This window comes from Anguilla rostrata, chromosome 9 (assembly GCF_018555375.3).
Source record: "Anguilla rostrata isolate EN2019 chromosome 9, ASM1855537v3, whole genome shotgun sequence".
Classification (NCBI taxonomy): Eukaryota; Metazoa; Chordata; class Actinopteri; order Anguilliformes; family Anguillidae; genus Anguilla; species Anguilla rostrata.
This window is the reverse complement of record NC_057941.1, coordinates 46,190,390-46,330,527: the sequence shown is the minus strand read 5'-3', so window position 1 is coordinate 46,330,527 and position 140,138 is coordinate 46,190,390. Positions and strand designations below refer to the sequence as shown.

General features: G+C 47.0%; 11 protein-coding genes and 1 long non-coding RNA gene across 15 annotated transcripts in view; 3 read left to right on the top strand and 9 right to left on the bottom strand.

Moving 5' to 3' along the window:
• Positions 1-1,638: 1,638 nt before the first annotated feature.
• Positions 1,639-8,215, bottom strand: LOC135263975 (sprouty-related, EVH1 domain-containing protein 2-like). Its single transcript, XM_064352512.1, has 6 exons — positions 7,930-8,215; positions 5,727-5,895; positions 5,407-5,575; positions 5,113-5,174; positions 4,738-4,905; positions 1,639-2,592 (listed from the first exon to the last, which is right to left on the bottom strand). Exons 1-6 carry the CDS (start codon positions 7,938-7,940, stop codon positions 1,666-1,668), a joined length of 1,506 nt encoding a protein of 501 aa, XP_064208582.1. The 5' UTR covers positions 7,941-8,215; the 3' UTR covers positions 1,639-1,665.
• Positions 8,216-11,236: 3,021 nt separating this feature from the next.
• Positions 11,237-15,089, bottom strand: LOC135263976 (26S proteasome non-ATPase regulatory subunit 8-like). Its single transcript, XM_064352514.1, has 7 exons — positions 14,929-15,089; positions 14,119-14,191; positions 13,915-14,017; positions 13,547-13,712; positions 13,100-13,200; positions 12,723-12,834; positions 11,237-12,190 (listed from the first exon to the last, which is right to left on the bottom strand). Exons 1-7 carry the CDS (start codon positions 15,037-15,039, stop codon positions 12,053-12,055), a joined length of 804 nt encoding a protein of 267 aa, XP_064208584.1. The 5' UTR covers positions 15,040-15,089; the 3' UTR covers positions 11,237-12,052.
• A 970-nt stretch (positions 15,090-16,059) lies between these two features.
• Positions 16,060-20,329, bottom strand: LOC135263974 (uncharacterized). Its single transcript, XR_010332567.1, has 6 exons — positions 20,159-20,329; positions 18,373-18,397; positions 18,211-18,264; positions 17,863-17,937; positions 17,092-17,188; positions 16,060-16,663 (listed from the first exon to the last, which is right to left on the bottom strand). It is a non-coding gene; the product is annotated as an uncharacterized LOC135263974 (long non-coding RNA).
• A 5,442-nt stretch (positions 20,330-25,771) lies between these two features.
• On the bottom strand, positions 25,772-38,834 carry ehd2a (EH-domain containing 2a). Its single transcript, XM_064352511.1, has 7 exons — positions 38,220-38,834; positions 35,314-35,807; positions 34,109-34,285; positions 32,772-32,869; positions 30,867-31,279; positions 27,788-27,952; positions 25,772-27,361 (listed from the first exon to the last, which is right to left on the bottom strand). Exons 2-7 carry the CDS (start codon positions 35,535-35,537, stop codon positions 26,804-26,806), a joined length of 1,635 nt encoding a protein of 544 aa, XP_064208581.1. The 5' UTR covers positions 35,538-35,807; positions 38,220-38,834; the 3' UTR covers positions 25,772-26,803.
• Positions 38,835-39,205: 371 nt separating this feature from the next.
• Positions 39,206-59,648, bottom strand: LOC135263972 (BRD4-interacting chromatin-remodeling complex-associated protein-like). The gene is given in 16 exon segments (XM_064352510.1): positions 39,206-43,949; positions 44,043-44,145; positions 44,438-44,532; positions 44,738-44,886; positions 45,245-45,294; positions 45,653-45,775; positions 46,222-46,322; positions 46,592-46,832; positions 46,949-47,235; positions 47,238-47,565; positions 50,432-50,593; positions 50,761-52,713; positions 53,455-53,520; positions 54,491-54,536; positions 55,104-55,149; positions 59,000-59,648. Coding segments are annotated over 15 exon segments (5,412 nt in total). The 5' UTR covers positions 55,145-55,149; positions 59,000-59,648; the 3' UTR covers positions 39,206-42,282.
• A 1,748-nt stretch (positions 59,649-61,396) lies between these two features.
• On the top strand, positions 61,397-72,787 carry znf541 (zinc finger protein 541). 3 transcript variants are annotated; one of them, XM_064352504.1, is made up of 16 exons: positions 61,397-61,513; positions 62,112-62,346; positions 62,514-62,751; positions 62,971-64,087; positions 64,704-64,759; positions 65,003-65,105; positions 65,481-65,675; positions 66,265-66,613; positions 67,624-67,678; positions 68,578-68,720; positions 69,185-69,288; positions 69,420-69,495; positions 70,086-70,174; positions 70,580-70,696; positions 70,954-71,096; positions 71,660-72,787. In XM_064352504.1, the coding sequence occupies exons 2-16, from the start codon at positions 62,121-62,123 to the stop codon at positions 71,832-71,834; spliced, it is 3,186 nt and encodes a 1,061-aa protein (XP_064208574.1). In that variant the 5' UTR covers positions 61,397-61,513; positions 62,112-62,120; the 3' UTR covers positions 71,835-72,787. The 3 variants fall into 3 exon arrangements, with proteins under 3 accessions (XP_064208574.1, XP_064208572.1, XP_064208573.1); XM_064352502.1 differs by having other exon boundaries at positions 62,971-64,138; XM_064352503.1 differs by lacking the exon at positions 61,397-61,513 and adding an exon at positions 61,522-61,676 and having other exon boundaries at positions 62,971-64,138.
• Positions 72,788-72,839: 52 nt separating this feature from the next.
• Positions 72,840-77,950, bottom strand: si:dkeyp-117b8.4 (uncharacterized). 2 transcript variants are annotated; one of them, XM_064352506.1, is made up of 3 exons: positions 77,827-77,950; positions 77,319-77,406; positions 72,840-76,901 (listed from the first exon to the last, which is right to left on the bottom strand). In XM_064352506.1, exon 3 carries the CDS (start codon positions 76,874-76,876, stop codon positions 74,069-74,071), a length of 2,808 nt encoding a protein of 935 aa, XP_064208576.1. In that variant the 5' UTR covers positions 76,877-76,901; positions 77,319-77,406; positions 77,827-77,950; the 3' UTR covers positions 72,840-74,068. The 2 variants fall into 2 exon arrangements, with proteins under 2 accessions (XP_064208576.1, XP_064208577.1); XM_064352507.1 differs by having other exon boundaries at positions 77,780-77,894.
• Positions 77,949-88,645, top strand: napaa (N-ethylmaleimide-sensitive factor attachment protein, alpha a). Its single transcript, XM_064352509.1, has 11 exons — positions 77,949-78,091; positions 79,209-79,288; positions 79,521-79,637; positions 80,104-80,150; positions 80,420-80,497; positions 82,262-82,317; positions 82,416-82,500; positions 82,781-82,885; positions 83,459-83,527; positions 84,177-84,227; positions 85,931-88,645. Exons 1-11 carry the CDS (start codon positions 77,994-77,996, stop codon positions 86,030-86,032), a joined length of 888 nt encoding a protein of 295 aa, XP_064208579.1. The 5' UTR covers positions 77,949-77,993; the 3' UTR covers positions 86,033-88,645.
• Positions 88,646-89,016: 371 nt separating this feature from the next.
• Positions 89,017-97,237, top strand: LOC135263970 (N-acetyllactosaminide beta-1,3-N-acetylglucosaminyltransferase 2-like). The gene is made up of 2 exons (XM_064352508.1): positions 89,017-89,293; positions 93,854-97,237. The coding sequence occupies exon 2, from the start codon at positions 93,854-93,856 to the stop codon at positions 95,333-95,335; it is 1,482 nt and encodes a 493-aa protein (XP_064208578.1). The 5' UTR covers positions 89,017-89,293; the 3' UTR covers positions 95,336-97,237.
• Positions 97,238-99,205: 1,968 nt separating this feature from the next.
• On the bottom strand, positions 99,206-105,846 carry LOC135263967 (2-oxoisovalerate dehydrogenase subunit alpha, mitochondrial-like). Its single transcript, XM_064352501.1, has 8 exons — positions 105,679-105,846; positions 104,705-104,881; positions 104,347-104,433; positions 104,063-104,171; positions 103,505-103,666; positions 102,746-102,952; positions 102,081-102,222; positions 99,206-101,575 (listed from the first exon to the last, which is right to left on the bottom strand). Exons 1-8 carry the CDS (start codon positions 105,790-105,792, stop codon positions 101,233-101,235), a joined length of 1,341 nt encoding a protein of 446 aa, XP_064208571.1. The 5' UTR covers positions 105,793-105,846; the 3' UTR covers positions 99,206-101,232.
• Positions 105,847-107,574: 1,728 nt separating this feature from the next.
• LOC135263966 (synapse differentiation-inducing gene protein 1-like) lies at positions 107,575-123,150 on the bottom strand. The gene is made up of 4 exons (XM_064352500.1): positions 122,500-123,150; positions 114,321-115,800; positions 112,353-112,499; positions 107,575-110,971 (listed from the first exon to the last, which is right to left on the bottom strand). Exons 2-4 carry the CDS (start codon positions 114,735-114,737, stop codon positions 110,816-110,818), a joined length of 720 nt encoding a protein of 239 aa, XP_064208570.1. The 5' UTR covers positions 114,738-115,800; positions 122,500-123,150; the 3' UTR covers positions 107,575-110,815.
• Positions 123,151-136,013: 12,863 nt separating this feature from the next.
• The window catches only part of rsph4a (radial spoke head component 4A), a 4,974-nt gene continuing 849 nt past the window's right edge, over positions 136,014-140,138 (bottom strand). Inside the window, exons 2-7 of the mRNA XM_064352499.1 lie at positions 139,704-139,932; positions 139,028-139,333; positions 138,134-138,583; positions 137,510-137,654; positions 136,961-137,078; positions 136,014-136,312 (exon numbers count right to left, since the gene is read on the bottom strand). Coding sequence (XP_064208569.1) covers positions 136,075-136,312; positions 136,961-137,078; positions 137,510-137,654; positions 138,134-138,583; positions 139,028-139,333; positions 139,704-139,932 — 1,486 coding nt within the window. The 3' untranslated portion in view covers positions 136,014-136,074. The remainder of the gene's footprint in view (positions 136,313-136,960; positions 137,079-137,509; positions 137,655-138,133; positions 138,584-139,027; positions 139,334-139,703; positions 139,933-140,138) is intronic.

Sequence of the window (140,138 nt, the reverse complement as noted above, 5' to 3'; positions counted from 1 at the left end):
TAGGTATTCACCGATTCTGCCCCAACACTAATCTTGGCATACTAATACTTAACTAAATCCACAGTTTAACCAAAATGGCTAGTTTGGATTTTGAGTGGGTTAAGAGGGTTCCGGAGCAGTCGCTAAGTGCCCTCACTCATTAGGCTAATAGCCTTGCAGAGCTGGCAGCCCATTGGCTGACATCCCAATGTGAGATGTCTGCCCAAATTCCCGGGATGTGCTTTGCTAATAAACCAGCGGTCGGCTCTGACGAATCGTATCCTTGTCTAAGCGGGCCTCCAATTGGAGGCAGCAGTTCAACACAACTCTGACCAATAACATTTGCTAAAACTTGGTAGAACCAATCAGATTGCAGGAAACTAATCTTACAAACCTTTCCAGACGTTCTCGAGAGAGAGCATCTAGACCTAGATTAGCTGTCAGGGGGAAGGAAAAGCCTGGCTTTCTGCTCCTTAGTGCAAGCCATCAAGGGTCAATATCAACTGTTGGGGTTGCTTTCACCAGTGATGACAATCTTTGCTTCTCAGGTTGGCCTAGATCCCCTCCACTCACCTGTGCAACCAGTTATATCTACCACTGCCCAGACCTGATTGTTCAGCCAGGCCCAAAGACCGCTCCCATTAACCTCCATATTCAGCCAAGAACATTTAAAATTCATGGGCCTGATTAGCTTTGAGCAACTCTCCTTAACCAGTTGAACCAGCATTCTCTCTTGAACTGGCTCAAACCAGCTCTATCCAGCCTTGACCACCAGTAATTTAATTTATTTTTATAGCAAGAGCAATAAGAATGATCTTATCGTGGTAACTGTGATAAAATAATAACCTCCAGTACAATTCTGTGGAAAAACTTCCTACCCTGTGTCAATTCATTTTACTCTCATTGGCTGAGCTTGCTGTTCATTCACCCTCCTCTCCAGCTCTCATTTTGATTGGTCAGAGGCTTTGCCTCAGCTTGTCTCACTCTCACTTCCTGTTTGTGTCGACCAGGCTCAAATACTCACGCTGTTGTGCCACATTCTTTGACCCTCTTTCTTAAGCAGTTCCTCAATCTCTATGATTTCCCATCTGAAACATCCTTGAGGACTTGAGGTACAAAAGTTCAGAGGTAAAGGGGGAGAGTGCTTCAAACAAATAAATATAAAAATAAAATTTAAACACTGCAAAATAACTGATTCTGGACCACCCACCTCGGGACCGACAAATTAATAAAACATAATAATAAAGATACCAGTAACAATATTCATAAACATCCTTTGTTTCGTGTTTTTTTTTTCTTCTTCCCCTCTTTAAGTCGAAAAACTTTTAACACAGTTCCACCGATCCTCACTCCACATCTCCTGGGGGTCGGTCCCCCTTGTGGCCCCCGTCCGTCGAGGGGCAGGCCGTTCGATTGGTCCAGCAGAATTCTTCCAAGGACATCCCGGCCAATAGCATCCTTTGCTGCGAGTGGAGCTTTCCAGGGATTGGCTGTACAGTGGAGCGCAAAAGGGGAAAAAGGCTTCCCAAATAAGGGCGACGGTCTGCGGAATGTTTGAGGACAGGTTTAAGGGCACAGGGGCTGTAGTTATGGCAGCGCGCGGGGGGGGGGGGGACCGGGGAGGGGGGAGGGGGTTTTCCAGGTGTTCCTCATCCCCTCCCCCTGCCCCCGCCCTCTCGTCCGGGATCACCGGGCGGCCTTGTGCTTCCCCCCGCAGCAGCCGCACCGCTCCCCGCAGTGCAGGCAGGCGCACAGGGGCAGGTAGCAGCACATGCAGGGCACCAGGAGGGAGAGGGCGAGCAGAGCCGCCCAGCGGGCGCAGCACAGCGGGCTCACCCGCGCCCCCTGCGGGTCCTCGCACGAGCAGGGTTCCCAGAACTCGCCCTCGGGGTCCGAGGCGCAGTGGTAGAGCAGGCTCTCGGCGCACCAGACGCACGTCCAGCGGCGCAAGCAGCGAAGGGCGGGGTCCGGGGCGTCCCGGCAGCGGCCCCGCCCGTTCTCCGCCGCGCTGAAGATGGAGCGGCAGTAGACGCAGCGGGAGGAGCGGGGCGACGGCGGGGCGGGGCAGGGGCCCTCGTCGCTGGGGCCCCCCGCCGCCCCGCCGCTGGTGGAGGGCGAGGCCGAGAGGCCCAGCGTCAGGCCGCAGTCGCGCCCGGTCCCGCCCCCTCGCCTGCGGGTCCGCGAGGCGCGGAGGCAGCAGGAGGGCGAGCCCCTGCTGGAGTCGGAGGCCGGGGGGCTGGTGACGGTGTTGGGCGTGGGCGAGGAGGAGGAGGAGAGCCGCTGGGACGCCTTGGTGTCCAGGGTGACCGTGCCCTCGCCCGCCCCCGCCTGCTCCTTGCCGAACCGCACCACGCACAGCTCCGACTTGTCCTGCGAGCTGACCCCGCCCCCGCCGGCCCGGGCCAGCTCCGCCCGCCGGTAGTCCTCGTACCCGCGCGCGCCCCACAGGTCCTTGATGTCGCCCTGCTCCAGCAGGGAGAGGGTGGGGGAGAGCGGCGAGAGGGGGGACGGGGCGGCGGCCGCCGGGGTGGGCGGGGTCAGGGGCGGGGCCACCGAGGAGCTGACCGCGGCTGAGGTTTGCGGAGGCTGCAGCTGCACTGGCCTAATGTGGATCTGTGGAAACGGGAGAGAGGGAGGGAGAGAGAGAGAGAGAGAGAGAGAGAGAATCCTCATGTCAAACTGTAAAATCTTACTGCAAACTCTGCTACACCATTAGCATGCAGCATAGCTCCAAGAAATTATATATACAAATACTATCACTTTAAATGGTATATTTTTATAAACTAGAAATAAAAATTTGAAAACATATCTGTGCTCCATGGTAAGTAAAACAATTTCTCGTCTTACTTTCTACAATGGCAAAGGTAAGGTTGTACTAGTTATTATTTGGCCCGAAAATCTGATTGCATCTTTATAATTCAGACAGCAATGACTACTACTTGAACCCTCCAACAAAAACATAGATAAGTTCATCATGTACATAACAACACCACCTTTCATAGAAATTTATGGCATAACCAGACTGCTATGATTTGTGCAAACATTAAAATGTGTCACGCAACATAGTATGCTTGTGACACAAGTGAGGAAATGTGAAATTCTGTCACATACGGTTGGCAAAATATTACCTGTCATGACAGTGACATCAGCAGTGTCATTAAGGCACAGTTGTAACAAGCTCATTTTATATGTATCAGATACATGACACAAGATCATAATGCCAGCGTTTAATGTAAGGCTTCTATTAAATTATCAGTATGTTATACTGTCACAGTACTTGGCCAAACAAATTTTGGCCAAATTTTTGATTTTCAGAAAACAAAATGATAAAAAATGTAATTCTAAAACATGGATATATACATATATATAATGTACACATGACAAAAAAATGTTGCATGTTTTTTAAAATGACTCTTTTACCAATTTTACTAAGTAGTTTGAACCAGTCACTAATATGTGACAGGTAGATACTCATTTTCTGGTGACTAGTTAATTAGACAATAACACTCAAGAATAATTGCCATGGTTATTAGAATAAAAATTATATGGTTCGTAGGACATTTTAATGTTTTGAAAAAAAACTAAAAAATAAGATGAACCTACCTCAGTGTACATTAAATGGCATTTGCTGCAGCTGCTTGAAAAGATTTTAACAGGGTAATGTAAACATGGACATACATAACACCTGTCATTTTATTATCGTATGCTAATATTGTACTTAGTGTAGGATTTATTCCAGCCATGGTAGGCAATTTTAACACAGATGCCACAGACTACACATACTGTATGACAGCTGTAAGGAGATCTTTAGTACAATTCAACACATACAGTGTCATGCCACTTCCATTATGACAGCTGTACTGTATCAGATAACAGCATGAAGAATCCCACAAAAAACACATACATTGCAGCTTCATATGAACTAAATAACACCTTCATAAGGGCTACATATTCCTTCATAAGCACCAACGTCACCAAACCCAGGGTATCAGTGGTCTGCTGCCACTGCATACGTCATAAGTGACATTACCACGGAATTCTGATTTGGTTTGTCATGGTAACATCACGAACAGTGACATCACACCCATCGCCCAGTGACATGGCATAAGTGCTCACGAGTGTTTATGTAGCAGCGCACTTTATGTAGTGCCCTTGAAGGATCCTCCATAGTGTTACCCTGTAGATATGTCGCTTGCATTGAAAGTGTGTGCTTTGTTTCATGATGCGCGTCATACAAGCCCATGTCATGAATTTATCGCCATAGGTGTGTTGTTTTGACTGCCTTTTTTCACTTGCAGCCATAGAATGCACTCACATATTTATATGGTGTGTGACATCGTATGCCTACATTCACCACTGCATGCTTCATTACAGTATTAACCCTTTAAGGCGTAAGATCACAAACATGTGATTAGAATGTCCTTAACTGAACATTCTAATGCTGATGTAATCACTACCGGTAATTGCAAGCAATGGAGTTCTAGAATCTAGAACACAGAATTTTGAAGAAGAAAAAAAAACATTCCATAAACCCTACACCTCAAAGGGTTAATTTATTTAGCAATAAACTCATTTATTATATTAAAAGTGTTCTAAAGGTATTATGTCCTTCTACTACATATGGAGGTTTTATGATGCCGGTTTCGAGTGTTACCCAAACATTATAAAATACCATGTGACAAGACAAATAATTGTCCTATCAGTAAATGTTAAGTGCAATGAGAGCGACGCCGAAGTGGCAGACAGGAAAGGCCTTACCTGCGCAGGAGTCTGCGTGGTGACGCCGTGCTGGGCTCCGTACCCATAATCCTCTGCGGCAGAAGGGAGCGCGAAGCACGGGGACGAGGACTCGCTGGTCACTATGGTGACGGGCTTGGGCAGCATTTCCTTCCGGCTGTTGGACGACGACTCGCTGCCCGTGCGGGACTGAGGGAGGGAGGGAGAGGAAACGCGCGCGGGCGCTGTCATTCCCGTCAGACGGGACGCCGCGCAGGCAAACAGCGGCGAGCGCAGCGGACAGACGGAGACAGGCGGACGCTCAGACAACGCGCGGCCGTGCTAAACACCAGGTTACGCCTGAAAATCCTTTTAACGGTAAAAATGTCATATTTAGTGCGGGAAAAAAATACCCACAGCTTGGCCGTCATCTTCGGTGTCTCCCTCTTCTGGGGTGGAGGAAGATGGAGAGTCAGATTCTGCAAAGAAAGACAGAGACAGAGTGACAGAATTAGACTTAGCCCCTCTGTGAGCCCGGGAGCATGTCAAATTTCACTGACTCTGCCCGTTAGGCCCTGGATGTTGCATTTGTTCTTGTTTAGTGAAACCACATCGTTCTCAAATGAATTTATTTTAATCTGCTGCCATCTTTTTTGTCATTCTTCACTACCGCCTCTCTCACAGTCCACTGCCTGTCTCACAGTACAGTACCTCTCTCCAGCCGGTCCATGACGCCATGGAGCCCTTGCTCAAAGGAGATGGCATCGGCTGGGCTCTGAAAAGTCAGACCAAATTTTTGGTCCTCCACGCGCCAGTGATGGAAGATGGGGTTGACCTTGTTGTAGACCAGCCCTCTCCGCACCAAGCACTCCAGCACCGGCTGCAGACAGAGCGGAGAGTCACTGTGCCAGCCATGGAGGGCAGCATCTCCAAAAAACACAAAAGTAAGGAACACAGGTGAGTGCCACAGCGAGGGGCACAGTCTGTCGACGGAAGACAGGCACAGCACGTGACTTGAGCGCTGCACTCACCGCTCGGTCCCGCAGCCTCTCCCCGCGAATGCAGTAGTCTCTCCGCCCCCTGTCTCCCGGACTCCGCCCCTTACATATCGCAACGTGACTGAGGCCGCCGCCTCCCAGGGGCACCCACCCGCCGCTGGAGTCGTCACGCGTCATCACCACTGCGCGAACGCGCACTACACTGGTCAAGGAGTGGAGAGAGGAGTGAACGCAGACGTTAACTGGTTGAGGAAACAAGTACGGCTTTTTCACACAATTTAAGAGAAAAGGACTCCCGACGCAACCGTGAATCACATGGCACATACATTTGCAAAATATGCTTCAAATAAGATTAAAAGTGTATTTAATGGTAAACAAATAGATACAAATTTAATTCACATGTAATTATTGCAAAGCCGTTAATAAAATATAGATATTTATTTAGCAGCACACAGGCAGAGAATGACGAGACAGATTAATATAAAATATGATAAAAACCCACAGCAATATATAGCAACGTCAGATGTCGTGGAGGTATTCCTAAATAAAATAAACAGCCGCAGTGAAGAAAAAAAAATCATTAAGACTTTATCTTGCATTTTTCTGTATAGTTGCCTGGCAGGTAAGATGGAGAGGACGAGATAGATTCTTACGCTACGGCTCGAACAGTCTATAGGCCTATTAATGTATTTTAAAATAAAAACGTATAAATACTTTGCTGTTCAATTAGCTTTAACCAGCCAATACATATGATTGAATCCGTACTAGACGATTTGCACGTACTGAGAAAGAAATATCTCCATATCTTGCTGGCACTATAATTCTGCTTACCTTTACTGCAATCTAGCCAGCGAGACACACTTATCAATGGCAGCCAACAGCATTTTTGAATGGGTGGTCACATGATCTATAAGTCGCTTCTCAGCTAATTGTGTCCAAAATAATAATACGCAGGAGTATAATATACTTCATTCCAAGCAAACAGTTATGCGTTATTGACATTGACGTGTGACATGAATCGTTTTATGTTGAAAACGGCAAGGCGTTAAAAACCCGTTGTTTACTGATTGATAAACTGGGAGGACAAATATATGTGAATGGCACAGAAAGGCGAGAGAAATTGGGACCCCGTGAAATATATTGGTTGGGGGAGAGCGAATAGCTGAATGGAGAGTAGGTACAGGAGAACGAATGAGTGCATTTCTTTGCGAGATGTATCAATGAACGCGCCCATTTGCTAGCTGAGGCCCAGTCTATCACTAAGCGCCAGAGGCAGTTTAATAGGCTACAGCCTATCAAATGCACAAATAATTAAAATTAAAAGCAATCATACGAGTGAACCGGCGACAGTGGCACGAAACAGGTATTTTAACAATCGTTTTGAATCAAGAGGATCATCAGTTATGCGAAAATACTGCAATCTATTTTTCCTCCGCCTATAAAACCCAGACGAACATACACACCCAAGCATCCGTGATCTTGTGAATGAAACAGGGGACCAAATCAAACGGATTCTAAGCATGCAACCTCTTCGTCAAGGAAATCCAATGTACACGTTAAAAAGGGGGAAAGGAGAGAAAGAATGGAGAGAGGGAGAAAGACAGAGGGTGACAAGACAGAAGAAAAAAGCTAGTGTTTTAGAGAGTACGAGAGAGATCAAATTTCATTCATAAAGTTCGGCTTTAAAAATCATAATGGAATCCAAGACGCATTGATAAAAATCACCTTCTTGTCGCCTTACTAATATTCAGAGCTGAATGATGTTCTGAATCGGCCGAAAACTCGCCATATTTGATATTTTTCCAATGTTTTTCAAAAATTAACAGCTCTAATTCTAGTCCAACATACACACCACATCGTGACAGGTTATTGGATGTTTCCCAATTATTATTCAGTCAAACATTAACTAACATCCTACTTGTCTTTCATACGGCATTGTCGTGCTTGTGTGAGCATACCGTGGTAGAAATAACAATAAATAACAAAACATAAATAATAAATAAAATCAGTTTATGTTCATGCGAATGACAGCTAAATTATAAGTAGGCTATTTTGAACGTACATTGATGCATGCAATATAGTCTGCATCGATTGAAAATATGGTATTTGTCTCTGTGCATACTTGTATGTATTCGTTTGTCAAACATGTACCAGAATACCTAAAGGAGTGTCCGAAATGTGTCTGGTTGGCGATCTGATTCAGCTTTTAATTTATTTTAGAGAAAAGCAGACTTACTCGCGCTCCATGGCTTGGTGTCGCCCACCGCTTCGAGCTCGCTGCCCCCGGTATCCTCTGGTTATAGTTCCCTCCTCTGTCAACGCACAGACATACACGCATATACACACGCACTCTCATACACACGCAAACACACACGCTCTCTCACGCACCCTCTGTCTCTCTTTTTTCTATACTCCCAGACACTCAGTTCTTTATCTTTTCCCTCTCCATCTTTATGTCCTCTCAGTGTGTCAGGACAGGCTCGAGGTTGTAGCAGCCATTTTCCGCTGGCAGCAGCGGCGGCAGCAACATCCTCCCTCCCTCCCTCCCTTTCCTTTCCTCACCCCCCTTCTCTCTCTCTCTCTCTCTGTCAATCGGTTCCTCCCATTCCCTTTTCTTTCCACTCCTGTACCTGGCACGGTCCCCTCTGCCTGCTATTAAACCCGCTTGTCCTGCTTTTGCAAACAGACCAACGCCACAAGTGTCGTGAACATCCACTCTGTTATGATCTACAGTCTCTCTCTCTCTCTCTCTCTCTCTCTCTCTCTCTCTCTCTCTCTCTCTCTCACACACACACACACACACACACACACACGCAATTAGAGGCTGTTGACATCAACCACACATGTATAGCCTACGTGTAGAACGGCAGACCGACTCTTACAGGCCTATATGCAAGGACAGGGATAGTGGACCGAAGACGTGAACCTTGTGAAACGCCCTTTTGAATATTTGTGGATATACATTTTGAGAGGAGGTAAATCTATGTGAGGGCATTGTGGTTGTTTTAAAAGGGAATGTGCAACGTACTAAACGTAGGAGACCACTGCTTTCCAACCCATGCTCAGCCACTGCGTTGTCATCTCTGTGACGTATGCCGCGAGCAAAGGGGTTTGGAACTGTCCATAGTTCTGAAGTTCCTGTATCGGCGCTTACATGCTATCGTATCTTAGCTGAGAGTTAAATAACGAGTTGCAAAGGTTCACAAAATAGCGTTCCTTGTTCCTAGGTTACCTCTGAAATACTTTTGGTTTCACTGGTGCAACAGACGATAATAGATTTAGATATACGGCGATTACGGATGTTTAAAAGTCATAAAACTGAGAACACTTGTAGGGGCCTACAAGAAGTTGATTCCGGGTTCTCCTAAAATTAGAACGTTGAGACCATGAAGGCCTGTACGAGGTGCAGGAGAGACTCTTGACAGTTTCGGGAATTGCTTCAAGACTATTTATTTTTTGCATATCAGGGATTGGGTCAATTCAATTTAAATTCAGCAAATTAATTGATATTCACTGTTTTGTAGGGATTTTTCAAATAATTAATTCAAATTCATTTCCCTGCTTGACTGTACTAAAACAGAATTGACCCCATAAAATACATCTCAATATTCAACAGACGAACTCTAAATTCTTGAAAAAGTGACCAGCATCAATCTTGCTGCATTACTATTGTAATTGAACAAATTTCAACAAAGCTTTAACTAGATTTTCTTTAACACTCCAGGTCTAATGCTGTAAACAAGATACATGAACAAGGTCAAGACTGGAACAAGGAGGGGGTCTGGAAAGCTTTATTTATAGAGATGTTGTTGTGGTCTGATGCAGTTATGCCGTGAAGACAGTAACCTACTGTGATTTGGAGCACTGGCAACATAGCATCCCTGACACATCTGTTGGTGGGTCTCATTGGTTTGGTCTATTAAATGCCACAGAGTAAAAAGTTACTGGTAAATCAATTGTGATCAAGTACATTTGATCCCGTTTTACACTTGACTCATAAAAACTGAAGAGCTGAATTAACACTGAGCTTTATACTGCCCATTATGGTGAATGTGCATTAGAGTACACTTTATGAATGATAAAATGTGTTTCAATATGCACGCTACATTCTGGTTGTGCAGTTTGGACACAGGTGTGTGAGGTCATGTGATTGCCTGACAAGGAAGCCACTGTACGAGAGCAGTAGTGTTGAATTGAGGTGACAGGCGCACCCCAACATTGACCCTCCCCACCTTCTCTTGCACCCTCCACTAAGTGTGTGCGAGGCACACCAAGAACACGTGTAAATCAGCTTAGTACCATCTGTATGGCCCAAATCTGCATCCTCTCCTGCAACTCAAGACCAGAGGCCTACTGTGTATGCAGATATGATGGGCAGTCTCCTTATTATGACTGGAGCTATTCTGTTTTTGGTTGTAAACATCCTTGTATCCCACAATGCAATGGGAAGACTCATAAATGATTAGACAAACGGCCTTTCCCCACAGTTCTTAAGCATCAAAACCCTTCAAACTACAAGTATTTTACCATACTCTCCTTTCTTATCATCAGAAGGTCCCAGGCCTGTATCATCCAAGAACCAATGATGGCATTTGTCAATTAGCTTTGCAGTATGTATTGCCTATTGGTCCACATGCAATTCAGCCAGTCATTCAAGCTCACTGTAAATTGACCAATAGGGAGGACCTTTCACTACTACTATGATTGGACCATGTGACCACCACAACGGGTCTTTCGCCAATGTACTGCTTGTGCACTTTTTATATTACCCAGCCCTGGTCCTGCTTGAGTTCTTAAAAGAAAACTCCAGCTTAAAACACCTTTGTTAGAATTCGCTTATTTGTGATGCAGAACATAATCCAGGTCCCATTTTCCTATTTTGTGTAGTATTTCAGTCATGCGGTGAAAATGCCACAGCTGCCACAATGAAGTTTAATAGGAGAATGAGTTTTCAACTCGCTATAGCACCAGCTATAAGCATCAGATATTAATGTCAGCCCATTAGGGACAAGTTGTCAGGGGTTTTGCCTTGAATCCCCACCAATCAACTTTCTGCAATACTCCTACTGAGAGAAATTGATCATTTATCAAGAGGACATACTGATTTCTGCCAAGCTAGCAACCTCAACAGTCCAGTATGCTACAACATGGCTTCACTGGGAATTGGGGGTTTGGCCACAATCTGAGACTTTGATTTTAGCTTTTTAGCTAACATTCGCAAAAGCTAACGAAACGCAAAAGTAGTTCTGGGTAATGAAGGAACAGAACACACTAGAGCAGATCCGGAACAAGCCTGACAGGACAGCAAGTGGAAAAATGGAAGTTGCAATAAAGTAAAATATTTAGCAAAAATTTGATAAACCCTGGAAAGAATTTCACATTGCTGCTACCCATTTACTAACTAATGTAAGTGTCTGGCCTGGAGTTTCCCTTTAATCAGATGTTTTGACTTTCATATGCATTCCAGTATATATATTTTCTTTAATAGTAAACATGAACCCATATTTCCAATTCCCTGCAAGTCACAGCACACAACAAATGACTTGTACAAGAAGAAAAAAAGGTTTATTTTGTATTATAATACAGTTGTGTGAGAGCATCGTAGAAATAAACATTTTTATTACCAAACCTACGGGAGTATAGCCTAGGAAAAAGGTGATGAAATAAAAAAAAGCCTCAAAACATACAGCGATTTACTGTTGCTCGGATACAAGGCAAGGGGGGCCAGAGGAGAGCCATCCTGTGGACAGCACACTATTCTGAGGATGAAGTGGAATTACATACATCACGGTTGGCTGAACTGTATCAAAATTACAATTGGAAGGACAAATGGCCCTGATGACATCATCGTTCCACTGATTTGGACTGCACCTGTGGCCAATCAGAATCAGACTACAGACTTTAGCATTCATTTTAAGCACATTAATTTGGCCATCTCCCTTATCATACCAAAATCGCATATTGCTTTATTGTGACGGGTCTTTGTTCGATGTACTACAAAATACCATTCCAACAGTTTCCCTAACAAGCATTTCTGGACAGGATAACGGTTTCTTATGCGGGACTTTTTTTTTTTTTTTAAACCATGTTGCACAAACACAAAATCAAAAATCGAAAGACCGGCAGATTCAAGAGCAGACACAAACGCACTCTCGACCGAAGGGAAAACAAAAAGTTTGCGTTCGATCAGCACGGGTGGCGGTGCATCTGTGGACGTTCCGCACGAGGGCCTACGCGTCTGTCAGCGTGCTTCAGTTGAAAAGTCCACCTTTGCCCATGGGAGTATCTGTCTGTGTGTGTGCGTGTGTATGCGTATGTGTATGTGTGCGCGCGCGCGCGTGTGTGTGTGTGTGTGTAAACTACACAATCATCTCCAGCTGCCGAGCGTACTCGATGACCTGCTGGGCCAGCTCCGTGGAGGGGATGGACACTTCCTCCGTCCGCTGCTGCTGGGGGCTGAAGGAGTAGTAGCCGCTGGCGCTCTGGGTCCAGCCCCTCTGCGGAACGGGGACGGGGACAGGGAGATAAACACCAGCACTGCGACTGCCAAACCAGCCTGCTCACAACGACTGGGGCCTGTATCACCAAGCAGGGTTACCCAGTTAGCTGGATAACTGCGCCCAGTAAAACCCGGAAACCATCCCTACTCGGGAACATGGACTGAAGGGAAAATGAGCTGTTTTGGGTTTTAACTCGGTGCAGATATCCAGCTAACTCAGTAATCCTAATCTGTGAAACAGGATCCAGTATTACTGGGTTAGCTAGATAACTGCACCAAGCAAGACCCGGAACCCTAACAAACCTGGAACGTGCACTGAAGTGGAAAGAGCTGTTTCGGGTTTTACTCAGCGCAGTTATCCAGCTGTCTCAGTAATCCTGCTTTGTGACACAGGCACCTGGTCAAGTACGACTAACTGGAGCCAAAGGCCCAGCACCATGAGTGAAACGTACAAATGGGCTGAACATACACTCCATCAGAAACAGGCTCACAGCACTAGGATGGGCAGGGACAGATGATAAATCACTCACCTTCTTGGCGTACTCTGTCATCTTCTTGGAGGTGGAGAAGAAGAGAATGCGCGTGGCCTCGTTGAAGTGGATCTGCTCGTATGCCTTTTCTATGCAGCCAGCTATCTCATCCCTGACAAAACCACAATGGAGTCACTATGACACACATCAATTCAAGCAAACTGCACAGAGCACTTCACAGCATTTAACCACTTTGATGTCAAACTGAACCAACCAATCAGACGACACTTTCGGAACCGCAGAAGACGGTTGTCATGGAACATAGGGCCAATTATATCTTTTAAAAATATTTCTGGGTAATTATGGAATATGATAAAATAGTCATACACATAAAAGAGCCCCACTCAGTGCCAATGCTTGAACACCCCCCAGCTCACCGGATTGTGTCCAGCAGGATGTCTATGAAGAAGGTGTAGCTTTCAGCAGGGATGTTTCCTTTGGCAAGAAAAACCTTGTTGTAGCTGCCTTCCATCAAGTACTAAAATGCAAATGTAATAAGACAATCACACAATTAAAATCCTTTTAGGAATAGAAATCACCACATCTATGAAGATTCCCCCCTGAAAATCCTGTCAGATAAGCAGCGTGTGACTTCAAAATACAACCAGTAAAAATGTGGCCGTTAGTCCTTTCGAGATTTTTGGTTGTTCTTCCCAAGACTTGCAGCATAATCAAACTAGCCTACATCTCACAAGTAAATGTGAGAGCAAATCACACAAATGTGGAAGATTTTGCTTGTGTCTGAAGGGTCGTTATTAAAGACTAGACCCCGTGCCCTTCCGGTGAGGCAGCGGTGTCACCGGTGAGCCCGTAAGCCCGCCCACCTGCTCCAGGGAGACCGGGTGCCTGATGTAGACGTTGGTCTGGATGTCCTTGGCGCTCAGCCTCTCCAGCTCTGTGTGGAACTCGGACACCCGGTTCTGAGAGAGCAGGAACAGCAGGTTCAGGCCCAGCAGCTGGTGCATGTAGGCCGATTCCGGCAGCTCGTTTCTGACAGGAGACAAAAAAAGCAGACAAATTCAGGATTGAGTAGACTGGTTTGACTCTTTATCTCTTTGCAAAGACTGTACAGACATAAATAAGCCAGTATTCAGATAGTTGAGCGCTTGAATAAACCAGAATCAAGTGTGAGCAAAGAGACTAGATCAAATGAAATGATAAGAAGCTATGAAAGCGGCAAAGGAAAACTCACTTGTAGTCAAAGTAGTAGCATTTCAGCTGGGCCATGTATCTCTCAAAAGAAGGGATGTCTTTTTTGAGGATGCTCCACAGCGCTCCAATCTCCAGCACGTCACCTGATGCAAACATTCTCAGGTTACCATTTTTCAGAAATGGACAAACAGTCAGCCTCGCCCAGAGAACGAAGTCACAGCAGGTCAATTAAAAACATACTTACGGGCCAAAATTAGCTGCTGTTTCGTGAGCTTGGTCCCCGTCGTTGGCAAGAAATTTAATTCCAGAAGCGAAATCTAGAATGTATAAATAAGGGGCGCAAGATTGAAAAATATGTTTTGACCGCGATTTCACGGATGTACACCAGACACGGATATCTGAAGATGGTTAGCTATGTTATGGAGGCAAACAGCTAACTGTTTGCCTTCAAAACCACTTGTTTTGAGTGTCCCCCATATCATTCAATTGACAATAAAATAACATTAGCCAGAAAGCCAATTGACAATCCACTAGGTCTAGCTAGAGCTAGGTCAGACTAATGTAAAACGCAAGCTAGCTACATATAGTAGCTAACTACATTTGTTAGCAACTATTGCATATCACTGGCTAAAATATTCATATTCACTCATCTGCAACTTGGCCTCTCAGAATACTTACGTTAGTTAACCTAGCTAGCTAGCAAGCAAGTCATCTAGGCTATCCATTTCACCTGAAGTAGCTAACTAGCTAGCTAAAGCAACCGATGAGAGGCTCAACTAGCTAGCCAGCCAACGTTGAATGTATCTTAACCAGCAATGTATAAAATGAATTTAGTAAGCAAACTAGTAACAGCAAGCCAAACCTGACGTGAGGTCGCTAGCCAGTTGGACCAAGCCAAAGTTACAGCTAATGCTAGCGTAACGTGTATAAACATTAGTTAGACTAGCTAGCTAGCTAGCTAGCTAATGTCGCTAACGTTATCTTAGACAGCAAGCTAGCTACATTGATAAGCAGATGAATTATCTCGTAAAACGCGTGACTTTATCAGAATTACCTTAAGTTTAGTCAGGATATCCCCACATTTACTCAAATTAGGATTTTTCTTATTCCATTCGCTTTTCAAAGTCTCGTACAGCCCAGCCGTCTCTCTCAATACGGACGCCATGGTGATTCGGCAAAATGTACGACACCGGCCGTCCTATTTACGGCAGTTATAGTAAATGAATCACGTTCAGTTTTTTCTCTTCCTATACAGTGTACGTAGACAGTCTACTGTGTTGCCACCTCCTGGCTGGATCCACCTTTCCTGTGGCCAAATACGACTCCTTCCTTCGATAATTGTTCTACAATGGGGTTCACACTGAAAATCTGCAAATTTCCAAAGAAGCTGTATTTATCCATATGCTCTTAATTAAAACACACAATTTAATGCATTGCATGACAAATTAATGTATGCTTTTATAAATTAACTATGTTTATAGCAGTTTACATTGGGTAGCTGGGTAGTCAACCAATTGCTGCTCCTCTTTCAATGTTCCCTGCTTGATTGTCAAGTTGATTTGGGTCAATTGCCAACAGTAAATGCAATCTATTATTGCTATCCTATGATAAAAAATAACTAAATTTATCCCCTTTGCAATGACACCAAAGCAGATTGCAGTTGTGGAGGCTCAATGACAAGAGAAGTGTTTTCATTCACCTTTGAACCCACTCTAAACTGCTTTTCAAGTCTGGCATTTGTGTTCAACTTCTTAGCCACTTCCAGAAATGGTGCCTGAAATGTGTGCAATTCTGCCCCCGTCCTCATCACTCGCTGGAGATTTTAACCAGCCACCCTGATGGGTGTGCCTGAGCGTGACTTAGCCATTGAAACCTTAGACTCAAGTTACTCTGTCCTTTGAAGTTGAAACTGGCAAACCTTTTTTTAGCTTGGTGTTTCAGGTGGTCACCTGGTTACTGTTGTCAGCACTGGCACGCTTTTTGAGTTACTACACACACACACGTTGATCACTCCCCTTACATAAAGGTTGGCTTTAACAATGTCTTGAAAGAGATGAGGATACACACACTTTAGAGTCATGCTACTACAGTATATTTGTCAGTTACAACCAAATAGCTCTAGTTTTTATTTCAAGAATTATATTGTGACTATACACAAAAACACAGAAATGAAAACGTCCCAACATGCTGCATAAACCATTTATTGGAAGAGTGACATCATGCACATTAACATGTAGCAACATTTAACAGAGTTTGCATCGACTGAGATCGTCTTGGAATACCAAGAAGGAAAGAATTACTCTAAAGTTCTGGATGAAAAAATATTTGGAAAGGGAAAGCTGGGAATGAAAGCAAAACCAATAAGGCTTTTTTTTTTTTGTTTGTTCCAAAATCATTGTTTACCCCACAAGGTTTAGCCAATTAAAAATAAAAAGATAAATGAAGAGGTCGAATCAAGCTTTTTTTTTCGCAATGAGCCAATTTTTTTAACATGCAGTCAGAAAGGTGTTACCCAACAGTTCCCTTGCCAAATGTTTTTAATCTATCCCTGAGGGATCTTCAAGCGTTTATTTATTTTATTTTTTAACTGAAATATGAAATTAGTTTCCCTTTAAGTTCCAGCTACCCTAAGATCACACGCAGGAAGCTTGCGGGAGTGCGGCCGCTCTGTGTGGTGTCTCCCAGGCGGAGCGGGGGTTTCATCAGGTCGCGCCCGTGTCGCAGGACACTTCGAACGCCACCATCATTAACCGCCACGCCGGAGAGAGGGACAATACCGAGAGACCGGACTGAGAGAGGGGGGGGGGAGAGAGAGAGGAGAGAGGGGGAGAGGGGGGGGGGGGGAGGAGGGAGGGGGAGAGAGAGGGGGGAGAGGGGGGGGGGGGAGAGAGAGACACATCAATTTTGCTTCATACCTTTGTCCCTCAAGTTAAGAACTGACAGGTGAAAAAGGATGAATATTACACAGGCCATTACACTGAGAGAAGAGGGAAAATGACAGAAGAGAGAGCATGAGAGAGAGAGCATTTATGAATGAATTTATTGTTGATTTTTTATTTATTTCTGTATTAATTCTACTGTATTAATTATGTGTCTTGTGTCATTGTCATGTGTTTAATTGTGAATTGCTTTGGCAATATTGCTTATATGTGTTCATGCCGACCAAGCATTATTGAATTGAATTGTGAGAGAGGGAGAGTTTGTTTTTTTTTTTTACCTCCAAGCCAAATGCCCTCTCACTTCTTGAGGGCCTTCTCTATGGCTTTCACAATCACGCCCAACTTATCTTTGTTGTCCACAAAGCCACCTCCATTCTGCACACACACACACACATACATTAGTATCCACAACAGTACCTCACTGCAATAAATCAAGCAGTCAAACTTTATGTTTATAGCACATCTCATACACGAGTTGCAACTCAATGCACTTTACATAAAAATGATGGAGGTGGGATACAGCATAGGAACACACTGTAGAGGTGTTTAATGTGAGATTTTTATGAGATGATGTCTTGCATTATTTGACAGAGAAACGGGATCTGGTTCCCTTTTTGTGGGATTATGGAAAGTCAAGTCTGCTGACGCATTTAAAAACCACAACTATAACATGGAGAGAATCGAAGCATATGACCAAAATACAAAGTTCCATCCATTTCCTTGTACAAATCTATTAGGTCAGGATTTAACTGAAATTCCACTGTTTTTTCCGTTATCACTACATAGATCAGTGCCTCTTGAAGATGACGTTATTCAGTTGCAGTTACACATTAACAACAATCAAGGTTCCATGAGAGTTGTATGACTTTTTGTACTAAATGCTGTAATTTCACATTTCATTTTCTAAAACACAATTCCATAACAGAATGCCAAGGCATCTCTCAAAGACAAAAAATACAACGTTCACAACTGCCCATTTACACAACTGACTAATGTTAAAGTGTGATAATGGTACAATTTCTGGCAGCGCAAGGTGTTCCACCCCTCACCTTCTTGGAGTGAACCAGCTGGCCATTAACCTCCACCTCAAACCACCCGGTTACAGAGGGTGTGGACTCACAGGTCTGATGAGAGAGCGTAGACCAGAGTTATGCATGAGAAAGCATGGTTGTCAAAACACCACGGATGAGGTCATTTCCTCAGCCTAACGTGCTAAGAACTGGTTTGCTTAAAGGTTCTTCACAACAACATTTAATGTTAAGAGCTGTTTTCAAGAACTGTTGTGCACCTTTTAGAATAGTCAATTGTGATTAATATACAGTGTGGCAAAATATCTTGTACTTTTACACATTTTTGCTGCTACCATTTGAATTACTGTATTGAACACCGCAACTTACAAACTGAAGCTCCCCTGGGAACTCATCCTCGAGTTCGGTTTGGAGTCTCCTGTACTGAGGGAAGACAATTAAATCACTAAATCAATCGACGGTTTTACAGTTCTGACAATCCAATGCACTTCCTCAATGCAGTGAACATAACAAAAATAAGAAGCTACTTACACGAGACCCGTACCCTCATCCACCACTGGAAAGAGAACGACAAAATTTTCAGTGCATGGTTAAAAAAAAAAAGTTTCTCCCAATAAGTCACAACAAACTCCAAATCAGCTATTTCTGACCATAATGCAATTTCAGCCTGACCTGAAAAACCAAGCATGCACAAATGCTAAAGATTGCTATTGTTAGCCAGATTGAGCATTAAGTAATGTAACCTTCCCGTTTGGTGGGGGAAAGCACTTGAACAAGCTACTTAACCTGAATAGCATCAATATATACCCAGCTCTATAGATGGATTGCATGTACCAAAAACGGTCTAATACAGGGCTGCCCAACCCTGTTCCTGAAGAACTTCCCTCCAGCGAGCATAAATGCAGTAAAGACTATGTGGTCTCCAGGGGCACAGCCTCTGTAGATTTGCCTATGGAAACCAGAGAACTCCTTTAAATACGACTAGATGTGTAAGGTGTGCCGGCACTAAAGAACAAGTCACCAACGTTCAGTGAACTGCATGCAAATGAAGCAGGCGGTGCAAGCAAGAATCTTGAGTCCTGATTAGTTAACGTGTGAAAATTGGGTTGCATAACCAATATAAACCTTCATTATATGCCAAAATTGCCGCCTTCTAATTAGTATTACTACAACTAATTTAACTCGTGAACTAGTGAGTACGTTGCCTTTACTAGTAAATTAGTGAAGAAAACTGTATGCAACTAGTGAACTAGTTAAGTGCAAATAAGTACCATATGCAGCTTAATTAGATAGTAAAATTAGTGTTGCTAATTCACCAGTGAACTAGTCCTTGTATAAAGCCTGATTTATACAAGCGTGACATAACACTTAACAGAAATTACATATTCTGCTTGGCTCGCGCACCTGTAGAATTTAGTTATGTCGCACAGTGTTGATTAGACAGCAAAATGAAACACCGAAATGTACTGTCATGGATACGTCATTGTTTTCGGTTCATCTGAGTGACAGACCGGTTCCTTTTTTCTGTTTGCATCAAAAGTTTTAAACAAAAGTAGATATTAAATTTATTCCTCCCCTATTTCTCAATAATTTCACCGGGCGCCGCAATGTTTTCACAGATGTAAACATCACAGTTTGGCGTCTCGTTACCATAACAACGGAACCATCCCCACAGGCCTTTATCGAAGTATTAAATGCAAAACGTCGTATGACACTTTCATTTTTGTCGCATGACACTTGGCGAAATGGTTGTGCGACGAAGTATAAAAGTTTTCCGATGCACCAAGAACAACAAATGTGAAACCAGTGACTCAAAATGAATGACTAGTAAGGAGCAAATCCATTTTATCTTAATCTACATCTAAATTTAATTTAAAATTTTAAAATGTCGAACGTTGTGGAAAAACAGGAAACTATTGAGAAACCGCAAATTGCGTAGGCTATTGTCATCATCCTCATGTTTGCCATATTTGCCCCGCCCTATATTCACCAAACGAAATGCAGCACAGCAGGACGGGTGACTTTTCAGCCAAGAAACCATCAACATTGTTTTTTTATCAACAAGAACGTATTGAGACTTCTCATTGTACTTGACATTAATTTCATTTCTTTCATCTGCACGCAAATTTTAGCTCGTTGACTATATTTTAACGATGACACTTAATCAATCATGCTAGCAAGATACAATACCAGACAGACAGTGCTTCCCAACCCTGGCCACTGTTCCTGGAAATATACGACCTGACCTACAGCTTAGCAATAGCGTCGGGCTAACGAAATGCACAATACTAAAAATAGCCCGACCCACCAGACCTACCAGTAGATGACGTGCACTTTTGCGACCATAGTGCAAGTTGAAGAAGCCCTCTTTTGAGAGAAAGGATGGTTCAAATCAGTACTACTGATTAAACGACTTGTTCCTGCGAAAGTATGCGTCTTCTGCCCTGTCAGTTCCTTGTTGAACGTTACGAAATTCGCCAGGCGGAGCACCCGACGAAGCATTTCCAAGCCCACAAACCGCAGACAACCACAATCAGGGGGGGACAGCGGTTTATTTTTGATGTCAGCATAAATGAACATAGCTCGCATAAAAATGTAACATTTAAGAATACTAATACAACTCGTCAACATGTATGTTAACTTTAATATTTAAAGTTATATTACTCTTGGTTTCCTCTTGGTTTAGATTATCTAACTCGCTCACTACACCTTCTGAAAGAAGTTGGTTTATTCCTATCATTTGATCTGCGTTGCGCGTCAACTCTTTGGAGAAATTCGGGGAAATTATTTACACATGGCAACAATGTTTTTCTAATGCCGTTTGAATATTTTTTTATGTGGAAATTGATAAGCACAACAAGTGTGCAACTGTATTTTTCTTGCTAACTGGATAGTCTATATTTAAAATGTCAAATTCACCCGAAGAACCATTAAGTCGAATTATCCTTTAGGTGGCGCTTTCCCCTCATCAAAAGAAAAGGGACGGGACTCGTGCGACAGGGCGGTGAGGTGTTCCAGAACAGGATTCAGAATTCGGAGTGCGCCTCTGACTGGGATTTCCCTGTCGAGACGTCAATAACACAGACTAGTTTATGCTGCAAAAGTGTAAGATATGAAGGGGACGGGGTGTATCTGCTAAAAGATCATCTAAGGATTGCCAATTGCGCAACAAAACAAACCAAAATAAACGTCTGTGCGCAAAAAAAAATTCCCTAGCAAGGTGTTGTCTCAGTGATTTGGGGACATCATTACAGGGAATTTGTAAGGTGTGTATTCTGAAATACTGTACTGCCTGATCTCACCCCAATTAGTTTGTTTACAGTTCTTGGTTTGCCTACGTGGTTCCTTGCATCATTGAATAGCCTTGTTGGTTATTTGATGTAAGTGACACCATATCTGAAAAGTGAAAAGTAGAGAAGAATTATACTGTAACTATCAGTTATACTGTATACAGTGACGTCACCTCAAACCCACCTCGTTACATTTGGTGGGACATCAGAGGTCTACAGAGAGAGCGCAGACCAGGGCTATGCGTGAGAAAGCACAGCAGTCGAAACAGTGCAGATGAAGTTATTTCCCTAGCCAAATGTGCTAAAGTCTGGTTTGCTTAAAGGTTCTTTACAGAAACATTTTTTGTCTAATTAAGAACTGCTGTATTGTTTAGAAAAGTCCATTGTGATTCATATACAGTATGGCAAAAACAGTCTAATCCAGGGCTGCCCAACCCTGTACCTGGAGATCGACCATCCTGTAGGTTTTCACTCAAATGCTTAGAAAGCACACCTCATTCAACAACTAAAGATCTAGTTGAGCTGCTAATTAGAAGAGTAAGGTGTGCCAAATTAGGGGCGAAATGAAAACCTACAGGTCAGTAGACCTCCAGGGTTGGGAAACCCTGAGGCCTTTATCGCAAAGCAGGATTACTGAGTTACCTGGATAACTGCACCAGGTAAAACCCGGAACAGCTATTTTTACCTCAGTCCATATTCCAGATTTGAGAGGGTTCCAAGTTTTGCTCAGTGCAGTTATCTAACTGAGGGTGCGTCCCAATACTCAAAAAATGTATCCTCCTTTCCTCCACTTCCACCTCATCGCCTCCATTTCCCAAGAAACCCATCTTTGTGTCCTCCCATCCTCCAGCGTCCCAATATTGGAGGAGACATGCGAAGTGGCCTTATACTCGGCCTTATACTGATTTCACATCATCATGCTCAAGCCCACAGAGGTTGAAAGACCATCCTGGAGAATCTGAAATTATCCTAACTTCAAAAAGCGGAGATGGCAGACGAGTTGAATTTCTGCAATTATGCAAGATTTTTAGTCAAATTTGTGTGTGGTTCAGTAACGTATTATTACACATAGCATCCTACCTAAAGGATAGCTTGCCTACAATAGATAACAAAATGTCAGATTGTTTTTTGTGGCACATATCCAACAGACAAATATGGCTATTTAAGATGGGGGTGCAGGTTGATTTATTTGCTTCTACTTGAGTGTTGCTCAAACAAACGTGACTCTAACCATAAATTAGTAAGGCAGCTACCATTATTTAAGTATGTGAAAGTGCATGACCGAATTTATTCAAGCAACCATTTCTAAAGGATGCATTTATCGCCAACAAATTTGATTTCAGGTGTTTCAGTGGGAAATTATGTTAACATGTTAACTCTTTTGAGAAATCCGTTTCGTTACGGACCTATTTGTTTATTCGGGAAACAGAAGGTAATGGTATTTTTTTAACGGCGTTTGAATATTTTTTTTTTTTTTTTTTTATGTAGAAATGAGTGCAAGCACAAGTACACAGCTCTATGTTTGCAAGCTGGATAGCGTATATTTACAATGTCAAATTCAGCCGAAGGACCATGAAATTGAACTGTCCTTCAGGTGACGCTATTCCCTCATGAAATAAAATGGGACTGGAATGGTGTGACCAATGTGGGAGGAAGGTGATTCCAGAATACAGAATTCGGGGGACGCATTTGACAGGGATTTCCCTGTCGTGACGTCAATAACAGAGACCTTCGTTTATTCCGCAAGTGTGCGATTTGAAGGATCATATAGGCTACGGATTGCCAGGAAATTGTGTAGCAAAACAAATACAAATAGCCTGAACGTCTGTGGGCTAACAACTAATTGGCCATACTTAATTTGCCTGATCTCACCACATTTTGTTCGTTTCCAGTTCTATGGTAGCCTACACGGCTACTTACGTCATTGAATAGCATTGTAGGATTAATTTCACCATAATCCAACACCAAAGTCATTTCAACAGTATCAAGACAATAAAAACGGAAGGAACATTATTCACAAATAATGGGTGGAACATTCTTGAACACTATGGGCAGCCATAGTTGAAGTTTGCTATATTTAAGCGAGTTGGTGGCACTGATGTTGTGTATAAACTGAATTCTAGTTGAGCTACCCATATTATATTTTGAAAGACATGCATTGGTCCTAGCTTTATAAGAACGACTTTCAATGGAATGAAGGAATAAAGCAGAGTGGTCTGTGTATGACCGGGCTATCAGAACAGGACATTACGGTTAATTATAATATAATTAATGCTACCAGGTGTTGTCTGGTTGAGGAAAGTTCTATGCAGAAACAGCTAATTATCAGAAAATACTGAATTCACCCAACAAGACATGCATCCACAGATATGTTCCTAAAATTCTTTATATAGCACAATCACACATAAAATACAATTTACACAAACACACACTGGCTCATTGTGTTCATGCACACACACACACACAGATCACACAGTAAGATGGTTGGATTTGAATGAGAGGAGATGTTCGATCCCTTAATAGTATAAATGTATGTATACCCAAAATCTTATAAAAATATGTCTTGGGTACAATGAATAAGATTAAAGTAGATGTCCAAGTAGTGAGCGACTAAGTAAATGTTAGAACAAGAGATTCTATAAACTCCCGGGGCAGTCTACCACATTCCTCACATATGAGTCACTGTGAATGAGTCGTCTGTTTTTTGCCAGTGTTTCTTTCCATGGAGAGAGAGGGAAGCTAGGAGACCACCCCTTCCTTCAGACACACACAGTCAGCCTTATACGATCCATAGGACCGCAGATGGTTACAGTAATTATATGCAATGTAAATGCACTAAGCAACACTCACAAAGAATTGTAGTGACAAAGAGTCATTGAGGCTGTGTGAGTGTGCGTGTGTGTGTGCGCGCGCGTGCGCCTGCGCAAAGTATTCTGACAGCAGAGAATGGAAAATTGTGGGTTTTAACAGTAGGCTGTGTGAGTCAGAGTTTATCTGACCTGGCACTGAAAGACCAACAGTTTGGGTGTGTGTGTGTGTGTGTTCATGTAAGGTTGTCTTTATATGAGTGTTTGTGCTGTGCGAAGCACTTTTGGAGCATATCTGCGTATGCATGTGTTGTCAATTATGTTTTGTTTGCAGCATTTACCAAAAATAGACACTCAGGCATATTTTCACTTAAATATGAATAAAGGAAAAACAGGGTCCCTCTGAGTCCCACAGGGATCCATTTTGTGTTCTGAGGTTTCGGATGGGGAGGGCAAATTCTGGCGCAGGTCCGAGCCAAGCCATAACTCCCACAGCCAGCCTGCAGACCTACTGCCAGCTCTTTCCTAATGAATTAGCTGCCAAAATGGGGAAACTGCATTCCCTTAACAGTTATTTTACATGTTCAATATAACATTATACATTTGTTCGTTTATGCATTTGTATTATGATTTCCCACTAACATCTACTATATGGTTAAGAAACACGAACACAAGAACATTCTGGAGTAGTTTTCATGGCCAGATAAGGAAATATTTGCAGAACTCTTTCATAAACAGTGCCGAGCTGTGGTTTTGTCGTAAACGGAAAAGTGGTGTAGTCTAGCCCAATGAACAGCTCTCTGTTTGCTTCATGGCCCTGAACAGTTTGCTGTACTGTTCCTGTTTATCAACAGATGTTCATAATCACATGTAATTATACAATTACATGTTTAGAATTCTCTCCTCAGATTATTACACTATACTAAATGTAGTAAGCAGGGCTGACAGCTCCTCCCATCCATCCATTTATTTTCTACAGCACTTGTTCTTGGTCAGGGTTGCAGGGGGGTTGAAGTCTATCCCAGCATGCACTGGGTGAAAGACAAAAATACACTCTGGACATTTTACTAATCAATTGCAGGGCCCAACACACCATTCACACCTACGTAATAATAAACCCACGCGGACGTGGGGAGAACATGCAAACTCCACACAGAAAGGCTCTTGATCAGGAATCAAATTCGGTACCTTCTTGTCGTGACGTAACAGTGCTATTCACTGCACCGCTGTGCTGCCCCCAACAGGCTCTTTGAGTAATATTTTACTTCCTGCAAATGTTGGTATTGCTGACGTTAAGATAATATAAATATACTGTTTTCAGAATCAATACTTTGAAACTGAAAACTGCAGTGGTAGGAAGTGGTGTTGGTGGGCCAGCAGGGGGCAATCTTCCCTCTGGTCGATTAAACCCCAATGCCCGAGTGCAGTGAGGGGGACACTGTGCAGTTGAAAGGTCTTTCGGATGAGACATTAAACCGAGGTCTTGACTCACAGTGGTCATTAAAGACCTTGTGCCACTTGTTGCAAAGAGTAGGAGGTTCCCCAGTGTCCTGGCTAAATTCCCAGCCTGGCTCTCTTGAACTTGACACCTAATCATCCCCTGATTTAATTGGCTAAATTAGCTCTCCACCTGAGCTAATGAGTGGTGAGTTATATATATATTTTTTACTTAGGTTATTTAGTACATTTATCAATCAGGGATATCTGTTCATCTTCTCTTGTCCCTCTTGTTCATCTTCTCTTGTCCCTCTCCATGATTTTTCTCTGTACATAGTGAACAATACAAAGTTTGAAATATGCAAATATTATGTACTTCAAATAATCACACCAGCATTACACCAGTACGTTTTTATTGGCCATTAATGATGGTGAAAACATGGGTGACAATGAGGCAGTGTACAGTAGTCAGTGTCATTACTCAAAAGCTCTCATAAAATATCCAGGGCAGGCGCACAATGCTATCTTTATTCATGAAACTCAACTTTTTCTCGGCTTCATAAAAAAACGCAAGCACATTAAAATAAGAAACGCAAATGAAATAGACGCTTTGTTTGAACCAGCAGCGAAAGAGGAAAGCGCGGACAACCGAACACAGTGCTGTCACGCGGAGAGTGCGAGGCGCGCTAGAACGGGAGTGAAGGCGAGTCAACGTTCGGCTCCTGCTATTTCAGGCGCACCCACAATGAAAATTAATATTCAAAGAGCTTTTAAGCCGCACGTGAATAAACATACTGTCCGGCTGGCAGTCAGCGTGATGCGTGGCTCCAAAACGACAAAGTAATCGGCTGAACAGCGCTATGGGCAGAAGGCTTCAGTTATTTGCTTAGCAAGTAGCTACAGCTCTGATGAGGACCGATATTATAGGTAATGGACCATGCATAATACTGTTGTTGACTCTGTTGTCAGTCAAACCCCCAACACTATGTCAGAATTAGATGCCTTGTTTTTGTGGGAGAAAAATAAGTGAATATGGGATAGCCGTGCCCGTGGTTTAATATGCTTGGATGAGAAGTATAGATTTTAGAAAATTCAAAAAGAGCGACTTGGGCTGGGAATACAGGGAGCTTAGGTCATAAAATCTCTATGTTTTAGTGTACAGAGAAATGCAGGAGTAACTCACAAAAAGGCAGAAAGCTATTTGGGAAAAGAGTAAGGGCAACAGATGCACAAACACAGCAAGTAACGAGAACATGAGACAGACGGACACAGAGACAGACAGACAGACACAGAGACAGACAGACAGACAGACTGGGCGAGACAGATAAAGAGGGTAACGGAGACAGAAAATTAAGATGGCAGTCCCAGCTGTGTAACGGACATGCTGCTGGAGGGCCGGCGGGGGCCCCCGGGGGCCGCAGGAAGTGTCTACGCGTCGGAGCCCTTGTGCCGGCGCTTGGAGGGGGGCACCAGGCGGGCGGGCAGCTCCGGGGGCAGCCCGTGCCCGTCCAGCTTCACCTCGATCAGGTGGCTGGCCAGGGCGAACTCCTCGTCGTCCAGCATGCCGTCGCGGTCCACGTCCGACAGCTTCCAGATGCGGCCCAGCACCGAGTTGGGCAGCTTGGTGCTCACCATCCAGTCCTTGGCCTTGGTGCCGCTCAGCTTGCCCTCGTTGGGCGACAGGTTGTAGAAGATCTCGTCGTACTTGGGCTTGTCCTTGGTCACCACCCAGTCCTCGTCCTCCATGTCACTCCCCTCCCCGTCCTCATCCATCGGGGCGAAGGGGTCCCCCTCCAGGAAGGGCCCGCCCCGGCTCCCCAGGAAAGCCCCGCCCTGGACGCCGGCCTGGATCCCCGCGTCCATCTCCTCCTGCTTCAGCAGGGGCATCAGCTTGGCGATGTCAGTGGACAGCAGCTCGTCCAGAGCGGCCATCATGTTGGGCTTCAGGGGCTTGAATTTGTTGAAATCGTGAACGGCCAGCTTCTCCTGAGAACAGAGGAAGGAGGGCAGGGAGTGTCAGTGAAGATGGGGCTGAGTCTGAGACACGTAGTTAGTGGTTTGGGCTTTGGGTGAGATATGCTTCAAAACCTAGGGCCTTTTTTTTGTTGTTGTCTGAACTGCTATTTCAAGTTAACCCTTTGAAGAGTTGGTTTTATTTGGAGTGTTTTTTCTTTTCTTCAAAATTCTAAGTCAGTGTTCTAGAACTCCATTGCTTTCTGTTAGGAGCAGTGATTGTGACATCAGCATTAGAATGTTCAGTTAAGAACATTCTAATCACATATTTGTGATCTTACACATTAGAGGGTTAAAGGAGAGGTGCATGGCTATTATAAAGAACATTTTAATCCAGACATGTGGGATCAGATTTGACTCCAGAGCTTCACTGGGCCAGAGAAGGACAGACACACAGACCTGCATCTTAGCACAGTCTGGGAAGTCTCCGGGAGAGATGTTGTGCTGCAGCTGGATCTTGGAGAAGATGACGGGCAGTTCGTAGATGAGGTTCTTCTTCTTGTTGTCCTTCCGGAAGACAGAGGGCATCTCCTGCTTCAGATAGCTGATGATGTGAGCGTGAACCTGGGACAGGAGGGTGAGGGAGGTGACAAATTTTATTGGAAGGCATACAAAATAAGAGGTGACACTGCAGAATATAGCACAGATATTAATAGCTAATAAAGCATCAATAACCCCATTATACATCTACAAAAAATAATGTTGCTTTAAGGTACAGCAACAAATTTATTTAAAAAACAAGTTTCTTTATCCCTTTGAAGAGTAGTTTTCTTTGGATATTTTTTCCCCCAAAATTATGTCAGTGTTCTAGAACTCCACTGCTTTCAATTATCAGTAGCGATTGTTACATCAGTACAAGAATGTTCAGATAGGAACATTCTAATTGCATATCTGTGACCATATATATATATATATTAAAAACACTGCATATTTACATTATATTGCAGTGTATTCCATTTCTGTAAGGGCATCAACTATTCTGTTAGTCATTCGATGTATTATCCTCTGAACAGCTTCTTTGGGTTCATGAAAAGTATTTTATAAATACATTTTTAAAATTACATTTAAACTGCATGCAACAAGACCAGGGGCTGATGATTATCCCTCGGTTAACCCCCTGTGTTCAAATGACTTCCATAATAAATGGGCCTATTTTTGGAAGGAAAAAAAAAATCAACATTACACAGGAAGAGGAAAGATTATGAAACGCATTCAGCCGTCTTTCCTCTCAAAGTGCTGCATACACAAACGTTCTCATTTTAATCCGGGTCATTAGCTTTGTTTCAGGCACTCGTTCAACAAAATGTCTACCCCCAAACACTGCTACACTGAGCCAGCTGCTCTGTATCAAAACACTGTAGCAGTTTTAGTATCAGGAATGTCCAAAAGACCGAGCACACACAGCTCTCAGACAGATAACTTTAGCAATCCCCAGTGGGGAAATTAAGGCGTTCTGTTCTCCTGGTAAGGCCCAATGACCCAATTTCAGTTGACTAAAACAAAGCTTTAATTTTCAGTAGCCTGTCAGCTCCACCTCGTACCCTGAACTCAAAAATATGCAGCTACAAGAACACTGCAGTCTCTCCAGACGGTGAGCTGCGGAAAGCCTGAACGCCAAGAACCAAAATCTGTGACATCTGCTTTTATATTGGAAACATCTGTGTTGGAAACCTGACATAAAATATTCCTGTGTGTTAATAAAAATAAATCGAGCAATGATTTGCTGGAGCGTAGAGGCGTATCCAAGGGGGAGTGTATGCAACAGTTGAAGAACTCAAAATGCAAAAGCACACAGAAGATTACCAGAAAACCTGTAACGTAATAATTTTAATCAGGGTCACCCTTCATTTGGTTTGGAGTTATGAATGCCCAGAGGGCATTGTATTTATTTAGTCTTTACCTATCAATGTCTGGGTGCACGTAGAGAAAACGTTTTCAAACCAGTAAAAAAGAGCCCTGAAGTGCTGCAAGCATTAATACGCTGAAAGAGAACAGCTTCTGCAATGTGATTGGCTGCAGTGATCTAGTCAATCTCTCGGACGAAGTCGATAATAAAGCTACTTTCAATTGTTTTTTTGGATTTACGGGTCTACATGAATCTCCCTGCAGGTAATGTCCACACAAACGCTTTATGTTGGATGATCAACTCTGGGAAATTCTAGGTGCAATTCAAACTGGGGTTGTGATGTAACTGCCCTTTGTCAAACAAAATGTCATCCTGTGTGAACAGTAAGACATTCCATACAATAAAGCCGTACTTCAGAACCGCCTCACCAAAATAAATCACAGCTATAAATATAAAACACAGAGACGTTCTTTGATAATTACAGTACAGCAGCATTCAATTCCCTGTGGTATTTGCATTCTTAAAGGCATACCATGCAAGATTTTTACTTTGGAAAGATTATAAAGGGATCATGCTAAGGCATATATACGCTGCACTGGCAATCTTTGTCTTTACGAACTTTTGCCGAATTTGTGCACCTTTACCTGTATTTGTTATTCTAAAATGTGTTTGGGACATTTCTGGGTGTGGCGCTGTTTTCTGTGGGGGGAGGGGGGAGTGTGGCTGCAGAGCTAGCTAGCGAAGAAGTCCAGATACAGAGAAGCAAAAAGACAAGCAGATAGGGCTCATTCAAGAACTAGAGTTAACCTTGGAAGTGCCTTTCCTTACTGGCCCCAGCTGAAGTTTGCCAAGGAGATTTAAAGCAATGGCGGAGTCGGTTTGTTTTCTGTGGGACCTGTATGTAACATTACCAGCAGTGTGAAGCTGGTGACAACAGAGACTTGAGAGGGCCTGAAATGTTCAAATTTAAAGTTACAACGATAAAATCACTACTACCTTCAGCATAACGGAATTAATTAAGCTATAATCTGCCTTCTTACCGTCACTCATTTCCTGATACTAATGTTATCTCTAGCTATCCAGCTAGCTATGTTAGGTGGAGTGACTTACTCAGTGTTAGTGGTTGAGGGTGAAGACAGAGGAGGATACTTCTTCGATTGTTAACACAGGCTAAGAAATCCTGCATAGTATGTCTTTAACCCCCTGAAATAGCCAAAGAGTGCATGATATAACTAGCTAGTTGATTGCTAGGCTGACCACAAAAAAAATGTGTTAACAGTTGAAGTGCAGCCACACATATGGCGCATAATCAATCTCAATCTTTCTTTCAATTTTCCAACCATAAAGCCACACGAACACCAACGAGCCGGTTGGCCGAGTTGTAAGGTATTCCTGACTTGGAGGAAACCATGACCCGGCATCAATTGAAAGCAGCATTTGGCACCTTTATAGAAACTATTCTTAACCCTGGCCCTGGACCTCAGTGTTGGCTTTTACAACTTACCAGGCAAATAACCATCAAGAGATCAGGAGATCTTTGGTTCAGAACAGTATATCGTCCCTTCTCAGGTGTTCAGAGAGAGAGAGAGAGAGTTTATGGGAAATTCAGCAGCCTGGCATTAGGAGTCTCACCCTGACAAGACGCGCCCTCTTGACCAGGTCGTTGAGCTTGCGCAGGGCGGAGTTGCGCGGAAGGTTCTGGATGTCGGCGAAGAGGTCCTCCTCCTCCAGCTCGAACAGCCGCCGGTTGTCGGTCACCATCAGCGGCTGCGACCAGAAGGAGCCGATGTAGACGCGCAGCACCTCGGGCGTGCCGAACACCTTGCCCAGCGACCACATGAGGGCGCCGTAGACGCGCATCAGCTGCTGCGTGCCCACCATGTCGGCCTTGTTCAGCACCACGCGCAGCTTGTCCTCGTTGCCGCGGAGAGCGCCGATGGCCTGCGAGAACTCGTCCGAGATCTCCAGCTTGTGGGCGTCGAACAGCAGGACGATGCGGTCCACGCGCTCGGCGAACCAGCTCAGCACCGCGGGGAAGTCGTACCCTGGCAGACGGAGGGAGAAGGGGCGGTAGTAACGGGGGCATTTAATGCTTTGTATAACACTTCTTATCCCAAATTATCACAACGCCTAATCAGTTTTACTGCCATGCTCGTTGCTGTATCCAGTTCAGCAGAGCGCAGGCGAGCACGCAGCCTCCTCTTAAATGTGTTGCATTAGCCACCGCTTCTTTTCACATCACTGTCCGTAAGCTGAGCTCGCACAGACATGAGGTGGAGGAAGTGTCCGTCATGAGCAGCTTGAGGAAGCAGACTGCGGGTGCCAAACTGACCAGAGGGGGGTGCTGGCGAGCAATGAGACGCAGTCATTCTGCCTGACTGAATCCCTCCCTCCCTGGGCAAAGGCCAATAATGCATCACCCTGCAGGGTTGCCAGACACAGTTGGCACCGGATTCGATACTAGGCTATGTCTGTGGGGGGGGGGGTCTTTAGCAATATACTGGAAAGAATGTTGGGGGGGGGGGTTGGTCTTTAGCAATATACAGAAGAGAATGTGGGAGGGAGGGGAGGAGGGGGGAAGTTCAAGGCTTCACCTCTCAAAGGATACATTTCAGTAAGAATGATATCTCTCTGCTTTCCCCTGAGAGAAACACTAGCATTATTACATTATATTCACTTATCTAGTGCGACTTGCAACAAAACATGACCGGAATTCTTCACAGAGTCATCTCTGGCAATATCCCACATCCTGCCCCGCCCCACCCCCCCCGCCCCTCCCTACCCCCTCCCCTCTCCTCCCCTTTATGGACAAAGCCCTGAGTAGGGGGGGGGGGGGGGGGTGGTTCACACAGAGATGCACACCCTTCATATCTCCCTCCTCGCCCCACCTCTGCCCTTCTCCTCCTCGCCAAGCCCCGCATTCTTTCCTCCTTCTTCACGCCTCCCAGATGCAAACATGGGAGATCTTTCCGATTCGTGGAATCTCAGCGGCTGATTCATCTAGCTTCGCTGTTTACACCATCTTTCCATCTCTTTCCTCCACAAGCCACGGTCACATGACACTTTCTGTTTGCCTGTCAGACGCACATTTCCAGGGCAACCTAACATCAGGAAAACTTTTACATACCGTGAACTCCACAGAGTTTGGGATAAATGTTCGTTTAGAAATTGCTGCAATTTCTACGTGGTGAAACCAAAGTGTATAGAATACCCTTAAACAAAGGCTGAGAATGTGCACTTTAACCACATGTGCATTATTTACATATGAAATTGCAGAGTACAGAGCCAAATCATGAAAAGAAAATCTGTTTGTCGTGAATAGTCTGTAGCTCACCAAATTTTTCAGCTGTACACTTTAATATTGAGCTTATGTATGGTTATTCTGATTAAGCATGAAGTGAAGGGTATAATGCAAGCTCTGTTCCCTCAGCTGTTTCTATAAAGGAAGGGTCCCCGGCTACAGTATATAGTGGGACTGGACTGTGTGATTTTGGGTGGGGTGGGTGGGGGGGGGGTAGGGGGGGGGTGGCGTCTCACCTCGGCTCACTCTCTGCTTGGCTCCAGACAGGATTCCAGGGGTGTCGATGATGCTGATGCTCTCCAGGACCTGATTGGGCAAGTGGGCACACTGGAACCTGACACAAAGGAGGGGGGGGGGGACCAGAGAATCTAAGATGGCTCCCTTATACCAGTCAATCAAACCTGACTGATCTCTCCTACGCATTTCAGGACCGAATCTGGCCCCTAGAATCACCTGGAAAGCAAGCATTTATCAGTATTGAAGCAGAATTCCCCTTCACCTAGTTGTCATACTCTATAAAATGTGCCCTCTTCAGCAATGCAAAGCATGCTGGGAGAACTGTGTATAATTAGCGAAAAAGCACATCTGTCGTCACGCTCGCTAATGCAATCCAAAGCTCGGGGCCGAGGCCGGGGCCCCCGCACCCCTCCCAGCCAGAGCCCATTGTGTGGAAATGCCCCCCCCCCCAACCCCTCCCGCTCGATGCAGTCAGCTTCCTGCGGGGAAAAAAAACAAAACGGTCACGTCTGCCAGAATCAAACAATACGGCACGCTAACGATGGGCCGCCGGGCGCTTCCTGTGGCTGAAACAGGCCGAACGGGAGCACGGCTTTCCCCGGACAGGAAGTTAAAAAAAAAAAAAAACAAAGAAAACGGACAGGAGCCCATGGAGACGAAAATCAGTAGCCGTCTGGATTAGGCGCCTAGATATCGGGGCCGTGCGATTGGGTAACGGGTCACTGCAGGTTCCCGTAGTTACCCTGTGAAACTCGAACCGCACGACGGGACGACAGGCGTCGGCTCCGCGCCTGAGGCGAGGGAGAAACCGAATGTTTTTCTGGGCAAAAGAAGGAGCCGTTCACGGAAGCCAGAGATTGGGTTTATCGGGCCTCCACAGCCAGCGGCGCTTAAAAGCGAGCGGCTCTGCCAGCACCGAGGCCTGGCCGTCTGAAGCGGTAAACAAGGCGGAGGGGAATAGTTTCACTGTACCTTTCACTCTCCATCAGTCCACCTCTCTGACCTTTCGCACATTCTCTTTCCCCCTTGAACTTGTCATAGGTCCCAGGTCCGCTTTAAATACCTCAAAAAGCCCCCCCCCCCCCCCTTTCTCGAGAATGTTCTGCCTTTCTAAATTTTTCCACAAATAAGGTCCCTCCCCGTTTCAAATTTTGGCAAGGAGACTTGACATTCCACACGTCTCATTTTTTTCCCCCCCTCGCCTCACCCTGCCCCCGGCTTCACCACCTCCAAGAGGGACTTCAACTTCACTCCCTTTTTCCTTCAGGTACGCCCCTGCCCCAGCCCCCCCGGTGTCCCAGGCCCCTGCCCCCCCCGGTGTCCCAGGCCCCCTCACCGGTTGAGGAAGGTGTTCCCGAAAGGGTTGAGCTTGCGGAAGGGCTTGTTGGGGTCCACGATGAGGGCGTTGCCGGGGACCAGGCCCTCCGAGTCGCCGTGCATGATGGCGGTGAAGCAGTCGGTGGTGGGCTCCGGCCCCACCCGGCTCCCGGGGAAGTCCTGCTCCAGCAGGTACCTGGAGAGAGACACGCGGGACACACCCCCACCTCAGCGGAACATTCGGGCTACCCCCCCCCCAACTCCCACACCCCACAGCTGGAGGGACGGGGAGCTTCAGCAAGAGGGGCGTTGAACTTAGAGCCGTAAGGATCGCAAGTGCAGATCCAGAGTGCGTCAGTAATGTTTACTGTGCGAACTGGACTAAATGTGTTCATCGCTATGAATAACTGTTACAAAATTAGTATTGTACCTTATCGGATCTGTATTTTATAATTGTTCTAATGGCCATCGGTAGGCCCTTATTGTACGCAGCTTTGGATAGAAATGTCCGCCAAATAGATGTGATGTAATGGAATGTCAGTGCGGCTATACCCCAGAGCAGTGATGCTAATACAGTATGGCTTGGGAGCAGCCAGATGCAGACGTGATAAATATGTAAAACATAAGCTGTGTGAGTTTCCCTTTGTAAGGGTGGCTATGAAAATAAGTGAGGCAATGTAAGATAATACATAGTTAAACAGTAAAACTCAACGGTGAACATGCCTGTACAGGTGGGTGCACCCAGGATCAAGTCAACACTGAAACTATTGTTCCCAAATTAATTTTCAACCATCACTAGGGGCAACTGGGATATCCCACAATGGGTTTCCAGGCTCATCTACACACAGGTTTGATATTATGTTTGCTAAACTACTAAACCTAGAAACAAGTATGGGTTCATAAATACTGTAAAAGTATCAGACAAGTAAAGGCAAGTCTAGATGGCCATTGCGAGCAATCACCAATCATCTTCATATTCAAAATTAAAAATTAAATTACTGTGGAAATGTTATCCACACTTTCAGAATGCATGCTGAAAAGACATTCAGAACAGCTAGACCTTGAGGGTTTTGTAGGGGTAAAAATTGGCACCCATTAGAAAAACTAGCAAAAACTGAACTTGATGTAAAGGTGATTCATGGTCATTTCAGGATTATTTAAAAGTGCAACAGATGCTGCCTGCTCTTAAAATTCTCACAACCCCCCACCCCGCCCCCTGCTCACCTGATGAAGGTGGTCTTCCCCGTAGAGTACTGTCCCACCACCAGCACCATGGGCTTGTTGTCGAAGTCGGCGTCCTCCATGCTGGCCGAGTGGAAGTCGTGGAAGCCGTAGTACTGCTCGAGCGGCAGCAGCTTCTTGCGGTAGAGCGACTTGAGCCCCTCGGTCACGGTGCGGATCACCTCCGGCATTTTGGTGTTCTTGTTCTTGCGGCCCCAGCGAGACATGGCGGTCGGCTAACGGGGGAAAGCTAACGGGCGCGCTGCGGGGGGTAGCTCCTCCTGGGTCTGGCGGTTTCCGAACTCGAGCTCTCGGTGCTCGCCTCTTATCAGCGAAGAGATAAAAGGCTGAAGCGTTTTCCCGGACGCTCTGGAGCTGTAGGGAAGTATCGGTCCGTCCGACTGTGGCGTTAGCACCGTTAGCTTCTCAGCGTGTACGCTCTTCTCTAGAAGCCTCCTCCACCGAAGGACGTGTGCCGGTGTCTTTATGGAAGGGCTCTGAAAATTAAACGAACGTGACCCATCATTGCAAGTCATGTCGAGCTCGCCCCTACCTAACTGCGGCTGTGATATCAAATGAAAAAATCATTTTTATTTATTTATATGGCGCATTTCACAAACAATCGTCACAATACGCGTCACAGACAACTCTGGCCAAAAACCCACACAGGAGCCAGCCTATAGCAACAGTGGCAAGGAGAAACTCCCTGTGGTAGATGGGAAGAAACCTTGAGGCTGGAGCCTAGTTAGGGTTAGGGTTATTTAATAAAACAACTGCTCCAACCTCGAGCGACACTTAGACCTGGTCAGCTCAGGGTGTAGCTTGGTGACCAACATGGTCAGAGACTGGCCAACAGGCCAACAGTTGTCGCGACAGAAGGTTCAAAGGCAAAGCCTTCCCATAAGACCACAGCACTCAGCACAACCCACAGGGGAAACTCTGCTATGTTCCTGCATGCCTAACTAGGACTGTCACCATAGCAACACCCTGCCCTCTCTTCCTCAAACAGAACTCCTGGATGCGGTTTTTTTTGTTGTTGTGCCAATTCACTCTCTGAACTGACACACCCCACAATGACTAAACCTTCCACCGTCTCGCTGAAGTGTGCCCCTCCAGGCATCAAAATCCATTACAGCAGCATTTTTTAAAGGCCTCCAGTCAGGTGAAAATTCATTTTTTCCCCTCCTATACAAATTCCCTCTCCACAGTGCCCTATGTCAATGCTCATAAATCACAGTGAGTGCTTATGCCTGTGACAGTGAGGGCATACTCATGATGTCACTGTGGAAAGGACAGCCTGAAGAAGGAGCACAACAGGTGACCACATGCTCTCCGTGGAATATTTCAGAAAAGTAATGACACTTCTACAGAAAACCATGGAAAGACACACACACACACACACACACGCCCCCAAATGTGAAAATGGACTTGGCGTTGGCCCCCCAACCACACACAGGGGAGACAAAGTCCAGCTGCTTCTCTTTTTTTCCATCCAGAGCGATAAACGGTCGGGATGAGCCCAGGGCAGAGCTTCCTCAGATGCCCCGTCCCGTAGAACATTAGGGGCATGTGAGGTGAGAGGCGCTGGCTGGTGAGGGGGCAGACTTGGGGGGGGGTTAGGGTTAGGGAGGCGGTAGGTGGCGAATGCACCAGCCCACCTCTCCTCTTGCCAAACCAAACAAAATACAATTAGAACTTTGAGCTGGATTTGAGTCCAAGAGCCCAGGGGTGTAGACGGGGGTCCGGGGGTGTGGTGGGGGGGTTGGCGGGGGGGGGGGACGGTGACGCGTGCGACACGCAATTAAAAATGCAACTCGATTCCTCGGCTGCAGACAAGGGGCTCGGAATGCGTCAGGGGTCCGAGTCGCGCGCGGAACGATCGAAATGGAGGGGCGGCGCGGAGGGAGAGACCAGCTCACGCGGAGAAAGTGAGAGAAAGGGTGAAAGAGAGGAGGGAGGGAGGGAGGGAAGAAAGGAGAGCCAATGGAACAAACTGCTCAGCCGTGCAGACTCCTGGACAGCCAGCACACACACACAGGGCTCCTTTGGTGTGTTTTGCCAGCAGTGAGTGTGTTTCAGAGCCTCGACGTACCGAAGGCAATGCCTTAAAAGGGCAGGGAAGATGGCTCGTGGGATCATGGCTGCACAAACTGTACTCATTTAATAAAACAACTGCTCCGGCCTGGAGCAACACTTGGACCGCACAAGACTCCTCTGTGCTTAAAACTTCCAGCCCAAGAATTCATTCACGTTGGGACAAACAGATCCACGTAGGAAGGCTATTGGATACTACTTGGTTCCTCAGCCACAGATGAAAACACTTTTTCCACATTGTCTTCCAAAGTATTCACTTGACGACCAGAATCTCAGAAAAGCTTGTTTATAACGTCTCCGATAACTGGTCACCTTTTCAGTACACAACTCCACTTCAATTTCATAAGATGAATAATCCGTACCCCAGAACTAATCAGCACAGAAAAAGCACAACTCCTGAGGAGGAGATCCAGGAGCCAAAGAGGGGTGCTGCTGTGGGGGGTTTACTCAAGTTCACTGAGCTCAGGATCTCTCTCAGAAGAGAATAAACAGGTGGGGAGGATTACATTCCCCACTAATAACACATCTTTAGCGATTGGCTCCGGCTTTGGAAGAGAATGGAAAATAAAGTGCACACCTTTTAAATGCATCTTCCTTAACCCTTTGAAGAGTAGGTTTTTCCAGAATGTTTCGTTCAGTCAGTGTTCTAGAACTCCATTGCTTTCAATATCCAGTAGTGATTGTGACATCAGCATTAGAATGTTCATTTTAAGAACATTCTAAGCACTATTTGTGATCTCACACTGTAAAGGGTTAAATGGACACAAAGCAAAAAAAAAAAGAAAAGAGAAAAGCCAAACAAGCATTCATCTTACCTAGTGATGGAGAGAGATGGAACAGCACCCAAGTCCCACAAAAGTGAACGATAAAAAAGCCTTTTTAAAAAGCCACGTAGAGCCCCACAGTTTGTTCAACTGCTCTTCTTCGCTTGCGTCTAGCACATCAGAAGCGCAGCATGCTCAGCTTAAAAAAAGGCAAGCGGGCACTTGTGAGGATGTGGATTCATCGATGTACCGAAGACGGCGCTGAATCGAACCAGAGGTTCCAGATCTGGTCTGAATTACGGATCTTTGACGGGACGCTAATGAAGTTCAGCTGCCGTTCTGGCCTGGCGGGGCTTCCTCGCTCGTCTTCGTGGAAACACAAACCCTCCTTCTCTCCCGCTCTCTTTCTCCGCTCTCCTCGCAGCTTACTTTACACTGGGGCAAGCCCTGGAAACTGTGTTGCATAGATTCACAGTTTTTTTTTTTCATCTGTTGGAGGGAGGGTGGGGGGTATCATCAAAGCCAAGGAGGAGTCTAACAGGGATCATGCATTTTTCAAAGTCTATTCTTTTTAAGTATATGGACTTTATGCTAAACTGTACTGTGCAATTTGCTACTACCGTTGTGTATCTTGTGTAAGTTTAACACCATCTCAGTTTTATTTGCAGCTGTATTTAACATTCCTAAGGGTGGGTCCCATTCTCCAGGCTTCTCGTTTGACTCTGTTGAAACAAGCCACATAAGGAGAGAAAAAAAAGTATTCCCCCCCCGAACATCATAATTCCAAACTGCTCCTCCCTTCCTCTACGCCCCTCTGGCCAAACACAGTTCCATTCAACCACTAAACTTCGGCACAGTAAATCACAAGCACCACCTGGTGGCAACTGGAATGAACTGCAATATGAATGCCCACTGTCGTATCAATAAGCAGAATCAATTTCCAGGCTCACATGGTGCATCCCACCTTATATCCTGGCATAGACGTCCTCTTCCACTGCAAAGTAAAATCTGCTCCAATAAAGAGAAAACTACATTCGTCTTTTTAAAAAGAAGCAAGGTTTAATTTACAGTATTACTAAATGTACAGTTCTTTTAAAAAAAGTCTTGTCATTATACACAATAAATACAGTACAAAATTAATCTGTAGTACTATATTTCAAATTCTCTTACATTTTTAAATGTTTCTTTTTTAGTATTATTCTTTTTTCATTCACGGTTTATGCCGCTCGATCTTGGTTTCCCAGAAGGCTTAGCGGAGGGAGCCAGGGAGAGGGACAGAGACAGATTCGGTATGTTTGAAGAGAGACGATGAGAAACGGTCCGGGTTTAACCATTTCAAACTGTTTTTTTTTTTTTTTAACTTGAACGACTGAAATTCATGCGTTTCGCATGGTCTGTGTTGTGTCCAGTGCTTTCTCCAGAGTAGCCCGGTATGCATGGATCATGTTCACATTCTCAGGTACGGCACACAGGCTAGGCCTTACATAAAGTGAATACACCACCTCCATTTATCTCAGCACATGTGTAGCCAGGCTGTTCAAAATGAACCGTAAAACTGCGTTCCACGACCAACCTCGAACGGCTCCAGTTCTACAAACTGTGGGGTCGTTCTGTTCTCAATCCACAAAAACAACCGATATGTACTCCTGGACATAATTTAAGAGCCGTTTGACCATTTAAAACAAGCAAAAACAAACAAAAAAAAAGGTATTTTTGTACTGTTTTTAAAAACCCCATTACACATGTACAGTGTTCCCAGATACAAAGAGACAGACCGGTCATTACCTGTAGGCTAGCTGTAAGCCACAATAAGTCTGTTGGGCTCTGTTAAACCTGGGTCGTTTTGGTTAACCACAGACCTGAACTGTGCCACTGACCACCTAATCCCAGTACAGACAATTCACACCACACAAGCCTCTTGTGTCCCCAGGAAGTTCACCAGACTTACACTACGAGAAGAGAAAGATGAACAGAAAATTCACTTCAGAGAAGAGATGGTGAAGCAATAGAAAAAGGGCTCAGAATTCCACACCTTTCCCCAGTTCAAACCCTGTCATATGCCATGTCAGGACTGACTGCTGCCACCCAGTGTTGAAAACAAGGAACTACAGGAAGTGACACGTCTGCTAAACAGAGACACCGAAACATGATTGGCTGTGGAATACAGGGAAACAGTGATGTACGTACAGGGGTACCAGGACAACAGCAAAACGCTAAGGGGGGAAAAACGTGAACGGAAAAGTCTGAAAGACGGACACAAAGAGAAAAGACAGACGGACAGAAAGAAACAGACAGATGGACGGACTGCGCAGTGGGTCCCCCATGTACAGGCATACACGGGCCACACTTCCCAAACTTCTCCCGTTTTCTCTCGCTCAGGAGCTGCAACCAACAAATCCCTTCCTGGACAGTTTCTGGAATTCGATTTAAATAATAAAATCTGAAGTATGCACAGCTGTGTGTGTGAAGGGTCTGCAGGAATGTAAACTGATAACAGTTCACCGGCTGAGCTCCAGACCTACGCTATGATACACGCCAGCGATCCTCACTCCTGGTCCTGGAGAGCCGCAAGGCATGCTGGCTTTCGTAGTCACCCGGCGCTTAATCGATCGGTTAAAGCAGTCGATCTACACAGCTGACTAACCTCACCCGGTTTCTTGGGTCTGAACTGGTTGCTGAAGGCGAAAAAAAAAAAAACCAGAAACCAGCGGACCCTGCGGCTCTCCAGGACCAGGAATGAAGACCACCGCTATGAACCGTCCGCTACTGCCACCGTGTGAGAGCAAGTGAGCACAGGCTAACTCCCAAGAGCCGGGGAAACAGACAAAATGAAAAGCACACAAACACCAAAGACATGGAATGATAGGAGAAACAACACAGGTGGGACCAATCAGAGCGCAGAATGCAACAGTGAGCCTCTCCCCCTCTATGACATCACTGGCCGGGGGGTGGGGTGCAGAGCCTGACAGGCAGTTATAATCGATGTGCTTTTGACAAGTGTTGCCATATCTCCAGCCAGCTGGGTTTTCCTGTCCCAGAGAAAGGCCATTTAAGTTCGAGAGACGCCAGGCAGGCAACCCCACCTTTGGCTGCGATAACGCACGAGCAAGCAGTATTTATATCCTGACAAAAAACCTGATTCTGCTTCCTGGTTGTGAGTGCAGTGTGGCAGCAACAGGGCCGGCCATTTTAAATCCTCGGTACTGTTTTGGTTGTCTTCAGCCACGCCCGAAACCCCACGGACTGACTGACGGACCGGTTCCAAACGCAAAAACATCGACCCGGAAAAGGAGGTGCTTAAGTCACCTACGCGGGATTTCGTCCTGCCCAAACCATTGTGAGGTGCAGTAAAGCGACCCTGGTTCGGACGGGGGGTCCCAGCGAGATTTGTGCGAGAGGGAAAAAAAGACCCCGGGACGCGGCACTTGTTAAGGACACTTGAAACGATGGAAGTGGGCGGAGCCGAAATGGACTGCGGAGCGGGCGAGTCTTTCCCTGCAGCACAGTACCGACGGCGGCTCTGTCCGTCGCCCTGACGGAGCCTGGATCCCCGCCATTTCCCCTCTGAGTCACACCGCTCAGCCTGGCCAGGTGCCCGTGCACCACGGAGGTTATGAAGACACTAGGGGTGAACGCAGTGCCTTCAGCTGGAGTTCAAACCTCAGGCTTAATCCTACAGACCACAAAACTGTACGTCAACTGGAACAGCTAATCCTTACTCCACAGCGTTGGATCACTGTTCCAGTTGACATGCAGATCTGTGGGGGTCTAGGGGTTTAAGCCACAGGGTTAAACTACAGCTAAGCACACTGCGTTTGACCCAAGGAAACTGCTGCCCAGTGCCTTTTTTGGGCCTTTTTGTTAGGGTAAACCGTGCCGTACCACACAGCTCCCCCTGCCGCCCCCCCACCAGCCAAACCTGAGGCTCAGTTTAAAGACTAAGCACCTCCTTCCGCCCCTCTGAAACCCTCCTGACAGACAGTCGCCACGGAGACAGCTGAACACAGCACAGAGATATGCACAGAGAGTCCACCCCCCCCATCCCCCTCCCCCTCAGAAACCTCCGGAAATCGTTCCAGTCCCTGCCGCCGGACCGGTGGAGGGGGCGGGGCCGCTATCTGTCGTGTGTCTGCGGCACCAGCTTCCCGTTGCGGCCCCGGGCGGCAAAGTCCCCGGCGGCGGCGACGGCGGCGGCCCCCCCGGCCCCCCCCGAGGGCGCGGCCGGCCTGTAGGGGCCCGCCGCCTGCCGCTGGCCCCTGCCCGGGGCGGGGGGCCCGGCGCCGGGAGGGGCCGGCCCCTGCTGCAGGTTGAGTATGCTGTCTATGGCGCTCTGCAGGTGCTCGTTGAGCGAGTCGTCGGGGGGCGGGCTGCCGCTGGAGAAGCTGGCGTTGTCCACGTCCGGCGAGTCCGACTTGCGCCGCTTGGCGGGAAGCAGCGAGTCCCAGGAGCAGGGGGAGCCGCCGGGGGAAGGGGGCGCCACGGACGACCGCTCCTTGTTCTTGCCGCCCCTCCCGGCATGGGCTCGCTTAGGCCCCGCCCCCTCCTCTCGTTGCTCCGCCTCCTCCTCCTCCTCCTGCTCGCGGGGGCGGTGGCGGTTTTTGATCATGCCGCGGTAAAAGGCCTCCTCCACCTCCTGTATGAAACCCGGGGGGGAGCGCTGGGCGTTGGAGGAGGCGTTGGGCCCCCCCCCGCCGACGCCGGCGCCGCCCCCCCCGGCGTTCGCGTTCGTGAGGGCCTGAGGGTGGGGCATGCCCCCCCGGTCCTCCACCTTGACGCTGGCGATCACGGTCCGGCCTGGAGGGGAGGGGGCGGGGGACAGGCAAAGGGGGGCGGGGGGTCGGGGGGCGGGGTGGGCCGGGCCCCCGCCCCCAACCACCCCCGGCCGCACGGGGGGGCTGACGTTGGCCCGGTAGGTCTTGCGCAGCGGGAGCCGGCAGGTGATGGGGGGCGGGGTGGAGTGGGCGGGGTTCTGTTTGGCCCCGCCCACCTCGTGGTGATCCAGGGTCCCGTTCATCTGCGTCGAAGACGGCGCCGGCGTCGACGAGGAGGAGGACGACGAAGGAAGAGAGGACGACGACGACGACGACGGGGGAGCCGTGATGCCCTGGGCGGGGCCTGCGGGTGCGGTTGCCGCGACGACGGCCGACGAAGAGTCGGAGGCGCCGGGGCGGGGCGGAGTCCTGATAACGGCCGTCGCTGTTGCGGTCGACCGCGGCGGCTGCGGCTGCTGCTCTGCTGGCGGCGAGCGCTGCTGTGGTCGCGGCTGCGGTCGCGGTTGCGGTTGAGAGTGGACCGGGTCCAGCGCCGTGTTGTGCACCACCTTGCTTAGCCCCGCCTCCTGCTTGATCTTCAGCTTGAGCCCGATCCGCCCCCGCGCCTCGTACGTCTTCATGGGGGGCCGGCTGCTGCGCTGGGGGAGGGCGTCCTCGTCCTCGTCCCCGCCCCCGCCCCCGCGCCGCGAGGAGGAGGAGGAGGAGGCGGCGGGGGGAGCGGAGCTCAGGGCAGGGGCCTGGCCCGTCGACCCCTGCCTCGCTGCCGGGGTGGGGGCGGAGCTCGTGGACCAGGACACAGAAGCCCCGCCCCCTCCCTGCTTTATCACAAATTTAGTGGGTGGGTAGTGGGCGGGGCTGGGTGCGGGGGCGGGAGTGGGGGCGGGGCCAGGGGCAGCGGGGGTGGGCGTGGCGGTGAGGCTCGCTGTGACCGCCGGCTTCACGTCGCTGGACTCCGCGGATGAGGGGAGCTGGGCGGAGCCGGACGCGTTCTGGAGGGCCGCGTACTCGTCTGCGGGAGGAAGGCGAGAGGAGAGGTCGGACCGTTGCCACGGCAGCGTGTGCGCACTAGGACTGTGCGGCGAGCGCGAGGCCGGTGACCTACCTGGCCTCTCATTGGCCAGCACCCGCTCCTGACTGAGCGCCACCTTCTCCTCCTGGATGAACATCCTGTCGATCATCACCATCTCGGCCGAGGGGCCCAGCCTCTGCTCAAAGAGTGAAAGACAAGCAGAGTATCACAGCTGCACAGCACACGGGGAGGGGTACACACAGACACACACACACACACACACACGCACGCACATACACTGACTCTCTCTCACACACACACATGCACAAGCACACGCACACAGACACTCATACTCACATACACGCACACACACACACACACACACGGACGCACGCATGCGCACACTCACATACACTGACTCTCTCTCACACACACAGACACACACACACACACACGCACACACAGAAAGCAGAAATGGTCAATGGTACCTTGGACTCCTCGAACAGCAGCAGCCGGTATTTATCCAGCATGGCCTGAGTTCTCTTCAGCAGCTGGCTGGACACGCTCTCAAACTCCGTATCCACTGCAGAGAGAGAGAGAGAGAGAGAGGGAGGGAGGGAGGGGAGAGCGAGAGAGAGAGACAGAGTGTGAGGGGAAGGTCACACAGGAAACCCACACTCTGTACAGCAGCACACCACAAACTGCTCAGGGTATTCTGTGCACAAGGGCGCTATGCAAATATAATTTCACTGAGGGCTGAGGGGGCGGGCTCGGGGGCGGGGCCCCACCTCGGCAGTAGTCCTGCAGGGAGCACGGGGTGCCCTGGTACAGGTGGTAGGGGACGAGCCTCTGCAGGGCGTCGCCGTAAGAACAGAAAGGTGAGCCGTAGTCAGGGCGGAGCACCGAGCCCTGCTGCTTCCTCAACTGCTCCAGCATCCTGAGGGAGAGAGAGGGAGGGAGGGAGAGAGAGGGAGAGGGAGGGAGGGAGAGAGAGAACAGTGGAGAGGGAGGGAGAGAGAGGGGAGGGAGAGAGAGAGGGAGGGAGGAGAGCAGTAGGAGAGGGATGGAGGGAGGAGAGAGAGAGGGAGCAGGAGAGAGAGAGAGAGATGGAGAAGGATGGAGAGGTAGAGGGGTGGAGAAAGGTGGATTGGAAAAGAAAGGGGTTATGTGAGGTCATGGTATAGCTTGCAAATAAGGAATAAAAACAATACAAGCCAAAAATGCAGCTCTAGAGCACGCATTCAGACACACAGCCACACACACGCACACACACGCGCACACAGGTAATCACAAACCTGGCCTCCTTGCTGGGCTTCATGGAAAAAGGCATCTTCAGAGTCGTGGTCTGAGGGATTGAACATGACAATATTCACTGGGTCAACTGCAGTGCGACGGCTTTAAATCAGAGCAGTAAATCAGAGTGAAAACGCACACCAGTGAGCGAAAACCAGGCGCCCGAGAGACAGGGAGCCCGACAGCGAAAGCGCACTTCCTTTCTCACTTCCCTTTTCTGTGACTGCAGAACGTCTGGGCGGCAAAACGGCGCGGCGGGCGCGACAAATCAGCCCCTCGTTTGCGGAACTAACGAAAGCGCCGATTTCCCTCGCCGAGCCGCCCGGTCGCATCTCGCAGACCGGAAACGGCTGCGGTTCTCCTGCGGTCTGATCTGTCAGAAAGGACCGCGGTCACGTGCCCCCCCTCACCTGTGTCTGCGTCGGGGCGGGAGGCTGCGGGGCGCTCGTCTGGGAGGTTCCCGTGGCGACCGCCTGCAAGCCCCCTTTGGCCACCGGCAGGGCTCCGGCCGAGCTGATCACTCCCTGCTTCGCCTGAAAAACGGAAAGAACACAAAACAGTGAGAGCGGGAAAGAGTCTCTTTTTAGAGACGAAGCACCGCATGGACCTGGCTTCTGACTGACTCACTCTCTCACTCACTGACTCACACACTCATTCACTCTCTTACTGACTGACTGACTCATTCTCACACTGACTGACTGACTAACTGACTGACTCTCACACTGACTGACTGACTGACTCACTCATTCTCACTGACTTACTCACTCCCTCCCTCACTGACTGACTGTCTGACTGACTCACTCACTAATTGATTGACTCACTCACTCACGTTTAGCAGGCTGAAGATTCTCCACAAGGGGGAGCTATCAGCGCTCGCGGTGCTTGGCATCAGTGACACCGCGTGTCCTCGCGTTCGGTCACTCCGGGTTTGACGCCGCTCGGCGCTAAGCTCAGGCGCGAGCCCGGGCCCGTTCCTCACCTGTGTGGACTGAGTAAGGCTGACAGGGGCCCCCCCGGCGCCGACGGAGACCACCGCCCCCCCACCAGGGGCTCCCGGGAACACCTTGACTTCACTGGACACTGAGGGGAGGACAACACCGGAAGAGAGTGAACACCCACCCAAAAAAACACACCTCAGTCACCTTGGGTGGCCTCATGATACAACAACAAGCATCACAGTGTGTGAGTGTGTTTTCTATTAGCATTACGGGGCTAATTTATAGGTGACTACTGTGTTAAGCTGGACTGAACACATTTACTATACTAAAAGTTCTCCAATACTTTTTTTTTTATGACAGAACAAACTTTAAAAAATAAGACTGCAGAACCCCAGGAGAGAGCAGACTGACCTGTAGCCGGAGTCTTCACCAGCACTGACGTCTGGTGCAGCAGTGAGGTGCTGGCGCTGACTGATGATGTCGCGGCCTGGGCGGCGGGCGGGTCCTGCTGAGGGCTGAACTGGCTGGAGGGGATGGACAGCGTCTGCGTCTGCAGCTGCGTCTGCGCCTGCAGCTGCGTCTGGGCCTGCAGCTGCGTCTGCAGCTGGACCTGCGCCTGCTGCTTGGCCTGCAGGATAATACTGTGCTGGACCTGTAAGTGCAGAAAGCAGAAAGTGCCGTTAGCATGCTAACGCGCGGCGCGGTGCGCTATGCTACGCTACACCCAGGAGCTCCAGGGCCGCTTCGGGAAGCAGGGGAGACTCTTACCTGATGCAGCCTGTCCAGGAGCTGCTTCTGCTGGGGGGAGGGCTGCGCAATGGCCGACAGGGTCTGGAGCTGGGCGCTCACCAGCTGGAGCGTGTGCTGCTGCTCCGGGGTCAGGCTCAGCAGGGGCATCTGCTGCTTGGCCCCCGAGGCGCTCGCCGGGGGGGCCGCGAACTGGAGGAACTGCGTGGCCGGGGCCTGGGGGGGCTTGGGCGAGGAGGAGGAGGGGGGCGCGTCCGGCTGGAAGGGGGCGGGCTGGGACGGGGGCCGACTTTGGGCCTGGGCCTGGGGGGTTGCTGGAGGACCTGCGGGGCCTGGGGCGCGTGCTGGGGGGAGCCCCCGATTTGGTTGTGGATGATGAAGAGGGAGGGCAGGGCGGAGGACGGGGTGCAGGAGCGAGACGGGGGCCGGGAGAGGGGCTGGGCCTGGATCTGGGGCGGGGGCTCCGAGGGGGGCCGTTGGTGGTGGGGCGACTGGATCTGTTGGCCCAAAATCAGCGGCGAGGGCTGCAGGGGCTGGGGGCTGTCCGACTGCAGGAGAGCGGGGGGGGCCGTGTGCGTGACCAGGGGGTGCGACGGCGACGTCCCCAGAACTTTCGGCTGCTGCTGATGCCCTGGGATCTGCATTTGTTTAACGGGGGAAAAAAGGGTTGATACGCAAGTGAGATACAAGGATTATAACCGCAAATACAAGCATAGTTTCAATTTTGGTTGGCTATAATGTTACAAAACTTTATGACTGCTTTTCTACTCACAGATCAAGTGTAGAAACATTGTGCACTGAAAGTTAAATAACAAGCAGGTAGTAAAGGTAACAGCGCAGCAACAATACAAATAACTCAAAATGAGACACGCACTATAAAACACTAGTTTGTAAACATGCTTGAAACACTTAAATTTCCTATTGCCCAATTAATTAGGCCCATTGCTTGTTAATTACCTGGAAGATGTTCAATTAAAAAACACTCAAACCATATTTTATAGATGTCCCTTATGTGCTTATAATTATCTTTCACTGGCCATTCGTGTTGACTTTCAAATGCATTCGGCTGTCAGAGAAGATACTTACACATCATAAGGCCTTTTCTTAAAAAAAATTAAAAAAAAACAGCATGAAACACAACTGCACTGTATTTCAGAAACACAAACACACAGCGGGAGAATAAAGGCAGAAGCCCTGGCATGTTAAAAATCAACTGACGAAACGGGAGAAAACAAGCAGCGAAAGCGGCGGTAATGCGCACGCGACACCGGAAGTAGCACGGGGGAGAAATGCGCTGCCAAGTTACATCGTTTCAGCATTAATCGCAAATCGGCTTTTGGCACAGTACTGATACAACCGCGATACGGAACCACAGCGCCTCCAACTCCACCAGTTCATTTCAGGCTTCCACTGCATGGGCGGTTGCAAAGTATATACATGAGAGAACCAAAAACCACAAAGCAGTATTGCCAAACTACTGACACAGTAGCCCGCGGTTAGAATAGTCGTTACTCGGCTTCGGTTAAAAACGTTCCGAAAATGAACCTCTCAGTTTCAGTTTTACTTTTCCCTCCACTTTGCAACTGGCACTTCAGGTATCTAGCAGGTTTTTAAAAAATGGCCGAACACACCGAGGCTAGTTGTTATAAAACTAGAATTCCCAAACTACAGAACACAAATCAGAGCACGCATAAAAAAATAAAAATCATGAAAAAACACAAAGCAAAATATAACACAAACACAAGTTCATTTATTGTCAAAACCTGATGGCGCATTGAGCTGCCTTCAAAGCCTGACAGTAAAAATATTGTCCTAAAATATCAGTCCTTTTCAAGGGTGCACTCGCAGACTACAGTCTATGTTATCTTAGACTACAGTCTCGCTGAGATTATCAAGACTTGGGGCAGTGGAGGGTGTAGACCTGGGGTCATGGGGGCTTGAGGTGTCAAGGAACATTTTGGCCAAAGAACGTCGGTGCCGTTTCCCAGAAAGTTGAGGGTTCGGTGCAGAGCGAGAGGGAGTGGGAGCAGCGGGGGCCCCGTAGGGGAATTCACACAGAAAGGGGAACAGTAACAGCAGTGACCGCAAAATGTAGGTCAAGAAGACCTGGGCAATGAGCAGACGGGTAAGTAATGACAGAAAAGCAGAGGTGTGTACGACGGGGGTAGTGTGGCGGTGGAGAAAATAACGTTCGGACCGTGTAGAGCACAGCGTTCCCCGTCAGTTTTTGGGTGAGGGGTATGCTACAGTGGGTGGAGCCAAGAAACGAGGAACAGATGTTTTAAAAGGGATTTCATTCCATGCACATGTGTAGTCCTGTTCCTCCAAAAAAAGAACATGCGCCTCTTTTTTTTAAATGAAAGAAAAATAGATTTCAGCAAGTACACACACTATATTAGTCACACGCACATTTCACACATTTCTGACCACACTGACTATATATAGCTGAAGGAGTGACCTGCATCGCACCTGACGAACGCACAGCGATAACAAGAGTGCGTGATAAGCCGTAGCCAAATTTGTAACCAGCCTCACAAAACAAACAAGCCTCTCTGGAGCCGGCGACACACTTCCACAAACCAGGGTAAACACGCACGCGTGCAAATGCCCGGCGAAAAGACTACACAAGGAAATGAAAGCACTCAAACACAGGGACAGCTGAAGCTCATTAGCCAACGCTATGGCCAGTTTCATGAGAGAGCGGGAAATAACTCCACAAGCAGCGATGCTCCACGAGATGACAGGAGAGAAAAAAAAACGATACTCAGAAAAAAAACTGACAAACCCTACCATGCCTATTTAAGGTACAATGGGCAGTTCAACCACAAAATAGGAAGGGGTGAGGTGAGACACAAGAGTTGGTCGGTGAGACAATCAACGCTGCGTTCATACTTGAAGTATCTCAATATTTAGGCAGCAGTAAATCTCCAGCATGCTCCTGACAATTTTATAAGCGACACCTACTTTCATCGGTATCGAAGGTCAACATATTCATTCATACGACTCTACATTCAGTGACAGGTTCTTTCTTAGAAGAATCTGAAGGACTACTTTCCGCTTCTGCTTTCTGGCCTCTAAAGAGTTAGTGCATTTCCAACGCGTTTGACCCAGTTCTAAAAACAATACTACGTGTGGGGGAAAAAGGAAACGGCAACAGCAAGTGGATTAACCCTTTGAAGAGTACGCTTTTTGCAAAGTATTTTCCAAATTTTCAAAAGTCAGTGTTCTGGAACTCTATTGCTTCAGATTATCAGCAGGAATTGTTACATCAGTATTAGAATGTTCAGTTAAGAAGATTCTCATCACACAATTGTGATCTTACATCTTAAAGGGTTAAACAGAATCCAATCAGGAGCAGCGCTTGGCAACAGGGGGGGGAAAAAAAACAAAAAAAAAACGGAAAGACTGAGCAGGAGCAACACTGCAGGGAAAGGCGGGGTCCTTCATCAGCGGCGTTTGCAGCAGCAAGTGGGAAGGGCTGAGCAATGGGGTGGGCGTGTCTACCTGGTAAACCACTGCTGCCGCCTCGCTGGTGGGGTCAACAGGGTGGGCGGAGCTCTGGCCAGGCCACGCCCCGGGCGAGGGGGCGGGGACAGCGCTGCCGCTGACGATGACAGAGGCGGGGGCGCACCCAGAAGGGGGCGAGGCGCTCTCTGCTCGTTGCTGCTGCTGCCTGACGCGAGTGAAAACGCATTGGGGGTCGGGTTCGGAGGAGAAGAGCAAAATCACTGTCAGAGGTCAGTTGGCCGGGCCTGTTTGTTTGCTAACATCGCTGGCTTTAACGCTCGGGGGGAGGGAGGGAGGGAGGGAGGGGTGAACGAATGGCAGGACACACTGACCTGCTGCAGGAACATCTGGAGGGACTCGTGGCTGAGGATCATTCCGGAGCCCTGGGGGAGGAGCAGCTTGCCGGGGCTGTGCGAGGCCACGGGGGCGCCGGCGGAAGACGAGGAGGAGGAGCAGGAGGAGGAGGACGGCGAGGAGGACGACAGGGAGGAGGTGGGGACGGAGACGGAGGCGGCGGTCTGCACGGTCAGGATGGAGGGGGGCGGGGCCAGGGCTGGAGGCGGGGCCGGGTGGGCCGCCTGGTCCTCGCCCGGCTGGCACTGCCCCGACGGAGCTGGCGCCACGCTCCCTCCGGCCTGCAGGGGGGGCTGCAGGCTAACGGCGGGGCCCAGGCCCTCCACCTGGCTCAGCATGGCCAGCGAGTTCTGCACGGGCATCCCCTGGATGACCGTCTGGGCGGGGCCCGCGCCCGGGTGCGTCTGCGTCTGCGCCAGCGAGACGGGCATCTGGAACAGGGCGGGGTGCCCGATCTGCCCCGGCTGCAGCTGGATGTGTCCCGACAGGATGTGGGCGGTGCCCGGCGGCCCCTGCTGGGCCAGGACCTGGCCCAGGTTGAGGTTCTGGCCGGCGGCCAGGATCTGGTTGGCGATGAGCTGGCCCCCGGGGCCCTGGCTGGTGATGATGTGGCCCCCCGGGTGCTGGGTCAGGATCTGGCCCCCCGCCTGGAGCTGGGGCAGCAGGAACTGGGGGTTCTGCCCCTGCAGGACGATGCCTCCGGGCTGGTTCAGCAGGTGAACGCTCTGCTGCTTGAACAGGGCCTGGGGGAACGGGGAGCCCTGGGGGCCCGCCTGCGTGCTCAGGACCACGTTCCCGCCGGGCTTCCCCGTCAGGAAGGCCACGTTCTGGGCGCTGGAGACGGGGACCTGGGCCTGCTGGCCCGCCAGGACCTTCCCGCCGTCGCTCTGCAGGGAGGGGGTGGCGGCGGCGGCGGCCGGGGGGGGCCGGGACTGGATGACCCCGCCCTGAGGGGGTTTGGGCTGGATGGGAGTCGGGGTGCGCTGGATGATCACGTTCTGCATGAGCGGGGCCTGGCTGAGGGTCTTCGGCTGCTGCGGGCCGGAGCCGGGGCCCAGGGGCAGGCCGCCGAACCCGAGCAGGCCGGCCGAGCTGGTCAGAGTGCTGCTGCTCCCGCTGGTGGTGCTCCCGCTGCTCACCGCCACCACCGCCGCTCCGTTCATCGCCTTGCCCCCCTGGATCAGCAGCCCCCCTCCGCCGGGGGAGCTGAGGACCGAGGCCCCCAGCCGGGCCTGGGCCCCCGCGGCCCCCGCCTCGGGGCCGGGCTGGTGCAGCTGGTAGCCGCCGCCGCCCAGGGCCTTGGCCAGGATGGGCTGCCCGGATTGGTTGATGGTCATGACGGTGGGCTGGCTCACCACCTGGATGTGGCCGATGCCCAGGTGGGCGGGCTGGGCCCCGTTGGGCAGGGCCTGGAGGCCGGGGATGGACTGGAGGGTGACGTTGCCCAGGCCCACCTGCTGCATGAAGGGCTGCACGCTGATGGCCTTGTTCACCACCTGCTGCTGCAGGTGCAGGCCCGGGTGAGCCAGCGACGGGCCCATCGCGTCCTGCGACGCCCCGGGGGGCGTGGCCGCCGGCCCGGCGGGGAAGAGCTGGGCCGGGGCGCCCACCCCGACCCCCACGCCCACCCCCAGGGCGGGGGCCCCGGAGGGCTCGGTCAGGCCCGGGAAGGCGCCGGCGAAGGCGGCCAGGTCCAGCTCGGCCTCGGCCTCCTGCAGGCTCTGCTCCGTGATGTTGGCCTCGGCCAGGCTCTGCTGCAGGATGTCGCACGGCTCCCCGGCCCCGCCCCCGGCCCCGCCCCCTCCCGGGGACCCGCCCAGGATGTCCGCGTCCTCCAGGAAGTCCAGGTCCACGCTCCCGCCCGGCACCGCCGCCGGCACGCTCGCCGACAGCTGGCTGGCCGTCTGGACCTCGGGAATGTGGCCCTGAGAGAGAGAGAGAGAGCGGGAGAGACAGAGAGAGCGATGAAAGAGCGAGAGAGTGGGAGAGAGACAGAGAGAGCGGGAAAGAGAGAGAGAGGGAGAGAGAAAAAGAGAGAGCGAGAAAGAAAGAGAGAGGGAGAGAGAAAGGAGGGAAGACAGTGAGACACGGCAATGAACAAGAAGGTGGCGGACGGCAGGAAGAGGAGGAGAGGTGCGGGGGATGTCGAAATCAATAAAAAGCAAACATTAGCGAGTTTGACACCTGGTTCCCCAGCGGGCCCGACGCCCGACTCTCACACGGCCTGGCGGTGAGCGGTAAGGTGCGGGCGAACAGGACGGGCTTTGTCGTTGCACTGAGTCGAAGGGGGAAGAACAGGGGGTTAGCGCAAACACGACAAACAGTGCCCGGGTGCAGCGACACAGCCCAACGTTGAGCAAGAGCGGTTAATTAGTTACACGGAGGCGTGCGGACCGGAGAAAGAAAATTACGGAGGAGAGAGCAAAAAGGACAGCCCGTAACACATTTCCTGAAAGGGGGGGGGGGGGGGAGGGAGGAGGAGAAACTTAAAAACGGAGGAGAAAAAGAGCGAGCGAAGGAGAAACGGGTTTTTTTAGAAAAGGATGTTTGGAGTTGCGTGTGCCTGCATGGGCCTAAGCCTGCGTAAAGGTAAGGTGGGTCATGTGGGCAGGGTTGGCTGGTGTGCGAATGGGGGGGGGGGGAGCTTGTGGGGGGGGGTTACTCACCCCAGCACTGGAGAAGAAGGAGCTGGAGGGGTCAGCCGAGCCATCCAACAGGTCATCGGTGTCCAGCTACAGACACGCAAGGACAGGAGCGCACGCGGCCAGACACACGCATGTACACAGACATGTATGCACACAGACACACGTACACGGACAAATATATGTACATGGACACGTATGCACACGGACACACGTACATGGACAAATATATGTACATGGACACGTATGCACACGGACACACGTACATGGACAAATATATGTACATGGACACGTATGCACACGGACACATATGTACACGAACACACACACACACACACACACACGCACACAGAGAGGGGCCATGGGACGGCAAACACAGGAAGGGGAAGAATGCAAAAAAAAAAAAAAAAAAGGGGACAGAGCAGAAGCAGACCAGCAGGGAAAAGGACAAGCAAATCAGAGAGAGAGAGAGAGATGGTGAAAAAAGGAGGGCAGCGAAAGGGGGTGGATTAGCACATAAAAAGACAGAACGGAAAAAAAGAAGCAGAGAAGTTGGGAAACTAATTAGTATTTCCTCGTTACTTCCATTTTCGAGAGAGGGGGGAAAAAATTATTCCAGGACTGAAATCAAGTGATGCAGTAAAATTCTATATCAGAACACTGATTAGAGGAGGAAACCACTGGGAGACTGACACACATGTAAACTGGGGAGGGAGGGGGAGTGGGGGTCGAATAGTCTTCATCTGTCCTCAGGCACTGGGGTGGGCCTCACGCAGGGCGGGTGCGAGTGTATTCGAGGGAGAGTGCAGCGGCTTTGTGTTTCTCGCCCCTGTGACACGTGTACGCGGTGCTACACGAGTGCAATGTTTTGGGTTGCGTGAAAAAAGGCGAGAAAAGGATTTCTAAAATTAGTTGGGTGAGGAGGAGGGGGGGGGAGAAGAAAGAGAGAGAGCCTAACTAACAGAGAACACTCCCCCCACCCCCCCATCCTCCATCTCACCCGCCCCCCCGTTCACCACCCTCCCATCCATCCATCCATCCGACGCTCGCTCACACTTACGTGTGTTTCTGATCCATGAAGGAAGTCATTGAGAGCCTGCGGGTCGCTGTGTGGGGAGAAAGACGTTAGCGTTACGCACGGGCCTGGAAAGGGGCCCTCATTTTCACACCTGCAAAAGCAAGCTTCCTGTGGCCTGCACGTCGCCATGACACCCGCGCAGCTCACTCCCATTTCACACGTTCCCCCGGGTGGACGTACAGGCGAGCTTAGCGCGATAGCTAATCGTTCCAGGGTCGGTTTAAGGGGCGTTTCGTTTACACGGCGGGTCATTCAGAACACACCCTGAGTGTGTAAGCGTAAGGCGGCGGTGTAGTACAATGGGTACGGACTCGGCCTTGGTCCGATTCCCAGGTAGGACACCGCCGCCGTACCCTTGAGCAAGGTACTTAACCTGCGTTGCTTCAGTATACATCCAGCTGTATAAATGGATGCAGTGCAAATGCTGTGTAAAATGTTGTGCAAGTCGCTCTCGATAAGAGCGTCTGCTAAATGCCTCGAATGTAATGTAATGTAATGAAAGAGCAGGTGAAAAGTCTTCCACACAACATTACTGTAAGGGCACTCTAACAGTAGAATGTGAGTCTTCAAAAAACGGAACCAAGGGAAAACTCACCAAATTACATCTAGCAAGCACCTGCCATCTTCATCATCCATGTCAACTGCAAAGCAATGAAACGGGAGGTTAGGCGTGCGACGACCGCTCAGACGGAGCCCGCGAACTTCGGCCGGACGGGCGAGCGATAGTCCAGGAACGGCTCCGGGGAGAACGCTCAACGCTCGACCGTCGAGGCTCCTTTTCGTCGCGTGATAATATCTGAACAGGCCAACCTGTCTCCTGAGACGACAACATAGGCCGACCTAAAGACGGCCGTGTGGCTTAGCAGCTTAGCAACCTGAATGGAAATACAAAGAGCCCTACGCTGTAGTAACGTACCAGAATACAGGAGGCTGACCGAGCACCTGACCTACAGACAAACAGTATGCTCCAAACATGAGTCTAAAAATGGCGGAATGAGCCGGCCAGGATCAAAAGGTTATGTGGTAGATAGGCTGAGGCACATAATGCTGGTCTGTATGATTCAAATGCAGGCCTACGTGGCAGTTGAAACGAGTATTAACCTGGTCACTTATGCTAGTGTATTCATAAATGTGACAATATGTTGAAAAAAATAAAATAAGTGAAACCTGTGTTTTGTCACCATTTGTGTCCATGAGAATCTGAGTTGGTTGGAGTCATGCTCATCAGAGGATGACATCACAAAATGCATTTCTATATAGCTTTTGTGCTGGCTTCCAAGTACTAAAAAAATGCCAGCCTAATGTTCTTTCCCGGAAGAACATCTTGTTAAATCATTATACAGATATTGCAAGGAAGTACAAGACACTTCTTAAGATGCGTTCAAAAGAAACTCTCTTGCCACGTCCCTGGCTTCAATCCTGCACACGCATGAATACTTTGATGACTGCAATCAATGACTTTGAGAGGCAACCATGACCAGCCAGATCAGGGGAGAACTCACAGTTGTACATGAACACTTAAGAGACCTAGACTGGGGTCACAGAGTTGAATGGTGATGTTTTATAGACCTCGACTGCATTCACACATTTTAGAAGGACGAGTCAGTGCTCTAGACGGAGGTCACAGAGTTGGATAAGTATGAGTCAGACCTTCACTGAGGTTGCAGAGTTGTATAAGGATGACTTGGAGAGCTAGACTAAGGTCACGGAGGCATAGAAGGATGAGTCAGAGATCTAGACTGTGGTTACTATGAGTGGCATAAGGATGGCTTAGAGACCTAGACTGAGGTCACAGAGTTAAATAGTCAGAAATCTAGACTGAGGTCTAGGTATGCTTTAGCCTAGATTTCCCCCTCAAAGCTTTTCATCACTGAAACAAAATTACAATGCTCCCAACCATTATTGTCAATTTAGCAAGCAGAGGCTATTTAACCAGCATGACTTTCACAGCCAAAATTTGACATACAGCTACTTAGAGAACATTTCCAGCAGAGCCTGGAGAAATTGTGGCAAATGACCCCATTACGTTTGCCTGTGATATATACAAACAACAGTCGCTTACATAACAAGTCAGGTTTACTTCTTTCAAAGACCATATAATAACACAATTTTCCTCAAAACCTTTCAAAAACATGATAAAAGGATTGTTCTATACAGCAACTGTTCAAGCAGCATCTCTAAGGGTAGGCTTTCTTGATACACCCCAATGAAGCCTGAAGTAATATCAATCAATCATCACCACACAATTCCTATACTCAACACCAGCAAGGCCCTGTATCCCCACCCTTAAAAACAACTATACCTGAGGACTAATTCCCCTTTCTAGTATTTTGCCGTACACTTCAGTCTAAAAGTCACTTTTTCATTTCTTGTTGTGATCCTTTTAATTTACTTCCAGAACTAACACTCAAAACTGCTAATCTCTACGGCCAAAATATGAGACGACAGGTAAACGCATGGAAAAAGATAAAAGTGGGAATCCTGAAAATGTAAAATTGCACTAGATTTTAATGCACAGCTTTTAAAAAAAAAGTTGATTATGACATTGCAGGACACAGCACAATCGGGACAAAATGAGTGGAAGAGAAGGTTGTACAACAGTGCTTTCAGATGAATGTACCTCACAACCAAAGTACTTGAAACAAACAAATAATAAAATCGTACAAAACGCTCTACTTACAAGAATCAAAAGACCTTTATAGACAAAAAATATTAATTAGTGAGCCAACTGCCCACATCTTAAGAGTTTGTGCAAGAAAAGTGATAGCCTACATTCACACCACCATCCTGATTTTTAAAGAATTAAAAAGGACTGTGAAGAGGTGAAGTTGCGTCATATAACGCTTGTATTGGGGATTTTAAAAGCACTCCCGATAAAACAGATGCAATCAGCTGATCAACATGCTCTGTTGACCAGAACTATCCAAGGTTATTATAGTTGTGGGTGCATTATTAGTGGGTTTCACATGACTTAAAAACTGCCATCACTGCTTCGTGTCACTGATGTCTCTTCATCAAAATGGGCAACTTACAGTATTAAATTATCTGAAACGAGCACATTCCACGTGTTCATCTTCAGATTTTTGTCCCTTCTCTAATTGAGTGATCTCAGTTTTCTTTTAATTATAAGTTTTGAAAATATGCTGGATGCATCCAACTCACATTTTTGTCAAAATTACCTGGATTGGTTATTAATAGTTAAATTAAGAGTGTCCCAAGCGAACGGGCCTGGGTGCACCCGGAAGTAAATATTAACTTTGAAAACCGCGTTGAATGTTAAATGAAACAACTCTGACGAGGCCCCAACTCAACCACATCAAACTAAACAATCAACTAGGCAATGGATCTTGAGTGACACGATACACGAATGCTACACATTAAGCATTTCATACACCTGAATCTGCCTAGAAGCTACTACCATCATTATGATATAGTCAACTAATACCTACATGCAATTGCTTTTAAAAGAAGTAATTTGGTTTGATAGGCTTGTTTCTTTGCTTGCAAACCTCCAAGTAAAAACGCGCAATTTCCATGCACAGGCTAACAAAACCAGTTTTGTGCAGTCCAGAGTGTTGCTGCGAATGTTTAAAAAATATATATATCACGGTTATGGAAGATACTATAATGAACTACACTCTCTCTCTCTTAAAATCACGAGCTAAATTCTATATTAACATCTTGTTTAAAATGAACACCCATTAGGAAGCTGAAGTAGGCGGGGACCAAAGTAACACCAGACATCGATAAACCTTATAGCTTTCTTTCAGAACCTGTGTAGACAACACAGCAAACTTGTGCTTACTATCTGTTCTCTGGCTATGTATTCTATATTGATTACTTGAAGCTCGTCAGATGATGCAAAGACGGATGAAAAAAGAGGGGGAGGAAAGGGGAAAAGAGGAAAACGGTTGTGATGTGTGTTGTTACTAACTAGATAGCATACAACTGAATTAGCTAACCCATCTGTAATCGTTTTCCATAAACGACATCATCCTTTCGAGAACGGTTAAATTGTATCTTGTCTTTCCCTAAATGAGAAGGTAGTGACATTCTGAATGTGCAGTTGTGATATACAACCACAGTATATATTTATATAAATATATAAAACACACTTAAACGCAGTGTATATACACACATTTGGGAAATGATTCATAATGTTGAAATTATTGTAGTCACTTGACAATAACATTAATTTAAGACTTTACTCAACATTGAACGGTTATCACAGATGAGCATGAATATACATTTGCTCCCCTAAAAGCAATTGCGTATAAATATTGAGTTAGCTAGCTAATGTTGGAATACTCTTGGACCTGGGGTATGTTTGGGCAATCAGTTTATAATCGATCGTCTACCTGGTCCTGCGGGATTCTGGCATTTTTAAGGAGATAAATGTGGTGTTTGCATCACGCTTGGTGTGTGCGAATGATGCAGCTTTAATAGAGTTTACAGATTTATAGAGAAATTGCTACATTGTAACAAACTCACCCGAGACGATAGAGGTGCAGGTAGCGCGGGGTCTCCGGCACAGCCCCGCACGGGTTTCATTACAGGACCCAACAGAGCAACACTGAGGCAGGGACGAGAAGCCCGTTGCTTTTGCCTGCTCAATAAACAAACTTTCTTATGCAAACCGTGAAAGTCAGGCATACGTTCTTTCAAAACTTTTTGTGGTTCTATGAGCTTTATTTATTGATTTAATCAAGTGTATATGTAGGCATATATCATCTTTCGTAAGTTTCGATATAATTAGTCAATTAAATTATAAATGTAGCATGTAAGAATGAACATGTAATGGTCACATAGGTATCCGACTACGTGTTCAACTTTAAAAGTTTATTTTCATATAAATATAAACCGATTTAAATAGGGAAGAAGGGGTTTCAGTGCAGGCACTGGGAAACTGATTCTGATCGGAAAGCAGTGCTAGCCTATATGATAACAGCTGTAGTATACTCAGACACTTCAAGCTCCGAAATGATGAATGCTGATACTGTGATTTCGGGTAGTTGTCCAATGCATGGGTGTGAATTATTCATGTGTTTCCATTATATATAATCCCAAGTATAGTAAGTGCACTTTCATTTCATTTTGTGAGGTTTAGTGTTGTACATAACGGAAGGCTTGGAAATAAACCCTACAAAATTCATTTAAAATGGACAACCTCAATGTAGTTCAACACCTTTGTAAAATAAAGCTTTCAAAATCCCCAATTAGGCGAATAAGACAGCCACTTCTTCCTGGGTCTTAAAACAGCTCGAGTAAAAAAATCGCAGTCGTTGATTGGCCCAAACCGTACAACGTAACAAAGAAATGGGTGGTCTTGACTGAAGCAATCTTACTTGTTGATTGGCTTAACTGTCAGTGATTGACAAAGCGAGGACATCATTAATGAGCAGGCGTGGTTTTGTATGTTGTTTATAGTCTGTGATTGGATGAATTTGAATAAGCGTATGAATTTTGTTTACCTTTGGGTGGGGCTTTGGGAAGGTATATGAAGGGAGTAGCAGTCCCAAGAAAGTGTTTCTACTGTACAGGATGGCAAGAGTGGCGAAGGTCTGGGTGTTTACACTTGGTGGAGAATCTTCAACGGGACATGTCAGTTTCAGTTTCATGGTTTTGTGTGATGACAAACGGTTGCTTTCCCCAATAGAACAGATTGGTCGCCAGGATAGTCATCTTGAGACTACTCATGCTTTCGCAGAGTATAGTTAAAAATAGTTAATAACTGTTTAAAATAAACAGAACTGGCATAGTTCTCATAGAAACCAAGACCCAGTTATGACTTGTTTCATCACTAATGGGTTTCTCCTTATCGTGCCATGTTCTTCTGCTTTCGGTGTAGTTGCATACATTGTCCGCACGAGGGGAATTTATGTATAATGAATATGATCAGAATAACAACACAAGGGCTAGCAAGTAAAATAGCACGTAAATTTGACACGTATAGTCAGTGACTGATTTTTCAAGACATAACTTGACGCTTTGATACCCTGGAAATACTGGCTAAAGACAATCTAAATTAGATGAATGCCATGTTCTTGTCCCACTGTCTGTACATTCTTTGGTTAAATGATATAATTCGGTAATAAAACTTATTTTGTTATTTCAAATATGCACTTTTTAAGAATACAGTTTATATATAGCTAGCTATTTTCTGAAGCAATTTTGATTAAATAGCCTACCTTGCTCAAGGGTATAACACTGTCCCACCTGGGAATTAAACCTTCAACAGTTAACCCTGTTCTCTTGCCAGTATACTACACTGCATTTTTTTAAATAGTAGACACTAGCTTGTTAATATACAAGTTAATGTTTCCTTCGTAACAAGTTAATGATGTTCTCCCATTTTATACTCAACAATTTATATTTTATTGTGCAATTAAAGGCAACAGAAAGTAAACGACTTAACGTGGTTGTGTTTTTTTTTGCTGCTACAGTTCGTAGACACACACACACACACACACTCCTTTTAAGAAATGTAATTATACGTACACATATACTCAATGAAAGCCTAGAAAATGTATTATTATAACGACACATTCTTAGCGTGTATTGAAAGATTCTGAATGGATTTCATCCTTTTGTTTTTTCCGCCAATCACAAAAATGCATTTTGGCCAAAGAGTAATAATTTAAATGGAAGATGCAACTCAGTGGAACTGGTGTCAGTTTGGTTTTCATATATACATGTTAAACAAGAAACTTTCAAATCGAATTATTAATTAATTTTGTTAATTAATAATTCATATTTGCGCTGTTAATGCCATTATCCCTTCACTCTATTTCCCGTGTTGTACTGATAAACCCAGAATTAAGCCCATAGATCAAATCACGCCGCTGTGGACGCGATAACGTGAGCAGCCAATGAGCGCTGTCTCTGGATCAGGTTTTGTGCACATGGGTGAGAATGGGAGTTGGTGGAGGCCACCGGTTGTCCAAGACCGTTGATCAACCGTTGTGATGGCATATCTATTGACGATCTAACAAGCTGTAACTTCAGGTAACTCACATACCACAAGTCATATCTGTTTTCACGTTTCTGTTCGTGGAGTTATCATTACTTATCACAGCAAATGACAACTACTTCTAGTGGTACATCCAGCTAAATGTCAGGAAGGAAACATATCCTACCTGCATAGATTTGTAACGCACATAAATCTGAGGTGAGTGGCTAGCTAGCCAGATGTTTTTTTTTTTTAACTTGAGAACGGCATGCGATTGTGCAGATTTTTCAGTCATACTATTCTTGGCTAAACTACGTTGGAAAGCCTCTGGATAGCTACAAATAGTTATTTCAGTAACGTAATATTGCACAGGCTATCCAGCCAGCTAATATATCAATAACCTGCTTAACAGATAACTGATTTTTTTTTTTTTTAATTTTTAAATTTTTTTTATAAACCTTAGTTTGTTGTGAGAAGCACAGTGGTGCCAGTGTGTTACCAACATGTCGGATTTAAGCTGATTAGCTACCCAGCTACCTATTTTTTGTAGTTAATGTGTAACGTACATGCTACTTTGTATTAAACTAAACACAGGCACATTTTAATCTCGCTGTAAACCAGACACCTTAACATTATGTGGTTGCGTTCGAGCAGGGTGCGGCGATGGCGCATCGTCAGGGGGCCACGGGCACACTTTCAGCAGGTCCGATTTTGGAAAAGGAAGGCTGTGACTCCTCTGCAGTGCCGCTTCACTCACTCCCAATAAACGATGACATCCCAGTCGATGAGGTTATCTTCATTAACCCCCTAACTCCACCACTGCCAGCGTTGACCGCTCTAGAATCAGACCAGTTGAGCAGGGCAGAGCCAGACAGAGCTAAGGAACATGGTGAGTGTCGGTGTCGGTTTGGGTGCTCACTGTTTTGTTTCGGAGTGCAGTTTGCAGGCTTTGCGTATCCTTACACTTGATTTGAAAAAGAAGAAAAAAATTACAGCGTTTACAGTATATTGGTTTAATGAGTGACTATTTCAGTACAGTCTTGCATTTTCCTACAGGATTGTTGATCTCGGATACATCCCCTGACCCGGTCATAAAGGTCATGAAGGAGGATCCCTTATGGGTGACAGAGGCGGTGTCTACCAAGAGTGTCAGGGTTCATAACCATGAGTGCTCCCTTTGTGATAAAGCTTTTGGCACTGCCAGCGCCCTCAACAAGCACCTGTTGAGCCACCAGCAGGACCGGCCACACATTTGCCCCATCTGCCAACGAGCATTTAAACGGCACGATCACCTGTGAGTTTCGCGCCTGTGCTCCATTTTGGCCAACTGCAGAGCCCTCTTTGCTCTCTCTTAGCTAGCTAACTTTGAACTTAAGAATTTGTTGTGCAGCAAGCTCTCAGTTTGCCTGAGAGGAAACTACACTTGAGTGTAGTCCCCGTTGACTGGGTGTCATTGGTGGTTGTCGCTACTAGCAACAGTTACGTAGCAACTTGCTTGTTTCCATGTCTGCAGCAACGGCCACATGCTGACCCACCAGAAGCGGAAGCCGTTCCGGTGCATGGAGCCCGGCTGCCAGAAGAGCTACTGCGACGGCTACGCCCTTAAGCGCCACTGCGCCTCCCAGCATGGGATCTACCTCCTGCCGCCTCCTCCTCCCTCCTCCACCCAGGTCCACGTGGGGGTCGGCGCGTGGGCCGACGGCCTGGGGGGCGCGGGCGGGGTCCGCAGCGACTACCACTCCATTTTCTTCTCCCCGCCCAAGCCCGCGTCGAAGGCTCCGCACAAGGGCGCGGATTACTCGGGCTACGGGGGCTTCCACGGCTACGCCGGCTACGCTACTGCAGCCGGGCTCGGGGTGAGTCACGGCTTCCAGGGGCCCGGTGCCCCTCAAGCTCAGCAGCCTCTCATAGCCTCAGACCCCTGGGCCCAGGCGGAGGCTAAGCAGTCCTATGGCGAGGGCCCAGGCGAGCTCCACACCTCTCAGGGGATGTCCGTCGCCCCGCAGTGGGTCCCCAGCCTGGAGCCGGAGGTGAACACCATCGGCACGTCCCCGAGCTGTGGCTCCAGGCTGGTCGGTCTGGGTCCCCAGTGCTGGGAGAGCGGCTTAGACTTCCCCGTGTCGGAGCTCCAGGCCCTGGAGGAGATGCTGTCCTTACAGACGCCCAGGGAGGCTTTGAGCTCCGGAGGGGCCTGCGCCGTGTGCCCGGCCCCCTTCGAGCCCTCCTCCTCCTTACCCAAACCCAGGCGCCCGTCCATAGTGATTAAGCAGAAGCTGCGGCAGGCCAACCCCAAGGGCAGGCCCCAGCAGCAGGCTCCAGCTCGCTTTGCCTCAACCCTCAATAGCTCCGCTCGTACGCAGTCTGCAGCCACCTCAGGAAACGCTCCCGAACCTGGAAACGACCACGCGCTGGGCCAGTCCAGCCCGGAGCAGCCCACCCAGCCCAGCCCAGCCAGGACCCCCAAACCGGCTCCACAGAGGGGGCAGGAGGCGAGGAAGAAGAAGCCAAGGAAGAGGAAGGCAAAGGAGTCTGATCTTCCGGCTCCGACTTTTCCACCACCCCTCCCTGCTTCCGTCGCCGCCTCCCGACGCCAGCGGCCACGCCCTCTATACCTCGTCTCTCCAAGCCAGGTGGCTATGGCTTCTTTCAGTACAGATAGCGCCCCCTGTCAGCTCTCAAAGGTATAGCACACAAATAACACACTGATTTTCACAACGGATATTAGTATGTATATGATTAATACAAAACTAGTACCATTGTACTAAATTGTAAAAAACTAGTACCATTGCACTAAAACCATTGTAAAATAATTAGTACAATAACCGACTAATACCTGTAATACCACTATGATCTTACGGTAGTTTCACTTCATATTCATATGCACTGTATTTAGTCAGCATGGGCCTTCATCAAAAGGCAAGTCTCTAGGTTCATCTTTAGGAAACTAAGTTGAGAGGACCTTAGTCCTTAAGACCTACATATCTTGAACTTGAACTGAAGTATGTGGTCTTTATAAATGCTATATAATGTCTAAAAGAGAAGATTACTCTAGAAGAATGGTCAGCAGAAGAAAGATTTGACCACTAGGGAAATATCCACAAAATGCACCGGGCAGTCTAAAGGGCTGTTTTGCATATATTCAGGCTTTGACCTGAAAACATCCCACAGGGCTCAGTTGGAGGGACAGGAGAAAAAAAACCAAGAGAAGCTTTGTGAGTAAGCTTGTGATTTTGTTTCATGGCGTAGGGAGGAAAACTTGCTGTCATTAATGTTGCCGGAAATGGACAAAGCACTGACGATAGGTAAGGAAAGGCCAGTAAGGGTTCACAGAAGTGTTGTGAGATACAGTGTAGCTTAGTTAGTTTCACTGTAGCCAAGTAAAGTGAAGGTGAATGAAATCAGAATAAAGTAAACCATTAGAAATTTCCCAGTTAAAGTCACATTTTTTGGTGCCTATCCTGGATAATGCTGAAGATATGGGGTCCAGGGGTGAGTGTGGATATCGCTGTGAGCTTCTTTACCTGTGCTACCTCTTTTAACCACAGGGGGCACCATGGGGCTCTCCCCTCAGAGTCCACCAGCAGCCAATCCGGGGTCTCGACCGGCCCTGGGGAACCCCACTCACTCCCAAGCGAAGCTCTGACGCAGGTGCTGCCACTTTCCAGCTTTTACCTTTCACCTTCAAACACACACACCTGGGTCAAATAACTCTCTGAACTGCTTTAATTAACCCTTTAGACTCCGGTAAAATACCTGAAGATTGCTGACAATTTTTTTTTTAAAGAATCATCTTATTTTCAGAAGTGTTTGTAACTGTGTACATATCTGTTATGCTTTGCTGAAGTCCTCTGGGATCGGGGTGTGTTTTTTATGTTTTTGTACCAGCATCTATAGGGTTAAATTACTTTAAATTATGTATTTGAGGCCGGTCTTTGGTCAGAATTATGAGGTGTCTGTGTTTGTGGGCAGGCAGAGCGACTGGGTGCTGTAATGTTGTAATGCTGTGACCGATGTTCTCCACAGCGGGGTGAAGAGGGGCGGGGAGAGGATTCGGGGGTGTGGCCCGAGGCTCTGGAGGCTACGTGCACCGTTGAGCCGGCCTCTCTCTCGCCCCAGACGCCCCTCTCGCCCCTGGTCATTCCGGTCTCCGTGCCAGTCACGGACAGGAAGGAAATGGCCGCGGGGCTCGTGGAGGGAGGCCAAGCCGTCGACCCTGCAGTGAGCGCAGTCACGTCCTTTTACGGTTTAGAGCAGCGGCTTCCAGAACTTTCTGAGCTCGCTGCCCACATTTTTGTGATCCACGACTTATTAAAATATAGCATAATGTATGTTCAAATATGGTTCTGTAATATGCCGCAATCACTATATATACACCGTGACTAGTGCAGTTCATTTTGAATGGTGTAAATTACAATGGAAAGTTCTACAGTATGTTATTTTTGTCTCCTGTAATCTCAGAACTACTATGTGCAGGAAAAAGTAAAGGACCAGGGGCCATTTGGTGCCATTTCAGTCATTCTTTTAGGGCCCTGTAATATTACAAAATTTAAAATATCTAACTATTTGAATGTTGAATATCTGAAATTAGATAGATCAGAAAGTAATTAAAATAATTTTAAAATCTGTATGTGATAGTAATATAAGGCCAAAATGTTAACGGTCTCTCTCAAAAAACTTGTTGCTTCTCAGTGTGTTGTCATGGTTAATCGAATGAATTGAAAGCTTTTGTTTGAAAACATTGTTTATCCGGCAGTAGATGGGAGAATTGTGGTTCTCCTTTCCCTGACCCCACTTCTGCTGGCCTCAGGCAGAAAGACCTCCGGGCAGCACAGGAACTTTGAAGAGGGCCCATCGCTTTGAGTTCCTGAAGACGCTGTTCATCCCCCCTCCCGCGCCCCCCCAGACGTCCCCGCCCCCCGTTTTCGAGGAGGGGGGCACGGGGGGTCAGCGGTGCCGGGCGGCGGGGGGGTACCCCAGCCAGCTGCGCTCCCCCGTCTACCTGGCCGACCACCTGCTGAACCCCGGGTTCCAGCCCCCCCCTTACACCCCCCCGCCCATGCTGAGCCCCCTCCGCCGGGGCACCGGGCTCTACTTCAGCACCCTGCCCCCGCCTCACCCCGGGCCCCCGCCTCCCAGCACATACACCGCCACGCTGGGTCCGTACGCATCATCACGGGGGGCGGGGCTTACAGTGCACTGATGCACCAGTGCAGAATTAAGCAATACGGCACGGGAGGTCGCGCTGTATCACGAGTATAGGCCCGGCTAGTGGGGTGTTGTTGGGCAGGACGAGAAGCATAGGGCCAGTAACGCCCTGTAGCCATGACTGCATTCACAATACAGCACAGCCTCGAGTGCCGTATTGCTTTTTTACAATGGTTACAACATACAGAAACAATTGATGACAGAATATTATTTATTGTGTATAATTATGTAAGTAATAGTTTGTGCACGGAGTGATATGACATACAAACAGGCTATTTTATTTACTGTTACTGAATCTGTACTGTATTTGTCAATCATGCGGGCCCAGCCAATCATGCAGCCTCAACATCCATGAGCGTAACAACCCGTTTTGTTATTGTGGTTAGGGACCTGGGTTTTCTGGGGTTGAGGGTCTGATTCCCAGATAAAGCACTGCTGTGGCACTCTTAATATGTGGTTAACATAATTGATTCAGTAAATATTCATATGTGTAAATGTGTTGCATGCAAAATGTGCATAAATGAATATGGAAGTTGTTGTGTGTAAGCATGCCTGCTAAATGCCTGCATGTAATGCATTTCCACAGAGAGGTGCTGTGTGTGTGTTTAGTGTCTTACATGAGAGCATGTCTGATTTGGGTGAGTGCAATAAGGCAATACACTCTTGCCCCTGTAACCCAGATTTAGCAGTCAAACCTCATTTCTGTGACAGACTGACTGATGAACCAGAGATTGCAGATTTTAACCCCCTTTGACTCAGCCAAGACCTCTTGTGTTGCAATCCATTTGGTGTGGACAACTTTGGGGTGAAGGTGATAGGGTAGTGCGTACCCAGGACAACGCAAGACACTGGATTAGACTTAGATGAATTGGTTTCTTGTATCCTCTGTTTTATATGTAACTGTTTGGAGTTCCACTGACGGTTCATTTAACCGGTACGTCTGATTCTTTCTGTCCCTCAGATGTGGCAGACGGTATCTCCCTAGTGATGGATGACACGGTCGTCACCATCGAGCCGTGAGTTCGCCCCGCTGCCACGAAACCAAACAAATAAGCAGCCCAGTGAGACTCACGCTAATCCTGTAGAGCCTGTGACTCCATCAGCTCTCAGCAGTTAAAACACGTCTTCATAAATACGATATGCATCTTATGCCCCTTAAAGACACTGACTATCTGAGATGGAAAGTGTGCCATGGAACAGTAGTGAGAGTTCAGTATGACTGTGTTTTATAACTTCATGGCATTGTTCATTTGATTAGCAGGTTTCCTGGTGTAGGTACACTAATTAGCCAGGGGTGTAAACCTCTGGCTTCACCACGATAGGATACGATTTTGATTCTTGAGGCAAATTTTTATTTGTGGCAATATCACAAATTGTGCTACAATGCAATCCAAAATGATCCAATACAGTAAGTCTTTCTCAATATAAATGATTGAGAGTCCAAGAACTAAGTGACATCACGTTTAACAAAAGGAAAAACAGCACTAGCACGAATGATGATGAGGTCGAGCCTGAAACATAGACAAGGATGTTGGCAGCGTTGCTGGAGAGATTCTGGACATTGAAATAAATATTTTGCTATGATTCATAACGATACAGATCATTTGTTGCAGGTCGTATCGATTTGATTGGATCGGATCGTTTCCCTTTGAACCGATATATCGATCCGAATCAATGTATAGTTACACCCCTATTATTAGCCTTATGTCGAGTTGACTGTAGCCCTGCAGAGCTGAGAGATGACCGTGGTTTATAGCTTTCTGACGTTGTTCATGAGGTTAGCAGGTTTCCTGGCGCAGGGCCTCCCATAGGCCTCATGTCTGGGGACGAGGAGTTGACTCCTCCCCTGCAGAGCTGGGAGGTGCACATGTGCGCTGTGTGTGTGAAGGCCCTGACAGGCCCGTGCTTTTTGCAGGAGGATCAACGTGGGCACCCGTTTCCAGGCGGAGATCCCCCCCCTCAGGAACCTGCTGCTGATGCTGTACGAGGATCACCCCGCCCAGCTCCTCTGGGCCCCCTGGGGGGACATCGGCAGCAACCCCAAAACCCAGCAGCGGGGTCCGGTCTTCATGCACACCTGCTTACACACACACACACACACGCGTGTGCGAACGTACACCCGCACGTACTCTCTCACACGTACACGTAATGCAAAGTCACAAACATGCTCACACCCAGAAGTGTGAACGCCCGCTCACACACACATGCAGGCGTATACTTGCACTCTCACACACTCTCTCACATACATGTAATCCAGTCACAAACGTGCTCACACTCACACACGTGTGCACACTCATGCTCTCCCTCGCACACGTACACACACACGCGTAAGGTTAAATTCGTCAAACCACACAGGGGTGGTGTAGTTGTAAATACCTGAGATACCATAGACGTGCAGCTCACGAATGAGTTGCTCACGCACTGAGGGTACTGAGAGCAGTTGACGCGCTGCTGATTTCCTGTGCGTTCGGCTGAGGCAGAGCGCTCATTCTGAGCCTGTTCCCGCTTGCCTCGGTTCGTAGTGACGGAGCTGCTGGACCTGTGCTGTTCCAGCGTTCTGCCAGGAGGGGGCACCAACACGGAGCTGGCGCTGCACTGCCTGCACGAGGTCCAGGGCGACGTTCTGGTGAGTGACAGCAGAGTCTCCCGCACACAGGAAGTGATGCGCTTTGGTCCTGGCTGAGGTGCTTTCCTGCCTGTTCCTGTCTCAGGTGTGTGTGTGTGTGTGGCGTGTGCGTGTGCGTTACTTTCTGCCAGGCCGCCCTCGACTTGCTGTTAATCCGGGGAGACTACTACACGTCGTCGCACGTCACGAGGGACTACCACTACACAGGTACCCAACTGATCTCAGTTCAGCTGTGTCCACAATCCTCACCTGCCCTGAGAGGGTAGAGGCAAGTGGCTGAACTGATCCAGGGACAGTGTGTGCATTTGTTTTAGGCTAATAAAATACACTACGTTACATTATATTTATGTAACAGACGCTTTTATCCAAAGCGACGTACAAAAGTGCATATCATGGTCATTGGACAACTACAAAACACAGGTTCCATAAGTTACAGTACTCAAAATATTTTGCTATTACATGAGTTCTTTAACTTCTTTACCCGGGAGCCCTAGTGCAGGGGACTTTCCTGGAGCCCTAGTGGTCAGGTCTTGATCGATTACAGGAGTTGATTATGTAAGTAACACACGCCTGGTTTTCATGGGTCTGAATTGGCCCCAGTCCAGGAGCCACAGGCACTGTTGGTTTGGCTTTTTCACTGTATAAACAACCAACAGTTTTGAGCCAGGAAACCAGGCCTGGATAGTTACCTGCTCAGATAAAGTGCTGAGCACCAGGGAAAAGCAGCAGACCCCCGTGGCCCCCCGGGGCCCGGGGCCGAGGTCCGCGGGGCTGAGATAACCCTTGGGCTCTGTCAGGTTCGGATCCCTGGAGCCCCCGGGAGAAGAGGCTGTTCCGCAGAGCTCTGGTCGCCCACAACAAGGACTTCCAGCTCATTCACGCCGTGGTAAGGGCTCCCCACCGGATCCAGAACCGCGCCACACTGCTAGGCATCCTGGTCTTTGTGTTTTTTTATGTAAATTTGGCACCCTACGTGGCGCTGAACGTGTCCAATTCCCGCCCTAAATTGGAATGGCCAACTATTAGCAAACACAGCCACATTCATGCATAAACCCCACTGCTAATTTGGAAGAGCATAGACATCTTCTCTGGCTAGATGGGTAGACTGCCTTGCGATGATGCAGGGTATTGGCTACTCAGGATTTTCGGGGGTGTGATCAGTTCACCTTGCAGCCAGTAGGGGGCCTCCTGCTTGTCTATGATCATTACAGTTAATCATTGCTCAGTCAAAATACCAACACCAGCAATGAGGGGAAAACTTGCTCGTTGCTTAGCGTGTTTGCCTCCCCAGCTGCAGAGCAAGTCCGTGGCGCAGTGCGTGGAGTACTACTACGCCGTGAAGAAGCTGAAGAAGTTCAAGCCGCGCACGAGGGGGGCGGAGGGCAGGGAGGAAGACGACGGAAACCCGGTGAGCGCGCGGCGCGCCGTCCTGCGCGCGGGGTCGGACAGACGCGCAGACCTCTGGGAAAAAAACCACACGCCTCCTCACAGAACGGTCCGTTCTCTGAAAACGCGCGACTCGGCAAGACCGACGACAGGAGGACTTGCCTGTATTCAGCCTGTCGAAATCTCACGGCACGTTAGGACTAGACCGTTGTGTCGATGGGATATCCTGTGTTTTATGTTCACAACCGACTTCTTTTTTTTGTTTTCTTTTTTTTTAAGTTAATGGAGTCTCCGCGGGGGCGCGAGGAGGCTCTTTTGGGAAGAGTGGGCACCCGAAGGGGCCTGGTGAGACACAGAGGGGCCCCGCTGGTCCCCAATGCCCCGGCGGGCGCTTTGGAGTACCCCTGTGGGGAGTGTGGCCGGTGAGTGGCACGGGAAAGATTACAGCTCAGTACAGTTACGGCTACATTAAAAAATCTTTTATTACTCCATTAGAAACTGCCGTTAAAAAGGATTTGCCCCCTTCCTCTTTTATTGCATATTTGTCGCACTGAATTGTTTCAGATCTTTAGACAAAATGTTATTTCAGGCAACTATTTTAGATCTGAAACCATTCAGTGTGACAAATATGCAATAATAGAGGAAGTCTGGAAGTGGCAAATCATTTTCCCCTTCTTCTTCTTCTTCTTTTTCTCATAGCATTTGAAATGATTAATTTCACTTTTATTTTTGACAAGCACTACTGTGGCCCCAGAAAGTAAAAGTCCTGCCATGTGTTTCTTCCACCCATGAAGTCAGCCAGCTGATTTCACCAATTGGTTCTACCTCCTGCCATAACAGCTGAGCTAGTTAGCAAATCCAGCTGACTGGGACAAAATACGGGGGGAGGACTTTTACTTTGTAAAACCTGGATTTTCCACCTCTGCTCTGGATGACCTTCCTCTCGGGGTCGTGCGCTAACCGCCCGTTTTCGCGTTCGTCTCAGGAGCTTTGAGAAGGTCAAGAGCCGCAGCGCTCACATGAAGACCCACCGGCAGCAGGAGAGGGAGTGCCCGGCGCACGAGAGCTGCTCCGTCACCTGTCTGGGGGCGGAGCTCGAACAGGAAGAGGCGGGGCTAAGACCAGGTTCAGAGGTCAGGTGGAGGCCATTTCATTTTTGAGCCTTGCCATGTTTTTTCCATCTAGGCTGGTGCTTCTTTAGGTTAGCTGCTCTGTTTCTGGACAGTTTCGCTCAGCCTACGCTTAAACACTTAAATACAGTAATGCATGTCATTATGCCATCAGTCATTTGGGCAAGCAAATGATGAGCAAATCCATCCAAGTGATTTTAATAGTCTTCACTGCCATAGGGTTGCACCACATAAAATGTGAAAATGCTAAACTGGGATCCACAATCCTTCTTTGTGAACTGGAAATATTGTGTTGTTTTCCATCAACCAGTATAGAGCATGCAGCCTGCAGCATAAAGGAAATAAAATCGTCTAGAGCTACTGTGCCTTTAAAAAAGACAAACGAACACAAATTCATGTCTGCAGGGCACAGTCGCACCTTTAGACCCACATATCCAAATTAATCTGTCAGTTCCAGATATTCCAGTTCAAGAGTTTGAGGTATTAGTGCACTAATGCTTTCTGAACCTCGCCCCCACCTTCTCTGATTTTAGTATTCATGTTACACTCCTATAGTTTACAATACAGTGTGTTCATGGAGTTGGATGTTCAAGATTAAGTTTAACCAAGTTCAGTGTCTACATTCCTTTGCTAAATTTGGCATTAATGTTCATTGGCTAAATATGCAATAAGCTGCTTTTTATTTTATTAATCTATTTTTTTTGTTTACCACAATTAATGACGGGGCACGTGCACCAATTATACACAAATGTGTTTAAAAAGATTTACTTATGCAACATTAATTTAAAGTGCAAAGTACAGCATTAATTGTGGCCTTGGAAAATACTGAGAGTTAATAAAATTTAAATTATTCTTACAAACTCATCTATTCTAAAAGCCCTTTGTAATGTTTTCTCCTGTAAGAGAAGGTTGTTGGTGAGCGTTGGATTTCATGTTCTTTGTTACTCTTTGCTGATCTTTGAAAATAAACCACAGCCAGAACGTTGTTTGACTGCAGCGTATGTCAAGTGCGACAAACGGACACCTCCTTCAGAATGGGCTCTACGCAAGATCTGTATTTTACAGGACATTGATATCTTGACATGCTCTGTGATCAATGTTGCCTACCACAGTAGAATAAAATCCACTCAGTAATCACATATTATAAACTTGGCACAACAAGCAAGACTGGGGGAAAAAAAAGCGAATGGTACATAGCATATCACTGCTCAGATATGTACAATACATACATGGTATCATGACAGAAAACTATATTCGCACACAGACACATGGAAGTTGCTTTCTTTGCACACACGTCGCAGTGTGCATACACTATTAGTTGCACGTAATACTTTTAAGATTCTATTCTCGCAAACTGTTCATTAAAACGGGCTTTCATACAATAGTGTCGAAATAACTTTACAAGTCGGCACTTCGCGGGGGAAGATACCCGGCCGACATAAACCCATTGGACACGCGGCGTCCTCCAGAACAGGGAAGCCGTCTTTCACAAGAGCGCGGGACGTTTAAAAAACCCAACGATTGGGTAGCCGTAATACAAAGAGTGCCCTTGGGTCTACTACCACACATGATTAAAAACTTCTCAAAGCCCCCCCCCCGATGACCGGGGAGCTGATTTTAATCTGCTGAAATGAGGCCGACGCACCTCGGCTCCTGCAGCTTGGCGACAGAAGGCTCAAGCGGTGTGTGCGGCTGGATAAAAACAGGACCGGTTCCTGGGGTTCCGGAAAGTTCCGGACCCGCGACGGACACGACGGGCTGACGGACGGAACCACCGGTGAAGATAACAGAAGAGGTACGTGTGTGACGAGGAGGGGGCTCCAGTGCAATTAGTGATTGCTCTTAGCTCGTTTGACTGACTCTGTGTCCCTTGGCACAAGAGAACCGTTCCATTAACTATTGTCCACGGCTGTTTCAGTGGCCCCGCCCCCTCCTCTCTTGGTACTGACAGTTGGAGGCGGAGCAAGTGATCACAGCTTCTCCTCTCTTGGTACTGACAGTTGGAGGCGGAGCAAGTGATCACAGCTCCTCCTCTCTTGGTACTGACAGTTGGAGGCGGAGCAAGTGATCACAGCTCCTCCCCTCTTGGTGCTGACAGTTGGAGGTGGAGCAACTGCTCAGAGCTCCTCCCCTCTTGGTACTGACAGTTGGAGGCGGAGCAAGTGATCGCGGCTCCTCTCCTGTTGGTACTGACAGTTGGAGGCGGAGCAAGTGATCGCGGCTCCTCTCCTGTTGGTACTGACAGTTGGAGGCGGAGCAAGTGATCACAGCTCCTCCCCCCCAACCCAGGCCTTGTTCTCATAGGACACCAGCGACTGGTACAGCGTCTCTCGGGTCTGCTGGCCGCCGTGGCCGTTGGCGCCGCCGTTGCCGGGGGCGACGTCCCTCCGCAGCCCGGCCCCGCCCTTCAGGTGCTCCACGTAGTCGCCGTTCTGGTGCAGGAACAGGATGTGGTCCAGGTGCTGGGGCCCTAGGGTGGCCCTCCGCTGGGCGGCGGGGGCCTCGCGGGGGGCGAAGGCCCGGTCGGCGGGCACGGCGGTGGCGGGGATGGCCAGGTACTTGCGGGCGAGCCGGGCCACGGCGGGGAAGCGGTGCTCCTTCGCCCGCCACCAGTGGAGCGGCGACAGGCTGCGCTTGCAGAGCGGCTCGGCGATGTAGTTCTCTAGCTGCTGGTGGATCTCGGGCATCCGCTCGGTGGGGTCCTCGCCCAGCAGGATGTCGTACATGCTCTGGCCCGCCGGGCTCGCCCGCTCCCGGGCGTCGGCCTTGGGGGTGCCGGCCGGCCCCGCCCTGCTGTTCACCCGGGCGCCGCCGCCCCCGCCGCCGCAGTGCGAGGCCCCGCCCGGGTCGCAGTCGCCTGCCGCCGCCGCCTCCGCCGGCGGGCCGCCAAGAGGGCCGGGTGGCGCGCCCTGCCGCTGCTGCAGCATGATGATGTCGCTCTCCTCGGCCGAACCGCAGGACACCGGCGAGTCCGGGGGCGCCGCCCGGGGCGCGGAGAGAGAGTCGCCCAACCCCAGCCCCAAGTCCGCCCTGGGACCTTCCCTCCCTTCCTCCTCCTCCTCCTCCTCCTCTTCCTCCTCCTCCTCCTCGTCCTGGGCGTGCCCGCGCGCCTCCGCGTCCTCGGCGTAGGCCTGCGTGGACAGCAGGTCCTTGACGCGGTCGTGCAGCCTGCTCCGCGCGTTGGGGCTCAGGAAGCGCAGCTCCTTGAAGCGCGGGTCCAGGAAGGAGGAGAGGACCGCGGGGCTGTCCAGCAGCACCTCCTGGTCGCCCAGCCTCCAGCGGCGCTCCATCCCCGCCCGCACCCTCTCCATCACGCCCCGGGCCACGGGGCAGGCGCTCTCCCCCATGCGCTGGCCCAGGAGGCGGGAGACGCCGTGGAGGCAGGGCATGAGGGCGGAGACGGGCGCGTTGGTGTCCTCGCTCAGGAAGGCGGCGGCGATGCGCACCGTCTTCAGCACGGGCACCAGCTCCTGCAGGAGGCGCCACTGGTGGTCGGCCAGGTTGGGCGCGGCCTTCTGCTCCTCCAGCACCGAGCTCACCACCCACTTGAGCTCCAGGAGGCTCTCGCACATGTCGATGGCGGTGGACCAGCGGCCCGGGTCGTCCAGCGCCAGCCGCGCCCCGGCCTTGTTGGCCGCCTCCGCCTTGTGGTTGAGGGCGGCCGCCGCGAACGGGTCGTGCTGGAAGTGCGAGACGATGCCCCGCGCCGCGGCCAGCGCCTGCCGGACGGGCTCCGCCTCCAGCCCCTCCTGGACGCAGAGCTTCAGGGCCTCCCCCGCGCACAGCAGGCCCACCCAGCCCGCCGGAAGGTTCCGCAGGGAGGCCTGGCTCGGGCCGGCCGAGCAGCGGGAGGCCTCGCCTTGGCTCTGGCGGTCCTGCTCCCGCCCCGGCCGGCCGCCCTCTCCGGCCTCGGGGGCCCAGGGGGTGTCGTGCACCACGCAGAAGACGAAGTTTTCGGGCAGGCGGAACTCGGACAGGACCGCCCTGAGGGTGTCCCCCAGCTGGGCCCCGCCCCGCTCGCCGGCCTCCTCCCCGAACTCCGGCACGGGCCGCGTCTCCAGGATGCAGCGGGCCAGGCGCCAGTCCTTGTCGACGAAGTGCGCGCTCACGGTCAGGTAGAGGCGCCCCGCCCCCCCGACCCCGCAGCCCGCCAGCGAGCGCCAGCGCTCGGTGCAGATGGCCAGGCACCGCGGCGCCAGGCTGGCCTGCAGGTGCTGCTCCAGGTGCTGCTTGAGAATGTGGTAGCGGTGCCAGAGCAGGCTGCCCAGCTGGGAGGGCGAGGGCACTGGGTACAGGGGCTCCAGGCAGCCCAGCAGCAGCCGGAAGCCCCTCTCCTCCACCACCGACAGCGGCTGCAGGTCCCGGAACACCATCTCCAGGATGAGCTCCGTCAGGAGGCCCGCGCGCTTGTTGCTGCAGCCTCTGGCGGCACCGCCGCCGCCGCCACCACCGCCGGCGTTACCGCTGCTGTTGCCGCCGGCGCTCTCGTGGTAGTGATACCCGGCGAGCGAGGGCTGCGGGGGGTCCTGCTCGTGGGCGGAGGCGGGGTTCGGGTTCAGGGCCCCCCCGCCCGCGCTGCTGGCGGCGCAGGTGGTGCGCGCCCGTTTGGCCTCCCCGGACTCCGGGGATAGGTCGGCGTCCTGCTGCTCCTCCTTCACAACCAGGGACACCACGGGCTGCAGCATGCAGCTGGGCGCTGGGGCGGGCACCGGCGCCGCCGCGCTGTTCCCCGGGAAGCTGGGCAGCGGCGGCAGGGGCGGCATGAGCGGGGCCTGGGCGGGGGCGGCCCCCGCGACGCTCGGGGGAGGGGGCCCGCTGTCGCGGATGCTGTGCTTGCGCACCAGGTGCTCCCTCATGGTGGTGGTGCTGTTGTGGAAGGACAGCTGCTTCTTGCAGACATTGCACTCCACGTGGGTCTCGCTCATCTGCGTGTAGTAGTTCCACACTTTCGACTTGCGCCGGTCCCCCGCCGCGGAGTACAGGGGGCGCCCGATCCCCCCAACGCCCCGTTCCCCTCGCCTCTTCAGAGATGGGCCCAGACCGCCGGACAGCGAGTAGGGTGAGAAATTCATGGGCGAAGAGGGAGGGAACCGCTGGCTGGAGGGTAAACAAAGACATTCACAAACTGTGATTTGGTTCATTAATAACCATGCAATGTGATTCCCACCTGCCGTGCTGTGGGTATGAATTACATGACAAGGTGTTATGTGTAGTGTGGCATATGAGAGGTCATATACCACCATATAATTGTAAGGTGAAGTAGCTACGTCAGGCAGTGTTTGTTACAGTTAACAAGTGCAAGTAGGTATCATGCAACTCCTATCGCAAATGTTATCTTGGCATGACTAGCTAGCTAGGTAGCTAACAGAGGTTGAGTGTTGCTGGTATAGATGGTTAACAGCTAGCCTAGCTACTACACACCGAACTAATTGGTAAGATCGCGGTTTATATCGCCGTGTGTACCCACGTTACCGGAAATGTATAATCATGGTTTAGTAAGGCTCGGGAAAATACCTGGATTGTTAAATTAAAGGGTTAGCAGAGAGAAACCCAAATAAAACCTCAGTCTTAATCGCCGCGCAGACAGACACAGCCCTTTCACCTGGAAACGATAGGGTCAAGTCAAGGGTTATGCTCAGAAGTGTATCGCGCTTAGAAAAACGAGGAGCGGTATTCCATTTGTAGTTAGTTTTGGCTGAAACCGTGTGGGGTAGCTATATCTTTTTGCAGACACTGCATTCATAAAGAATAAAAACATATCGGACCTTAATTATAACATTGTTAACTCAAAGTTATTTAAGTGCGTAGCTAAGTAGTAATAAGTGAATAAGAGTAACGTCAATTTCTAATCCATAGTTAAATATAAATAGGTACATTTACATAAACGTATAACAAGTGCAAAATTTTAAGACTCCTTAGAAGTATACACTTCTTAAAATATTTTCAAACTGCAAGGGCAGCCTGGCATGACATACACAAAATCACCAGCGTTTCTGGTTAAATTAAAAGCTGCATAACTTGCCCATATCCCTAATGAAGCAGGCTAGCAACATCCGTCCGTGTCACAGGGGTGATGCGACAGCCTGTTAGCTACGCTATTCCGGTTTCAGTGTGATGTGTCAAGCTTTGCTACTGGGGCTTTGTAGAAGTTTGGGTCAGCTGTAAAAACAGTATCCTCTAATAAATAACATGGATAACTCCGGCAAAGAGAAGGAAGCCTTGGCTCTTCTCGCCGATGCTGAGAAGAAAATAAAATCTTCGACGTCGTTCTTCGGGACGCTATTTGGGTAAGGTAAACATAGTTTGTCCAGTAGATTCTTCACCAGCTATGATGTAACTCGGAGTAGCTAACGTTAGCAAGCTAGCTGTGAGGCGGAAAGGGGAAAGACCAGACACGGTTTAAGTCGCTTTAGGAAAATTCGGGGATGTGTTCTCAAACAACTAACATTAAGTGACAGTATAGGCCTGCGCAAGTTGTCCAAAAGTAACCAAGTAAACACTCAATTGAATGCTAATTGTGTATAGATCAACGGTACTAACCATCAGCCATGAATTTTTTTTCTAATGTTAGCTTTCAGACCAAGCTGTTATAAAACGCTGATGACTGCAGTTTATTCCTCGCTACTCGGGCGCTAGCTAGTAAAACTAAGTGTACAACTCATTTGCTGACTATCGTTAGCTGAGTACCAAATGTAAATAATATTTTGCCAACTATAGCGGCTGTGGTTTGTTTCGCCGTCTTTGTGGGCTTTATTGTAATTTGATATGACAACAAGGAACTATAAACAAAAACCCATCATGTGAAGACGTTAGACCTTAGCTTAATTTACTGCTATGACAGCCGACTCTGTCGCGTGTAACGTTTAACGGAATTTAACGGTAGGCCCTATATGGTCGAACCTATGTAATTTATACAGTATTAAACACATGACATGGCACTCATTGAATAAGGGCCAATAACACTGACCTTACTTGCTGGAAAAATGTTTTCTGTAATTTAAGAGGTGTTTGTGTCAAGGTTTGTAAAAGTTATAAATAATTTAGCCTACCGATTAACTAAGCCATCTATAGCGAACGATTGCTGAACATCATAAATTGGTTTATTGTATAGGCCAGGACGGTTCATGTCGTAATGATTAGTTAACTTCCACTTCAAGCCATGCAGACTGAATTTAATTAAATCGGGTTGCTGTAAGCACAGTGTATCCCTTGTAATCTTGTGAAGCAATGACGGTAACAAACAGCGCTGTCGAAACAGCCGACATCGAGTCACAGGGCATTGCTTTACCATGGTCTTTTATTGCCCTACTTTGTCCGCCCTTGCATATTATGATCAGCCGTTTTTCACAAGCCAGGAGCTTTATGGTGCTGCTGTTGAAGTTTAAACTTTCTTTGCGTCTACAGCGGCTCCTCAAAGTTGGAGGAGGCATGCGACATGTACGCACGGGCAGCAAACATGTTCAAGATGGCCAAGAACTGGAGTGGTAAGGGTCAAAACAAGTGTCCGAATCTGCACAAAGGGCATAATACAAAAGTCCCCATGAAAGTTATACAGTCGCTTAAGTAATTATGGTGTGTGGTGTTCGTGGATGTATTATATACGCTCATCGAAGTGGGGATCTGAAGTGTTGCTTGGTTTGGTGTGTTTAGAATGGTTCGTGTGCGGCGTGTGGCGTCATCTTTTTGTCACAGTGGGTGTGGCCTTTTTTGTTTCAGCGGCGGGCAACGCTTTCTCTCAGGCCGCGGGACTTCACCTGCAGATGCAGAGCAAACACGACGCCGCTACCAACTTCATAGACGCCGGAAACGCTTTCAAGAAGGCCGATCCGCAAGGTAGATGTTTGCAATATGTGCAATACTGTTGCTGATTGGACCTTTCCTGTCACGTGATGGTGTGTCCGTTATGGACTCTCCTGTATCTCTACCCCGCCAATGTATGGGGAAATGTCTGAAATAATGTGTGCAATCTGACATCCAGCTATCAAAGCCCACTGGTTGTCTCCCTGCTGCTGATAAGTACATTATTGCGATTGCTAATTTACACTAGAACATAAACGCCGACGATGTGGTTTGGTTGGCAGTAGCCTTCCTCTGAAACTCCTGATGAATGGTTTTCTGCAAGGCTGTCGCTTAAATTGTCAGTGATTTTTTTCCCCCCCCCTTTGTTTTCATGCGTTGACCAAGCATCCCACTCGCTGTAGCTATGAACAGTTTCTGGGCCATTTTTACATGCTAATCCCTACATTAAGTGTATAAATTATTCACCGGTGTTACTCATGTGATTTTTTCTTCTCTGCAGAGGCTATTAACTGTCTGAACCGGGCCATTGAGATTTACACCGACATGGTAAGATGCTGATTCATTGTAACGTCCCCAAGGGCGTCGGCTTTATTTCAGAAGTGGGGGGGAGGGGATGTCGGGACTCCTGACTAATTGTCGAAAGGGGAAAGGGGAGAGGGAGAACTGACCTAACCGGGGAGGTTTGCCAGAGGTCGCAGTTCATTCAGAAACGCGTCGAGAAGTGACTGGTTTTTTGTGGAACGATTGCACTGACCCCCCCCCCCCCCGGGGTCTCTCCTCCGTGACCTGCGGTGACCCCTCTCTGTTCCCCGCAGGGTCGTTTCACCATCGCGGCCAAGCACCACATCTCCATCGCCGAGATCTACGAGACGGAGCTGGTGGACATCGACAAGGTCAGAGCACGAGCCCTCTCGGCTCGCCGTCGGCCGTGGCTGTAGGCAGACATCTCAGCGTTAGTTCCACTCTGACAGTGCAGTAGTGTCGCTTACTTTTACATTGCATTTACAATGCATCCGTTTATACAGCTGGATATGTACCGAAGCAATGCAGGTTAAGTGCCTCGCTCAAGAGTACAACGGCAGTCGTTTGCTCTTCATTTCAAAGAAGGGATCGGTACAGGCTTCTGCACTGCTATGGGCAGAGTCTGAACGATAGCCGTCCCCGTGCGCAATAGCAGCTCTTCAGTTCAGATCAGTGAACTACATAAGTTCTCATACAGTTCTCATCCAGTTCAGTGGTTCAGACAGACCCCCGTGCTCTGTGTCTGCGCCCTCTGCTCAGTCCTCCGATGCAGTAGCTGCGGCAGGTCGGCCGCAGATCGCAGTGTGATTGAGGTGCTGCTGGGCTGGATGCGCAGGTTTGGGAGCGTGTCTGTGTGTGTGTGTGTGTGTGTGTGTGTGTGTGTGTGTGTGTGTGATTCCCCCCAACCCCCCAACCGACAGAGGCCAGTGCATTCACAGGACAGGCCTATTGTGATTGGCTGAATGGGCATTCCTGATTGGCAGATAAATTAGGAGAAAGGTCGTAAAAAAAAAAAAATACAACAAATAATGGTGACGAAAATTTTTTAGGCAAAAGCCAGGAATCTGCCAGTCGTGGAAAAATCATTTAAAGTCATAGAAAGTTGTCGCAGTCAAAAAAAAAAACATTTTTGTTTACACTTGGGAAATGCATCTGTTTTGCCAACAAACTTGATGTATTTTACTATTCTTACAAGAAATGCCAGTGTGCTGATATTGCTGAAGATGGAAAGATTACTTGCTTGGAATTCACACTACCAAAATTAACTGAAAGAAATTTAAATAAGCAAATATTATTTGCTTCCAAGAATATCTGAAAATGCATGTTCATGCAGGCATGAGTATTTTATAGTGGTCGACCTGTCTCACTGGAACTTCCTCAGCAGTTCCTTCCTCAAAGTATCCAAATGCTCTTCCTTTTCTCATGAATTATTTTGCAAACACAAATAGATAATAGATAATGTGAACACAAATACATATATGAACACACGTAAAGCCAAACCAACTTCCCTTGGAACAGTGGAAAATCCAAAAATCATAAGGTATGGACGAATGAATAAAAGAATAGTCCAAAGATACGGAAAGGTATGTTCATTTAAACATTTGAAAGAACAATTTGTTTCATTGTTATGTCACCATGTCCCCTTTTTTGATCTGTACTGCAAATATTCAGGTTTGAGGCTGGTACTGATTCACTCTATGCCCTGAAGGAGCAGTTGCCTGTCAGATTCATACTTTTTTTTCTTATTCATGGAGCTGGATACCAGCCTCATTTATGCTGCCAAAGCAATATTTAAAAAATTGATCTGATTTGACTGCCAACCCTGCAGTAACTGTGCATCAAGAAAAGTAAATCATGCATCAAGATCTGAAACTCATCAGTTATAGTTTTGCTTGTTCGTGTACATGTCTGCCACCTGGTGGCCAATAGTAGGAACGCAGGATAATTTAGACTTCAGCGCGTTATGGTGTTACAGTGTATGTAGTGCTTTTAATAGTGTTTATAGTACTTTTGAGTCTTTTGAGTGTATAGACCATCGGTTTTTTTTTTTAATGTCAGTGAAACATCACTTTAAGCATAAAGGGCTTGTGTATATTCAGTGATGCTCATGCGCTGCATGTTTTCCTCTTCTTCAGGCCATCGCTCACTACGAACAGGCAGCCGATTACTACAAAGGAGAGGAGTCGACAAGGTACGCGGTCTGACCCCCCCGCCGCGGACACGCCCCGCGCGTCTTTCACGGGCGCGACGCCCGCCCGAGCGCTAACGCTGCCCCGTGTCTCCCCCCAGCTCCGCCAACAAGTGCCTCCTGAAGGTGGCGACCTACGCCGCCCAGCTGGAGCAGTACCAGAAGGCCATCGAGATCTACGAGCAGGTCAGCCCGTCCTGCGTTTCCTGCGGGGCTCCGCCCCAGCTTCCTTTCCTGTTCGAGAGGAATGAATTTTAATTCAGTTCTCGAGTGGGGAAAAGCCCCAGTGTTCCAGTCGAGATACTGATTTTCAATTCATTTCCTGACTGAGTTGAAATTGAATTGAACTCAGCTGTACCAAGGCCGAGTTGCAGTTTTGCTAAACTTTTCTTGCTAACTCAGTCAGTGGGTTTGTTGTGGGCCCTGCCTGAATCCTTAATTTGAGCCCCAACGCCCCCGTGCTCAGGTGGGGACCTACGCCATGGACAGCACCCTGCTGAAGTACAGCGCTAAGGACCACTTCTTCAAGGCGGCCCTCTGTCACTTCTGCGTGGACATGCTCAACGCCAAGGTGAGCCCTCACGCCCTCTCTCTCTCCGTAACCATGGCAGCGGGCGCCTAGCTACCGCGGAACACTCGCATTCTCACTCTTTTACTCCACAACAATCGCCGTTCTGAAAGGCAGTGGTGTGCTGTGGTGAGATTGCATCTAGGTTTTCATTTCAGACCCTAATTAGGCACACCTGACCCTACTAATTAGCCGCTCGACATGATCTCTGGCTGTTGAATGAGGTGTGCTTTGTTCAGGTCGGAGTGGAAACCTACAGGGCGATTGGTCTCCAGGAACGGGTTTGGGCAGCCGTGGGTTACAGGTTTGAACCCGGGTGGGGCACCCTTAGCTTTGAGCTAAGCCCTTCACCTGAGATGCTTCAGTACCCCTGTTTAAGGCCACTACGTTACCCTTACCCACGCAAGTCATCTGGATAAAGTCGTTATCAATAACAAACTCAGCCGAAATGTGTCAGCTATTCAACCTGCAGGTCATCTGCTAAACCAATAAACAAGTGGTGTAATGAGTATGTAATCACCCTCAGTTTTCTCTCTACTACCCCCTGTACCCCCCTCCCCCCTTTCCTCCCCTCAGCTGGCTGTGCAGAAATATGAGGAAATGTTCCCAGCCTTCTCAGATTCACGAGAATGCAAACTGGTGAAGGTGGGTCCCTCTTTTCTTCTCTCTGTAAGCCTCTAAGCCACGCGGCTTAAATCTCAGGTGGCTCGCCAGGTTAGTTTATTTTGAAATAAGAACATAACTGTTTGTGCGCTTTGAGCAGTGGCTTGGCCCCACCCATTTCTGTGCCGTTGCCTAGCAGACGCCTCCGGCTACGGTTTTAGCAGAGACTGGTCAGGCGCTAGCATCAGTTGTGGCGTTCGTAGAAACGAATTTTAGCAACAGTTGGCAAGTTGTCCATTCGTTGCATACGGTCACTCTATGGATCGTGGGTAGTTTTGCCACAAAGGAGCGCTCAGCCTGTTACCCGCTGAAAAAAAATGAATGGAAGACAGTTGGGAACTTCATTAAGGGTGCTACAATTAGAAATATTATTAACCTTTTCTTCTGTATGCATGAAAAAAAGAAATTCTGCCTCAGTGACAACTAATATTTAATCCAGCTAAAAAAGCAGTTTTGACCTGATGTTCCGCTTTTGGTTCTGAAACATTTTTACAACGAAAGGCCTAGTCATACTGTCATAGTTTTGTTTTGGACACACACTGTTGGGGGCCATATTGCACCATGTTTGGAATTGTGTATTTTGTGTTATTTTAATTATAAAGCCACTAAAGAGTACTACTGCTTTCAACAGAAACTGCTTGACGCCTATGAAGAACAGAACGTTGACGCGTATACTGACTCGGTGAGCTCATTTCAAAGCTTTCAAATGTGTTAAATCGAGCACAAAATGCCTATTTCTTCTTCTTTGGTTTCTCCCTATGTGCGCCCCCTGCTGTTCACTTGCGGATCTGCAGTTCCCTTGTTCGTGAATCTGAAGTGCGGAGCCTTATGCAGTGGAAAAGTGTACTATGACCTCAGGTTTTCTTTGGACAGGAAACTTAAAAAAAATGGAGAATTTATGGAAATAGTGATAAAAAAGGTCACCATTATCAATTGCAATTATGATTAATTTTTTTGTAGTCACAGGGACTCTGTGAATTCTCATTTTTGTCAGCATCGTCAAAATATCCTATGAAAAGACAAAAACCGATAAAATGCCTGACCAAATCTCAATGAATTTATCCTTCGGACAATTCTTGTCCATTTTCTTGTCACCTTGTCCAGTTGTTGTCCAAAAAAGTATTAAAACAAGTCAGAGACAGGCTGTTGCTTTTGGGCAGCGTGATTCATCATTACAAAGAGCCTGGCCTTAGTACTTTTTACTGAAACAACTTTATTTTTGTTCAATATGTTGTAAGTAGTTTGGCGCAGCACCGAAATACTGAAAATAGCCACGTTGGATATTAACAATTTTGCTTCTTTTTGAAGTACATTTGGTAAAAAAATTACACTGGCAATATTTCTGGTGAAAATAGGTTTGCATTTTCTGGAAATATGTCTTTATGAGCAGTATTTAATGACTAAAAGGCACAACTGAAATGAATGGCTTAACAGCTTGAATGCTAAATGAATGCTAAAGATATCTAAAAGTACTGAGAGTTGGACGGAAGCATTTTCAGTTTTGGTATCTTCATAGGAAATGTTGACGATGCTGAAAAAAATGAAATGAATGGTGTCATCGTTCAACAGCTGAGTTCCACTCAATGACAGAAGCTGTTTGGCCTGCCGGTTGCTCGATGAATTCGCAAAATTTTTTTGAAGACTCGTCCGAGCGTCATCCCAATCATACGCGTGTGGGAAATGAAATCAAAGTAGGGCCTATGGGTGGCACCTTTTAAAACCGTGTCCATTTAAAAAAAAACAAAAAAAATTAAAAAAATTTGTGATTACATTGCAAGTGAGGAAATGCCATTCACCTTCCAAGGCAAGAGGTTGTTTTTCTAAACACTGATTCTGTGATTGATGAGAGTCGGCATTCTGGAAAAGCTGTTTTGGCAATTCCCCTGCTCTGCCTACGGAAATGTTGCGCGCCAACGTCGGGGTGAACAAATTTGTTAGCAGTCGTTACTGGATCGAGCACTCATAGCTCGACTTGTTTCGCTATGGGATCCATCAAGCTGCATTGTTTTTTTCTACTGCAAAAAAACAATGGTAGACCGAGCACGTACACCAGATAAATAATAGCCTGTGCTACAAAAATGCCTGCCGTCAACATCAGACAGCTGTGTCAAGTAGTCAGACAAAACGTTTCTTAATTTCCTGTAGGTGTACATGCACATTGCTGGAACTTGAGACAGTGCTTTGTCAGCTCTGTAAAACACTGAATAGCCCTTGATTGTGTGAATTCGATAAGCCTCTGGACTGCCGGGAACGTCAGTGTTTCAGCATTCCATGCTTTGTGTGTGTGTGTGTGTGTGTGTGTGTGTGTGTGTGTGTAACAAAGCGGTTATTGTATTCTAAGTGTTCTGTGTTCTGCGTCCTTTTAAATCCCCGCCCCTTCCTCAGGTGAAAGAGTTTGACTCCATCTCCAGGCTGGACCAGTGGCTCACCACCATGCTGCTCCGCATCAAGAAGACCATACAGGAGGACGAGAGCGACCTCCGCTAGCCCCGCCCCTCCCCGATTTCCGTCTCGTCCCTTCCCGAGATTCCCTCTGATGCTCCTTTCACCCCCCTCTGCTCCTCCCGCTCTCCTGTCTTCCTCATCGCAACACGGCTGTAACCTTTCCCGTGTGATGTTTCTTTTCTCTCTCCTTTTCCTTCTTCTTCTTCTTCTTTTTTTTTTTATCTCTCCTTAGCTTTCGTTCTGCTTTTGCTTGGGTTTGCCTTTCATTTTTACTCTTTCCAAGAACCCGTCTTTTCCCTCCCACGCCTCACCGGGTGTGTGTTATGGACAGTTCGGCAACAATGGTCTTTGCGTAGACATTAAAAAAAAACACTAGAGAACATGGGGGAGGGAGGAAATGACGGAGAGAGAGAGAGAAAAAGGAGTGCCGGTGACAACTAGTCAGAGACCAGGACTGCTTTCTTCCGGAACGGTGCATGAAGCCTGAATGACCGCTTCTGCCATTTCAGGTCAACTATGTGTCACTCTGTGTTCCCCCCCACCCCCCATGTATAATTTTCGATTGCAGTTTCCTGACCATCATTTTTCAGCATAATACACCTGTGATCTTAAATCTGAACAGTTTCAGATACCGTCATGTTTGAAATTTGTTCAAAACGTTCTGTCGGAAAAAAAAGTGAATAAATATATATATTCCAAGATTTTTAAAATTAATTTTAAATAACATATATTTGTCAGGTTGATTTTGAAAGTGTAATTGTCCAACCCGTGAAAAAAAAATGGCTCAGTATGGTTTCTAATGTGTCTAATTTGGGGCATGGATATAATTAGTGTGAAGGGAGATTAGGAATATGACAACACACATAAAAAAAGAAGCTTTTTCAGTGGTGTGTCTTGAAATGTAATGGGTAAATTTCAGGGTGAAGGGTCAGTAGTCAGGCTCATTTGTGGATATCGGCTACAAACTTTTTTTTTTTAACGTTCGCCCAGTTCTTGCGTGCTATCCTGCCCTGATTGAGGGAATGAACGTGATGGACCGCATTATTCGGTTGGATGAGAGTTTCACGGAGGAGCAGTTTTTCAGGTTTTAATATGGCACACACCTTAAAACTGGGATATGAAAGTTCACCGCGTGGGTTTAGGATTTGAGTGCACAGCCCTTTCCTTTTTGTTCTTCTGTTTTGAGGTTACAGTGGCAGTGTCAGTTCCACCTCTGTCGTACAAAATCATCCTTGCTAACAAAACGTTTTTATTTAATGCATCCTTCAGACTTCTGTTCCGCTTTCTGTTTACTCAAAATATGATTGGTTTGAATAAAGTGGTTTTTTTTTTTTTTTTTGTTACTTTATTGTGGCAACCCCTGGAGGACAAAGCTTAAATTCATCTATTTATTTTCACGATATTTTTTCACATGTATTCATTTAGTGACCATACGTAGATATTGACACGCGGATTTTGAAAATGATATTGAGTCTCTTCATCAGAACTTCCTTCTTTAAATGTAATTTCTTTAAGTTCAGTAAAGATTTAGCCTATTTCAAGTGTGTATCCATTGGAAACTCTTCTGTTTCATTTAGTTTACTCCTAAAGTTATTCTGTGTCTTTTTGAACGCTTATGGGCATCACTATGGCAAGCCATTTTAGCTTTAATTCATTTCTAGAGGATATCACAAATACAATTCTAACTAGTTAAAAATGCCAATTCTTGATATCAGAAATTCAATTGTAACTGGCTATAATTCAAGCGTTTTCCCCATTCATTTCAATGGGACCTTTCATTTTTGATATCGAGAATTAAATTTTAACTAGTTAAAATAGGAATTCTTGGTATCAAGAATTGTATTTTAACTAGTTAAAATTGGACGTTCTAATTAAAATTAGTTAAAATTCAATTCCTGATATCGAGAATTCAAATTTAAACTAGTTAAAATTGAATTCATGATATCAGAAATACATATTTTAACTAGTTGAAATTATATTGTTGATATCAGTAATTGATTTTATGATATTTGAAATTGGCATTTTAACTAGGTCAAATTCCAACTCCCATTGAAATGAATGAGAAAAACATTTTCAATCTGACTAGTTAAAATAGAATTTCCAATATCAAGAATTGGCATTTTAACTAGTTAAAATGTAATTTCCGAGATCAGATATACACATTATAACTAGTTACAATTGAATTTCTGATATCAAGAATTTTCATTTCTAATTGGTTAGAATTGTATTTGTGATATCCTCTAGAAATGAATTAAAGCTAAAATGGCTTGCCATAAAGCACATCACCATTCGTTTGACGGAATGGGCCTGTTCGGACTGCGCCAGGCACCCTGTGCAAGTTGGCATAGAATGAGGAAAGCGAAGACAAAATACCGCTTCAGTTGAAGTCATTTTGCCATACTTGAACATGAACTCATGCGGGCACAAAAATAATTTTGCGAGATTCTGAATGACTAGGAAATGGGAAGGTGGTGGGGGGGGGGGGGGGTATTGGAGAGAGGCGTATTAGGAAAAGTACCGCTGCCACTGGTATTAACAGCGAACGGGTCTGCTCGCTTGTGAAATAAACCAAAACTCAATTTGTATGTACAGAATCTTAGAACTGCATTTTGTTCTTTGAAACAAACTAGCATATATTAAACACTTGTAAGACTACCTCATTCGTCTGTGTTCTGTGTAAGCTCAACTGTTGTAGCCAGTATAATCATGTTAAAATGGGAATAACGGACGTGTTGTGTTTGTTTTACATGCCATATTATGAATGTAGACGAATGCGCGTTGCGATTCATTGTAAAAGGAGGAAAGCAGAAACAAGTGGTCATATGTTGAAGCAATTCTTCGAGCCGCGTTATTAGAACCGTGTAAGGGTGAGTTCACAAATCGTAATGGATCATTCTGATGCTGATGTGACAATCACTAGTGTTAATGAGTTCTAGAACGTGACTATTTTTTAACGGGGGGGGCGGGCGGGGAGGAGGTGAAGGACATTCCAAAAAACCTACGCTTCAAAGGATTAACCTATCCCTTGATTCCGCCTGCCACAGGTTACTTTATGATGGGCTTGGTTACAATCCTGCAGATACTCCCACGGAAGTCTGCGTCTCTCACAGTGACCAGGAGGGTTTCTGCTCTGCAATTGTTCGGCAACTTGTCTTCTCACACTTTCAGATGGTTAGATTCATCCACGTACAATGAGCGCAGGTCTCATCTGTTCATAAATTGAATTAATTCTGAGTGTGGCTCCTGCTTTCTGAAAATTCAACTGTCAAAAATGAAGATCACGGGCTCTATCGAGTAACTGAAGTAAGTAGAAGCCTAAACTGCATTACGCTTCAATTGTTTTATTTCCCTTAAATCAAAGAGATTCCATTTCGGATTCAACTGCGAGTTGAACTATTGACAAACTGCATGTGTGAAACTATAACAACAAGAATATAATGGCTACCTAGTTAAATTCAACAGAAGTTTTATACGTGAGGCTTAGGGAATGATATTTTTCCTTTTTCAAAGTCCCTTCCCTCCTCATTTTCAGTTGGAGAAAACCGTCGCAATTGTAACAAACACGTTTTTCTCATACAACACTATAGCGCAGATACAGAAATGCATATGCGTTGTGCTGTCTTCTAACTGACCTCTAAGTCTGAGGTCTCCCCATTAAACTGCGATACTCACATAAGTAAACTGTTTCACTCACGTATGTAAATTCATAAATCAGAAGTGTTTTTTTCCGTTAATTAATTCTTGTGCTCCTTAAATCTAGATTTTATTTTAATCATTCGCTATAGCACGCATTGATTTAAAAACGAATTATAACATCGTCATATAAATCATGATTACGTGTTGCTTCTATTTGTACACAACTCGGATAAACACTGTTTTAAGCACCGATTCCTTTGTACCAGGTAGGCTACGGTTTTCTGTCTCTTGTTCAAAGAATGCCTGCTAGCGACAGGCAAAGAGGGTTTAGTGTCCATATGGCAGATGATGGGAGAGTTCCTCTGGTTCTCAGGAGGGGTCTGACAGTGAGGAATGTGGCAAAAGACATGGGCACCAGCCTTGTCACCTTTTATCGCAACTACAAGTAGCGGAAGCCGCTGCCCACTATGGGGTAAAAGAGGTAAAAACCTGGCCCGTTTCCGAACCAGCGGATTTGAGCAGGCTATGCAATCTGAACGCACTTCAGTAAGGTATACAAGTTCTATAGCCGGCTGAATGCGCTCAAGTTTTACGCAACTTGTATAGGCTACTCAATAGTAGGCTAGTGCGCCGATTCGGACACGGCCCTGGTTTCAACTTCGGATCCGGTATGACTGGCCAACAAATGACGCAGAACGTACTGGCTGAAAAAATAAGTGTTGGCTATTTAAAACATTACGAAAACACAGTAGGCCTACATCCAATCTCGCATGGCTCCCGTTTTTTGTTTAAACGACCTTCCTAATTTGTTGCTGGCTTAAACCCCCAAGCAGTTCTTTTAAACCAACGGTGTTTTGTCCTGGAAAATATTACAGATATTAACGATTTATTCATTCTGATACAGTAGGCTACATATTGTTCAGTACATTAATTAGTTTGCCGATAAAGTAGATATTTGGACTATAACGTTTCTGAATAGTAAATTTGCTACATATTGCGCATTCATTGTGTTTGAACTTAATGTGTTTATTGTAGGCTACGATGGACTACAAAGACAAATGTCCGATTTGTAAAAACCACCTCATTATTTGTTCCGTTTTACCTTTGTTTGTCCAAGTTGGTATAGAGATAGGGAAACTGTATTTGAGAGTTTATTCTTGATCTGATTAAGATTACGTTTAATTTTTCTGACATTTACTCGGAAACACTTAGAGGACTATTTTATATTACAATACTCCAGGCGAACAAATTATATGGGTCACGTGCTACAGGCACGTGCCGATTTTCTTACAATTGCATGTATTTTTGCATTATTTATTATTATAATTATCAATCACAGGTGATTGATAATTTTTTTCCTAGTGTGTCCAAATCAACAGAGAGAGTTTTTTTCTAATGCTACGGGTTGAAACAGCTAGTTTCTCTGATGCAGTTTACTGCCGGTTGATTTAATTAGCGGTAGCCTATTAATGTGACGAGAAGCGCTTTGTCATTTGAATGCTTAACATGTAGGCTAATTCCTCCCGTCCACACCCGACCCTACCATGTTACCTGTCTGATTGACTGATGTCTTCGTGGTATGTTTAAACACTAGGCTACCTCTGTATAAACAATACCCTGCCACCGCACTGGCAAGCAGAACGTATCTAAATTAACATACATAGCCTACAATGCCTTTTGTTCAGACATCTGGGAAATGTCAAAGTTAAGAATAGATTTTTGTTATTAATTTTTTTTTTAACCTGTAATCTGTCATTTTTTATTTATTTTTTGTCCAGGAACAAGGTTTTCCTTTTTTTAAACTTGACTTATTTTTTCTTCCTCCTGCAATGTAAGTTTGAAACCTACTTGCCTCCAGTCTGATTTTTTGTGTACAGCGTTCGACTCTCTCCAAGTTCACAATTGTTCCCCAACGGGAATGAGAGAAGAGCATTGTTGTTCTTCTGTGAGCTTGAACCATCGTTAAACCCTGTATTATGCGAAATGGGTGGGTTTTTGTACGAAGATGACGTTTCACGTTTCGGCGCGTTAGCTTTTAGGGCCGAGGAGGTTTTTCAATGCAATATAATATATTGGTGCCGATTGTTTTAGTCCTTTCTCGTTTTTGGGACTTTGGATGAGCAGGCATGGCAAGTTTCGTTTCAATGAAAAATGCATCGCCTCTCGTGGACAACAGCATTATTTTTTCTACATAATAAAAACATACATTTTACGCAAGTATACTCTTTCAAATGTGCTTCAGTAGTCAATCTCTTTAGGTTAAACATTTCGTATTCGTGGGGGTACTGCAATTTACAGATGTGTGCAATGCGAACGCTACCGTGTGCTTCCAAATTTAATGGCGACTTTTGTAATGTAAGAATTGTAGATAAATATAAACTTAGGGACTGTTATCAGGTGTGCATATGGTGGTGCGCTAAAGCGTTCAGTTCAACTCTAAATAGCACCAATGGTGTCTTTCAGTCTATAGTGCTATGCAGCAGGGTTCGAATTACGGGGGGGATAATTAAGACTTGGACCCCCTAAAAGAGGTAAAAACAACAGGTGGGGGGGGGCGGTAGAACCATTTATATATTCTTCTTACCTGTAATCGTAAATATTACAATATATTTCCCATCAGTGGCGTCACTAGACACCAACCCTAGTGACGCCACTGATGGGAAATATACCTCTACCTCTTTTGAGGGGGTCCAAGTCTTAATTAGGGGAGTCAGACCCCTCCAATCCCCCCCTCATAATTCGAACCCTGCAGTGAATCATTAAAAATGAATGTGACAATGCTGACCTTCAACTCGCGTCATAGTCCATCGTTATGAAAGTCTTCTATTGTCATGACTACCTCAGCTCAGTGGCTATGAAATATACACAAACCACTCTGCCGGTTATACAGCATTTTAATCATTGAATAGACAACAACCTTTGGCCATCTGCCACAAACAAAAGTTAATATTTTAAAATGACTCATAACCACCCTTTATCGGTAGCGTACAATTTCTTTTTCCCGAAAGTATGTTGGCACCTGTTCAACAAGTACATATGGGTGTGATGTTCATCTCATTCCAAAATCAGGGGCATTAACATGGAGTTAAACTCCATCTTTGCTGCTATTAACAGCCTTTACTTTTCTGGGAAGGCTTTCCAGTAGATTTTGGAACATAGCTGCAAGGATTCGCTTCCATTCAGCCACAAGAGCATTAGTGAGGGCTGGACACTGATGTTGGATGTAAGGCTTGGCTCACAGTCGGCATTCCAATTAATCCCAAATGCGTTTAATGGGGTAGAGGTCAGGGCTCTGTGCAGGCCAGTCAAGTTCTTCCCCACCAAACTCAGCAAACTATTTCTTCATGGACCTTGCTTTGTGTATGGGGGCACTGTCATGCTGAAACAGGCAAGGGCTGTCCCCAAACCTGTGCCACAAAGTTGGAAACGTATAATTCCGTAAAATGTCATTGTATGCTGTAATATTAATATTTCCCTTCAGTGGAAGTAAGGGGCCTAGCCAAAACCATGATAAAACAGCCCCAGACCATCATGCCTCCTCCACCAAACTTTACAGTTGGCACTATTTGGGTCCAGCACGGGGAGGTAGTTTGGAACCCTAATGAGCGTTGCGACCGAGGACAGATCATTTTTATGTGCCACAGGCTTCAGCACTCAGTGGTCCCGTTCTGTGGGCTTGTGTGGCTTATCGCTTCACGGCTGAGCTGTTGTTACTCCTATACGTTTCCACTTCACAATAACCGCTCTTACGGTTGACAGAGGCAGCTCTAGCTGTGCAGAAATCTGACAAACTGGCTTGTTGGAAAAGGTGGAATCTTATGACAGAGCCACGGTGAAAATCACTTCATTGACAACAAGCACGGAACCGTCCAGACCCACGGCACAACTCACTTCCGCAGACGCCATTTTAGCTGGCACCACCTGCGCATGCGTCCCACAAAACACCCCTCAAAGGTCGTCCGTGAGTGAGCGAGTGACCACAATTTGCCATGCGTAGCCCACGGCGGCAGTTCCTGCGCGCCGTGGGAAAAATTGGCTGTAGAATGGGTTGGACTGGAGATAGCACGGCTGTATGCTTGATTTTATGCACCTGTTTGGAAATGGGAGTGGCCGAAATATGCGAAAACACTAATGGGAGTGGCCATATACTTTCGGATATATAGTGTAGTTCAAAGGATGTCTGCTTAATTTGCTTAATAGTAATTCCATTGTACTTGTGTTTTCCAGATGAAGTGTTGCTCCTCAACAGTGGCTGCCTCGGTTTGCAAATACAGGATAGCGCTTCCACAGACAGCAGGCCTGCACCCTTTCTCCCGTCTGCCTGCTCCGTGCTCCTTTCCAGTCCGCACTATGCTTCTGAGGAGGTTCAGACGCAACAGCGTGATCGCCTCTTTCGTCTTCACCTGCAGCCTCGCCTTGGTCTGCATTTTATTCTCCTTGAAAGAGGAGCACTCCTCCTTGGAGCCAGAGACCGTGGAGGCAGCGAAGGCCAAGAGAGAGATTGAGCTGGAAACGAACAGCATTCCAAAGGTCCACACAGCGGTCCACACAGCGGTCCACACAGCGGTCCACACAGCGGCCCCCAGGGAAAAGAATAATGTCACCTGGCCGAAACCCCGGGCGCACCTGAAGCTCGTTGGCATCTCGGAGGCCTTCAGGAAAGCCGTCCCGCAGAACAACGCCTACTGGAACAGGAAGCAGTACGCTCTCTTCAGGCGGCTGGATTCGGCGGCGAGCTCAGGAGGCAGCTGGCCTGAAGCGGAGGAGGCGGACCAGACGCCGTGCAGCCTCTTGAGCTCGGAGCTGCTCCACATCAACATCCCGGACTTCGACTCCTACCCGGCCATGTACCAGGACTTTGCGCGGGGCATGCACTGCAGGGACCCGCCCATTCTGATCGACCAGCCCTACAAGTGCCCCGAGGCCGGTGAGGGGGAGCAGCCCTTCCTGCTCTTTGCCATCAAGTCCTTGCCCAGAAACTTTGAGCAGCGTCAGGCGGTGCGGAACACCTGGGGACGGGAGGTGACGTTCGAGGGGGGGCTGAAGGTGCGGACGGTGTTTCTGCTGGGCACGTCCTCCCCGACGGACCCCGACCTGGGGCAGCTGGTGCGCTTTGAGGCGGGCCACTTTGGGGACATTCTCCAGTGGAACTTCGTGGACACCTTCTTCAACCTGACCCTGAAGGAGAACGCCTTCCTGGGCTGGGCCCAGCGACGCTGCCCCCACGCCTCCTTCATCTTCAAGGGGGACGACGACGTGTTCGTCAACCCACAGGCCATGGTCAAATACCTGCTCTCCCTGAAGCCCGAGGAGGCTTCCAAGCTTTATGTCGGCCAGATCGTCTCCAACGCCACACCATTCCGTGACTCCAAAAGCAAATACTACATCCCCAATAGCTTTTACGATGGGTCATACCCCTCCTACGCGGGGGGCGGCGGGTTCCTGTTTTCCGGTTCGCTCGTGAGACCCCTCTACAATCTCTCGCAGCACATCGTCTTCTTCCCCATCGACGACGTCTACACGGGCATGTGCTTCCAGGCCCTGGGCATCACCCCCATGGGGCACCCTGGGTTCCGGACCTTCGACATCCAGGAGCAGGACCGCAACAATGTCTGTGCGCACAAGGACATCCTCCTGGTGCACAAGCGCACCCCGCAGCAGGTCCTGCGGCTGTGGAGGTACATGTTTAGCCCCCTGCTCACCTGCTGAGCCCCTCACTGCGCTGCTAGCTTCCCTACAGAGAAATGAAAAGCCCCAATGCACCGCAGCACGTCAACTCGCAGGGCAATTTACTGCTTTTTTTTAATTGCTTTTTTTTTTTTTTGTGTGTGTGTGTGAGACCAAGCCAAATTGGCCCCTGAAGGATGATTACATTTTAAAGTTAAATTAAAATAACAGTGACCACCTCAAAGAGAATGGAGATCTCTCAGCTGCCTCCAACATCTCTTTGAGAGATTTCCTTTCTTGTACCATGAAACGCACAAGAGTAGCAGTTTTGCACAATAGTAGCCGTTAATCTCCAATCCTTTGTGGCATATTTGAATTCCAGTCCCTGGCAGAGCAGTTAAGAAAAACTTCTGCTTTGTTTTAAAAGGAGTTTTACAATTGAAATTCTGGTTTACTATTCAAATACTATTCAGTTGCTCCTGAATTATGTGTTGTCATCAGCCAGTTGGCAATCACAACACCAAATAATGAATTCCAAAACATTTTGCTTCACTGTATAGCTGACACTATTTGCTTCTTCATTGCCATAATTAGGCAAATACTGCATTACCTCAAATGTTTGAGACAACAATGCACAGGAATGTATTTTTCTATGCATGCCACAGGAGAAAATGTAAATGTCATGTTGAACATGACCATACTTTCAGGGATAAAATGTAATGTGTAAGCATTCTTATAATTTCTTATTATGTTTTATGTTCCTCATGTGTAAGAAATAGTCTTTAAAACGTACATCACTACACAGAGGAGCATTGGTCAGGCACTGGAGACCAACTGGTCTTCAGGCTTTGTTCCTATGTAGATCATACTGTTTTAATAACATGATGTTGTTGAAGGCTGGGCTGCTTAATTCCAGGTCCAGGGCTGCAGTGCCTGCTGGTATTTGCTCCTACCATGCACTACACCACCTGATTTGACTGCTTATTTTACCTCCTCAGTTCAGGAAGTAAGCTGATTAGTGAAATCTGGTGGTGTAGTGCGTGGCTGGAGCAAATGCCTGCATACATTGTGGCCCTCAGGTCCTGGAGCGGACAAGGCCTGAGCCGTGTCCAAATCAGCACACTTGCCTACTTTTGAGGATACAACTTGCATGCAGGCTTGCATACTCAGTAGTAGGCAAGTGTGCTGTTCTAAGGTATGACACTACTGCTGTTCCTATGTCTGTCAGGAGCAAGGAACTCCACTGATTTAGCTGTGATGAAGTCCTTGGAGAGCCACAGGATCTTTTATACAGGAACACTCACCCAGTGTTCAGAGACTTAGGGTAGTTCTAAAACCTGCTAATGCTAAAATCACAGTTGGAAGATTGCAGATTTAAGATTGGAACTGCATATTGTCCAGGAGATCAGCGGCTCATTTTACAGTCAACACACAAACAAGCAGAGGTAGAAAGTCCAGGTTCAGGCAGTAGGAGTCCTCTCCAGTATTTTGTTCCTGGATCACCTGTATTTGCTAATTAGCACAGTTCTTCAGTAATAAGGTAAAACTAATTAGTGAAATCAGCTGGCTCATGGGTGGAAGAAAGGCATGGCAGGACTTTTGTTTTCTCACCTGTATCTGTATACAACATGGAAGTGTGACACCTAAGCTTTTAAAATATATTAGCAAATGGCCTATAGTATATGAGTATATTGCAAACATGAATGAGAACTGGTCAATCAAAAACCAGTTTAAACAATGTTTAAGCCTTTAACTGTGTATGCTAATTATTTATGTTTTGAAAAAATATGGCCACAGGTTATGAATACTCCAGGAGAAGCAGTGTAACCAGTCTTAAATTTAAAATGAAGAAAGGTTTTTGTATACTTTTAAAATTATGCTGTTGTATTGTGTATAATAACACGTATTTAAAAAATAAAAAAGGAGATTGTTGAACATATAAAAGCATCTGTGTTGTGTTTTGCATTACCTGAAATAAAATGTGCAGAAGTCTGGAATATTTTTTTGCCTCTATACTGACATTGCAGCACTAGTGCATAAAAGCCTACGCATGCTTCATCAGAAGATAACTACTGGCATCCAGCTTTGATTGGCATCCTTATTTGTGGGTGGTGACATAGGAAAGAGAAAGTTCCTTGACAGATTAAGAGGGTGTGCATTTTTAATCGTGTGAAGCATTCTGTGGAACGGAATTTCAACCGTCAAGCGTTCTGGTGGAGATTTGACAGTGGATTTGTGGTCACAAACCGGAATGGTCACAAGTTGAATTCCAGGGAAGGTTTCTGTTACCTTCAGGGAGATACTATCTAAATTGCTTCTGTAACCTATTCAGCTGCAAAAATGGGTTAGGGTGCCTAATTCATGATATTTAAGAAGCAAACGTTGGCTTATTGGTGAAGATGTATTAAGAACGTCCCAATTCTGTACTGACAATGTTGACTTAAGCTGACAAATATTGTGCTTATAACTCACAGGTCAAAATATGAGGTTGTGGGATTTGAATGTTTACAATAAAAGGAAATCAGATCATATATCCCTTATGTGAGTACATAAATGGATTTGGAAACGTGTATAAAAGCAAATTGAAAAAATTGTTGAATCGATAAATGTAATAAATATCAATCGATTCACACACATACACATGTATATTTACACAGTATATTTACATATGTCTGGGTGTGTGTGTGTGTTTGCGGAGGGAGGGGGGATATGCAGTTTCCCAGGAAAAGGGCTCCTGCCGGTGAAAATGGTGTAACATGAGTCGCGTGGGCTAGGTTTATCATAAACGAACCATACGAACACTCAACAATCTGAAATAATGGCATCCAGTGTTTCTTATAGTTATAACATACGTAATGAAGCTGCTAAAAGGTAAAATCTGTTTGCTTTCCCTCCCGACTACTTTAATAGTAATTCTGTAATTTAGCTTTTCTGACTTGTAACAGGTGCACTTTAACCCAGTAACGTGCATTTCCTTTACTATTAAATTTACCATTAAAAAGACTCATCATTACATTGTTAGCAGTGTTCTCTGGGAGGAACACATTTTTTAATCATCCGTTCAAATTCCCAGTCCCATGCATCGACATTGTCATTTGGAGAAAGCAGTCGGACAGGATAGCTGAGCAAACAAATAGCAGCGAGTCAACTGAGGAAACATGAATGAATAGTGAGACGTTAATCGAGACCACGTGACATCCTGTACGAGTAACCTGTTCTTATCCCATTCCTTCATCTATTTGCTTTTGCGTATGGGTCTATGACAAGACCAAGTGCAGGGCCACCCATTCCTGTTCCTGGAAATCTACCATCCTATAGGTTTCCATTCCAACCCTAACAAAGCACACCTCACTCAACAGCTAGATCTCGTTAGGCTGGTAATTATCATTTGTGCTAAATTTGGGTGGAAAGAACAACCTACAGGATGACGTATCTCCAGGAACAGGATTGGGCAGTCCTGATCTAGCAGTGTTAATTGTAAGCACACAAATCCAAGTTCCATCCAACAAACTGTGAAAGATGTTGGCTCACACAGGAGGTTGTATGGTCTTTAGTCAGTACTAGCTTGCCAAGGCTTTGGCCACGTTTGGGAGCTAGGGTCTCAAACATGACAATCAGTTCCTTGTTCCTAGTCACCCATTAACCCCTTTAAGGTGTCACAAATATCTGACTAGGATGCTCATAACTGAACACTCCAATGCTGATGTCACAATCACTACTGGTAATTGAAAGCAACAGAGTTTTTCTTCAAAGGGTTAAATGTCTGAGCGTGTTTGGCATTGCCTGGGTTCATGGACACACACCTACTGTAGCGTGTTTGTGGACCTGAGCGCCCCTGCTGTGCTCACTCTGTGGCGAGGCTGCTTTTGCGGACAATGAAAAGTACATCAGAACGAAAAATAACGACACCGAGAAGATTTGTTTCACTTTATTTCATTACCTACAGTTTGTTTCTCCTCCACAGGCCATTGTCTTGGAAATGTTTTTTTTTTTTTACACAAACTATACACAAACAAAATGCCTCTTTCCCAGATAAACTAGTTCACACAGAGATACAGTATACACAACACATATCGTCGTTATTGCCACGCAGTTCTGTGAATTCACTATGGAGAGTTTATGGTAGCTCTGGTAGGAATAAAAATGAACTCTAGTAGGAATAAAAATATACCAAACCACAATCAGAACACACCCCTCATTTGTCATTCATTGCTATACATCACTTTTCAACAACTTGATGTCTCACTTCAAAAATTTTAAACAACCTATAAGCCAATTTATGACTTTTTCATATATTTTTAAATATATTTATAATATATTTTTAATACTTCTCTCCCTAGTATGGAAAGCTTGTGGCACATGGCTCACCACAGCCTCCATTTTGGATCTGATGGGAGAGCGCAGAGCTCATGAAAGTATGCACTCTCCTCCAGAGCACCGCGGTTCGCCAGTCGAGCTCGCACAGACGTCAGTCAGAGGAAGACCGTTCGAGCGCAGCCCAACAGACCGACTTGCAGGTGCCCGACTGACCAACGGGGGCGCTGGTGTGTAATAACATGCGGTTATTCTGGCAGACTGAGAACCTCCCATCCCTCGGAAATGACAGTGCATCTCCCTGCGGAGCTGCCGGCCACAGATCCGGAGGCATGGTCCAGATAACCAGACCGTGGGGACCGTCTACACCAGTGGTGACCAACCCTGTTCCCGGAGATCTACGGTCCTGTAGGATTTCACTCCAACCCCAACAAAGCACACCTCATTCAACAGCTAGAGATCCACATTGAGCTACTAGTTAGCAGAGTCAGTGTGCCAAATTAGGCTTGAAATGAAAACCAACAAAAGAGTAGATCTCCTGGAACAGGGTTGGTTACCACTGATCTATACACTAGGACCTGGAGTGCCAGTGATGTTCCTGGTTTTCATTCCAACCAATTTTGATCATAAGAGATTGATCTATTACTCAGAGCCTGAGAAGAATATCCAGAGCCTGAATGCTGTAACAGCTGGACACCTCCAGCACATGATCACTTGTGTAAATTAAGCCTATTAATTAATCTAATTATGCAGTTGCAGGTTTGGATGGAGCAAAAACCAGGCATGTGTCTAGTACCCCAGGACCAGGGTTGCCAACTCCTGCATTAGAACATTGCCTTATCAGGATGAGCCACCCAACAGTCCCATGACTTAGTTAAATTATCCCCCAATACATACTTTTTTAGTGTGAAGTTAATGCGATATAATGTCTAGCCAGGAATGTAAGGACAGGGAGTAACAGGTTAATTTTTCTACAGTTTTCAAACACGGGCCAGCACAGCTACGTTAACCACATCACCCAGTTACAGTAGCAGCATGTCAGCAAACTTCACTGCAGATTGGGAAAGGGCCGAGAAGCACTCGACATACACCCAGTGTTGCTCCGCTGAGTTTGAGCTACAGAGAACGGGGTGTTTAAACAAGATAAAGTGTGCGATTCGAAAAAGGCTCTGTGTTCGTAAGAGGCCCTGGATAAGCAGCCTTGCCCACTGCATAAACCGTTGCTCTCGGTCAAAGCAACCGTACTGTGCTGAACGTCACCAAGGGAGGAGGTGGCCGTCAGTGGTCAAGGTTTCTCCTCTCTGTCCAAAGTGCGAAAATGGAAATCCTTACCACAAAAAAAAACTAAAGAAAAGAGCCATTAACCAGTGAAAGTGCCACTCTTCATTCCAATATGTGCGTTGAAAGGCCAAGGGAGCTATACCTGTGTAAATTAAATGTGCTTCTATGCCTAGAAAATGTAACTTCACTGTTCGGACACGGAGTGTCAGAAACTGTAACAATTCCTTCCCTTCTCCTAACCAAACTCGCCCCCCCTCTTCGCCACCCGTTTCCAGCCCTCCTCCTCCTCCTCCTCCTCCTCCTCCTCCCCCACCCTGGGCTCCTCCTCCCGGGGGTGAGGCGTTTTACTTGTCGTAGGTGTCGAGGGGGTAGTGCTCCTTGTACTGCTGCAGGTGCCTCCACAGGCCCTCCCTCTGCTTCTCCAGGTTGGCGGGCACCTCCTCGTAGACGTCGGTGAAGAGCAGCTCGGCCCGCGGCTTCAGACGGCGCTCGGCCTTCTCGAAGGCCTCCATGACCAGGCGGCGGGACTGCTTGCGCCACGCCCGCTCCTCGTCCTCGCCCCACCAGCTGCGCGCCGTCATGTAGTGGCGGAGACGCGAGATGGGGTGGTCCTGCTTGTCCCAGTAGTTCACCTCGTCCACCGAGCGGTAGGCCGAGCTGTCGTCGCTCGTGCTGTGGTGCCCGATCCTGGGAAGGGGGGGGGGGGGGGAGAGAACAGGTCAGCAGGGACCGAGAGCACCAAGGTTGTACCAACTTCTACATAACGGCTTCCTTGACTTTCATTGGCACAACTCTGGTCTTCATGTTGACAAACGCCAATAGCAGCCTCCAAAGGCAATCAAAAGCCGAGAATCAAAATTAGATACTGACAGCTCTCTTATGCCTGCACTAAGGAAGTGTTGCAATTTATACATTTTGGTTTCACCACGTAGAAAATACCATTTAATAAAAGCTGAGAATCCGCACTTTAACCACAGGTGAACTGTTCGATTAAAAAAATCTTTAACCCTGAAGACATTGGCAAGCTTCCTGCAGATTATTAGAATTCTTAGGGATCTGGAGGAATGTTACCACATTTCTACCAGTATCTACTTTCAAAGAACTCTAAACAGGTATTGGACAGGTGAGGGCGCTGAGACGCGATCCGACTGGGTGGCGCCAGCGGGCGTGGCGGCGGCAGACGGGCGGTAACCTGTAGGTCATGGCCTCGATGAGGAACGGCTGGTTCTCGGCGACGGCGCGGCGGCGGGCCTCCTTGGTGGCGTTGTACACGGCGAACACGTCGTTGCCGTCCACGCGGATGGACATCATCCCGTAACCCGGGCCCCGAGCCGCTGGGGGGGGTGGGGGGGGGGTGGGGGGAGGGAGAGAGAGAGAGGGGGGGGTGGAGGAAGGAGGGAGAGACAGAGAGGGGGGGGGGAAGGTTCAGTGGAGCCCCAACCAGATGAGAAAGAGAGAGAGAGAGAGATTTTTGAGATTTAAAAACCCCTTTATTCATTCATCTTTTATCATGCAATCCAGTTCGTTCACAAAAGAAATTGCAGCATCTGACACCATTGTCACGTACAAACTAGAATAAATACAAAAATCTGCCCTCCATTGTACGCCTCACCTCAAACTCACCCCACGGCCCGAGTTTCCATGAAACAGGGTGTGTCAACAACTTGTTCAGAACATGCATGCTCAACATTCGTGCGTGCAGTTACACATTTCTGAAAGCGAGAAACAGAAACAGAGAGTGGGAGGGAGGGAGGGAGAGAGAGAGAGATGGAGGGAGGGAGAGAAAGAGAGAGGGAGGGAGGGAGGGAGAGAGAGTGTGAGAGAGAGATGGAGGGAGGGAGAGAGAGAGAGGCATACCGATGCCGTCGCCGCGGTACTGCTCGTGGGTGGGGGTGGAGATGGCGTAGCCGTTGTTGCGGCAGAAGAAGATGATGGGGCACTCCAGGGTGGCGGCGAAGTTGAACCCGGCGTGGGCGTCGCCCTCGCTGGCCGCACCCTCCCCAAAGTAACAGATGACGATGCGGTTGGTGTTCTCCCGCTTCATCGCGTACGCCGCGCCCGCCGCTGCCAAACAGACCAGTCAACACACGCAGGTAAATGGGAGGGGCCTTTAGACTGGAAGCACATTAGGCGGGGTGGGAAAGGAAAAACCTAGGAAAAATCAGCTGACAGGAAGTCATCATTTGCATCTGGCCCACTTTAACCAATGCTTGTCGTTTTAAAGCTATTCTTTTCGGCATCCCCGAGTTCTTGCAGCTTTATCTGCCTTTAACCCTTTAAAGTATAAGATCACAAATATGTGATTAGAATGTTCTTGACTGAACATTCTAATGATGATGTCACAATCACTACTGGTAATTGAAAGCAGAGAAGTTCTAGAACACTAAATTAAATTTTTGTAAAAAACATTCCAAAAAAGCTGAATCTTTTTAGGGTTAATAAAGGGTTTGAGAATAATTTTCCCATTTTCTCCTACAATTGGCCAAATCGGGCAGTTTTTTTCCCCAAGTTTTGTTCGTACTTCCAACGGAAACAGTCCATCATTAAGCACTGCCTGACAACACGTTTGTGAAATAAGCTAAAATAACAACTGACTGACAGAGGGATTAGACTCACCCTGTGGAATCTGTGTAGCCAGTGGGGAGGAGATGGTGACAAAATTGAGGTCCTTGCTGCCGTAGTGGACGGGCATCTGTCGGCCCTTGCCCAGGTCGTCCATGTTAGCGTAGCACTGCGCCATGAACAGGTCCAAAGGAAAACCGCGATACATCAGCACGCCTACAGGGGGCGCAGAGAAGGGAACGATTGTTAGGAACGCACAGGCTCCACTGTCCATCAATCATTTTGTCCAAACGGAGTCCACCCTATTCCTTGAGACGACTAATAATGCAAGTCAAAATCTTCATCTTCTTCAGTCTTCTCAACAAATTGGTTTTCAGTCACAAATAAAAGCTAAAAAAGTAGCCAAGATTGAGGACTACGCTTGGAAGAACAGCAAAACAAAAGCTCATTCATACCAAATTGCTCTTCACAGGAATTAATGTGGTCAGCAATGTTTAATTAGTTTAAAATGGAAAAGCCAAGGTCCTGCCAACTCATGCAGGCACACAGTAGTAAGTCCTTACACTCCCAGTCCTAATTTAATTAAAAATGCCACAAGACCTGCACACCCACCTGCTTCTCTGTACTGGCCAAAGACCAGGTCACTAGGGTCCAGAGCTGCAGCACTTCCGATGTGCGTGCCCTCCTCACCGTAGTTCGTCATGTAGAAGGAGATCCGGCCCTGGCGTAGAAAAAAAAACAACTCTGCGGTCAGCATGACCCCAAAGCTTCCTCCACAAAGCATTCAGTCAGATCATGTGACTTGGCTTTTATTTGGCTCGTGTTCATGCGGTCCTCTGGACCACAGGCTGCGGTCACAGCGAGCTCAGTCCCAGCTCTGTATGGTTTAACCTCACCTGCCTCTGGGACTCGTACAGGATACGGTCCATCGTGTTGAGAAGAGTCATCTTCTGGTAAAAGTTCCGCACCTCCTCTTTTGGGATCTAATGGAATATGGGGAGGGGGGGTACAGACAGCAACACAACTAAGTGGGATAAGAACAGAAGTAAAGACTTAGAATAAAACAAAAAACTATGACAAGATAAACCATAAACAAATCTTGTCCTTATCCCTTCTAGTTGTAAGATCACATACATGTGATTAGAATGTTCTCAGCTTAACATTCTAATGCTGATGTCACAATCAGTAATGGTAATTTTCAGGCAATGGAGTTCTAGAACACTGACTTAGAATTTTGAAAAAGGGTTAAGGTACCTGAGGGTCTTCAGACGGGTTGATGATCTGACCCTGTCGGTCCATCACTCTGTACACGGGGATGCCGGAGATCACGTTGGGCTGGATGAACTCCAGGCGATCCACGAAGTCCGCCGACGCCCCGGGAAACTGCGGCTTCTCCGTGGGGGAGTCGAAGGGCTGCTGCCGCATAACCCCCTGGAGCAACGAAGGCCAGAGCCCGTTCTCAACAGGGCGCAAATGCACCACTGACAGCTGGATGGAACACTATTGAAGTGCACTGCCATGACAACTATTAAGATCGCACACTAATGAGTGCAAATAGATCTCCTAACTATAAACTAGCAACTGCTGTAACTAGGTATCTTTACAGTTACACCACAAACAAAAAGTCGTCCATCTTGTTCATCAGTGACGACGGTGCTATTAACGCCATACAGACATGCCGGTAGCAAGGGCCCACAGTTCGGGCAGGGTGACCCTTTCAAACACCTCCGCCCCTGATACTAACCAATCAGCGAGCAGGAACACGTACCGATAGAACAGGAGATATGACACCGCAAGTAAACCAAACACAACCATTAGGTAGCTGGGTGGCAGCATTGGAACAACGATTTTCCATCCGTTTTTTTAAAAAGCTTGGGAACCCAATATTATTCACGTGATGTCAACTTAACTTAATTAAGTCTCTAAGCAAAAGTTTCGTTTATTACCAGGAGGAGTGAACCAACATTAGCTAGTTTTGCACAGGCGTCTGGTAAAGAAACGTTTTCTCCTGTCGAATAACTTAACCAAACCGAAAATGCATTCGAATCTAGAAAGCCAAATAATTATATCACAGTCAGAAGTTAACACTTCCATCACTTTGATGGGTGAAATGTAGCCAGCTAGTTAGGGTTAGCCTGGCAACCTTTTCTATGCCGTATTGAATTACAAAGACCTGCATCGTCGCATTTATCGCACATTATTTCTACAAATACGTGGCTTATACTTACATTGACTCTGAATGCTCTGTACTGGCATAACCGAGAGGCTTTCAATCCCGTGCTTCGGGAAACCGCATTGAAGCCGATTGTACACAATCTCCTCAGACCTCCGATCGCCGCCATCTTGAATTGCAGGTCTGTCCCGCAAAGGGCTACCGTTCGGTTCTCAACCTCAGCACCGGATATAAAGTCGCCCTCTGTTGGTATCTGTAATTTGTACACAAAAGCCAGTTTTCTCATAGGGTTTTATTCATTTTTGAAAGCAAAATAAAAAATACTTCCACACATATATTAATGTTCAATCAGTGCAGTAGTTTAAATTGAAAAGAAAAATATATAAATTTAATTTGTTATTTTCTGAGGTCAGATATTTTTCTGAACACAGACTAAGATGTATATATATATATATATATATATATAAATATATATATATATATATATATATATATATATATATATATACACATCTTAGTCTGTGTTCAAAATATCTGTAAATATATATATATATATATAAATATATATATAAATTATTGTTCGTTTTATCTGACCATATTTTCGCATCCTAGTTGGAAAGTGTGCATGTCTGAATTAATACTGGACGAGAGAAAACGAGATGACGAATCGAGTCACAGCCTTGATAAACAGATTCAGATTTGATTGTACATTATGTCATATTTGCTATTGGTCAACTATAGGTAATTATATCCAACGAAGCAGCAAGTTAACTGCAGCTTTGTCCCGAGTGGTCCCTAATGATTGCAGCCAAATTTCAGGGGCTACACACAAAGAACACATCTGGACATCTGTAACAAATAATATCTTACCTCTTATTATCTCATAATCTTACCTCTCTGATATAGAATTCGGCCACCAGGAATTGTAGAGCCTAAGGACGTCTGCAGTACAGCCTGAGAAGAATTGAGATTCAGTGTTCACTTCTTTTTCTGACCACTAGATGGTAACAGGACACCAAAGAATTACGTCGTTGTTGAACAGTTTTGTTGCAGACGGCTGTCAATGTAAAACTTCTGTACCAATGCTCTCCTTCCCTCCAGTGACGACCTTTTCATATTTCAGGTGTACCCAGAGGAAAAAAGAGCCCGTTTGTTTTTTTGGTCCTCCCTCCATCCATCCCCCTTACTGTCGTCCGTCAGAGGTTTGTGAGGATGGCTCACTGTCGTCTAGTTTTGAAGTGTGCTGTTATCTGTCTGTCAGCTGAATCATAACTAGTCTTTGGTGAATGTACTGAAGTACATTTCTTGCTGCTCCTCACTGAGGTCAGCTGTTGTCGTACCATCTCGATGCTATCTTCACAGTCCTGGGGGACACAGAGCTGCTCGTGATCTGTCCGGTCTGTGAAGTGACCTATTTCAAAGACCTTGAGAAACACAAGGAATACGGCCGCTCTATTAAAGAGAATCAAAGTCAAAATTTTGGAGGTTTGAAAAAAACTGATCATGGGTTACATGAATTTTGAATGCATGGTACCCTTTCGGAGTATTTGTTCAGTTTGACATAAATACCAACCCGTGTCATTCAGATTGCTGTGCATTACTATGTACTAATGCTTTTGAAATGTAAAAACATTAAATGGTAATAAAAATGAACTATTGCTGATTATTTAGCTATTTGCTAGTAATATATTTTACATTTAGCTTCCAGCTGTAACTCAAAGAAACTTGGAATTGACTTTATATGGTAGGTAATGCCAAAACTATGGAATCATTGATTTCTGAGCTCAGCAAAATAAATACATTTGTGAATAATTGTCCTTTATTCATTTATCTGTTATGCTGTAAATATCCAAATCACCCAAGACTATGGAAATACGTAGAACCATGTCCTGTTTTTGAATTTCCTTCTTGAGATATGCCTTCAAGAAGAGGAATGTCTGTACCACAAGAGGATGTTTGAATCAGTTTATTATATCTTTAACGGCATATTTACATGATCATTTTCAGGTGGATGAGAGACAGCACAAGTTGCCAGTCTGGGCCCCTCTCACCAGAAGCAGTCAGCTGTCACACACAATAAAAAATAATCCCCAGCTTGGCTCCTGCCCCTGTCATTTAGTGTCCTTCTGCAGATTTACTACGATTGAAAGAAAAGAAGAATGCTTCTGACATGACGTACATGCAGCACCTGGGACCAGTTTATCCCATGAAGCTCAGATTCAAAGCATAGTGGAACAAGACTCTCTGAGGTCATTGGTGCAGAGGCTGTGCATTTAACGAAAACATTTTTCTGCCGCTTGAGACTTGGAGTTAGAAGATGCAAACTGCAGTGCAGATGCATTATGGGAAAAAGAGTCACATGATTATGCATTATATATTATTATCTTGATCTTTCTGGTGTGCTTAAGATACTCTCCCTTGAATACAATATTAGGACCTCAGTGATCTACACACACTGCCTAAATCTTAAAATTGTATCTTTAATTTAATTTAATCACCACCTTCCAATCAGTATTATTATAAATACATCATTGCCATTAGTTGATTGCATCCCTATTTGCTATTGAAATATTTGTAGATGGATTTGAACATTGATAAGATTAGGAGAATCGTATACATAATGTGTTCTTCAGCATGTGAGGATTGCTTGCACAGTGCTTGGTCAGTGTAACTCACTTAACATCCCCAACTCCATGTCAGTACTTGACAGTGGTAGTGTCCAGGTTTACTCAACACAGACACATCCTCTAAGGTAAGCTGCCTGCATTAAAGAGACTTTCTCTAATTGTAACTAACTGTGTGCTCTGGAAAATAGAACGTCATATGCCAAATAATGCTAAAATCCTGCGCTTGTTATTAACACATGACCAGTGAGTATCAATTTTGCCTGAAATGAATCTCCTTTTACAGGCCATATCTGTATAAAATCAAGGCTATAAATATTTTGATTGGTCCTCTCTACTTTTGCAGACTGCACCACCGACTGTGGGTTGCTTATTGTTATATACTATGTACTGCTATATATGTATAGTATTTACTGCTCAACGTAAACTGTACTTGATGAGTATTTGAGTTTTTTAAGAGGCTTACATAGTCAGAGATACTGCACACATCTAAAGTTCTCCCCGGCAACACAGAAATAATTCCTGGGGGAGCTGTAGTTTCTTTTATAGGTTCTTTTGTATGAAGAACAGAACACAAGGCATTGGTGGAAGCAAGATAAACATACAATGTTGAAAATCTGCAATAAAGTGCAAAAATACCATGCAAATCATCTGCGCTAACAACTTAAGGTCACAGACATCATTTGCGGTGATCAAAATGGAATGTGTTGCAGAGTTATGTAATCTTTGATTACATGCAAGCCTTGCTCTGGGAGTCCAAGAATGTCCGGTCACGTGACTTGATTGCCGCACTCCACCGAGGCCTCGACTCGAGCGGCGGTTCAGAAGCGGGCTTATCTCATCTCCTTGGAAACGTAATTGCCTTCTTGTGTTCTGATGTACTTCTGATCAAAGGGTCAACATGTACAACAGCTCATTAACGCAGCTCAACTTGTTCGGCTGCAATATCAAAGATAGTTGCCTGATTGTGAAGGTATCCCTCTCAGGGGATGACATTGGCAAGGGGGTTTCTCTCAATGCATTACAGTCCTCAAGGGTCCCTGCTTTCTTGTGTGCAGGGGAAGAACATGTACGGTATTAGTCAGAATGGGAATTGAGACACAAAAAACACTTTCTGTACTTAGCTGTGGCTCATGACTTAGCTGTGTTCCCTCTGTGTTCCAGTTCCATTTCTTGCAGCACTCTCTGGGAATCACCATTCTCTCTTAAAAGAATCTTTTGTTCAGCATCTCCACGGAGATTTCAGGGATGATGATTCCATTGTTACCTTTGCCATTGTTAATTCCATTACACAATAATGTAATGGAATTCAGCTAGAATATTTTGCGTGTGGGAGAACACCGCCCACAGAGCTTTATGTGAATCTTCACAATTCTTTAAAGAAATGTTGACAAGGGCTTTGCAAGCCTCCAGTGGATTTAAACAGGTGAATTCTGGACGTGCAAAGGTACAGGAGAGCAACACAGCCAGGAGAATGAGGAAAAGGCATCCGTGTCCATCTTATCTTTACTGCATCTCCAGATTGCTTTCTGTAAAATCTATGTTCACAGTATTAGATTTATATTACTATTGACTTTACATATCAATGTTTTAGTGCAAGTCTCACCAAACGATTCCATGTTACATAGTTAAGGTGCAAATACTGCCTTGAGAAAGATTCGATCTGAAAATGATTTGTAAGTAAATAGAATCACATAGTTCAGGAGTAATTTCACTTGAAATAAAAACGTTCTTAACGGGGCAATTTAAGCAACATCTTACTATGAAAAGGCATAGATATGACTATGTGGAACACAATGGAACACATCTTCACAGAGACATGGTGAACTACTCCTGTTGATAAAATTGTAGACGTGTTCCATTTTACAAAAAAAATGAGGAAAACGTAATGTTTCCTGAGGATCATGAATTGAAAATGTCTGTTTGAAACCATCTAAAAAAAACCAAGTTATAACTATACACTGATGTCACCTATGAGCTTGCACACCGTGCTTCCACGACTCATTGTCACTCATGATGTCATAGAACAAAGGATTCTGGGATTTGTTTCAACAGAGCTTTCTCTCAGAAAACATTTTAACATCACACATAATCACATTTTGTTTGCTTTCTCTGTGTGACATTGCTATTAAAATTATGCTTGCCAAAAATGCCAAATTCTGAGACACTTGGGCTTTCATAATGTCACCATCACAACTGCTTGTCATGGGAAAACAAAGCTATTGTCATTAATCAGCTTTTTGACTCAGGACCTCATTTCAGATCAGGTTGCGTGTTTTTTTTAAATTCATGTCTTGAACATAAATTAAAACATTTTGGTCCGGCTCAGATTAAGCTGAACACATATGGCCCACCCATAGACTTAAACAGTGACATATTTCAGTCCAGTCCAATCCCAATGCATCTCCCTTCCCATTCATTTGCAGGTCATTCCAAACCACAGGGTTCCTGTTAATGTGGAACTCTCAGGGGTACACTGGGGATCGGGGGAAAGGTGGGGTTGAGAGCTGGGGTGTGTCGTAAGGGGTTGCCGTAGGGGAGTGAGCCCAATGGGGGGGAGGGGGGGGCTTAGGGGGGTTTCCCGGACAGGTAGGAGATGAGGGCGGCGACAGCGCAGATGTACGTGACGACGCCGAAGACGATGGACAGCACGGCCAACCAGAGCGCCTGGCGAGAGGCGGAGTTCGCCCCCTGGAGGTCCCCCTCGGCCGACGCCTTGTTAGTCTGGCAAGGGGAGGAGCCGTGGGGGAAAGATGGGGCGGAGTCAGAAAAGAAAAGACAGGAGGGTTAGAGACAGCGATGTTACCATGCGTTTACACTGCATCGAGAAAGACAAAAAAATAGTTGTTTTGTTCCCACTCTCTTATTTTTCCTCGCTATGAGTCCATGGGGATCCTTCAATACAGTTTGCACCATTTACAATTGATGCCTCTCATTCACCAGAGCAGTTAGGGGTTAGGTGTCTTGCTCAGACACTTCGACACGCCCAGGGTGGGGATCGAACCGGCAACCCTCCGACTGTCGGACAACCGCTCTTACCTCCTGAGCTATGTCGCCCCTAGCATCGCCCCTGCATCTTTCCCAGTCCTTTGTTCCCGCCTTTTACAATATGGCTGCCCTCACTTTAATCACTGCCTACCCTTTCCCTCAATCTTAACTCTCTGAGGCAGTAATCGCCCTTTAAATCAACATTCAAGCCAGTCTCTGGTTTTAACAACTTTATTTCAGTCACAGCAGTTAAATAATTGTGAAACATCTCCCTGTTTTAGATTAAAAAATTACTTAGTATTCTGATCTACTTTCAAATTGCAGTGATGAAGCCAAACACTAACCTATGGTAAAGTGCTTATTTAAGCAGTTAATTTGCAGTATGCGGCAAACTAATTTCCATTCTGGGACATTCTTAACATAGCCTGACACAATGGCACACGTACACATCCAATATAAAAGATCGTTCAAATAAAATAACCAATCAAATCCTTACCAGCACGTGACCTGTAAGCATACATTATCACATTATTATAACAGTTCTCTTCTGCACTCCTTTATTACTTCAGGACAATTTTTCTCCTTTCCTGCTCTGCTGTCTTTCCCTTCTGCTTCCTTCTATAAACCATCTGTTACCCCCCAAAATATGCGAGCAGTACCTCAGCAAAACTAATTAGAATTCAGGGTGTGTTTGTGAAATTATTCGCTCTCATATACATAAATGGTGCCAAATGTTTTAGCTCGCTGCATTGTTTCGTAAAGTCAATTTATTTAGTTTTTTTTTTTCAGTTCACAAAGAGTACCTAGAAAAACTTGGCATTTATGATAATCACTTAAATCGCAACGAAAGAATCACGGGATGCATGTTTGTGAACGCTGTTTTAAAATTCTGTTCCCATGACAACCGCTCACTCTTGTCTTTATCCCACCATATTTTTGAAACATTTTTATCCTTTTATTTTATCCCCCCCGCCCCCAACTTCCCCTCCTTTTCTGCATTATACTCCAACAGTTTGTGACAGCAGCAGACAAGCGTGACGCATGCGGAAAGCCGCAGTTAATGAAACCGCAACCTTAAAAAAAACCATTGAGCTTTTGTTAATTCTCAGCTGTTTACCTTCTGGGAAAGGTAGAACGCCGCAATCCCCAGGGGCCAAAAACAGCAGAGCATGGAGAATACGGCGAGGCCCAGGTAGTCCTGCGGGATCATCAGCGGGAAGTTGCGCTCGCTGTCGGTTTCACTGAAGCATTCGCTCGAAGAGTCCTGGTGACACACAGTATGAAGCTGTTCAAAGCTTCAGACACTGACTGAACAGAAAATTCTGCAAAATACCTCTAAATTAAAATAAGACCAGACACATTAACCAACAGCTTGTCACGTAACGGGTAGGGGGGACCCAAACGCAGAGGGAAAAAAAACACAAACTCAAAAAGGCAGGGCACTACCAAAAAGCACAAAACAGAAAACTCAAAATTCAAAACACACACAGAGCAGGTCAAAAACACAGGCAGGCAGATACATGTAAGTCAAACAAACACAAGGAACCAGCACCTGAGTCAAGGGAACAAAGAACTTAAATAGACAGGGGGTAACAAGACACAGGTGAACTCAAAAAACAATCAACCCAGAAAAGGAGGGGATAACAAGACACAGGTGGGAACAATGATAGAATAACGAGACAACAATAATACAATTAACAGGGGGGAGCAGGACACAAAACAGAAGTGCCGCCATCTGGCGGCCCAACAAGGGAAACACAGACAGGAAAACACAGAACCATGACACAGCTGCCATGTACTATGACTTAATTGGGCAATGACCCCATCTACGTCTGCAAAGGGCTGCACTGCATGCTTTCAAGACCCCAATGAAAGTTGACTTTCAATGCAAGTAACAACTGAACAATATCTATGCTCAAAACAATCCAAGGAAATAAGTAGCCGCATTAGGCAGGTAATTGAACAGTATTGTGTGAGGGCAGACAACCGGGGATCATAGGAGGAATGAAAGCATGCTCACTGTTTAAAGTGTAATCCCGCATGCATGGCAAAGAAATAGTTTTTAGCTTTTCCAGAGTTTTAATGCAACGTGAGCCAAAGCTTTCCTGAAGGGCTTCTGAACAAGAAAGAAAGAAAGAGCGTAGCTGTGCGCGGTTTCACATGGTTCAGAGATTATCCCCCAAAGCAATTAAATGAGAGAACAGCACTGAATTCCCCCTCAAGAACACACCAATCTCCAAAACCTTTCATGTTTTTCCAAACTGTCACATCTAGTTTTGAATTTTCTATGAAATAATACCGATTTTGGAAAATAACACTGTGCTCTATCCATTACTGCTCCTCCTTCCCACATCCTCCATTTCCTTTTGGTCTGCTTTCGTGTTCCTTTTCAGTCTTTTTGCATCAAATTCAAAAATCATGCAAATTCCCCCTCCGCTAACCGTGTGAATCGTTTCTGGTTTCTTTGCCAGTGTAACAGTGTTGCTTGCTCTCTGCTGTTTTAATCAAAGAAAGCGTTCAGCTGTAAGATGTTTTTTATCACTGTTTTTGCACTCCAAGCACTTTCTTTATTGAATTCAATTCGTCGCCATGTAGTTATCTCACTACACAAGAATACCAGGTTCATGAATTTTTCAAACTCTGTAACATGAGATTTCCCTCTTTTTTTCATGTGTCAGCAACACCGCCTGGGAAAAGGGCTAAGCTCTGAGACAACTTAATACACTATAACACGCTTTAAATTGCAGAGGCTTTTCTGAGTAGTGACTATTAACCCTGTGAGGTGTGAGATCACAAATATGTCATTAGTATGTTTTTCACTGAAAGTTATACTGCTGATGTAACAATCACTACTGTTAATTGAAAGCAGTGGAGTTCTAAAACACTAACTTAGAATTTTGGAAAAACATTCGGAAAAAACCAGCTCCTCAAAGAGTTAATTAATCTCTTAATATTTTAAGGACACTCGGCTTCTATGAAGAGTGTCTGATTAGATATTTAGGTGAGTTAACAGAATGCATGTGGATGTAAATGCAATGAGTGTGCTTCTGGATACAGGCAACAAGTAAGAAAATGGCTGCCAAACCTCATAATCGGGCAGGAGGTCGTCCTCATCTGTGCTGTAGCAGATGCTGTGACTATCCCGTTCCTCGTCCAGCAGCTTCTTCTCCAGCGGGGAACCAGGGCCCATGTCCACAAATGTGGTCTCCAGATAGTCCTTCCTCTGTAGGCCCAGAGACTCTGATTGGCCCCATGCCGGAGCTGTTGGGTAAAGGGACTCCAGGGAGCGTGGTAGAGAGCAAGGGTCCAGGAGCTGCTGTTGGGCGATCTCTGCTGGGGTGCAGTAACTCCTCCAGGCCACTGGGGGCAGTGTGCTCTCCTCCCCGCACCGCACTAAGATGCCTTTTAAAAGCCCATTGCCACCAGTGCTGGCAACAGGTCCTCCACTGTGCTTGGGGCTGCCACCCAGCAAGGGGTGCTCCAGTTCATCTAGACTCTCCATCCCGCTCTTCCAAAAGTGGCGGACACCGCATCCAACAGGTGGAGCTTTTATCTGTTTGCTACGCTGCTCAGCGCGCGTGGCCCGGGTTTGCTTCAGAGCTGTGATCTGATCCAGTGAGGAAAGATAACTGAACAGAAGATCATATTTCCCCCTCTGAAATATTTACTGCAGTTCGTTCTGTCACCTTTCTGTTTAATCATTATGATTCATCCAAAAGCCCGGAGACGCACAAGCGCACATCTGACTCCGTGGAACGATACTGCAGCAGTCTAGATCCTCTCCTCTGCTCGTCTCAAATCGAGCTACGGAGCTCTCGCACACTTACGTGCTTAAGCCTCGCTTGCCACTCTTGCAAAAGCAACTATATTCCTTTTTTTCAGTCACATGTGGTTTAACTCCTCCAAGGCTTACTGACTAAAGAATTTGGTTTCCGCCTTATTATGCCTCATCAAAACGAAATGGATTATGCAAAATGTCAACCCGCACTTAAATCACGCTGTCTATTAAAGGGCTAAAAAGGAAACCCCAGGTTGAAAGATGCTGTTATTGTCAAATAAGTCTGCAAATGTTAAAAAAAAACAGCTTTTTTTTAAGGTAATGAGAAACCTGTGATGAAATCATCAAGCTGCAAGCTAAAGTTAAATGTCAGCAAATCAAACCAGCCTGCTGTAGGAGAAATGGAGGGAAAAAATTTCCAGCGTGATTCCTTTTTGATTGATGCATCATCAATCTCAAAATGCCTCTTTCGCAGGTAGTTATTTTTAACGCTCAGATGGGACCTTGCCCGTGTCCTTCCCCTTGTCCTGTTCCAGCCATGTTCCTGTAGTTCTTTGACACACAACGGACAGTGTTCTGGCCTCTCTTTCGCCCAGCAGATCGACACCAGACAAGATGGAGTGGCAGTGATGAAGTCACAGGTCCGCCATATTGATTTAAAGTGGTGCCATTTGTTTCCAGTGGCAGAGGCCCTCCTCTTGGACAGTGCTGGGGATTCTGGGCAATGGAGGAGGTCGATAGGTGAGCTGTTTTAGTAGGTGTCCTTGTCCTCTGTTGGTGAAGCACCCTGTGATCAAAACGAGAAGAACATCAGGATCCTGCCTGGTTGCCCGAGTGCTATGCAGCTGCCCATAATCCACCGTCTAATGGTGAGAATGGATAATGGCAGACCTAGCAGAAAACAGGTCAGGTGTTTGAAGTTTGGATTCTTTTGAAGGTGACCTGCTGTTGGTTACGGGAGGAACAGAGACTGCCCCAGGACCTGAGAGGCAACAGGTGCCTTTCAGGTTGAAGCAGAGACCTCATCTGTTCCCCTCACACCTACACCCCCCCACTCTCTTCCCCCCTCCCCTTGGGAAACACTCCGGACAATGAAGTCACTTGACCTCTTTAAGAAAGCGCAGAGTCTGTTTGGGCCTGAAGCTCTGAAGGTTTCTCCTTGGCTGAGAGTTCTCTGGGCTGCCAAGCGGTGTAGCGGGAGCAATCGACCGCTAAACGAGGCTGAGGTCAGGCAGGGGGCACTTCTCTTTTTCACACGACTGGCATAGGCGTCCAGAAAAGTGCCCGACGCTCCCTCCGGCCCTAAAGGCTGCCAGCCAGAGACAGAAATGAGTTGGCTACTGTAATGTTTTGCCCATTTTAGCTATGTGTGAATCCTCTGCTAATGACCATTTACTGCACAAACTGGCAATGATTTTGTCAAGGACCTACCTGGCACATGTACATGTGAACTTGCTTTTGCAAACATGGGCGCTCTTTAGACCAGTCTTCTGTCTCTCAGATAAACACAGGGAGGCAGTCGATCAAAATATGTTTGCTGTAGTGCGTTTTCGCAGCGTCTTTGTTTACCCAATGCTGAATTGGCTGGGTTTTACTGACAGAAAACCCCCCAGCCTATTGCAAGAAGAAAGATATTCCTCTGAAAATGTGGCCCAGAGAAACTTCTGGAAAACACTGGAATATGCAAATGGAAGGAGGGAAAAAATAAACAGTGGCTTTTTCTTTCTCTCCCCAGAACACTATAAAAGTTTACTTGGCCACTGAGATAGATAGAGCCTGGGAACATTAAGCGGGGGCCTTTGTCCTTCGCTCTCAGTGCCTGAGGGACCCAACCCAAATGGCCTGTCAGACAGAATGCACTGCCTCGTCTCCACAAAAGGACTGAGTGACACTCTCTACTCCTCCAGCACCTGACAGACAGACAGACAGACAGCGCCAGACAGGGGGAAAATAAATGTTGTTCATCAGAAACCTCGCTGTGCCCCCCCCCCCCCTCGCTCAGGCGAGGGGGTGCGTTTATCGGCGGAAGGCAGCTCACCGAAGCCATTGCGTCTCGCTGATTGCTCGGCTCGCTCTCGGCGTGAAGATAATCTGCATCGGCCCCAGCGCTCCGGTTTCAGAAACGCGCGGATGGTAATGAATCAAAGCCGAAGGGAGCCTCCGGCTCACTTTTAGTGAAACGGCTGCCCGTTTAACGCCCGAGCCTTCTCCCACGCATTCACGGGCCCGGATAAAGGCATTTGTCGCATAGGTTTGAACGAGATCGCCTATTTTGCTATGAGAGATTTTTTCTTATACAGAGGCTACCCTTAAACGCATGGTAGCATCCAGCGCAAACAGCAGTCCAACCCTCTTTGTGCCATGTTGCAATAACCTTTAATGATGAAGAGGGTTCGGTGACGGACCGAAAAGCAATGCTGATCATTGATTTTCACTTAAAGGTACATTAACTTGTGCTCTGTAGTTTGCTGTGTTCAGCAGTTTAAAAAGGTGCCATATAGTGGTAAAGGCTTGTCAAATAATTAAGCAAGCATGATGTAGGGAATTCATGATCACTAGTAGCACCATAAAATCTAAAATTGTTATAGAAAAAAAGCAAATTGTGCAGATAATGTGCAGATAAATCAATAAATCATTTTACAATTACCTAATTTTTTTATTATATACATTTGAATTATCAGAAACGCAGTAGAATAATTAAATTAGAATTTACATTTCTAAAAGACACTGGTCTTCCTATATGGACTACGTCTTCCTATATGGAATGCCTCGCGCCACATAACGTGCTCACGATAAAACTCGACTTAAGCACCGCTACTTCTATTGCCTTCATGAATTACGCCACTGAAGCATGATGCACTGCAGCTTGACTTTTTTTTTTAAACCGCTGTTTAAATTATCCAGACGAGGCTGCCCAGAAAGAGCTTGACAAAAGTCGGGGATCTTGATTGATAGCATCTTTCGCACTCACATCCGCGGTGCACTTAAATCACGGCCCGCTCCAAGAAACTGCGCATTGTGCCGCGCACGAATGAATGGCCACGGTGACCGATTAATATTATCTAAGATAATACTTTGACGACATTAATCAGCATCAACGAAGCGCTAATCTCAGAAGAAAAATGAAGTTTTTTTACTTGCTGTGTTCACTGGGTCGACATGATTTATAATGCGTTCGTTCAAGAATTAAGAAATCAATAATTAAGCAAGCTCATTGCTTATAGTAACTATTTAATTTCACTTCATCATTCATTAGCCTGGCCTTATTTGAAATCCATTTGTAATGCCTTATTATGGTAATCCCAAAAGCTTAATGTTAGGGAAATAATTAACATGGAGAAGATTAATTATGACTATCGCCATACATTTATTTGGTGTGTTTATGATCCATTAATCCTTATTGCAATTACCATAAGGGAATAATGGAGCCATTTAATTAAATCTGAGATACAGACTGTATGTTTAAGGATGATTTATGGCATTACATCACCACACACATCCTACAGGGCTGAACATTGGCACATGCCTGAAGGAGCCCTAGCGTATATACTGAATTGCTTCGATATGCTCCGCTATCCCATCATCCTCCTTGGCTGTAATAGAAAAACCTGAGACTCCCACACTGGCCGAGTTGAGTGATGATTCACGTACAGGAACTCTTTGGCCCTCTGACATGAATAATACTAGAGCTCCTGCATCATACATATTTACTGTTGTAGCTCTGCTGATATATATACTCCCACCCTCCCCCCTTCCCATTTCCTACGCCCCCAACACCTCCCAGTATTACACTCCAGGAGAGATGCACTCAACTTTATTACAGCCCCCCCCCCCTCCCGTCCACAATTCAAACCCACCCACGCACACACCTCTCCTCTTCTTCTCTCCTCCATCCTCGTCTCCTCTCCATCCACTATAAAAACGACTCTGCCATTATAAGCCTGGCTCCCATTCTGATTCTGGCAATTCTAATAAAACATCCAGTCAGCCGGGGGGGGGGGGGGGGGAGGAATGCAAGGACAGCGCAGCAAATCACAGACGACACCAACCATATAGAGAGACCCCCCCTCCCCTTCATCCTCCCATCCCAATCCCATCTCTCTCTCCCCTGTCACTTTCCCTGCCCCCTCTTCTGCTGACTTTTATTTGACTCCCCCTCCCCCCCCCCACCTCTCTGGTTCTTTCATGCTATTGCTGTTTCCTCCTCTACTTGACCCTGTGATTGCATCCATTATCTAATTCCCAAATATTCCGTTTTTTTTTTCTTTTTAAACATGACATCACAGGTAATGCCCCTCCCCTTCACCGTCCCCGTCCCTCTCTTACACACTCATACGCGCGTTCTTCAATGTGATGAAACTAGTGTGGCGGTATTGTCACATAAAACGCAGTTAACACACCGTGGCAACTGTAGCGCAAGGCTCAGCATTACCCGCTGCGCATCGAATGAAGCGGCAAAGTGTACCTGTACAATCAAACCCTGTCCTGCAATAAAACTGAGGTCATTTCCCCCATTTCTGGCACTACTGAAACCCTCCGGTGTAGATGAAATGGTGTAGCTTCTGCAGAAGTGGAGTAATTTCAGATGCGATGTACCCTTAGTTTAAATAAAGGCTTTAATAAAGGGATGATGTTTAACACTGATGTAGCCCTGCAGACAGGACTGTGCTAACCTGTAGTCAGTGAGCGTTGATATTGATTTATACTCCTCAAGCTGATTTATGGAGCGCCTGGTTCTTTCTTAAATGTCACACTGTAGTTGAATCTTCTGTTTTTGTTGTGACACTTTTTTTAAACAGTCAGAAATTGATCTGTTTATTCTGACATAAATTCATGCAAGTTGGTGGTTTTCCTACAGCAGTTCTCTGCCATGCTGATATAACTGAACCAAAATAATTCATGAAGCAGACACAGAGTGACACTATTTTAAACGCTGTCAGGACATACTGGAAATAAAACGATGCAAAATTCTCACTTTTGGGGTGATTTTCTTTCTTCTGACAAAGCATAAACATCGCACAAGTCAGCTGCAGTGTTTCAAGTCATTGTTCTGGCTGAAGGAAGAAAGACTCAGGTGTAAAGAAATGCTTCATTATTTTGCCTGTGACAAACACTTCCTCTTTTGTTGGTTTCGCATGTGGCTCAGTGAAGTGCTTATATACTGATGCATCTAACATTACACGTCTGTTCACAGTACATATTTAGACCTACTAAATCTTATTTCCAATCAAATAAATTTTCATTATTATGTGAAATATCATACTTATACTTATTATATGCTGACAATAATTAGGTTTATGATGATGATGACAATTATTATTATTATTATTATTATTATTATTATTATAGGTCACAGCATTTGTTGAACCTGATATTAGATTAGTTAGGGTTACAAACTCCTGTCCAACCTTAACAATTGCTGTCTGGGAAGTTAGTTGGAAAAGCTTCTCCTGGAGGAAATAATTTCAGATTCACGTGACTCTGGCCGTGTGATATGTTGCATATCGCCAGATCTTATGTGGTATTGAATTATGAATTTGTATGTAATTATGACTTTTGAAAGTGAGCCACGTTAAAATTGTGCATGCATCTTGCATTTCGCTTCCACGCACCTTGAAGGCAGCACCTCTTATGATCATAATTTTATAATCTCTAGCTCCAGTGGCGCTTGTTATCATGTGAAAAACACTTTTTTGTTTGCTGACCTTGTGAAAGGCTCTTTGCCGTCACCTTGCTGACAGTAGCTGGCAATGGACTAAAATTTTAATTGTAAATTGTGAGATTGTTACAAAGGCAAAAGAAACGCTGGTGTGTATTAATACTTTACAATACTATATTAATACTTTCTAACACTTAAATCTTTGCCATGCAGGTCTGGCCTGTTGTCCTAAATATCCACTGAACAGATATTATTTAACAGGTCATTTCCCTCTTTCTGGGGGCTCAGTCCCATTAAAGTCATGCTGTGCTGTCATGTACACAGAAAAGGAGTTTGGCAAAGGACATGTGGGTCTGCTGGCTTTCAGCCCGTTTTCATTGAGAGGTTGATGTGTGTGCGTGCGTGCATGCATGTGTGTGTGTGTGCATGCGTGTGTGTGTGTGTGTGTGTGTGCCTGTGTGTGCGTGCATGCATGCATGCGTGTGTGTGTGTGTACGTGTGCATGCATGTGTGTGTGTGTGTGTGTGTGTGCCTGTGTGTATGCGCGCATTTGAGACTGGGGTATGTGTGTGTGTGCGCATTTGAGACTGGGGTATGTGTGTGTGTGCGCATTTGAGACTGGGGTATGTGTGTGCATATGCAGGTATGAGTTTGAAGGTCTTAAACACACAATAATAGCTATTCACTATAATGTGTAGGTACGCATATGTGTAAGTGTCATTGTGGCCGTGATTTTACCTATTTTCCCACACACACACACACACACACACACAAACCAAAAACAAAAAATCTAGCGGGGTGGAAATCCAGGGTTGAGAGACGTTTTTACATAAACGGATGGAATTAACCCCAATTTAGCCGGGGGTTTTACTCGGACGTAGCACGGCTATTTCCTAGTCTGCTAGAAAAAACATTCACTTTTCAACCAAATGTAGCTGGGTCAATCTGAATGCTTGGACAGCATTCCACTGACTTTTCACCACAGAATGTTCACTGACAGAGAATGATAATGCCCACATAGACAGTTGACAGTTAATTAAAATTTTATAATGACATATGTGAGCACACACATCAGGAATAATTTACAGTTTGTCACTCATGTGAAAGATAAGCAGCTGTTGGATAGTGAATGCTGTGGCATGAGGTCTCATGCATGTTTCTAAACCATTCGCCCAGTTTTCACCCATCTTCTTGACTGTGAATGCCCCCATAAAGAGAAAAGACCATTGCCTGTTTTCGGCAGATGTGTTTCCCTTTAAAGTTAAGTAATCCCCTTAATCATAATATATGAGTCTTTCTATGCGTCAGTCAAAGAGAGTCCAGTGGCACTTCTAGACAACGGTTTCAACTCATAGCCTGGATACCCAGCATGCAAATCTGTCCTGTGGATTGTGTGTTTGGGGCAGGTGGTCAGTGGCAGCAGAATTGCATCGCAGGAACATTTCTATTTCACTGTATGTCAGTGAAATTCTGCCCTGTCAAATTTAGAAAGTGCAGTCAGAAATATCAAGAAACGGCAGACATCAGGGATCGCAGTCATCACTCTGATTGTGTCTATGGCTGGCAAACAGGAGACTGGATAAGACACATGCAAGACTTTGTTTATGACTTTACCCTGGCATGTAAAGACAATTAAACACCCTTGTCACAGGGCATGACATGTAATCAGCCTCACCTTGAACTTGTGTATGACAAAGGCATTCAGTTGAAGACTCAAAGCTTCTTCCTCATCCATATTCAGAAAGCATACAGAAGTTAGAGATGCAAAATGATACGGTTGCCACGGTTATCACTGTGCCCTTTTTGTAAATTGGCAGAAGTCCTTACCTAGTCAGAAGACTCCCTTTCGCTCGATGTCCCTTTTAACTCCAAGCCCTCTGGTCGTCCAGCGTGGGGCAGGTGCAGCTTGATCGCAGGCTGTTTTCCCGGAGTGGGGAGTGAAAACAGTGTCCCAGTTTGACCCTCGCCCCCCTCCCCAAAGACTCCAGAATTAGGGTCCGTGCAAGGCGAGGTCAGTCAGTCAGGCAGCGTGAGCTCTCCCCGTCTTCAGCTAGGTGTGCACATGTGCACCTCTTTGAAAGAGGATGAGACTGTATAATGTATAAGTGTGTTTTTTGTCGGTGACCCCTGGAATGGTCACTATATGTGTGTGTATGTGTGTGTGGTGTATCCAAGCTGTTATCAGTCACAAAGCAATGTGCCTGTGACCCTTTGCTTGCGTGTTCCAGTGAGAGTTTCTTTACTTCTCCCTTCTTCTCTTCATTTTTTCCTGTTACCTTTGTCTGCTTCTCTCTTTTTTCCCTGATAAGAAAGCCTGTTTTGCAGACCAGTTAGGGCTCTTAAAATGCACTGTTACTCCCTCCTGCTGTTTTACCTGTCTTCTACGAGGCTGGGCTTTCTAATGACTTCAGAACTACGGAGCAGCAGTCCGATCAATCTCTGCCCCTCTCCCTCTTTCTCCCTCCCTCAATCTCCTTTTCCCCTTCTCACGTTTAGAGCTCTACTCATGTGCTTTCCCATCGGGGGCGGCTCGCTGGGTCCTAGAGCCTGTTGGTTGCATGCAGGAGTTACAGATGCTCTATACAGAGAGGCAGCATACAGGCTTCCGGGTGATTCCTCTTTGCCAGGGGTGCCAAACTGAATTCCCAGGGGGCCGCAGTGTCTGCTGGTTTTTGTAGTTTCCTTTCAGTCAGCTGCCAACTAAGGCCTTGAGAACAAGGAGTGCGGATTCCTTAGCCAATCAATGGCTTAAATGAACCACTGGTACTGAGAACACCCCGAAAACCAGTAGACACTGCAGCCCACCAGAACTGGAGTTTGACACCTGTGATCTTTGCGATTGACCAATCCCCAGGCCTGAGCAACCAGCCTGGTGGGTGACATCATCGTGCCTGCATCACCTGACGGTCTCCCACGGATACGAGCAATCCTTCTCTCTGTGTTCCAGATAGCTGGGCACTCTACTGCGAGCCCACAATCCATCCCCTCGGGCTGTCCCTCAGGTACACTTGACCCAAATGGCGAAAAAGGCGAAAGCAGTAAAGAAATGCACAGACCCCCCCACCCCCCACCCCACACCACTACCTTTCAGGGTCTTTTTGCTTTTGGGTCCACAGTTATGCACACCCTATGACAGAACAAGATGCTGACGGACAACCAGATGTTTGTGATGCAGACAGACATTTATCAATGGAGAACTAATAGAGCATAACACAAATCAAAAATCTATATGACTTAGTGCATAAAACAACATACATTATTCATTATAACACATCAATGCAAAGGCATTTAGGAAAAAATGATCTTTATTATATTTCATTAATATTTTATAAGGCAAATGCCTGCAGGTTATTCATCAGTTTAGCCCCACTGCTGGGTGGCTGTCTTTTACACTCATATGATTAATGCTTCACAGTCCCCACCTCGGCCAAACTGTTCTCCTCAAAACTGCCCCCCCTCCCCCCACCAACCCCCACTCTGTCATGCTCTGTGCAATGTTGTGTGTTTATCCACCCTCTCTCTCCCTGTCTCGCTCTTTCATGTACAATCTGTCCACCTCTCCCTAGCACAGCTCGGGAATCAATATTCTCTCCACACATCCGCGAAACTCGCTTTCGTCCCCCGGGGAGAGGGATGGAGTCGCAGGAACAGAGAGCTAAGGGAGAGAGGTACAGAAGGATGGAAGGAGGGAGAGAGTTAATACAGATTCACAGGAATGATGCACTAAAACCATTGTATAGAAACAGGGTTGGGGTGGGTGGGGGGGTGGGCGGGGATTATTTTTTTGCAGACGCTGCATAGCCATTTAAAGCCATTACTGAAAAAGACAGTGAAGAAGCACAGTGTGTACAGAGTGTTTCCCAATGAGAATAGACAGCAGTGTAGTATAATGTGTAAAAAAAAAAAACTCAATCAAAAAGTTGGTCTTGTAACCTAAAGGTCACAGGTGTGATTCCCTGGTAGGACACTACTGTTGTACCCTTGAGCAAGGTACTTAACCTGCATTGCTTCAGTATATATCCAGTTGTATAAATGGATGCAATGCATGTAAAAGTTGTGTAAGTCGCTCTGGATAAGAGCGTCTGCTAAATGCCTGTAATGTACTGAATGAGAATTGGGCTTGGACCCAGCCCAGCCAATCAGTGACAGGGCCTGGATCGTCTCCACAGCGCCTGAAATAGAGCATTTAAACACCGTTCCCACCGCAACCCCAGAAGCACAGTGGGAAATGGGGGGGGGGGGGGGACCTCCCGCAGGGACCTCCTGTGGAGACTGTGTCAGCTCCTGCACCTCACCTGCACCTCACCTGCAGCTCACCCGCTCCTTCGGTCCACCGCCTTCACCCGCTCAGCAGCAAAAGTGCCTGAATACAGCCGCCTCCTTCTTAACCGCGGACGACGCCGCCACCGAAACCCACAACCCGCCTGGGCTGCCGGGTCCAGTCACTTCATCACGATGCGTACAGTCTGCGGTGAAACGACGGCTGCGTGGGGAGAGAGAGATAGAGAGATAGAGAGAGAGAGAGAGAGGGAGAGAGAGAGAGAGAGAGAGAGAGAGAGAGACAGAGGGGAAGAGACAGAGAGAGAGAGAGAGAGAGAGAGAGAGGAGAGAGAGAGAGAGAGAGAGCGAGAGAGAGACAGCACCGTGGCTGCTACAGACCAGATGAAACCAGCTGGCCTCCTTACTCTCAGAATGAAAACCCGGAGAATTGTTTCAGAGCACTCTGCTGGCCAGGCAAAGCGTAAACACATGAATACATGCATGCAGCCCACTCTGCCTCAGACACGCTGTACTCATGTGCTCACAAGTATATGTAAACATGCAAACACACACACGAATACACACAGACACACAGATACGCTCACACATATAGCATGCACACATAATACACACAACCCTAAACCACACACACACACACACCCATGAAGTACATGTACACACACATGCACACACACGCAAACACACACACACACACACACACACACCCCTGCACATACACATACATACACACACATACAGCATGCACACATAATACAAATAACCCTAAACCACACCCATAAAGTACACGTACACACAAGCACTCACACACAAACACGTACATGCACGCCCCCGCACATACGCACACACACACACACACACAAAAACACACACACACAGTGTCTGAAATAATCCCCTCGAACGGCTAGCACAGCAAATACACCTGACAACGCGCAGACAGATAAGCTGAGCTTTCCTCCTCTCCCCCCTCCCACTGCTGTCATCATTTTACAAGTGCCCCCCGGACACGCACCAAAGCACACGGGTCCACCTACTTTGATTCCCCTCCATCGCTGCTGGAAAGCACGATGGACACTCAGGAACTTTACAAAAGGCCATTATTACAATTCATAAAACGGCTCCTTGGAAAGCTATCAAACATTAGCAGTGTTGGCTAACGCTAGTTAAATGGTCTTGCCTAGTGCAAAGCTAGATACATTAAAGCAGCGTGCACAAGCTACTGAAAAATTAATAACAGAGCATTTACTTGACCATGTTATAGCTGTCTGAGTGGCCGGCAGAGAAAGATTGGTCTTAAAACATTGAATATCCATGGTTGCATGAATTAGAAGTAAGGCAAAATAAAAAGGAATTTCAACAGCCCACACATGAACAGTATCACTTACCAATGTTGCTGTCCCACCCACCCAAACACAGCAACACCTGACCCACCATCATGGCCAACCCAGTGGCCAATGACATCAGTAATGATAGCCAAGCTAACATAATTGGGAAACACTATAACCCAGCAATAGCCAGGTGAGTAATTACTGTAATTTCAGGCAGGGGACAAGCACATTTATTTCCCATGATACAACATTATTTCCTATTATTTGGTCACACAATGTATAATGTGTTCTGTTATATGCATTAAATCCAGTTGGTGATATTTCCACAAGAAGAATGTGACACTGCCAGTCAGCACGACTCCTCTCACAGCCAAAACATGTCGGCCTTTCGTCTGCACAGCGTCTGAAAATAGACATCGGCACTCCATGGAACTTTCGATGCGCACTTGGAGACATCACTTCCAGTAAAATATCACTGGGTTACCCCCTCCCCTTATGGTTTAACACCAATTTAGCACTATCTCTCTCTCTCCCCCCTCTACCTCTCTGTCTCCTTCTTTCTCCCTCTCTGTCTCTCTCTGTCTCCCTCTCTCTCTCTCTCTCTCTCTCTCACACACACACACAGAAATTCTGCATAATCAGCGGGGGCGACAAGAAAACGGCTTCAGCGGGGCGCCGTTCAGCCGACGCCTAGCCACCGGCGCGGCGAAATACCCAGTTTCCCCAGCGCCAGCGAATTCCTCCCAGAATGCTCGGCTCAGCAGCGCTCTGACAGCTACGGGGGGGGGGCGAGCGCGTGACTGTGCTATCAGCACGCCCCTTAAGGACAGCTCGTTTCACACCCCGCCAATACGCTCGACGAGGGAAAAACGCTCGTTCGATAGGCCCCGCCCCCCGGGACCAACAGCATTCGCGTAACTGAGCGTAATGGAGACCAGCGCTGGAAGGCATGTCAGCGTAACAGATAAACCATTCACATTCCACTGGTGTGTCAAGTGAAGTTTAATTTCGCATGAAGTTGAGTTAAAACAAGTGAAGCGTTGGGAAAAAAAAATGTAACTAATTGTCTTTTGGCCACATTCGTTTCTTTAGAACTCCATCCTGGATGGTACCTCACCCCAGTTTGTCTAGAGACGCCCCCACAGAGGAATCCCACGTCCGTCCCTACCGACACTAATGTGCTTAGACATTAAGCCAAATGAAAGCTAATCTCCCCCATAGGACCTCTAACTACACTTATAGTCTGCGAAATTGATTTATTTTCAGCCTGATCGGGTCTTATAGCTTATAGCTAGTTCTATAACCATATAGTATATAGTATACAGTATCCAAACTGTGTGAAATTTTGCCATACCTACTCCAAATCCATCCCTCATAGTTCAATGTTTCGGTTCAGGGTAATCTTTAGACATTCTTGTTTACCCCATCCTATATTCTCTTGTCTCTTTCCGGCAAATTCTTCCTGCTATACACTCCCCACCCACCCCCCACCCCCACTCACTGACTCAATTCTGTCTCTGAAAGGCAATTTCCCTGTTGCTCTCTCTGTTCTTTGTTCTTTCTGCAGTTCACTACCTCTGTTACACGCTCTGCCTTTTTTCTTGCTCTCTCTCTCTCTCACACGCACACACACACAGGTACCAGTGGCTATTCCTGATTGGTCTGCCAATGTAATGTTCCTGGCTGCCTGGGAGAGGAGGCCCAATATAAACAGGGCACTACATCTCACACCCAATTTAGAAATAATGCACTGAGCACACGGTTAAAGTAAATCAAGAATGCACCATCTATCACCGCTCCGCTCACTGTATCATGCGTTCACTCCAACTATAACTGTCAATCAATAAAATTGACACTTAGGAATGGCATTATACAGTAGACCCAAAGCCCGTCACAGCCTGGTACACAAGGTTCACACAGTAACATCAGTGTTGATGCGGTAATGAACCAGCGCCAGGTGGGAAATGACCAGGAATGAGGGGATGGGGGGGGGTGTCAGATTGAAATTGTGTTACCAGCTGGGGGAGAGCACTGGACCGGGAAATGGATGACATCGTTGGCTGTGGGGAAGGTCAAAGACGCAAGCAAAAATAAGTTCCAATCTACCTCATATACAATACCCCCCCCCCCAACCCACTTACTGTACACCCATGCCAAAGTCAGTTTAGGGATGCGCAAGGAACTGTGGGATAGGAGGAGACCACTAATATGGAGGCCAAAATTTTCGATAAATAATTTACTCATATGTGCAGCAGGCCAAAAATAATAAAAGCACACACGTCAGGAATTACATGTGTGAAAAGCAAAGACATTAGCGTTGCACAACGGGAGGGATAGACCACCGAAACTAATCTGGTTTGGAACTACAGACACAAAGGTTAAATGTCAGAGGTCACAGGTCCAGAGTGCGATGGAAAGGTTTAATAGCTTTTGTTTTAGCTGAGAGACATACACCCAAAATAATGAGAACGAGGGGCGAGAAGGATGCACTAATGACAATGACAAACACTATTAACATATTCACTCACAAACTAATTATACCCCATTGTTCTGTATAATAATTATCCCAATTATAAAAGGTTTTTGCTATCCCTTACATTACATTACAGGCATTTAGCAGACGCTCTTATCCAGAGCGACTTACACAACTTTTACACAGCATTTTACTTTGTATCCATTTATACAGCTGGATATGTACTGAAGCAATTCAGGTTAAGTACCTTGCTCAAGGGTACAACGGCAGTGTCCTACCCAGGAATCGAACCTATGACCTTTCGGTTACAAGCCCAGTTCCTTACTTACTCACTGTGCTACACTGCCGCCCCTGTCCTTAGTTTTTCACCTAGCGCATGTCTTACCAGTTTATGTTGACTGCGTATAAATTATGTCTCCAGCTCAATGTGTTGTCATATCTTTCAGAACTTATTATGATCTGTGAGTCTCAGAGGCACATCTTGTGTCTTGAAACCTTTTCTGCTCTGCCCACACAGGCTGCCGGCCAGGTTAGTGAAAAAGCCTTGTCTAGCCTTGACAAAAAAACAGAAGGAAGAAGAAATGGCTACAATTCACTGTAATAGAATGAGTCATTAGCGCATTGCTTTGTCCTGTAAGCTTTTTTGGTTCTTGCCCAGAATTGCCCTTAAGGACATTCAGCATGGGATGCTTGTGGTTCTCACCGCTTTTTTGGCATTAGAAACCGAACCCGTGAATAGAAGGGTTAGAAATGACCTGCCACAGTGATAATGGAATTTAAGGAACTCTCGGTGCTGTGATGCCTTAGCGGAAAATGAACACAATATCCTTTCTGGAACAGCGTAGGTTTCTGAAAATAGGCTGGCTAGGCTTACATCTGCAGGAAAAAGGTGACAGAAATGCATTCTTGACGTTTTTTTTTTTTTTTTGATTTTCTTTGATGGAGATAATATAAATGAATAGACATAAATATAAGTTGAACGTGGTCCCATGTAAGGAACCGCAAACAATAAGAAGGGGCTGAGAGAAATGAGATGTAGTCACCCCCAAAAACAATTAAAGTGATGAATACAACAGGCCAGGGGATTGGGAGACAGCTTTGTAAATGGAGGCGGATTAAGAATAATTGCTATTTGGCACGATAAGCTCACATCCCTGCAGTGGATTGAGGGGAAGTGGGGCGGGGGAGCAGGAAAATGGGGTGACACAGGAGGAGAGAAGGGAGAAGAACATTAACGGAGGAGAAAGAGGCGCACACAGAAGGAGGATGAGATACGGAGGACAGAGGTGAAGAACAAAGGCTGGAGGCGAGAGAGAGGAGAAAAGGGGGTGGGCAGATAATTTAGCCCTTTTTATTTTCCTTTTCTTAATTTAAGGCACGCTGTGATCTCACCGTCCCCGAGTTTAGCTTTTGGGAGGTGCTGATGTCACTGCAGCAATGGATGCTCTGAGCAGGGGCGAGAGAGAATGGTGGGAGAGAGGTGAAAGGAGAAAAGAACAGAGAGAGAGAGTGAGAGAGAGTGGGAAGAGCATAAGAACACAAGAGGAAGAGAGAGTGAGTGTGCAATAGAGTAAGATGGAGAAAAAAGTAAAGGAAAGAGAGAGGGAGAAGGGGAGGGGGGGAGAGAGAAAGAGAGACAGATTAAGACAGAGAGAAAGATGCAGAGTGGGAAGAGTGGAAGAAGGCAGAGGTATAGGGAGGAAAGATAGAGAGAGAGAGAGAGAGAGAGAGAGGTATAGGCCAAGGTATGAGAGCCAAAGGAGAAACGGAGATCATATGGAATGTATTAAGGGGGTATTAAGGAGCACCATAGGGGGCAGGGGCAGGAGAGCGGGAGGGAGGCGGAGCTTACAGTTTCCCGGGGAACGGGGATCACAGGACCAACACGGTGAATGAGGGAGAGGTGAATGGACGGAGTGAATGATGCTGGGAGGGAGGGTGGAGTAAGATGGATGAGCAGAAGCCAGGGTTCTGAGAAAGGCTTTGGGGGGTCCACTCTACCCCCCCCCACCCAACCCCCTCCGCCATCCCGAAGGTCTGAATGATTTATCAAAGTGACGAGACGGAGAGGAGGGGGAAGTCAAGCGAAGGCTGATTAGGGGGAGGGGGGTGGGGGGGGGGAACAAGCGCTCCTCGATTATTTATTACTCTGGAGAAAGGGAGAGAGGGACCACGGCTGAAACAGGAGAGGGAGAGAGCGGGGGAACTATTTTTATCGACCGTTCTTGTTCTTCTGCCTACTTTAAAGTGGTCACCCCCATAACTGGTTAGCGGCAACGTGAGTGCAGGAGAGACTCCGCGCTGTCGGAAAGGGCCCTCACAAGGCCCCCCCCCCCCCGAAGGTGGAGGTCTGAGAGATTAAAACTTTGAACAAGCGTTGGCCTGGATGCGCCAGGCATCTATAAAAATGCCTGGCAAGGACCATTAACTTGATGGGCGCTCAATGTCTGACTACGTACCGCGGGTTCCAATTTTAAATAGTGAGCTTTCATCGACTTTCCCCATCAAACCGAAAATGAATTTCAGGCTCAGATCAGACGTACTGCGGAGATAAAATTGAAAAGGTAAGCCACCCACCATTATTCAAAGAACACCCCACGGGACACTTTTTATTGAAGATCAGATAGCCCCTACATTATTTTGATGGGGTTTTATCAAATGAAGACCTGGGGAAGATTCCAGATGAACCCAGCTGTTAAAAAAAAAAAAAAGAAAAGTTTTCATCAAAGAGGCAGCTATTTAGGCTATCTAACTTTGTGATTTATAACTTAAGGTTTAGTGGAACCATGGTCTGGTAGCAAATCTTGGCTATAGTGCGGCAAGGCAAATAAGGTCAATAAGGTTGCCCAGGGAGGGAGGGTTTTGAATAGTGCAAAATTGTCACGGTCACGCAAGAGTGACTCATCCACTCAATCTGGTACCTGCAGTCTATCTGTCCCAACTGCTACTTAAACGTGCTCTTCTTGTGTAAGGGCTGTTTAGCTCAGCTAGCAGATTTCAGATGAGAAGACATGGTAGCTGGCAGCACACCCTCTAGCAGAAAGTGTAACGTGACATGACATGACATGACATGATATAAGATAATGACGGGAACAGGCCATTCAGCCCAACGATGCTCGCCATTTTCCAAACTAAATGGGTTGTCTGTGCTCTCCTGTACAGACGGAGGATGATGCGGTGAATGTGATTGGCCGTAAGCAAACAATTATGGCTTAAGGGTGGCTAAGAAAGACAAGGTGAGTCAGGTGGCACAGGCCGCAGAGTGGCTGACTCTTGAGTCATCTGTGTGGGCAGGGGATCGGTCCCTGCCGTGGCCCCCCTCTGAGCTGTCATTGCTTCTCCATTTCAGTAAAAGAAAGAGCAAAACAGTATGAACAGGAGGGCAGGCCTGTCAGCTCTCATTTTTAATAGAAATCAACAAAAAAAGACAAGTGAACCTGGAGCTGTTCTTCAGGTATATATATATACTCTCTGTCACTATGACTTTCCTGTCATAAGCCATCCCTCCATCTTTCTGTGCCATTCTGTGCTCCACATTTCAACAACCTCATCAGGCCAGTGCAGTATTTTCCTTGGACACCAAGCCAGTTATAACAAGCTGCCCCTGTAATAGATATGGAGATCCCTTATAAAGCTAATCTCATAAGATTACAATAAGAAGTATTTTATTGTTTGGATTCTTTATTTCTATTGAACTGGTGAAAGTATTACTGCTGTTCATACAATCTGTCTATGGAGATATGAAGATATGATGAAATTACCATTACCTGGAAGCCATGTTTAATGCATGCTTTTTAAAATAATAGCTTGCTGGTCCGTAGGTTTCTAGCTCGGTGCTATTGGCAGCAGATGTGCGCTGGAACTGAACAAACAGCATGCTTTCTGGCACAACATGCGCATGCTACGCTATGCTACCGACACCAACCGTCTAGCACCTAGCGGGTGGGCGGCTGATGCAGCAGCAGGTTGCACCGCGCTTAGACAAACAAATCTGAGCAGACGAGCTGAGCCGCACCTGATTGGCCTTAGTGGATTATTTGCACCTCACGCTAATGCTCTTCCAGACCGTCAGCCATTAGCGTTGAGGCTGATCGGGAATAGCACAGATTGCCATGGGCAACGGCGCACCGTTAAGGGTGTCTGGCCTGTGCGCGCGGTGGCTGAGCGGATGGTTATTTTGGTATGGCGTCTATCACGCCCGTGGGGTCTGTACTTGTTGTGTTCGGCCTTAAATAACGAAGCCGCGCCCTTGTCAGAAACGCTCCTCTGCCGACGTGACACAGCCCATCTCCTCGGCCGTGAATCTGGAGACGAGGCCGTTCAAATATTTAAAAGGCAAACATTTAAAATTGATGCCCCCCCACCGGTTTCGGCTGTCTGAACAAAGGGGGGGGGGGGGGGGTAGGGTCATCACTCTGAGCCACTGCTGCTGGCTGGTTTTTGTGTTGTGTTGTGTGTGGGAGTGTGTGTGTTTATGTGTGTACATGCATGTGCATGTATTTGTGTGTGCGTGTGTGCACACGTTAGTGCATGTGTATATATGTTTGTGCTGTTCCTCTCATTCTGTAAATGTAAGCTTGTATTTAGGACGTACTCCACTGAAAAAATGAAAGCTTGAACACATTGCCCAGGAGCAGAGAAAAACTGCTAACTTTTCCATGGTAGCTGTAGAGATTATCCAGGCAGGGTTTAATGAAAAAAAAAGGTAGAATTTATTTACTTTTTTACTTCCACTTGGCTCCCCCTCATTGATGCAGAGAAAATAAGTGACGCTTCAGAGGTCAATGGACGATCTCCACATTCCACTGCCTCCTCATTCACTGCTTCACTAGCATTCTCACCTCTTTCTCGCTCTCTTTCTCACCCCTGCTCTCCTGACATCCCACTCCTGATAAATGACCATCGCTGGCACAGGAGTCCCGCTGTTCAGCGTTTGTTGCTAGCTGGAGCTCAGCCCCAGCTGTCCTGTAGAGACAGCCTGTCAGGGTGTGATGGGTAGAGGCCGATCTTACAAACACGCGAGGCAAGGCCCCCCGCGGGGTGAGTTTTAGGAGTTTTGGGTAGCGTGATGACAGTGGAACTCGGTCAGAACGGCCCCACGGGGGGCCCCCACCAGTCTCTTAAAATCACCCCTGGAGACGGGACAGAAAAGCCCTCACCGATGACTCATCTCACCGAGATTCGAAAAGGGAGGGGCAAACCGGGAAGAGGCGAGACTGGACAGACCGGAAAGGCGGAGAAAGGGAGGGTAGAAAAGGAGGAGAGAGAGGGAGGAAGAAGAGGAGGAGGGTAGAGCCCTTGCGCTACTCCCGCACAAAGCCTTTCAAAGCCGCGTGAAAAATACAACGCGAGTGAAACGCTGAAGGTGTTGCTAGGCGCAGTAAGTGCTGGCCCAGCACCGCCCGTAGACCGGAGCGCTCCGACCGCCTTCCACATCAATACCGGTTAATTTCCCCCCCGTCTCAGTGATAATGGGGTTTTTAGCGAGGCGTCAAATGAGCTTAGGTTTTCTCCGAATCGCTGTTCGGCGCGATCGGCTGGGCGCCGGCTCAATCCCGAGATGAACGCGGAGGAGATGGATGAAGGCAGCGGATGCTGAAACACGAGCGGCTTTGCAGACGTCTGCCTGCATGGCTTAGTGAGCACAATATCCGTACATATTTCATATCTGAAGGCCCCATACATACATACAACTATGAAAACACACACACACACACACACACACACACATACATGCATATAAACACATACATACACATACATGCATGCTTAAACATATAGTACATTAGCGCATATACACGCACACAAAATGTGATGAATATTGTTTATCCCTTAGATGCACTACATGGCCAAAGGTATGTGGACACCTGACATCCAACATCTCATCCAAAATTACAGGCATTAATATGGAGCTGGTCCACCCTTTGCTGCTGTAACAACCTCCACTCTTCTGGGAAAGATTTATACTAGATGTTCGAGCATTGTTGGAGGGATTTCTTTCCTTTTAGCCAGAATGGCATTAGTGAGGTTGGGCAATGATTGGGCGATTAGGCCTGGCTCACAGTTGATCCAAATGCTCCCAAAGGTGTTGGGTGGGGTTGAGGGCAAGGCTCTCGACAAAACCATTTCTATATGAACCTCGCTGCGTGCCCAGGGGCATTGTCATACTGAAACAGGAAAAGGCCTTCCCCAAACTTTCGCCACAAAGTTGGAAGCACAGAATTGTCTAGAATGTCATTGCATTAAGACATACCTTCACTGGAACTAAGGGGCCTAGCCCAAACCATTAAAAACATCACCAGACCAAGGGTTGTCCAGATACTTTTGGTTACGTGGTGTATATCCAGAGATATTGTGCCCCCCTGGGTGGCTTGGCATCTGATAAGTGGACACTTGTGTAAACACGTCCATATCTATGTGCTTATCTGTACATGTATGTGTTTGTGTGTCTCTTAATTATACTGCCTATACTAATTATAGTACAGATAGTGTTCCAATGAAAATGGATTGTCAAAAATGTAATTAAGAAGAGTAATCCCATCTCTCACTTTTAATTACACACACACATATAATAGTGCTAGCTGATTCATTAACATTTCTGTATTGCTTGTCCTAGATCTGAATAAATGAGGATCACATAGCCAAGCATTGCAGATAAATTCCATTTTAACAAATTAGGTTTAAATTAAAGCAATTAGACCATAAAATAAATTTTAAAACAGGTGGTGATATCAGCACAGCAAACACAGCACCTGAAAGATGAATTTATTCTGTAGCACAGACTCCCATTTTTCTCAACACTGCCATCTCGTGGGATATTAAAGCATACACACATAGCAATCCTGCAGCACATCTCTGTATCTCTGTATCTCATATAGACACAGTTGTATGAATATACTTATATGTATGTATGCACTTGTGCAATATATATCTGTTCGTAACAGATTCAAAGTTATTACGGTCAGACTCTACGCCGGGTCTTTAATGTAAAGTGCTCTCTGGAAGTGACACTGAGGAAGGTTCTGTGTACTGAGCTTATTAATGATAATAGACTGTTCTGGAGAAATGAACACTTTCCCTTTGTAAAGCTTGACTCTGCAGCAGCCCCCTTCTTCTCCATTCTCCCAGCGCCACCCCCCCCTCAGTAGTCACCCTCCTCCTCTTCCTCCTCTCCCCCTCCATCCTCCCAACGCTGCACCCCTTCAGTAGTTGTCCTCCTCCTCTTCCTCCTCTCCCTCCATCCTCCCAGCGCCCCCCCCCACCCTGAGTAGTTGTCCTCTTCCTCTTCCTCCTCTCCCTCCAGCTTCCCAGCGCTGCCCCCCCTCAGTAGTCATCCTCCTCCTCTTCCTCCTCGCCCTCCAGCTCCTCGGCCTCCTCCTCGGCTGCTCGGCGCTCCTCCAGGGCGGCCTGCAGGGCTTGCTCCTCCTCCAGGCTGGGGTCCAGCGCCTCCGTGATCTCCTCCCCGCTCGGGTACTCGCGCTGGGGCGCCGGGGGCACGGGAGGGGTGTACCCGTCGCCCGAAAACTTCATACCCCAGCCGATGTATATGTTCTCAAACTTCCTGCGTGACAACAGAGTAGAGGGAAGATGTTGATGATGTCACTGTATGCAGACCATGTGGACAACTGTACATGTATAGTGTGTGGGAATACAGTTATCTAAATTAGGCATAGAGATTACTGTATTTACGGTTTATTAATTTTTTGTATGTTAAAATAAATTCTGTTAAAGACCTCCACTAAAATGTTACCAAAAATTTCCCTTGTGATAGTCATTAAAAATAATGCTTCAGACCAATGTTTTCAAAGAAAGAACCATAGCAGTGTTTAGTTTTACATGCGCACACCAGTGCCATAGCAAGAAAGTCATTTTAGGGGGGGAGGAGTCAGGGTTGGGTACAATGGTTTCTCCAGTGGGCGTGAATGTCACGGTGAAAGATTATTCCACAATTTTCTAAGTGCATTTGTATTTTTTTTTTTGGAGGGGGGGGGGGGGGGAAACCCAGGGGTTCAAACCCAACTCCCCCTGGCTTCATTTCCCTTAACAGTAAAGGCAGATTTCTCACAGCTAAAGCACATCAAAGCAAAGCGGTTCCCATCGCTTTCTCCTGAAACAACCGCAGCCACACGGGTTTGAGAGCGCAGACGTGTGAGCCGCGTCCCCAGACTGAGTCACCGAGGAGAACATACGGACGGCCCGGTCGCCTTACTTCCCCGTGGCGTAGGCGTAGGCCCCGGGCCACAGGTTCGAGCGCAGCACGGCGATGGCGAACTGGGGAATGAGGGCGGACGACATCTTGGCGCTCCAGGGGGGGGTGTTATCGATCTCTGGGACACACGGACATACAGTCAAACTGAGCCGAGTGAGGAAATACATCAATCACAGACAGTTTTTCAGGACAGCTTTGGCTAGGCAAGCCTGGTCTTAGAGCGCCAGAGATGTTTCTGTTTTTATTTATTATTTTTTATTTATTTATTTAGTTATTGGATATCGTACTTTTCATGCATTGCATTCAAAATGCTATTTGCTTCACCTGAACCCCTAACTACAAATAAAGAAAATTATTAGACCCTAAAGAAGGCAGTTAGCCAGCTGTTTGCCACTCAGACTGCATATTCAGGCTCAGGCTCTTAATAAGGTCTTGATCAAACTGGGCAGCCATGCCAGGATGGAACAATAGAACAGAAAGGTCTGTGACACTCTGGGATCAGGTTGCCTACCCCCTGCCCTGTGGGATGGGGGGGGCAGGAGGACTCACCTGCATCCTCAGAGAGCGGGGTGAGCAGGGGGGGCCCCACCTCCGGCTCCGGCTCGTCCGGCTCCTCCTCTTTCTCCTCCTCGTCTCCCTCTTCCTCCAAGTCCTCGTCTGCCTTTTCGGCCAGGTTCACCCACACACAGCGGCCCTGACAGAGAGAGATGAGTGGACTGTTACCACGAGCACACAAGGACCCAGAAACACACTGGGATTGGACCTCTTTCCCCTTTAACGCTGAAAGGAGTAAGATCACAAATATGTGATTACAATGTTCTTAACCGAACATTCTAATGCTGATGTAACAATCACTACTGATAATTGAAAGCAATGGAGTTCTAGAACATTGACTTTGAATTTTGAAAAAACATTCTAAAAAAACCTACTCTGCAAAGGGTTCAGCAAATAGGGTATTAGTGTTTTTTTTGTACTTTGATATAGTAAGTAAAAGATTGAGAGAGAGAGACAGAGAGAGGGATAGAAGAAGAAACAGAAATATAGTGAGAGAAAGAGGGAAGCAGACAGAGAAAGAGAGACAGAGAGAGAGAGAGAGAGACAGACAAAGAGAGAGAGAGGTTTAATATGTCCGCTCAGTGTTTCTCAGGGCCCTCTCCTCCAGACCCCGCCCACCTGTTGCAGAATGTGCTGGACGTGATGCACCCAGTTGGCCAGGGACTCCACCATCTCCGGGACGGGAACGCCCTCGAACTCGGGGTTCTCCTCGAAGCTGTCCCGCGCCGTCTCCTCCTCCTCCTCGCCCTCCTCCTCCCCGAACTGGTAGAAGCCCAGGGGGCTGACCTGGGTGCCGGCCGAGATGCGGGCCACCTGGGCCCGCAGGTAGGTGGTCTCGTTGCCGGGGAAGGGCGGGTAGCTGACGACGGGGGCGTCCAGGTCCCCGGTGAAGAAGCGGCGGATCTGGCGGGCGGCGGTGATTTGGGCCGGGGTGACGGGGGGCAGCCGCACCCACGGCAGGCCCGGCTCGCGGCACACGAAGTAGGTGAACTTGTTCACTCCGGTGCGGTTCTCCTCCTTGGGCACCGCGGGGGGCGGCTTGTAGGTGGATTCGGGGAGAGGGTCGATCTGGAAAAGCAGGGATAACAGTCGCACACAACACAAACACACCAGCGTCATCACACTACAGCAACATCCAGCCTTAACCCCAGCACTGGAGTACAGTTCATTTGAATTCAGTCAATTCACACAATTATATTGCTTAAATAAATTCAGTGAAAATAGAATACTAATAGAACACTGCAAGAATATTATAATTGATAAATTCCCAACAGGGAAATAAATGAAAACTACTGCTCCAATGATGATGTCAACTATGTGGTGACCAGCTATAACTGTAATTGTCTTCATTATCACTGTAAAATCAATCTAGCAGTTGTAGGGACACTGTAAAACACTGTCAGTACAGACTGTGCTATCCACCCCATCATGTGGGAGCAATTCGGTGTTCTCTGTACAATAGCTTCAGAAGAGCAGTGCACAGCAGACGAGTTCCATTTTTTCGAGACCCACCGCCTCTTCCGCCTCCTCCTCGTCGTCGTCCTTGGAGCCTCCCTCCTTCTCTTCCTCGTCCGCCCCTTCCTCCTGCGGGCTGTCCTCCTCCTCTTCCTCCCCCTCTCGGAAATCCACCTCCGCCACCAGGTAGTTGGCCCGCGTCCCGAGGATCTTCCCCCAGAAGCGGCAGCTCTGGAGGGGCTGTGAGTCCACCAGCTGCTTGAGGGCCAGGTGGACCCTCTGCATCTCCTCCCTGGCCAGCCCCACCCCGGCCTGCTCCAGGAAGAAGCTCTGCTCGGCCAGGTTGGGAAGGGGCGTCTCCACCTAGGGGAACCACGCCGGGTATTACCTTTTCATCCTACTGCACAGAAACTTAAAAATACAGCTTCAGCAGTGGACTAAGCAGACTAGCTTACAGGGGTGGAGTCACTTCTATAATAATAATAATACATTAGTATTGTATCTTATTTAAATGAAAGTTACAAAGTGCTTCACAGAAAAAAAACATTTAAAACAATGAACAAATAAAATATTAAGAATATTTTAGAACAAATGAGAAATGAACAACAATAATAAATATACATTTATTAAAAATAAATAAAAATATATATTTAAACTAGAAATGCGTACAGGATGTTACAGACGCACAAAAACAAATAAATAAAACTAAATCTTAATTTGCGAGAGCCCTCACCAGCTCTTCCTCCGGCTCGACCTCGTCTCCGCCCCCCCGGGTGAAGAGCGTCTTCTGCTGCTCCGCCAGAACCTGGACGGCGGGGACGGGGGGCGTGTCCCGCAGTGTGCTCTGTTTGTCCCGCATCCCTGCCCGCTTCACCTCCAGGCTCATGTCCTCAATGATATCGACCGCGTTTTCCGGACGCTCGTCCATCACCTTGCAAAGTACGCGGACCAGGTGGTCGTAGCTGACGGGTGTGAGGACAGATTGGGAAGCTTAATTCTCATCACAGTCAATGGACATCTTCAAATCTGACACAGGTTCAGTGAGCTATGGAACAACTGTTGCCACATTAACGCGTTAACGGTTTATCGAGGGGGATTCAAAGTTGCTCAAACTATGCCAAAATAATTTCTAAGAAACAGCTCGTGAAGTAGAAAAGTTAATTGTCAA

Coding starts and splice junctions, on each gene's coding strand:
- LOC135263967 (XM_064352501.1), bottom strand. CDS start 105,792: ATGGCGGCGATCGGAGGTCTGAGGAGATTGTGTACAATCGGCTTCAAT. Junction 104,882..105,678: donor ACAGAGCATTCAGAGTCAAT/GTAAGTATAAGC, acceptor TCGTTGCTCCAG/GGGGTTATGCGGCAGCAGCC. Junction 102,953..103,504: donor GGCTACACAGATTCCACAGG/GTGAGTCTAATC, acceptor TCTGTTTGGCAG/CGGCGGGCGCGGCGTACGCG.
- LOC135263966 (XM_064352500.1), bottom strand. CDS start 114,737: ATGGAGAGTCTAGATGAACTGGAGCACCCCTTGCTGGGTGGCAGCCCC. Junction 112,500..114,320: donor ACCTCCTGCCCGATTATGAG/GTTTGGCAGCCA, acceptor GTGTGTCACCAG/GACTCTTCGAGCGAATGCTT. Junction 110,972..112,352: donor CGTTCTACCTTTCCCAGAAG/GTAAACAGCTGA, acceptor TCCCCTTGCCAG/ACTAACAAGGCGTCGGCCGA.
- LOC135263976 (XM_064352514.1), bottom strand. CDS start 15,039: ATGGCGTCCGTATTGAGAGAGACGGCTGGGCTGTACGAGACTTTGAAA. Junction 14,192..14,928: donor ATATCCTGACTAAACTTAAG/GTAATTCTGATA, acceptor TATACATTCTAG/ATTTCGCTTCTGGAATTAAA. Junction 12,835..13,099: donor ATCCTGCTGGACACAATCCG/GTGAGCTGGGGG, acceptor TGGTTTTGTCAG/GGATGAGATAGCTGGCTGCA.
- ehd2a (XM_064352511.1), bottom strand. CDS start 35,537: ATGTCTCGCTGGGGCCGCAAGAACAAGAACACCAAAATGCCGGAGGTG. Junction 31,280..32,771: donor CAAGCAGAGAGTGAGCCGAG/GTGAGACGCCAC, acceptor TCCGTCTGCCAG/GGTACGACTTCCCCGCGGTG. Junction 27,953..30,866: donor AGAGGGCGCGTCTTGTCAGG/GTGAGACTCCTA, acceptor CTCCTGTCCCAG/GTTCACGCTCACATCATCAG.
- LOC135263975 (XM_064352512.1), bottom strand. Junction 5,175..5,406: donor CATGGACCGGCTGGAGAGAG/GTACTGTACTGT, acceptor CTTTCTTTGCAG/AATCTGACTCTCCATCTTCC. Junction 2,593..4,737: donor CCACGCAGACTCCTGCGCAG/GTAAGGCCTTTC, acceptor CCGTTTCCACAG/ATCCACATTAGGCCAGTGCA.
- LOC135263970 (XM_064352508.1), top strand. CDS start 93,854: ATGAAGTGTTGCTCCTCAACAGTGGCTGCCTCGGTTTGCAAATACAGG.
- znf541 (XM_064352502.1), top strand. CDS start 62,121: ATGGCGCATCGTCAGGGGGCCACGGGCACACTTTCAGCAGGTCCGATT. Junction 62,752..62,970: donor TTTAAACGGCACGATCACCT/GTGAGTTTCGCG, acceptor CCATGTCTGCAG/CAACGGCCACATGCTGACCC. Junction 64,760..65,002: donor GGACAAAGCACTGACGATAG/GTAAGGAAAGGC, acceptor TTTTAACCACAG/GGGGCACCATGGGGCTCTCC.
- si:dkeyp-117b8.4 (XM_064352506.1), bottom strand. CDS start 76,876: ATGAATTTCTCACCCTACTCGCTGTCCGGCGGTCTGGGCCCATCTCTG.
- napaa (XM_064352509.1), top strand. CDS start 77,994: ATGGATAACTCCGGCAAAGAGAAGGAAGCCTTGGCTCTTCTCGCCGAT. Junction 82,886..83,458: donor TGGACATGCTCAACGCCAAG/GTGAGCCCTCAC, acceptor TCCTCCCCTCAG/CTGGCTGTGCAGAAATATGA. Junction 83,528..84,176: donor GAGAATGCAAACTGGTGAAG/GTGGGTCCCTCT, acceptor TGCTTTCAACAG/AAACTGCTTGACGCCTATGA.